Raw genomic sequence first — 122,438 nt, 5'->3', positions numbered from 1 at the left:
TGGTATGGTGTAACACACCAGCCTGTCACAGTGGCACAATGGTCACCACATGCTGCTGCTTATCGGCCCCTTCAATGTTCCCAGTAGCGGCTCCATTTCACAATATATGAACGTCAAGCATGCATAAATTCTGCTTATGCCGATAGTTATTTCATATTACCCATCTACCCAAGGCGGATTACTTAGCTGTCGGGTCCTCCATCCGTTGGTCTGTGGCCTGCCACTAGGCCTACAGGTGACGTATAGGTCGCCATCCACCTGGGGTCTCCTCCAGCTATCAATCGACTGCTGGATGGATTTGAGGGGTCCTCGGTTCGCGACCGGCCCCTGCCTGTGCCCTGCGCCTGTCTGACCGCTGCGGCTGGTGGCTGTCCGACGCCTTTCTATCTGTAGAACGCCAGATGTAACGCGCTTACGAGGCTGCCAATGCAGCGAATCCACCAAGGCCTCCTGGCTCCTATGGGCGCCTGTGCGGCGCCAGCACACCAGCTTGTGTCATGCTGACAAAGATTCTCCCACAAGTGTCGACGCACATCATCGCGACGCTACATAAGGTGTGACTATATCGCTGCATTTCTGAACCCCCCGCACCCGGAGAACTGGTGTTTCGCACCCATCATCATTACGAGTCGTTATTCTGACGTGTTACGGTGACAGTGACTATCATACCACTCTGACACTTATGGGGCTGCCTGTACGTAACATTTGTGTTGATTCAGTTTCGCGCTAAAAAAATGTATTCAAGGTTGGATGGAAGGAATTTGTAAGTGGTCTCCCCGTGGGCAAATTACAAAGGCTTAGAACTGTTACCTCATATATCGTTCTGTCTTCCCGATAGCACGGTTGTTATACCTTCAGTCGCTCCTGCCATGGAATTGTACGTGGGAAAGACACTTTTCGGTAATCGTCTGTATGACCTCCAGTTTCACAGGTGTTTTCGATATGGGCTTCCTGCCAAATGTATGTTACACGTAGTAACACTTTTGCCTGTCTGTTAACGAAATTATCAAAAAAATGTTTCAAATGGCTCTGAGCACTATGGGACTTGACTGCTGAGGTCATCAGTCCCCTAGAACTTAGAACTACTTAAATCTAACTAACCTAAGGACATCACACACACCCATGCCCGAGGCAGGATTCGAAGCTGCGACCGTAGCGGTCGCGCGGTTCCAGACTGTAGCGCCTAGAACCGCTCGTCCACCCCGGTCGGCGCGAAACTATCACTCGTAATTTTTAACAGAAAACCTCTCCGTGATTCATAACGCATCTCCTGTTGCTACTACGACTGAAGTCTCACGAGTATTTCCTTGGCCACAAACTTGCTAAACAAACTTGTGACGAACCTCGCAGATACATTCAGGGTCTCCTACATCAGTTCTGTTTTATAAAGATCCTAGACGTAAATATAGTACTCAGGAATCATTGGAAGAAGGTGAAAGCTGACGGGAACCGTGCTGACTTTGAGGAATTCATTGGTCATCAGCAAATCTTCATAAGCGAACACAAAACATATTCTGCAACCAAGCAGCATGCATCCGTTCTGTGACCATTCTTAAAGATTAAGACGATCTACTTTTTCTCTCCAAACATGTAGGATGCGTCATGTTCAAATGACTTAAGACAAGATGTTGCTAGAAGTTGTTCTTCCCCACTCATGAAACATCTGCTGCTGTTTACAATCCTGTCTTGTAGGGCGTGGTAGTAAACAAAGCGAGTACCTGCAGGCTGAATTGTAATGCGATCGAATCCCGGTGGGGCCACAGGTTTTTATCACTCTCTCTTTAACGTAACCTTTCCATGTCAATGATATGTAAAGATTCCCTAGAAACGACTGTGGTTCGGATTGCTTGTTAGATTGTAGCTCCCCTTTCCCCGGTTCGATAACTGGGGTAGCTCACGGTCACGCAAGTCGCCGAAGTGGTGTTCCCTTGAAATAATTGCACCAGACCGTTGAGCCACACGAAATAATAACAATTTTCCGCCCTCGTGTATTTTAGAGTCTGCCATTTTGCATACGCTCTACGATCAAAATTAGATACTGCGTGGTCTATTTTATACTAACTCGTCGGTTTTCCTGCACAAGAAAGTAAAAAACAACTACAGAGGACAAAAACACGAATGACCAGGAGATAATCATTCAATGTTGTTCCGCTATGATGGCCCCTTGAGTACCACAAACAGATAGAAACATTCACAAGATTTGCGTTTTTAGGTTTCAGTCCGCTTTCTTGACGCAGGGACTGTACTGTGTACTTTACAGCGTATTAGCACGTACCTTCCTAATCAAGGTCATACATCAGATACACGAAAGTCTGTAGGATCCCTTTGTCTATCGTGGGTACACTTTGAAATCGTCAGATCCACTGCTGTATGTTTCTTCAAAGTCTTGGTACATAACTTTTAAGTTATCGCAAAAACTTTGGCTGATGTACATTACGTTGAGCACGGATATATCGTGCTGCTTCTACTTCTTGCTGAATGAATGCCTGCTGAGCTGCACTACCCATGCTACTCAAAGTTCGCAATGAACAGTGTGTTATACGTGGTATCATCTCACTTTTAATAGGATATGCATACTAACCATTTAAATGTCTTACTTAGGGGATTAAACTTACAAGTCTTTTTTTATTGAAACATGTGTCAAAGATTCCTAATAAAGACACTGAATTTTTGTTCGTTTAGAAATAGTTATATTTAGAGTAACCAGAGGAGAAATAAAATAAAGAGAATATTTTCTGCAACTAAACCCCCGTAATACAGGAACCGCAGGTTTTTGGAAGATTCAAAACTGTTTATTGAAGGACAAAGAACTTGTTATTCGTGCCTTAGGCGTGAGAAACAATGAGGGAAAAAGAAATAGTTGGCTAATCACGATCGATGAAAAAACTGCCAGACAGAACATAGTGTGAATGATGAAAAGGCGTAGTAGATCTATGACTATCCAGGTCTTTGACCAGAACTGTTTGAGGCTGATAGTGAATGGAACTTGCGATAGAAACAGGAAAAAATTTCTGTAATGTTTAGAACATGTTGGCTAATGACAATGAAAGGCTCCTAAGCTGTTAAGGTTTCCAAGCTCTTAAACAAGCGCTAACCCACTACAAAAGCAATATGTTACAAGGCAATGGTTGTTTCTCATTATCAGATTCTTGTATGAATTCATAGTTCTAAAATCAAAAACAAATTAAATTTCATATTATGCTTCGCGGAAAAGATCATGTATATGCAAAGGAATAAAGCAAATACGACAGAAATAGTTTCAAACTAGTTTCAACTATGAAAGAATGTAATAGAAATACTGAAAACACGTAAGTGGCACACAATCACAGAACGAGGCTTCGTTTATCTTATGAAAAGTGGTTTATAAACTTTCCACTATCGGTTTAAGGTCAGAGGCTGCGTATTTTACAGGTACGTCTATCAAAGTAATAGAGGCAGCGAACAACTGAAAATGCTCTGGTATCTTTTCTCTCTCAAGTACTGAATGGATTAAACAGAAGTTTTTGAACGCTAGGCATCTTTTTTTTTCAGAATGATACTTTCACTCTGCAGCGGAGTGCGCGCTGATATGAAACTTCCTGGCAGATTAAAACTGTGTGCCCGACCGAGACTCGAACTCGGGACCTTTACCTTTCGCGGGCAAGTGCTCTACCATCTGAGCTACAGAAGCACGACTCACGCCCGGTACTCACAGCTTCACTTCTGCCAGTACCTCGTCTCCTACCTTCCAAACTTTACAGAAGCTCTCCTGCGAACCTTGCAGAACTAGCACTCCTGAAAGAAAGGATATTGCGGAGACATGGCTTATCCACAGCCTGGGGGATGTTTCCAGAATGAGATTTTCACTCTGCAGCGGAGTGTGCGCTGATATGAAACTACCTGGCAGATTAAAACTGTGTGCCCGACCGAGACTCGAACTCGGGACCTTTGCCTTTCGCGGGCAAGTGCTCTACCATCTGAGCTACCGAAGCACGACTCACGCTCGGTACTCACAGCTTCACTTCTGCCAGTACCTCGTCTCCTACCTTCCAAACCATGTCTCCGCAATATCCTTTCTTTCAGGAGTGCTAGTTCTGCAAGGTTCGCAGGAGAGCTTCTGTAAAGTTTGGAAGGTAGGGGACGAGGTACTGGCAGAAGTGAAGCTGTGAGTACCGGGCGTGAGTCGTGCTTTGGTAGCTCAGATGGTAGAGCACTTGCCCGCGAAAGGCAAAGGTCCCGAGTTCGAGTCTCGGTTGGGCACACTGTTTTAATCTGCCAGGAAGTTCCATCTTTTTTTTTTATTTAACTGAGGCGTTCGATTGTGTTGATCACAAAATATTGCCGCAGAAGTTGGTCCATTATGGAATATGGGGAGTAGATCACATTTGGCTAAACTCTTACTTTAAGAACAGTCAGCAAATGTAATTCTCCACAGTACTGAGAATGGCTAAGATGATGGATCCGAGTACAGCACAGTTAATTGGGGAGGTGGGGGGGGGGGAGGGGGAGAGAGAGAGAGAGAGAGAGAGAGAGAGGTGCCTCAGGGATCAGTGCTGGAGCCACAATTTTCCTTATTTAGGTAAATGATATACCTTCTAGTATTACTGGTGATTCTAAAATATTTCTCTTTGCTGATGACACTTGCTTGATATTAAAGGATGTTGTGTGCATCACTGGCACTGTTTCAAATAGTGTAGTTCAAGACGTTAGGTAATGCCCTGTAGAAAATAAACTAACGGTAAATCACAGTAAGACACAGTTTTTACAGTTTATAACACCCAGTTGATTAACACCTGACGTTTCAATTACACAGACTGGGAATATGGTTAGTAATACCGAACAGTTGAAATTTCTAGGTGTTCAGATAGAAAACTGGCTTGGACAGCCCATGTTCAGGAATTTTGTTCAAAGACTTAATACTGCTACTTTTGCTATCAGAACAATTTCTGTAGTAACTGATGTTTCGACACGAAATGTAGTCTACTTCGCTTATTTTCATTCCTTTATGATGTATGGTGTCATATTTTGGGATAACTCTTCCCATTCTCAAAGGGTATTTTTGGCTCAGAAACGGGCGGTACGCGTAATAAATGGTGTAAGTTCGTGAACCTCTTGTCGACCCTTGTTCTGTTTCTGGCCTCTCAATATATCATGCATAAATGCGATATGCATTTCGATCGCACTTCCTTGACTCTAGTGCAGAAAGGCGTGCAGTATTCTGTTGCATCAGTTTTCAGTAAGATACCGCAAGAGTTTAAAAATCTTTGCCACAATCCACACGCATTCAAATCTAAGCTGAAGAGTTTCCTCATGGGCTATTCCTTCTATTCTGTCGTGGAGTTCCTTGTAAAATTAACGATCATGTAATACTGTTCAAGTATGTGAGATTCATACCAAATAATGCCATGAGAGGATACTCAACACTTAAAAAGGTGAGCGGCACGAATGTTCACATTTGTTCTGACCCATAGGAGAGCATCACGGATATTCTGAAAAACCTGAACTGGTAGTCGCGTAAATTTAGACGCAATTTTATGAAATACTTCTCAAAGAATAACAAGGAACAGCTTTAAGTGAGGAATCTAGGAACGTACTACAGCACTCTACCTATGGCTCCCGGAGTGTGCACCGACACGGTTAAGCAAAAATTCCTTCTGCACTCCATACGCTTATTACACACATAAAAGACCTAATAACTGCTATAATGCCCTGTACTTCACAGTGGTTTGATGAGTACAGATGAATAGCTGGACTTGTCGGTGTGATGTCCGTGTTCGAGGAATTACACAAAATCGTTCTTACATGGAAAGAGTACATCCAACTATATTATTCTACCGTCATACCACCAAGGAACGGAATAGTGAGTACGAGAGAGGCAACTGCACGCCAGGAGGCCAGTCCCAACCCATCTACGTCGGGCGGTGGCCGCCCATGGACCGACAGCATTCGCCCAAGGGAAAGGAGGAACGACCCCATGTTCGGCTTAAAAGCAAATTCCGCTACATTGTGTGGGAACGGCTAGCCTACGCATTCTTTACACATAGCACGCAGTTTCATAGATTTTCAAAGCGAGACAGCAAACGCCAAACGCCGATACTACAGATTTCGGGATTGGTCGCCTTAAACGAAACATCATTCTCCTGTTTCAGAACAGAAATGCTGATTGGCAGATGATATTCCTGACGCCTTGAGCTGAAGGAGTAATGGAAGAGACCGAGAGATATACCCCTTCATGTCTGGCGTGGAGAGACCCTGTTCCATTGTCGCTCTTGGAGCGAGGAACAAGTCTGTCCTCAGTACTTCACTGGGAGAGCACCTCTGTCGAGAGCGATTCGAAGTGCGACTCTCTATACTGAGTCCTTGCGATTAAGCATTGTTCACTGTGTTGGCTGACACACTTATTGTGCAGTGTGAAGGGACAGAGTTATAGTTAAACGCCTGTGAGCGAATTTTTGAGTGACGTCGCAGTGGACTGGTTATCTGACTGGTGTAACACGCCAATAGTTAGACTATGGGCGACTAGGAATCCTTGACTTCATCAAGGCGTAGGTAGAGTTCGATTGGTGAAGGTCAATCCAGATAGAACTAGAGCTATCTTATTTGTCAGCAGTGAGTGGTGCAGACAGCAGCCATCGCAGCTTATGGTGTTGTGCGCTACAGCTATTGCGAGCCCCATATTTTCTTCACAACAGTAAACTTCACTGCATTTCACATGCGACAGCCTTGACCATACCTAGCAACATTCTAAAGGGTAATTATTGAAGTTGAGTAGGTGCGCATCTCAGCCATTCTGCCAAGTCAACAACAATCTTAAACTTTATATAGAAATTTCATTAGCGAGTCATATCCTTGAGAGGTAACTTCAGATTCCAAAAAGAACCAGGATATAACTTGTTCAATTCGTAACTAAAAGTGCCATTGTGATCTTTCAGAATTTTTGCAAAATAAATAATAATTTTCATTAGTTTCATGTTTTTCTTACACTAACTAACACTACTACAGTACCCAAGTATCCCACTAGTTAGGTACGAAATTTTATGAATTTTTGTGTCATTTCCTTATAGCGGACGACTCCAGAAGATATTTATTGCTGAAAGTTTTTCAGGCATTTCTCTTTAGAACGTTAGGAGCGTCTGTCTGACTTCTGTAGTAGAGTGCGGGTGGTAATTGCATCTTGCAGGAGCCACAGGGTAAAGGGTACATCTCAGACTAATCTGTTACGCAGAACCCCCCTCCCCCCCTAGTACCATGGAACTTATTCATTAATGGCTTACCACATATCCTTTCACCCTTTCCCTTCTTCTCGTCAACGTTTCTCATATGTTCCCCTCCTTGGCTATTCTGCAGAATGTGTGCTCATTTCTCATAAAATCAGTTCATCAAGTTTTCACATCACATCTCAAACACCTTGAAGGGTTGCTGCACCTATAATGTGAGTAGACTTCACGGCAAAATTGTGGATGTGAGCACTGTATTACTTTGATTTCATTATATTTGCAACAAACACTGCCTAAGTCGCTGTCCTTATGTACACCAAGTTCACTTTTCACACATACCCTGTACAGATTTTAGCGCAGAAATCAAAGGATTGGCCCAACAAAAAATGTCGAACGACCACCAATGAGTTATTTAATTACGGGATGGGTAACGCGAATGTTAATTTGCATGAATACTAAGTAAGTATGTACGGCTTAGTGAAAGTGGCGTCATAAACATGAAAGGTTCACTGAATCTTCTACATACAAGTAATCAACCTTTCCTAACATTCCTATTAGACTTTTGTCACGACATATAACGCTTTAAGGTTGCTTGCAGTGGCGAATGAGAAAGAAATAAGTGATTCAGGATATAAGCTTCTAAACTGGTTTAATTTAATTTGAACTGTTTCATTACAATTCGGAAAACCAAACTTGATATGCTAGTGCTTATGTTCTCGCAATTAATTATTCAATGGACACAAAATATTTGCGATAAAAGTGATCCCTTAAGGTGAATTGAAACACACTAACCAGATTTATTTAACCCTGCACAGTGCTGATAGGAATGAGGAAGCGAAAACTGTGCACAGTTAAAAACAAAGGAAATACTCGTTTTCTCAAACATCGACCAATATATTCCCTTTAAGTTACTGATCTTTACCATCCAGTAGAGGCTGAGACACAAAATCTGATGCCAATATCTGACAACTTTGTGTAGTAAAAAATGCTACATGTGCGTAAGTAATCTAGATAGAGAGCATAGAAAAGAAAATATACACAAAGCGGTTACTAAAAAAAGATGAAACTTCAGGTGATGTACAACGGAAAAAAAATCCTAGCAATTACGTTCTCAAACTTCGAAGCCAGCCGTTGTGGCCGAGCGGTTCTAGGCGCCTCAGTGTGGCACCGCGCGACTGCTACGGTCGCCGGTTCGAATCCTCCTTAGGGCATTGATGTGTGTGCTGTCCTTAGGTTAGTTAGGTTTAAGTAGTTCTAAGCTCTAGGGGACCGGTGACCTCTGACGTTAAGCCCCAAAGTGCTCTGAGCCATTTAAACATTTTTTTAAACTTCAAAACAACGAACTCTGAAGTAAATACCACGTGGTTGGATCATGTGACAAAGTTAAAGTATCGTTCAGAAAGAAAATTAGTCAAAAATGTGAGACTTCACGTGCCATATGAACACAATTATTACATTTATGAAATGTTCTGTCTTAGAGACACAATAACCGACGACGTATCTGGTTGAGGGCCACAATAACGAAGATGTGAATCAGAAGCAAAACTAGCTAAAATTACTAAAATTTACACTTTAATTGTATATCAACACGCTTATTATAACACGCGCGGTCATTTTCTAATCGTTCTACAGTGGCTGGGGAGAGTTCAAGGACACTTGGTTGGCTGAAGACCACAACAGCAATGATATGGACCATAAAGGAAACTAGCTATAATGATGAGGTTTCAGGCTTTCCATACGAAAACTAACATGAGCCCTAGTAAAGCCTACAACGCCTAGAAACTGAAAAAAAAAACGCTACATAAGGGCCAAGGACCTCTGTCGGTAGTATTAAGAGAGCACTTACCAGAGACTTCACCACCTTACCGGCTGTGCTGCCAGGAAGCTAATAACTCACTCACGTCTTTCTGTCCCAACGACAGGACTAGTCATTGGGTGGGAAAACAGGAACCGACTGATAATAAGATGCATGCGGAGACGGTGGTTCGACGGTGCCAGGTCAGCTTCTTCGGTCCCAGCATTACCTTCCCAAAAGGTGGAGTTTGCAGTATTACATTAAACCCTAATTGACTACCAAACACTCTGACAATGCGAGTTTTGTGTTCTCTTTACCCTGTTTCCTCATTCATCCTCATTCATACAGGTTGAATGCAAGGAAGTGTGGCTGTGTATAGGCAGAACATCAATAAATAGGAGCATTCCTCCACCAGAGTCTCTGTGTGGGATTGTGAGTGAACAAGTGAAAGAAATTTCGGACATGTCCGAAAGAACGGACATATACCACTTCAGGCAATGACGGCCAATGATCCCTTCAGTGTAGAGGCACACGAAGCTCTGACTCTTATTGGAATTGGTGAGATGCAGTGACCAATGAGGCTAAAGAGCAGTGACACTACTTCAGTAGTGTTTAGAATAAGTGGAGAATTTGAGCCAGACAGGAGGTGTGCTAGGCTAGTCCATGTGGTTGTGATGACTACTGTGTCCGGATGACATAGTGGTCCGCTTACTTACCTAGTAAGGAGGAGCCCCGGTTCGAATCCAGAAGTGGCATAAATTTTCAACTTAAAACAGTGCTCACTGGTAGCTAATGTCTTTACTCTTCCAATGACCTCATTATCGACAGGACTTTAAACTCACTTCTTCCTTCCTTCTTCCAAGGTGGGAGAAGTGCCTCATTTCACCTACGGTGTGGTCACCAATTTTGATCTTAAGTTTACCAGTAATCTTATTTCTGGTAGTTCTCGTGGTTTTCGTCTTTTTTGCGTTACTCTCAATCCATATTCTGTATGTATTAGACTGGTCTTTTTATCTAATAGGTTCTGCAGTTCTTCCTTACTTTAACAGAGGGTGGCATTGTCATCACACAATCTTAGATAAATAGTATCCATTCACTCTCAATTTTTATCCCACTATTGAACTTTTCTTATATTTCCGTCCACATGTAGACTGAACAGTAAGAGGGAAGGACTACATCTTTGTCTTATATCCTTTCTTAATTCGAGCATTTCGTTGTTTATCTTCCATTCGCATTTTCCCCACGTACCCGTTTTTCCCTTATACCTTGGACTTCTATTTGTGCTAATCCCGAACAACTTGCACCATTTTACACTTTCTCAGGTTTTTTATAGGTCGAGAAACCCTAAGAACGTGTCTTTGTTATGCCTTTCTCCCATTATCCAGCTCTATGTCAAAAATACCACTCTGGTGCCATTGCCTTTTCAACAGCCTAACTGGTCGTATTCTAACAGTTCCTAAATTTTACTTTCCACCGTTCTGTGCATTATTACTGTCAGCAGCTTGGATGCACGAACTGTTAAGCTGCTTGTGCGATAGTTCTCGCACTTACCTGCGCTTTCTATCTTACGGTTTGTGTGGACGATATTTTCCCATCAATCTGATGATATTACTCGTATCTCGTTGATTCTACACACCAACTTCAGTAGTTGCACGGTTGGCATTTTTCCAAATGGTTTTAGAAATGCTGATGCAATATTATTTCTGCCCTTCTCCACATCTGATAACTGTTCTTCCACAGCTCTGTTAGACTCTAATACTGGCTCTCCAGTGTCATCCGTAGCGACTCCAATTCATCTGTCACACCAGGATAGTCGTCGCCCTCGTAGAGGCCTTGAGCTTCCTCGTCTGCGGTTAACATCAGAACTCCCATTCCACTCTTGCTTTCTTCAACAAGGGATGCTCTGGCTTATTTCTACGCCGAATCAGTCCTTTCGACGACCATTATTTTCTGAAATCTTCATACCTTCCCTGCAGTCATTTAGCTTTGGCTTCCAGACACAATTTTTTCACTGCACTAGACCTTTCCTCACCCTCTTAGAGGTCTTCAGTGTACTCCTACCACCTGTCATCTCTCTCGTTCTAACATTCTGCATGGTGTCTGTTTGTTCTATATCGTGTCTCCCTACCACTTTCTCGCAACGACGCTCTGAGCGTGTTTTTTAGCGAAAGACTAGTTTGAACCTGGGACCTGTTGCTGGTAAGGAGACGTCAGACCACACATGACATGTAGAATTCAGAAGAGTTCAGTGAGACTAGCGATGATATAACCAAATAATTAATGATTTCAGCGTCAGCTCCACTGCACTCCCTGTAAAAGAATCTCAATACTAATTAAATTTAGTGGAAGGGGTTCAAGGCTTTCCTATTTTTAGTTTACTGGTAAAATAACGTCCAAAAAGCAGTTAAGTTTACCACTGGAAAGTTTATTCTACACACAAAATATTGTTTATAAATTGCACTATTGATAAAAGGAAATGTTTTAATACAGGATGGTAAAAACCAAGTGTGTTCAACAAAAATGTGAACGAATGTACCCTGAATGGGTTTCCAAGTTCTACAATGGATCGAAGGATGACCTATGCCATATCACATCTATAATCTACGTTTAAATTAAGAGAAAACTATCAAAATGGTCTACAGTGACCCTCAATTATCTTTAATTACTTATCTACCTTGTCGTAAATTGCAGTGGTTGATCTGGCTTCTCAATAATTATATAACAGAAAAATCATCGCGTTTCAGATTTTTACTTCAAATGGCAAATGTGAACACCATGAGCTTTAATTGACGATCGACACTAGTATTACGCAAAAAGGGGGTGTAGCAGATGAGACTTCTGCAGTTGTGAGTGAAGCTTTGTGCGCTGTTATGCAGCATCGCGTGCGTTCGTTACCTTGTCGGTGTTCGTCAGGGGGCGGTGGGCAGCACAGCTCCGCTCACCTCGCCGTCTCGGAAGCAACTCTCTCCTAACTTCTCCTTACTACAATTTGCCGAAGTTGGTTTAAAAAAAACTGTCTGGCTGTGTTTTCATCTGACCAATCAGGCTGTCAATGTTAACCTAAAGCTCCGTCTACAAAAATTCTGTCTATCCAATGAGAAACGTTATACTTTTTCGTGGTGGGTCAATGTTTTAAAGTTTGCAATGTAACAGAGACGCGAAAAAGTCTCACGCTATAACTTGCAGCTGGTGTGGCCCTTTTTGCGTTATCGTAAGATCTATACTGTTATTCTGGAGGGCTCTAGCTGTTAACATAGGCTGGGAGGTGGTCCTGACCTAACAGAGACGAGAAAAAGTTTCACGCTAAGGCTCTAGCTTTTAAAATGGGCTCGGGGGTTGTCCTGAAGTTTGGCTGGAAACGTGGGTGTCCGTCCATTATCGTAGGGCCTTCTTGTGTTAGTCTGTGGTATTCCGTTTGCTCACTCGTTACTCGTATTACTTTGGGTAATTTAATGTCACGATTTATTCGGAGCTATGTGACATACTACTGGTTTTGCTTATCATGTCAGGGTTTTCATGGAAGGTGTTGGATTTGCGTGATACCTTACAACGCCTTTGCTTTTAATTTCACTGAAGATTGTAAGGAATACTCTATATGCTTGCGCAGTGAATGTGAACATGTTCGCCCTGGGCTCGGCCTTGGGGTGGCCGGCGATGGCGCTGCCACAGCTGATGTCTGCAGACAGCGGACTCCGAGATCGGCCGATAACTGTGGATGAAGCCTCCTGGGTAGTCTCTCTGCTGCTACTCAGCAGCATCCCGTTCATTCCCTTGGTTGCGGCTGCCAGCGCTCACGTGGGCCGCAAAATGCTCGGCTACGCCACAGCAACACCGCTGCTCGCCAGTCTGATCATCCAGATGCTCTCAACTTCCGTCGAAGCTCTCTGTATCGCAAGGTAAGAGTGATAGTCTTGAGAATTATGGAAACCTGATTAATTTTTTTCCCCTTGATTTAACGCAGTCCACCGTGACTTCTTCTCCAGGGCCAGAGTCTTTCTTCACCTCCTCATTTGCACACTATGTCCTGTATTGTTTGTTGGGTATATTCCAACCTCTGTCTTTCCGTACAGCATTTCACCTCTACGTCTACAATTACGTAGTACGTCACTACCTCTAGTCACTGTTTTATGCTAATTCCTTTCCCCGTCGGTTCTTTGGAGAACCTCTTCATTTGCGTAAGGAGACCGCTTTAATCTGAGAAAGAGCAGCCAGAGGCAGGTCACATGAGTCACTGCCCAAGGCCAGTACATTTCCTAGCGAGAAGGCGATAGGCATCCTCTCTTTTGGACACGAGAGAGTTTTCCGTTTCAGAACTGTTGCAAGTAGGCTGTTTAGGTTTTTATGTTGGTAACGACACGTAGCATTCTATATGAAAATCACTGACTGTGGCTGGTTGGCATAGTTGGAATATTTGCTATTGTAGTGTTGGGCTTAACAGCGCGTAGCGTTGTGCAGTTGGAGGTGAGCAACCAGCAGTGGTGAATGTGGGGAGAGAGGAACCAGAGTTTTGAGATGTTAATATGTGCGGACGATCTGAACGTGTGTCCATCAGGAAAAGCAATCTTGCCAAACTGGATGTCACAAATCATATAATGAATAATGACCTTTTGAACACTGTTAAGGTAAATACATCTTTTGTCTGTATCAAAATCTTCCATTTGCTAACCATGCCTATCAGTAGTTAGTGCCTTCAGTAGTTAGAATCTTTTATTTAGCTGGCAGTATTGGCGCTCGCTGTATTGCAGTAGTTTGAGTAACGAAGATTTTTGTGAGGTAACTGATTCATGTAAGGTGTAGGATATTGTTAGTCCATTTTTTTGTAGGCATTATTGAAAGTCAGATTGCCTTGCACTAAAAATATTGTGTCAGTTTAGTGACGATCCGAATAAGTAAAGAGAGAAATGTCTGAGTACTTTCAGTTTTGCACACCTGTTTGAAAATCAAATAACGTTAGAGGTTTACCAGCACAGTAATTTATAAGTTGTTCTAAGGGGATGTTTCACTGTAAGAGCCTGCATCGTGCCTTCCAAATACAGTGAAGAGCCAAATAAACTGGTACACGTGCCTGATATCGTGTAGGGGCCCCGCGAACACGCAGAAGTGCCGCAACAAGACGTGGCATGGATTCCACTAAAGTCTGAAGTAGTGCTGTAGGGAACTGACAACATGAATACAGCAGGGCCGTCCGTACGAGAAGGTGGATATCTCTGTTACAAGGCATCCGAGACATGCCCAATAATGTTCATGTCTGGTGAGTTTGGTGGTCAGCGGACGTGTACTCCTGGAACCACTCTGTAGCAATTCTGGACGTGTGGGGTGTCGCATTATCTAGCTTGAATTACCAAAGTTCGTTGGAATGCACAATGGACATGAATGGATGCAATTGATCAGAGACGGTGCTTGCGTAAGAGTCACCTGTCAGAGACGATCTAGACGTATCAGGGATCCCATATCACTCCATCTGCACACGCCCAACACTAATACAGAGCCTCCACCAGCTTGAGCAGTCCCCTGCTGACACGCAGGGTCTGTGGATTCATGAGGTTGTCTCCATACCCGTACACGTCCATCCGCTCGATATAATTTGGAATGAGACCCGTCCGACCAGGCAACATGTTTTCAGTCATCAACAGTACAGTGTCGGTGGTGAAGGGGCCAGGAGTGGCGTAAAGCTTTGTGTCGTGCAGTCATCAAGGATACAAGAGTGGGCCTTCGGCTCCGAAAGCGCGTATCGATGATGAATCGTTGAATGGTTCGCACGTTGATGGCCCAGCATTGACATGTGCATCATATTGCGGAACGGTTCAACGATTCTATTTAACTGTCTTTGGTATCGTTCTTGCAGGATCTTTATCCAGCCACAGCGAGGTCGGAGATTTGATGTTTCACCGGATTCCTGATGTTCACAGTACACTCGTGTAATGGTCGTACGCGGAATCCCCACTTCATCGCTACCTCGGAAATGCTGTGACCCATTGCTCGTCCGCCGACTGCAACACAACCTTCAAACTCAATTAAATCTTGATAACCTGCCATTGTAGCAGCAGTAACCGATCTAACAACTGCGCCAGATACGTGTTGTCTTATATAGGCGTTCCCAACCACAGCGCAGTATTTGGCCTGTTTACGTATCTCTGTCTTTGAAGACGCATGTCTATACTAGTTTCTACGAAACTAAAAGCTACTGTTCGTTGGTTTAATTCATCATCACGTACATACTTTAAGTTCAACACGGAAATTATCTTCTTGTAGAAATAGTAAATAGCTGTTCAGTTGCAAAATGGATGGTTTATTAAAACTCTTTCACCATTGTTTCAACGTTTATAAAAATGTCTTCTCCAGAAGGAAATATTGACAACTGTGGTGGCCGAGCTACGTTGCAATACAGCTGAAAGGCATCAGTCCATTATAAAGTTTCATCTCCTTAATAATTAAGACATGCTTAACATGACACGTCTTTCGACTATATTTGAAGGTGTGTCTGTCACAAGATGTAATGTAGCTGTCAATATTTCCCTTTGTATAAGACATTCTTTTAAACGTTTAAACTATGGTAAAGGGGTATTAATAAACCTTCCGTTTTACAATTAATTGGCTGTTCACTGTTTCTACAAGAAGATTTCATTCTCCGGTTGCTGCTCCAGCTATATACAAAATTTTGAAATGCAAATAATCATTGCAATTTTTTGTCCGCGTTTGGTACTATCCCACAACTTAACTGACGCCTGTCGATTTTCAGCATCCTTCTGTAAAAGTACATCTCAATCCCACTTCTCCTCTTCCTCGACTTTAACTATAAAAATCACAGTTCATGCAGATCTGTGGGTGTTGCAAACATGCTGCCTCCTACTAGCCTCTTATAATAAGACGCAATAGACAGGGTTGAAAGTTCTAATTTCTTTTGTGTTAGTATTCATGAAAACTTAAATTTAAAAAACTGTGCTTAGCACAGCTGCTACGCTTAGACTCTTCTGCGACAGGAATAGAATTGCAGCTTTGGGGATATTTTGAATATTTTCATTGTCAGACGCCACACAAGATAAAATTCTGGGATACCGCAAAAAAAATCATTGTGCTAAAAAAGTAATTACAATTATGTGAAGGGGTCAGACGTGTACTTCTTTAAGAGATCTCTAATCAGCTGGGAACATTAACTACGGCTTCACAAGACATTTATGCATTTACGAAATTTTCTATGAACATTCCATCTTTTTGGGCATAACAGAGATATGCACAACAATATTACTACGAGGGCGTTTTCATGAAAAATTTAGTATTTTTAAAATATTATTTATTGTGCAGTAGTGGTACAAAGCTGGATCACTTTTCGACATAATCTCCCCCACGTTCAATGCAAGTCCTCCAGCGCTGACAAAGTGCATAAATTCCTTTAGAAAAAAAGTCTTTTGGTAGTCGGCACAACCACTCATGCACCGCGTGGCGTACCTCTTCATCAGAATGGAACTTCTTTCCTCTCATTGCGTCTTTGAGTGGTCCAAACATATGGAAATCACTTGGGGCAAGGTCTGCTGAGTATGGTGGATGAGGAAGACACTGAAAATGCAGATCTGTGATTGTTGCAACTGTTGTACGGGCCGTGAAGGCGCCTTGCATTGTCATGTTGCAAAAGGACACTTGCTGACAGGAATCCTCGTCGTTTTGATTTGACTGCAGGCCGCAGATGATTTTTTATGACATTTGTGTATGATGCACTGGTGACAGTGGTCCCTCTAGTGGCCCCAAAAGAGAGTCGGCATAACCTTCCCTGCGGATGTTTCTGTTCGAAATTTCTTTGGTTTTGGTGATGAGGAATGGCGCCATTCCTTGCTCGCTCTCTTCGTTTCCGGTTGGTGGAAGTGAACCCAGGCTTCGTCCCCAGTAAAGATTCTTGCAAGGAAGCCACCACCTCCTCGTTCAAAGCGCCGAGGACGTTCTTCACAAGCATCAACACGTCGTTCTGTCATTTCAGGAGTCAGCTGCCGTGGCACCCATCTTGCAGACACTTTGTGAAACTGGGGCACATCATGCACATTGTGGTGTGCTGGCCCATGACCAATCTGTAAACATGCTGTAATGTCATTCAGTGTCACTCGGTGGTTTTCCTTCACTATGGCTTCAACTGCTGCAATGTTCTGTCGAGCCACAACTCGTTGTGCCTGACCTTGATGAGGAGCATCTTCCACCGAAGTCACACCATTTGCGAACTTCGTACTCCATTCGTAGACTTGCTGCTGTGACAAACATGCATCACTGTACTGAACCTTCGTTCGTCGATGAATTTCTTTAAGTTTCACACCTTACCTACGCAAAAACCGAATAACAGAACGGTGTTCTTCCTTGGTGCAAGTTGTAAGTGGGACGGACATCTTTATAAAGATACTGCGACGTTGTGTGTGCATCTGCACTATGCTGCCACCTACAGGCCATTTTGCACGGTGTTTGTAGCACGCTTACCCACTTACAGGAAAACGGCGCGAAATTTCGATTTGTTACTACAAATTTAAGGTTTTCATTTGACTCACCCTCGTAGAAAGAACATTTTCTTCATTACTCTTTAACGATTCCAACTTTGGAGCAGAAAGGGTTGAAATACGCAGCTGCAAAACTCTTTGGCAATCTACCCAGAAAAATAAAACGTCTGACAGGTAGCAGAAGTATTTTTCGTAGGTATACTTCATAGGTTAACGCCGCACTGATTAGCCGTTCAGTCTTGGGCGCCTTGCCACGGTTCGCGCGGTTTCCCCTGTCGGAGGTTCGAGTCCTCCCTTGGGTATGGGTGTTTGCGTTATCCTTAGCGTAAATTAGTTTAACTTAGATTAAATAGTATGTAAGCCTAGGGACCGATGCCCTCAGCAGTTCGGTCCCATAGAACTTAGCACCGAGCGAGGTGGCGCAGTGGTTAGACACTGGACTCGCTTTCGGGAGGACGACTGTTCAATCCCGCTTCCGGCCATCCTGATTTAGGTTTTCCGCGATTTTCCTAAATCTCTCCAGGCAAATGCCTGGGTGGTTCCTTTGAAAAGGGCACGGCCGACTTCCTTCCCCATCCTTCCCTAATCCGATGAGACCGATGACCTCGCTGTCTCCTTCCCCAAAACAACCCCAACTCCATAGAACTTACCATAAATTTCCTAAATTTCCGTAGGTTCACGTTACCAACACCTATAAAAAGAATAGTTCTTCAATAAAAAATAATCAGTCCTTTCTAGAGGATAAACATGTAAACGGCCAGCGTGTAGGCTTATAAATATTTCTGCAGCTTTTTGCATGTATATATTTTCTGTTCTACGCCGCCTCTGTAGCCGAATGGTTAGCGCAGTTGCCTTCGGTGCAGAGAGACCTGTGTTTTATTCTCGATATCTCCTCGGATTTTTGTGAAGTAAGGAGGTCTGGAACGGGGTGCGCTTAGGCTGTTGCGACCAAAAGAGGGACTGCTTCAATAAAGAAGCAGCTGGATCTACTGGCAATAATGGCAGGGGCGTTGGCGACATACTGATCACGTACATGAAATGTATTCGCAGCTGCAAATATGGACGACCATCAGCTGTATAGTGGAACGACGACAATCAAAATTTCTTCCGGATCGTGACTCGATCCCGGATTTCCCGCATATCGCGAGCGGTCGTCTTACAATTAGGATAGCTTCAGCTCTACTTCATTCAACTTTTCCCACAGTTTGTTGGCGGGTGCATTGTCATATGCTTTCTTCTACGTCACTCATTGTAAAATGGGTCTCCAGACCAACTTTTGTGCGTTTTTCACACATTAATTTCATTCATTCACATATTAATTTCATTCATTCAGGTAATGCAAAATGGCTAAGCAGGGATGGCTGGAGGACAAATGTAAGGATGTAGAGGCGTATATGACTAGGGGTAAGATAGATGCTGCCTACAGGAAAATTGAAGAGACCTTTGGAGAAAACAGAAACACTTGCATGAATATCAATAGCTCAGATGGAAACCCAGTTCTAAGCAAAGAAGGGAAAGCAGAAAGTTGGAAGGAGTATATAAACGGTCAATACGAGTACAAGGGCGATGTACTTGGGGACAATATTATGTAAATGGAAGAGGATGTAGATGAAGATGAAATGGGAGATATGATACTGGGTGAATAGTCTGACAGAGCACTGAAAGACCTGAGTAGAAAAAAGTCCCCGGGAGTAGACAACATTCCATTAGAACTACTGATGGCCTTGGGAGAGCCAGCCCTGACAAAACTCTACCTTATGGTGAGCAAGATGTATGAGACAGGCGAAATACCCTCAGACTTCAAGAAGAATATAATAATTCCAATCCCAAAGAAAGCAGGTGTTGACAGATGTGAAAATTACCGAACTATCAGTTTAATAAGCCATGGCTGCAAATTACTAATACGAATTCTTCACAGACAAATGGAAAAAATGGTAGAAGCCTACCGCGGGGAAAATCTATTTGGATTCCGTAGAAATGTCGGAACACGTCAAGCAATACTGACCCTACGACTTATCTTAGAAAATAGGTTAAGGAAAGGCAAACCTACGTTTCTAGCATTTATAGACTTAGAGAAAGCTTTTGACGATGTTGACTGGAATACTCTCTTTCAAATTCTGAAGGTGGCAGGGGTAAAATACAGGAAAAAAAGCACTCCGTCTTCAAGCCACAAGTGGCCCATCGGGACCATCCGACCGTCGTGTCATCCTCAGTTGAGGATGAGGATAGGAGGGGCGTGTGGTCAGCACACCGCTCTCTCGGTCGTTATGATGGTTTTCTTTGACCGGAGCCGCTACTGTTCGGTCGAGTAGCTCCTCATTTGGCATCACGAGGCTGAGTGCAGAAAAATGCCAACGACGCATGACGGCCCGGATGGTCACCCATCCAAGTGCCGGCCACACCCGACAGCGCTTAACTTTGGTGATCTGACGGGAACCGGTGTATCCACCGCGGCATGGTCGTTGCCCTAAAATACAGCGAGCGAAAGGCTATTTACAATTTGTACACAAACCGAATGGCAGCTGTAAGAGTCGAAGGGAATAAAAGGGAAGCAGTGGTTGGGAAGGGAGTGATACAGGGTTGTAGCCTATCCCCGATGTTATTCAAACTGTATATTGAGCAAGCAGTAAAGGAAACAAAAGAAAAATTCGGAGTAGGAATTAAAATCCATGGAGAAGAAATAATAACTTTGAGGATCGCCGATGACATTATAATTCTGTCAGGGACAGAAAAGGACCTGGAAGAGCATCTGAGCGGAATGGACAGTGTATTGAAAGGAGAATATAAGATGAACATTAACAAAAGCAAAACGAGGACAATGGAATGTAGTCGAATTAAATTGGATGATGATGAGGGAATTAGATTTGGAAATGAGACACTTAAAGTAGTAAATGTGTTTTGCTACTACGCGCGCAAGGTGACTGATGATGGTCGAAGTAGAGGGGATATAAAATGTAGACTGGCAATGGCAAGGAAAGCGTTTCTGAAGAAGAGAAATTTGTTGGCATCGAGTATAGAGTTAAGTGTTACGAAGTCCTTTCTGAAAGTATTTGTATGGAGTGTAGCCATGTCTGGAAGTGAAACATGGAGGATAGATAGTTTAGACAAGAAGAGAATAGATGCTTTCGAAATGTGGTGCTGCAGAAGAGTGCTGAAAATTAGATGGCTAGATCACATAACTAATGAGGAGGTATTGAATAGAATTGGGGACAAGAGCAGTTTGTGGCACAACTTGACCAGAAGAAGGGATCGCTTGGTAAGACATATTCGGGGCATCAAGAGATAACCAATTTAGTATTGGAGGGCAGTGTGCAGGGTAAATATCGTAGAGGGAGACGAAGAGATGAATACACTAAACAGATTGAGAAAGATGTAGGTTGCAGTAGGTACTGGAAGATGAAGAAGCTTGCACAAGACAGAGCAGCATGGAGAGCTGCATCAAACCAGTCTCTGGACTGAAGACCACAACAACAACAATTTCATTCTAAAGTTGTTGTTCATTACCGACCAATCTCGCTTCTTCTTCTAGCGGCTTTTGCCTTGTTTCTTCCCCATCATATATTTAAGTATCTGCGAGTATAGTCTTCCAACAAAACGGATATCTGTCAATCCTCTATAAATATTTAGGTCATTCCGTGGCTTTTTCCTATGCACCGGTGTTATGTAACATGCTATCAAGAACTTTCAGCATTGCAGCGCGTCAGCAATCGTAATTATCTAAATAAATTATGAATAATCCGCCTCGATTGCGAAAATTCCCGGTGTTTACCCAGGTTTCAACGTGGATAACCACGCCTTCTTCAGAACAAAATAAAAATGTGGGTGTTCATTTTAGAAATTGACTATGCCCATTTAGGCAAGCTGTTTTTTATTTTGTTCTGAAGAAGGCGTGGTTATCCACGTTGAAACCTGGGTAAACACCGGGAATTTTCGCAATCGAGGCGGATTATTCATAATTTATTTATTTAACATGTTATCCATTGCGGTAGCATATCTTATCCATTTAGTATACTTTCAAACGACTTCCTTAGTATCTCTAACAGCTTCAACGGCCTGAACTCCACCAGCTTTGGGCATATTAATCCGTATCATCTGGTCTTCATCATTTCACAGAGCCTCACAGGTTGATGAACTTTTATATGTAAAAGCCGTGAGTCCTCCTATTGCCTCCTCGCTTCCCATCTACCTTTTCCTTTTTAACACGTCTATTTATAGATCTGTCTAGAGGGTCTTATACTTTGACTGCCTTTCACATTCAGCATTCTTTTTTCTTTTCAATCATCTCAGCTAATTTTAGATCCCACCAAACTTATGTTTTCTTCTTCTTGTATTCTCCAAATGCTTCTTTTGCCGCTTCTTCTATATCCTTCTTTATATGCTCATATTTCTCTTCTACTGTTCCCTCTGCACATCCAGTTTTATGACAGGTGCTGTTTGTGTAAGTACTTAGTACTGTCCTACTTCGGGCTGGTCAGAATGTTGCGTTGTATTCTGAAAGTATAGGAGAAATATATTTTATATTCCACCAGATGATGGTTACTTCCACAACATGGTCCTCTTTTAACTCTGACATCCTCTATTTTTATATTTGCTTTTTGCCTAATCATTAGATAATTCGTAACTGATTTCAGCCCTCTCGTTTGGTTACACTATTTGAATTTATGTCTATCCTCACAAACATTCGTAATTCATATCGCTCTAATAAATCCACCAAACTTTTCACATTCTCATTCCTAAAATCATCCTCAACTTCTTAACATATAGAATCCAGTATTTGGTCCTCAGCAGCGGGAGTTCATCAGAGACAAGCGTATCGTCAGGACTGCTCCAGGTAAGTGAGATAAGACGGCTGTTGTTCTCTATACAGGGTGATACAAAAAGGTACGGCCAAACTTTCAGGAAACATTCCTCACACACATATAAAGAAAAGATGTTATGTGGACATGTGTCTGGAAACGCTTAATTTCCATGTTAGGGCTCGTTTTAGTTTCGTCAGTATGTATTGCACTTCCTAGATTCACCGCCATGATTTCATACGGGATACTCTTCCTGTGCTGCTAGAACATGTGCCTTTACAAGTAAGACACAACATGTGGTTCATGCACGATGGAGCTCCTGCTCATTTCAGTCGAAGTATTCGTACGCTTCGCAACAGCAGATTCGGTAACCGATGGATTGGTAGAGGCGGACCAATTCCATGGCCTCCACGCTCTCCTGACCTCAACCGTCTTGACTTTCATTTATGGGGGCATTTGAAAGCTCTTGTCTACGCAACCCCGGTACCAAACGTAGAGACTCTTCGTGCTCGTATTGTGGACGGCTGTGATACAATACGCCATTCTCCAGGGCTGCATCAACGCATCAGGGATTCCATGCGACGGAGGGTGGATGCATGTAGCCTCGCTAACGAAGGAGATTTTGAACATTTCCTGTAACAAAGTGTTTGAAGTCACGCTGGTACGTTCTATTGCTGTGTGTTTCCATTCCATGATAAATGTGATTTGAAGAGAAGTCACCAAATGAGCTCTAACATGGAAAGTAAGTGTTTCCGGACACATGTACACATAACATATTTTCTTTCTTTGTGTGTGAGGAACGTTTCCTGAAAGTTTGGCCGTACTTTTTTGTAACACCCTGTTTACACAAATGAATTGGAGGATAGAGTGGGCAGAAAACTGCGGTCATTTTCTAATCATGCTGTCGTGTACGGTAAGATTTCGAAGTTGAGTGACTGTCTGAGGATAACAGATGAATTTGAGAAAATTTCTAGTTGGTGTGATGAATGGCAGCTAGTTCCAAATGTGGAAAAATGGAAGGTAATGTGGATAAGTAGGAGAAACAAGCCTGTAAGATTTGGATAAGGCATTAGTAGTGTCCTGCTAGGCACAGTCACGTTGTTTAAAATTCTGGGCGTAACACTGCAAAGGGATATGAAATGGAGCGAGGATGTGAGGACTGTGTTAGGGAAGGCGAATGGTCGGCTTCGGTTTACAGGTTTTACTTGTAGGTTGGAGCAACACGTGTTTCGGAGATGCTTCGGAAACACAAATGGGAGTCACTGACGTGAAGCAGATGTTCGAGAAACACTGTCCAGAAAATTCAGACAACCGGCAGATGTGCAAAACTATAGACGTCGATCAGTTGTAGAATTTCGGGACACGTATTATGTTCGAATATAATGACTTTTCCGGAGACCAGAAATCTAATTTTTAGGAATCAGCATGGGTTTCGATAAAGACGACGGTGTGAAACCCAGCTCGCGCTATTCGTCCACGAGACTCACAGGGCCATAGACACGGGTTCCCAGGTAGATGCCGTGTTTCTTGACTTCAAGGCGTTTGATACAGTTCTCCACAATCGTTTAATGAACAAAGTATAAGTATATGGACAATCAGACCACTTGTGTGATTGTATTGAACAGTTCCTAGATAACAGAACGCAGCATGTCATTCTCAATGGAGAGAAGTTTTACGAAGTACGAGTGACTACAGGTGTGCCGCAGGGGAGTGTTGTACGACCGTTGCTATTCACAATATACATAAATGACCTTGTGGATAACATCGCAAGTTCACTGAGGCTTTTTGCAGGTGGTAGTGGTATATCTATAACACTGGAAAATTGTACTGAAATGCAGGAGAATCTGCAACGAATTGACCCATGGTGCAGGGAATGGAAATTGAATCTAAATGAAAACAAGTGTAATGTGCTGCGAATACATAGAAAGAAAGATCGTTTATGATTTAGCTACAATATAGCTGGTCAGCAACTGGAAACAGTTAATTCCATAAATTATCTGGGAGTAGGCACTAGGAGTGACTTAAAATAGAATGATCATATAAATACACTCCTGGAAATGGAAAAAAGAACACATTGACACCGGTGTGTCAGACCCACCATACTTGCTCCGGACACTGCGAGAGGGCTGTACAAGCAATGATCACACGCACGGCACAGCGGACACATCAGGAACCGCGGTGTTGGCCGTGGCATACGGAGCTCCATCGCATTCGTTAACACTGGTAGCATGCCGCGACAGCGTGGACGTGAACCGTATGTGCAGTTGACGGACTTTGAGCGAGGGCGTATAGTGGGCAAGCGGGAGGCCGGGTGGACGTACCGCCGAATTGCTCAACACGTGGGGCGTGAGGTCTCCACAGTACATCGATGTTGTCGCCAGTGGTCGGCGGAAGGTGCACGTGCCCGTCGACCTGGGACCGGACCGCAGAACGCACGGATGCACGCCAAGACCGTAGGATCCTACGCAGTGCCCTAGGGAACCGCACCTCCACTTCCCAGCTAATTAGGGACACTGTTGCTCCTGGGGTATCGGCGAGGACCATTCGCAACCGTCTCCATAAGGCTGGGCTACGGTCCCGCACACCGTTAGGCCGTCTTCCGCTCACGCCCCAACATCGTGCAGCCCGCCTCCAGTGGTGTCGCGACAGGCGTGAATGGAGGGACGAATGGAGACGTGTCGTCTTCAGCGATGAGAGTCGCATCTGCCTTGGTGCCAATGATGGTCGTATGCGTGTTTGGCGCCGTGCAGTTGAGCGCCACAATCAGGACTGCATACGACGGAGGCACACAGGGCCAAGACCCAGCATCATGGTGTGGGGAGCGATCTCCTACACTGGCCGTACACTTCTGATGATCGTCGAGGGGACACTGAATAGTGCACGGTACATCCAAACCGTCATCGAACCCATCGTTCTACCATTCCAAAAAAAAAAAAAAAAAAAGACCGGCAAGGTAACTTGCTGTTCCAACAGGGCAATGCACGTCCGCATGTATCCCGTGCCACCCAACGTGCTCTAGAAGGTGTAAGTCAACTACCCTGGCCAGCAAGATCTCCGGATCTGTCCCCCATTGAGCATGTTTGGGACTGGATGAAGCATCGTCTCACGCGGTCTGTACGTCCAGCACGAACGCTGGTCCAACTGAGGCGCCAGGTGGAAATGGCATGGCAAGCCGTTCCACATGACTACATCCAGCATCTCTACGATCGTCTCCATGGGAGAACAGCAGCCTGCATTGCTGCGAAAGGTGGATGTACACTGTACTAGTGCCGACATTGTGCATGCTCTGTTGCCTGTGTCTATGTGCCTGTGGTTCTGTCAGTGTGATCATGTGATGTATCTGACCCCAGGAATGTGTCAATAAAGTTTCCCCTTCCTGGGACAATGAATTCACGGTGTTCTTATTTCAATTTCCAGGAGTGTATGATCGCCGGTAAAGCAGATGCCACACTGAGATTCATTGGAAGAATCCTAAGAAAATGCAATCCGAAAACAAAGGAAGTAGGTTACAGTATACTTGTCCGCCCACTGCTTGAATATTGCTCACCAGTGTGGGATCCGTACCTGGTAGGGTTGATAGAAGAGATAGAGAAGATCCAACGGAGAGCAGCGCGCTGCGTTACAGGATCATTTAGTAATCGCAAAAGTGTTACGAAGATGATAGATAAATTCCAGTGGTAGACTCTGCAGGAGAGTGGCTCTGTAGCTCGGTACGGGCTTTTGTTGAATTTTCGGGAACATACCTTCACCGAGGAGTCAAGCAGTATATTACTCCCTCCTAAGTATATCTCGCGAAGAGACCATGAGGATAAAATCAGAGAGATTAGAGCCCACACAGAAGCATACCGACAATCCTTCTTTCCACGGACAATACGAGACTGGAATAGAAGGGAGAACCGATAGAAGTACTCAAAGTACCCTCCGCCTCACATCGTCAGGTGGCTTGCCGAGTGTGGATGTAGATGTAGATTTGAAGCTGACTGCAGAACGACGCTCTTTCCACTTAAATACATTGGGTGTAACGGCCACGAAGATAAAACACGAGAAATTAGGGCTCACACGGAGCATACAGACAGCTCCTCCACTTGCGACTGAGCAGGAAAGAAAATGACTAGGAATGCTACAGGATATCCTCTGCCACGCGCAGTACGGTCGCTTGCGGATAATCTATGCAGATGTAGCTGCAGATGTCAATAGCTTTACTGTTCCGCTGTTTCCTCACTCTTATATTAAAATCTCCTGCCAGTAGCAATTCATGGTCACTTCGAACGGCTTCTATAGGCTCTATTAGCTAATGTTCAAAATCATTTTTACTTTCATGGGTGCATTGTCGGTAGGAGCGAAGAAATATTCATATTCATAGGTCTTACTTACACTGAGCATTTTTAATCTTTCTTTAACTGCTTTTCTCAAGATAACATATTTAGACCATCGTCCTTCTGTTTTTTACTGCTTCACTAAAACAATGGGCGAACTCCTGCAGATATTCACAGCAGTACCCCTCTTCTTTGTTTCGGTAAGTACAGCTACATCACTGTTGTGCTGTCTTATGGTGTTTATTCCGGATGCTGTGTACAAACAAGAAATCAAAATTCTATGTCCACTTTCATCTCCGTTGCCGAATTCAACGAAAACCAGCCGGAAACGCAGTCATATTACCAGATATTTTAGCTGGCTGTCGGCGAGGAACTGGCAAGTAATACAATCCCCAAATAGGATTTGTCATCAGGGTTCTCTTTCTCTAGGAAGATTAGCTTCACCAAGCCTCAGAGTTCTTTCTTCCTCACAATGAAGAAGATGGGAAATTAATAACTGAGGGTAGCAAAAGAAGTTGAGTTACTTACTTCACAAACCGACTCTCGCGGGAAAGGAAACAGAATGAAAGGTCGTTGCAAGACACAGTTCGTAATTCATTAATCGTAATTCATTGACATTATCTTTAACAAAATCTTTGAGTATTTGCCATATCTCGTTTCCGGCGCGAGGAACTGATTACAGCAGCAACTGAAAAAAGGAACCATTACTAACATAACTGTCTCCAGTTTCTAAGGAGCAAAGTGTAATGTTAGCGTTTCTACCAATTTGTTTCGTCATTAATTAATGTCCTGCTTTCAAATGCTAATGGATGTTGGAGCTACTGTTCAGTAATAATTGCGCTATCTCCTTGAGTTTGGCGCATGGTATTGGTTGTTGTGGTGGTGAGTTCCTGTGTCAGCAAACTGCTGCGGTCATCAGTCCCTAGGCTTACACACCACTTAATCTAACTTAAACTAACTTACGCTACGGACAACACACACACACACCCACGCCCGAGGGAAGACTCGAACCTCCGAAGGGGTGAGTCGCTCGAACCGTGGCGAAGTGCCTGAGCACGAGCGACTATCCCGTTCGCGCATGAGTAAAAATTCAGATCTCTACTGTTTATTTTTCCTTTGCCATTTTTCTTGTTCTCGGTGCAAAATTATCCTATCCCTATAAAGCGGCTGACGACTGTTAGCTCTAGAAATAAAATAGCGGACCTTTCGTAGGATCGGCGTGATATTTTCGTTGTCTCGCTTTTCTGTGCCGTTCCCTCCGGTGTAATCGCTTGTTTACAGATACGAACAAATGATAGTGAGCACTGGCAAATTATCTGAGAATGCTCGTTCGCTTTTGACCGCTTTCATTCGCTGCAGTGTGAGCAATACTGTTCTCTTCGATATGTTCACTTTCGTTTCACTTGAACATCGGTATCTCTCAAGATCCCATACCCGTGATCATTTGGAACATCAGCTGTATAGCTCACCACAATTTATGCTTCAGACATTAAGCAGACCTTTCCCTGTAGCATAGAAACATTCACGACCAATCATCTCACCATCCCCATCGCTGTTATTTACTGCCACTCGTGAAATGCGTACAAAAACAATGATCTATTTCGTCTGCTACTGATCATCTAAGTGTTACAGTACTTCGTGATTTTGGGAGAGCATTTGCGAAATGTCCATCAGATGTATAGTATTCCTATTACACGAACAAAATGACAACATTCTAATCTCATCTCTGCCTGCCAGAATTAAATCGTATGTGCCTAACACAACAGTCGCCCCAAATGTAAACATAAATTAAGCTATTAATGAGACCAGGGTACATACGAGGTGCACTCGCAGGTAATTCAGGTTTGTGACGGGTTTGTCGTCACCTTGACTTCCTTCAGCGCCAATTTTTCCGTGTCGCTGAAGTCGGCAGTGCCCTCCTTAAGACGTTCTTGGAATATTTTGGTCCACTGTCGTGTTCCTATTCCGTCCATATTGTTCAAAGACAACTCTTTCTATGGTAAATAGAAAAACTCAGTGCGTTATCACAGTCTCTTGCCACTCGGTATCTTGTTAAATTAAGAATAACGTAAAAACTTTGAATGTATATACACGTAATAAACCTCCCGGAAAAGAAATTATCGCCTGGGAGATGAAAGTTAGTTCTGTTTCAAACGAGAGTACATGGCTTTGGACGAAACAGAAATGTGGTACTATTAACACATTCTAGGAAGACGCTCTACCAGATGAATGAATCAATAGAAATCCGATGACATCTATTTCTTTTCTAGATGCTGCCAAGGTCACCTGGTAGACAACCTGATACCTATGGTAATTCTATTTAAAAAAACCAGAAGTGACTAAGAGGTTCCGACCCATAAATGTTATATGTAATCCAGCTTGGAATCATTCTATTTGATAACATGTTGCTCCTATGGTACACTGTTGCCGATGGGAAAATGATTTCTGGAGTAACCTTGGAACTAGTGCAGGGTAATGCCCATTTCGCCTGACAAGTGTGACGTGGACTCAGGGTTGAAACGACGGGATAGCAAACGAATTTGCCCATACCAACGGTAGTCCAAAGGATGATACAGGTTTTGGTTGATCGACCGCACCTACATTTCTTCCTAGATAGGAGCAGAGACTTTCACGTCAAAATTCTAGCCGAAAGACTATCACGTCGTATTAGGATTGGCAGCATGTTTACACCCTCGTGAGTATTTATCAATTACCTGTGGATACCGAAAATATGCAGTCTCTCTGTAACGGAGCAGTGTGGTTCCTGGCTCAGGCCACCGAAGGATAGGTACCCCGCTAAATAAAGATCAAGGTCGCCCTCCCCCTACCCCCACCCCTCCCACATTCTATGTCACGATATCTATGGGCCAACTGGATGAGTCAGAAGCTATGGGAGACTAAAAGGGGCCCTGTTGAATTGGTCAAGAAAGCTGGATGAGCCTAGATGATTGCCAGATTTATCAAGACATAGTCAATTCACCTACCAATGAGATTAGATTGTGCCCAAGTTCAAGGTTGAGATTTATTGGATAGGACGATTTACATACACAATTACACTGTCATTTACATTTCTCGCAGACAACTTCATGTCGCACTGAATACAGTTAACCACAGAGCAGCTGTTGTCTAAGTTATTCATTAGTTGACCACACATTATGTGACAGGCACAGACTTAAGCAGAGCACATTGTAAATACTCTCTGTTGGTATTTAATACAGTTGAATGGTCTTTAGTGAATCCCTATGAACATCAGAAAATCTCACTTTATACAGTATAGCCACAGGTTCTTTTATACTTCCTCGAAGCTATTTCCAGTGTTTCCTTTCGAATATGCCTCTTACTGCCTCAGTATTGTTCCCATGAAGGGGAAATAGTTTCGTCTTGACACTCTGACTCTAGAATGCTTCGTCTCTCTACTATTAAAGTACAGATATGTACTGTTATTCCTCTCTTACTTATCGAGTGCTTGCATTAAATACTCATACCTTCTATCATAAATTCCCATTACTTCCACTGTATAGTACTTTTTTCTAACAGTAAGTGTATGTATAAAATCAGTTTAATATTACGAAAGTGGGAGAGTTTGTAAACCATTCTAACACAAGAGTGTAGCCAACAAATTATAATTGTAGAGTTACACAGGGATTTTGTGGTAACAGAATCAGGTATTTTCCATGCTATCCTAATACATCCTAGAGTCGATACTAGGTTAGTGGAGCATACAAGTTTCGTTGGCGTGCTTTTCCTAGATAGCAAAGCACCTTTTAACAGATGGCATGGAACAGCGCAGTGCAGGTCTAAATATGTTAACAACAGGTTTTTGCAGAGAATAAAATGATATTTTAGCCCTGTGGAGGGCGTCTATGTAGAAAAACGTTGATATTGTCTGACAGTTCTACGTTTTGACAAGAAATTTAGGATTCTTTTCTACAGGTCAATTTTTTGAAGCAAGTTTTAACATCGTGGTATAATAAGGTTAAGATCTGACCTACCTAGGTATTATTTGTTTCTATTATGTGTTTCTACAGAACGTTTTCCGCTGTGTCTCACTGTAACAAATTTAGATGTCTTCTATCCTCCTTTTGTATCCAGATTTATCCCATACACTCTGTTAAAAGTAATACGTAAGCCTTGCTTACACATTGGCAGTGGTTTGTTCTTGTTCAGGTAGCAAGCAGTTTATAATTTTCCTTCATGGCAAAGTTTTTCACGGTAACTGTATTTGAAACAGTTATTTCTCTAATAAAGAGTGGCCTTAGTCAATTTGACACATTGCTATTTTTTTTGTTAAGACCTCAAGGTCTGGGAATAACAGTATTTGTGGAAGATGTAACCGCTTATGAAGCTTTTTTTCGCTTAAGACAACATTTGCAATGTTCAGTCCACAATACAATATAACCACCCTTTTTTCAGAAGATCCAAGTGAGATTATAATCAGGTTTTTTTGTATGTTCTCTAATATAGCAAACTCCTCAGATCCACAATTTTTCTGCAAGTATGCCAATACGTGACTACTTGCCATTACCATATACAGTGTATGCAGATATCCTTTCTTGCCTCTTTGTATCCAGATTTTGTTCATATTTCATGTCGAATTGTATATGCAAATAATGAAAGACTTTGAACAAGAATATTTTATTCTTATTGGTTATCCTGCCAGTTGTAGGCAGGTTTCTTTACCGTCAAACATTGATACAAATGCCACACCCAACCAGAGCATCTACTAAGTGATTGCTTCTTCCTCCTCCAAATGATTACCCAGGTAAACTTTTATAAACGCACACAATGCAAACTGCCAAAGCCACCCCTTATGCGGTCTGTGATGGAGTGGGTTAAAGTGTTAGTTATCTGAAATACAGCTTTATGGTTCACGATCCTTGCAAAAGTCACTCCATGACCGCCTGACGAATGTAACACACAGTCTCATTTTGTCATATGTTAATAACTCAGAGTACTGATCAACTCCAGCTGTCAAAGCTTTGTATATGATCTGAAAATCCAAAATGTATGCAAGAACTGGAAATAATTGTAATCACCTAGCCCCTAGTCCTATTTTGTGTATATGCTGGTTTGTCGCCAATGCCCCAAGACCCTACCCTGGACCTAACACAGGTGGACATATCCAAAAACTGTTACAGATGTACCATGGGTAGATACATCTCTGAACCACACCCAGACCTAATCCTGATAGATTCAGCTACAGACACTATCGCAGGCCTAAAGATGGTGCACCCATCTCCAAACACTATTCTGGCCCAGTGAGGGTGGATTCACCTCCAAACCAGACCTGGAGCTAGCAGTGATGGATCAATCTCAGCACACTGCTCCAGACCTATATTGTGGTCTGGGGCTACTGCCACAAACCACCACGTACACAAAGTAGTGCATGTGGGGGGACATTTTCCTCATATGCAGACTCCAGTAGGTGGAAGGGGAAATGGCACGACCCTGCTTTGGCTCATTCAGACACCACAGCCAAGTGGTAACCACACTCCAGATGCGATGTGTACATGCTGGTGTGCACTCACTGGCTGTCGATTTTCGAGTATGCATATGCATAGCATGTTGCATAATAAAAACTTCATACCATTCCTTCTTCACAGTGTACTTGCAAGTGTGCATCATGTGACATAGACTTCAAAATGGTTCCTAAACAGCGTGCTAATCTCCAAAGTGTGACTACCGAAGTTAGCTATAGTGTAAATGTGCTTCTGAGTCATTTTGTTCAATAAATCTTGATCTTGAAGATTGCAACCAGCTTTCTTGCATAACAAAGACTTCAATAATTGCAACCACCCTTCCCAACGGCAACCCCATCGTTTAATTGAAAAGTGAGTAACATTATACACGTAAAAATAAATAGAATCATTGTAACTGACAGTATAATTATGCTCGTAAATCATCCTATCCAATAAATCTCAACTTGAGCACAATCCATCCTCACTAATAGATGAATTGACTAGGTCTCGATAAATCTGGGAACCATTATGTAAACTTAAATCATTGTCCATTGTCCAATAGATCGATGAGTAAGTATTCACTTTGCTGTTGAGAAGTGATTTATTGGCGTGTTTCGAGTTCTGACAATCATCAGAAATATCTGCCAAAGAAGAATACAACGCCATAACCATAAATGTAATTAGGAACATAGCACATATACTAAGTTTTACAAAAGATGTTACGTATAGTACACGAACAGACATACTAAAAATGAGAATCAAGTCTTCATACAAAGTATGGAGGCATTATAATGCCCATCAGTATCAGAAATTAACTGACAGCAGAATGGCATGACAAAGCTTAACCGATATCAGTTGCTGCCACGTACCATGAATGTATAACAGTGTCAATGTACTGTGTGCATAGAATTAGTTGAACTACATCTATTAAAAATGTAAATAATAAAAGGAAAAAAATTCAAGAGTAATACAAAGAGTATATACAACAGTGCATGCAGAGTACAGGATTCAATAAACAAAAGTTAGCTGACAGGAACAACTACCACGTGGCGAGACTGAGTTAAAAATGACGTTATGTGCATCACATTAGTAGTAAATGGTAAAATACAAATAACTCCCAATTCATTATTGATACAAAAACCAAAATATAAAGTAAAATAGTGAGTGACAATATACAACCACAAAGCATTGCAGTAAATAGGCACATTTAGGATGAAGAGAGGTATCATTGTTGCATAGGTGGTGCCACTTTGACAAAACATTAAGAGTGTGAGCTATTTTATAATAATCATTGGCTCAAAAGTCTGTGTGTGTTTTCATAATTATTTCCTTATATCGTTACTATACAAGGCACAAATATGGTGCAATGTATAAAATATTCGAAAAATGTTGGCAATGGCAACTGTATGCAACACTGTATATACTCCTCTTTTTCTAAGTTCATACACAGATTCTTTTCCTTTCATTATTTATGTTTTTAAGATAAGGTTTTTCAGCTATTTCTGTTGGTACAACACAGTGATATAGTCCTTAAGCATCCACAGCACCTGGTGGCAAATGAAATCACTGAAGCTATGTAAGGCTGTCCTCCTATCAGTTAAGTTCTGGTTACAATTTGTGATATACATGACTACATTCTCTATATGAAGATTTTGTTCTTATTTCTGATGTGTCTCCTCCTGTACTTCATGCAACAACTCTTGATAAATTTCATACAAGTGATGTGTTGGTCATTACATTACTGGTTATGGCTTTGCATTGTTATCTGACGATGGGCAGAGCCCAAAATGTGTCAATAAATCACTTCTGAAAAGCAATGGGAATATTTCTGTTAGCCACCGTGTTTAAATGTGTTATGTACTTTGTTACTGAGGGACTATAAGAACAACCACAAGGTAAATAGTCTATAAGTAAACTTTCCAGGCACTCAGGAGCTACAAAACATTATAAACCGTGTTCTGTTTCCCTATGTGGAAATTGTTAATGCAGATTCCAACAGAGAAGACGTAAGTATTATACATAAATGTTGTATTAAAGCTGTAGAAACATAATTTTATGAAACCAGGACGACGATTTCCACAATAACATCAGATACAGATATTATCGAATTAGGATTGATTCCTACAATGTTATTCCACAGGCCTTAAAGGAAAAAATGCTGTCTCATACACAGTTAAACCAATCTGTATTAAAGTTATGGAGTATAAAATGCCTGTGGATGACTGCTGTGACATATTGCAATACACATTAGTGTACATTATATGTATTTCAGACGTAGGGGACGTGGACGATAAGTTGACCTTTTGGATACCATACACTGAAGAGCCAAAGAAACTGGTAAACCTGCCAGATATTGTGTACAGCCCTCCGTAAGCACGCAGAAGTGCCGCAACACGACGTGGCATGGACTCTACTGTAGTAGTGCTGGACGGAATTGACAACATATATCCATAAGAGTACGAGGGGAAGGAGATCTCTTTTGAACAGCACGTTGCAAGGCATCCCGGGTATGCTCAATAATGTCTGGGGAGTTTGTTGTTTAAAATCAGAAGAGCTTCCCTGGAGGTATTCTGTAGCAATTTTGCATGAGTATTATGTTTCAATGTCCTGCTGGAATTGGCCAAGTGCGTCGTTCGTCGGAATGCACACTGGACATGAATGAATGCAGGTGATCAAACAGGATGCTTACGTACGTGTCACCTATCAGATTCGTATCCATACGTATCAGGGGACACACATACTCTAACTGCCCACACCCCACACTCTTACAGAGCCTCCACCAGCTTGAACAGTTCCCTGCTAACATGCAGGATCCTTGGATTCATCAGGTTGTCTCCATACCCGTACACGTCCATGCGCTCGATACAATTTGAAACTACACTGTCCGACTAGGCAACATGTTTTCAGTCATCAACAGTCGAATGTCGATGATGACGGGCCCAGGCGAGACGTAAAACTTTGTGTAGTGCTGTCATCAAAGGTACACGAGTGGGCCTTTGGTTCCGAAAGCTCATACCGATGATGTTTCGTTGAATGGTTCGCACGCCGACACTTGTTGATGGCCCAGCATTGAAATCTGCTGCAATTTGCGGAAGGGTTGCACTTCTGTCAGGTAGAACGATTCTCTTCAGTCGTCGTTGGACCCGTTCTTGTAGGATCTTTTTCCGGCCTCAGCGATCTCTGAGTTTTGGTGTTTTAAAGGATTCCTGATTTCACGGTACCTTAGTGAAATGGTCTTAAGGGAAAATCCCCAATTCATCGCTACCTCGGAGTTGCTGTGTTCCTTCGCTCCTGTGGCCCACTGTAACACCTCGTTCAAACTCACTTGAATCTTGATAACCTGCCATTGTAGCAGCAGTAACCTATCTAACAACTGAGCCAGATACTTCTTGTCTTATATAGGCGTTGCCGGCCGCAGCACCGTATTCTGCCTGTTTACGTATCTCTCTAAGTCAATATGCATGCCTATATTATTTTCATTGGCATTTCATTGTATATAGCTTACCTTGAGGTTTAGATACACGGTCACAAATCCTACCGTAGAAATAGCAAAATGTTGTGTCATTATATACAGCCACACGCAGTGAACTGATTGTGCGTGTTACCGTGGACATCTTAGCAGTCTATATATGTTCACGCAGTTGGAATAAGACATTCAGGTAAGTGAAACAACCTCACTGCCCCAGTACTAAAATAGAATTCTGACCCACCTCCCTATCCTACAACACAAAGTTGTGGTAGCACTGTAAATGTTTAAATAAAACGTGACACATATCATCTTATAAAATACCCTAATACGTGTCTCCATGACTAAAGAACATAATATTAAGCTGTTGGTTACGTCATCATGGTGGTACTATGTCGTTCTCGTACTACCAATCGGTTTTTACTTTATGTCCTCTGTTCTATTTTTTCTATTGTGGCATAAATTGGCAAACAACCATTTGTTTGTTAAATTTGTAGAAACTCTAGTTCTATACACAAGTATATAGGGAAAGCTATTGCCGGCCGCGGTGGCCTCGTTGTTCTAGGCGCGCAGTCCGGAGCCGTGCGACTGCTACGGTCGCAGGTTCGAATCGTGCCTCGGGCATGGATGTATGTGATTTCCTTAGGTTAGTTAGGTTTAATTAGTACTAAGTTCTAGGGGAATGATGACCACAGCAGTTATGTGCCATAGTGCTCAGAGCCATTTTTTTTTTGGAAAGCTATTGCTAATGTGCACCCATCTGCTGAAACCTATCTCAATGTTATTCACACATTATAGTGACCACTATATGCGGGTAATTTCTGACATTAACGGTTGATGGACATTTCCTTGTTTTTCTTCTTCGGTGTTGACCTGGGCATCAGATCTTAAAAAGATACTAGGCCGATACTTTAATAAATACACGCCACTAAATTTCTTCCCTAAGTAAATGTTTTTAAGTACAGAGTGCGACTAAGTGTGCAAAAGACAAATGTATGTTCCATGTCTCGTCGACTTTATTAAATATCCTGATATGTGTGCTTCCGGCTGAAGAATGTGGTATTAAGCTGCTATTTGCAAATCCATGGTGGTGCTAGATGTTTTATGTATAGGCGTTAATATCTTCACTTAAGTAAATGTAGTATTGCAAAAGAAGTATCCTCCACATTCTATAAAATTATAGCAACAATCTTGATAGAAGCAATCTATTAAGATGTCGAAATTATGAGTTAAAAAATCTTTCTCATCTGTATGGACTAGAAATCAATGACTTTGTACAAATTTTGTCTCAAAATAGGTAACAGATTCTTTTAGGAGTCTGAATAATATTCTTGGTTACAGGTAAGCTTACAGGATTGCGACAATTTACTCCTTACATCTCCATTTTACAACAAAATTGTGGCAATCTACTCTGATGACAGTAAAATCTTCAGGCATTTAGTAGAATACTACACTCATTGCAAAATACAATTGTATACCTCTATGGGAATTTTAAAAATTTTCCACGAAATTGAATTTTCAAACTAATTTCGGGCTTGTAGCCGCACGTCACTGAACGATTCTGACTGTGCACCTGCCATGCGTTACCAGGCCAGCCATCGAAGACTGACGATGAGTTGCTCCGTTCCGCTCTATTCAGGTTGACAGATGAACCACAGTACAAGGCGGCAGCGCCCTCGCTGGTGGAACTGCGGAACTCAGATGTCTTCTGCGTTACTGCTCGCTGCGGCCGTTGGCGCACTCTGTCGTCTTCGAACAGGACCAGCCTTGTAGATGAGGGTGTTCCACGCACTGTTCAACTGGTAGCTGTTATCACAGTTCATAAGGTTTTCCGCCAGGCCTGTTTCCACGGATCCTTCAATAATGGAGTCCCAAAATATGTAGCTGTGGTCAGAATCGCTGTTCCATCATAAACTAAAGACTGAAACTCCGCCTGAAAAGGCCCTGGAGGCCCAAAGATACCGACCCGGCGCAGTATCATGCTCAGCCCACAGGCCTCGCTGGATGATGATATGGTGGGGCATGTGGTCAGCACACCGCTCTCCCGGCCGTATGTCAGTTTCCGAGACCGGAGCCGCTACTTCTCAATCAAGTAGCTCCTCAGTTTGCCTCACAAGGTCTGAGTGAATCCCACTTTCCAACAACGCTCGGCAGACCGGATGGTTACCCATTCAAGTGCTGGCGCAGCATCTTCGGTGATCTGACGGGAAGCGTTACCACCTCGTCAAGGCCTTCTCCATTGTATGTCCATGAAAATACAGAGTTCGGCAACGATGGGCTTGCTTGTTTGCAAAAGGCGAGTGCAACGTTGGTGTTCAGTGCACCGTTATTTCATAGTGCATGTTGTCTGTCCTATGTAAGCCATATCGCACTGATACGGTATTTTGTAAATTCCGGCCTTCCGCAATAACAAGTCGTCCTTCACCGATCCCAAAACGTCTGCAGTCTTAGACGGTGGACGAAAAATAGCTTCCACATATAGAAGAATCTTGCTATTTTAAACGAAATGTGCCCACAAAAGTAAGAAAGACTAAAGATTTTGCCGCGTGTCCTCCTTCTTATCAACTTCCCGATTCCTGCATTTAAGTGACAGTGTCCATTTAAACTGCTGGGTGGAATACCCATTCTTTCTGAGCACTGACGTCAGGTTGCCGAGTTCTTTAGGTACATTATCCTGTTCTGAGACGGTGTGAGCTCTGTGTACGAGTGTTTCAAGCACGCTCATAGACCCATCATCCTTTCGTCTAACCCAGACATCCAAGAAAGGCACCTTTTTTCTATTTTCACGGTGAACCGAATGTTATTATGAATGGAGTTGAGGTGGAGAAGAAATTCCGTTAGTTTACTTCTCCACGAGGCCACACAGTGAAAGTATCGTCCACGTACCTTCAAAACATAGCTGGTTTAAGGATAACTGTTTCAAGCTCCCTCTTCTCGTAACATTGCATGAAAAGGTTGGCCACCAAGGGAGACAGAGGGCCGCCTATGGCGACGCAGTCAGTCTATTTAAAATATTATTGATGAAACATAAAAGAGGTTGAGGATAGAGCATACTGAAACAAAGCAGCGATGACGGCCTCAAACTTTTTACCAATTAGTGCCAATGAATCTGCAAGGGCGACCGTTGTAAAAAGTGATAATACATCAAAGCTAACCCAGCGGTCAGAACTGCTTAGAAGGAGAGCCCCATGTCCACTGATAAAGTGGGCCGAGTTACGGATGTGATGGCGTTTTCCCACGAACGATCTCAGCAACGAAGCAAAATGTTTGGCTAAATCATATTTAGGCGCTTCATTGTTTTCCCAGTATTGCACGTAGTAGAACACTTCCGTTGTGAATTTTGGAGAAGCCTTACAGTCTTGGTGGTACAAAACCATGTGGTCGTAACCTCTTAATGATCTCCTGAGGTATTGAAGGGGGAATTTAACAGTGTAAACGTTTTCCGTAGCACTTGTCCTGTAGGGTCGTAATGGACCATATAGGTAGAGTCACTTAGCCGATCATGCATCTTGTCGTTAGACACAGGTACAAAAACGAATGCATCATCTTTGTCAGCCTTCAGTACCATTACATCAGGGGCTTCTCAGAGATTTCGTAATCTTTGCAGAAAGGCCTGCACTACCATTTTTCCTACAAAAAGGTCCGGTTCATTGTTTCTGTAGGAATAACAGTTTGCGCATATCAAGTGAGAGAATATGGAAATCATGTATGCAGTGTTTGCAGGCGTTTAAGAGTTCTAGGACAAGCTGAATCACACTGTGCGACGCCCTTTGTGATTTCTTCCCAGTTACTAAAACTTTCTACCCTTTCAACATTGTTTCATTTATTAAGAGCAACATTTTGCAGGTTACGTTCATTCAGACCATCTGTATGTAAAACGATGAAGTCCATAAAACTTCAGTTTTTCTGCGAGAGTAACACGCTTGCCTCACAAAGATCACAAAAAATATCAACTGGTAATCTTTTTATTTAAATCTTGTACTATTTGATAAACTAATGTGTAAATACCATTCTCAGTCGAGAAAGAAATCAAAACTGTGGTATGCACAGCAGATGGTTCCTATGTAAGCGTGATACTATTCTTGAGCAATTACTTTTTCATATGTTTTGGAAAAAGGTGTAAGTAAAGAAATGGGATGATAATTGTTTAAGGCCGGCCTGTCACCTTTCACATGAAGAGGTTTAACAATTACTTATTTTAACCACTCTGGGAAACTTCCCTGTGCCAGATATTCATTACGTAGAGGAATGAGGACATTACTTGTTAAGTGGGAACAATTGTTCAGAATTCTGTTTGAAAATGGTTCAAATGGCTCTGAGCACTATAGGAATTAACTTCTGAGGTCATCTGTCCCCTAGAACTTAGAACTACTTAAATCTAACGAACCTAAGGACATCACACACATCCATGCCCGAGGCAGGATTCGAAACTGCGACCGTAGCGGTCGCGCGTCTCCAGGCTGTAGCGCCTAGAATCGCTCCGCCACATCGGCCGGCAATTCTGTTCGAAATGCAATCAGCACCACATGATCTATTATTCTCCAGAATTTTGGAAGGGAGGTGTAGCAAAGCTAATGCAGTGAGCGGTCAGCTACGATCTACTCTCTTCTGCAAGAAGGAAGTCAGTACCAAGACTAAGTTATCTGTGCACCGTTTAATCTTTCGACCAACTTTGTTGTATGGGAGTGAAAGCTGGGTGGATTGAGGTTACCTTATCAACAAGGTTGAGGTTACGGATGTGAAAGCAGCTAGGATGATTGCAGGTACTAGTAGATGGGAACAATGGCAAGAGGGTGTCCACAATGAGGCAATCAAAGAAAAACTGGGAATGAACTCTATAGATGTAGCAGTCAGGGCGAACAGGCTTAGATGGTGGGGTCATGTTACACGCATGGGAGAAGCAAGGTTACCCAAGAGACTCATGGGTTCAGCCGTAGAGGGTAGGAGGTGTCGGGGCAGACCAAGGAGAAGGTACCTGTATTCGGTTAAGAATGATTTTGAAGTAATAGGTTTAACATCAGAAGAGGCACCAATGTTAGCACTGAATAGGGGATAATGGAGTACTTTTATAAGGGGAGATACGCTCCAGAATGAACGCTGAAAGGCATAATCAGTCTTAAATGATGATGATGATGATAATGATGATGACTAGCAGAATTCCTGAGGAATGCAGTAATCTTTCAAAAAAGGGTCCATGATATACACCATCTGCGAAACAGAAGAAGGCTAAGATTGTGCTTCTGACTATTCTTGTGTTCTACATAGTCTAGTGCTCAGAGACATTTGAACTATTTGAACTGTTAAAATTACGCTGTAGAAACAACTCACAAGCATATACTTCTAAGTTATGATCAACAGGAAAAAATCTTTAAAATATGTTGCAACTCTTCATTTTCCGATGTAAACTCTCAAAGAAAATGATGGTAGTCTATAATCCCTCATATTTAACTTCTCTGTCACTGCAGCCAGGTGCTGTTCAGATGCTTACAGATGGAATGGAATGGATTGGTGGTTTGTAGTCTGTATAGTTTTAGAACATTATTCTCCACAACACAATCAAATATACAGTGAAACACCAAAGAAAATGGTATAGAAATGCGTATCCAGATACGGAAGTTTGTAAACAGGCAGGCTTGGCAAAACCTATATAAGAAAGTAAGTATCTGGCGCAGCTGTTAGGTCGGTTACTGCTGCTACAATGGCTACACACTTAAGTGAGTTTAAAAGTTGTGGCATAGACGACGCACGAGCGATGGGACACAGCATCTCCGTTGTAGCGATCAAGTGGGGATTTTCCCGTACGACCATTTCACGAGCATACCGTAAACATCAGGAATCCGGTAAAACATCTCCGGCATCGCTGCGGCTGGGAATAAAGGTCCTGCAAAACGCGACCAACGATGACTGAAGAGAATCTTTCAACTAGACAGAAGTACAACCGTTCCACAAATTGCTGCAGATTTCGGCGCTGGGCCATCAACAAGTGTCAGTGTGCGAACCATTCAACGAAACATCACCGATATAGGCTTTCGGAGCCGAAGGCCCCACTCGTATACCCTTGATGACTGCACGAACAAAGCTTTACTCCTCGCCTGGGCCTGTCAACGCCGACATTGAACTTTTGATAACTGGAAACATGTTACCTGGCAGGACGAGTTTCGTTTCAAATTGTATCGAGCGGATGGACGTGTACGGGTATGGAGACAACCTCATGAATCCATGGACGCTGTATGTCAGCAGGAGACTACTTAACCAGGTGTAGGCTCTGTAAAATTGTGGGGCGTGTGCAGTTGGAGTGATATGGGGCCCTGATTCATCTCGATACGACTCTGACAGGTGAGACGTACGTAATCACCCTACCTGATCACAGGCATCCACTCATGTCTGCCGGCCTGAGTGGCCGAGCGGTTCTAGTCGCTACAGTCTGGAACCGAGTGACCGCTACGGTCGGAGGTTGGAATCCTGCCTCGGACATCGATGTGTGTGATGTCCTTAGGTTAGTTGGGTTTAAGTAGTTCTATGTTCTAGGGGACTGATGACCTCAGAAGTTAAGTCACATAGCGCTCAGAGCCATTTGAACCATTCATGCCTATTGTGCATTCAGACAGACTTGGACGATTCCAGCAGGACAAAACGTCCTCAAACGTCCAGAATTGTTAGAGAGTGGCTCCAGGAACACACTTCTGAGTTTAAAAGCTTCCGCTGGCAGCCGAACTCCCCAAAGATGAACATTATCGAGCATATATGGGATGCTCAGATGAGATCTCCACCCTCTCTTACCGATTTATGGACAGCCCTGAAGGATTCATGTTGTCAGTTACCTCCAGCACTACTTCAGACATTTGTGGAGTCCATGCCACGTCATGTTGCGGCACTTCTGCGTGCTCGCGGGGTCCTGCACGATATTAGGCAGATGTACCAGTTTCTTTGGCTCTTCAATGTACTTATTACTGGTTTCCACAAACAAAATTGGTTCAATGATCTTGGGAAAAGTAACAAGTCTGCCAAATGGAATTATTAAAGAAATTACTCCTTTTAACACTCTCACTGTTAGAGACGTGCTCTTTGAATTCCGTCCTGGGGCCGCTTTTGTTATGGCTGTACTCCTCGCTACGTATTGGTGCTTGTGCGAAGAGATGGCGTTCTGGTCGATATGAAATACTTACTATATGATGATTCGAAAACAATTAGGTGAAAATATTGACTCTTTCACATCTTACATTCTAATGAATTCACTTAATATAGAAGTGAATTTATTTTTGTTATACGGCTTACTTATTGCGCGGCACCAGGTTAAGTGAAACATTGCACGGAATTTTAAAGTTTGCATTGTTTTAACTTTGCGTGTGGTTGATTCCATGTCGTACATTGCAGTGAGTGAAATGTACGTAAGATATAGAAATTTTTAGAATGCGAATTTCAGTCTGCAGCGGAGTATGCACTGATATGAATCTTCCTGGCAGATTAAAACTATGTGCCGGACCGTCATTCGAACTAGGCACCTTTGCCTTTCGCGGGCAAGTGCTCTACCAAGTGAGCTACCCAAGCACGACTCACGCCCCGTCCTCACAGCCTGACTTCTGCCAGTGCCGCGTCTCCTACCTTCCAAACTTTACAGAAGCTCTCCTGCTTGGTACAGCAATTGCCCGAGAAAGGCAAAGGTCCCGAGTTCGAGTCTCGGTCCGGCACACATTTTTAATCTGCAAGGAAGCTTTACAGAAGCTTTATTTAAAATTGAGAGCAAAGCGATATCTCATTTCGTTCTCAAGTTATTGGGTTTTATATCAGATGGACGGGCGAGCGCGGCGCGCCCCAGATCGGTCCATGCGGACTTGCTAGCAGCTAAGAATTACTCCTAATCTTACAGTCTGATATTTACATATCAAAAAGGACTGACTTTCTTTTCGTTACATGCCATAGTTACATTGCTGCATGAAATTAAGTAAAACATTACGTGAAATACACTCCTGGAAATCGAAATAAGAACACCGTGAATTCATTGTCCCAGGAAGGGGAAACTTTATTGACACGTTCCTGGGGTCAGATACATCACATGATCCCACTGACAGAACCACAGGCACGTAGACACAGGCAACAGAGCATGCACAATGTCGGCACTAGTACAGTGTATATCCGCCTTTCGCAGCAATGCAAGCTGCTATTCTCCCATGGAGACGATCGTAGAGATGCTGGATGTAGTCCTGTGGAACGGCTTGCCATGTCACTTCCACCTGGCGCCTCAGTTGGACCAGCGTTCGTGCTGGACGTGCAGACCGCGTGAGACGACGCTTCATCCAGTCCCAAACATGCTCAATGGGGGACAGATCCGGAGATCTTGCTGGCCAGGGTAGTTGACTTACACCTTCTAGAGCACGTTGGGTGGCACGGGATACATGCGGACGTGCATTGCCCTGTTGGAACAGCAAGCTCCCTTGGCGGTCTAGGAATGGTAGAACGATGGGTTCGATTACGGTTTGGATGTACCGTGCACTATTCAGTGTCCCCTCGACGATCACCAGAGGTGTACGGCCAGTGTAGGAGATCGCTCCCCACACCATGATGCCGGGTGTTGGCCCTGTGTGCCTCGGTCGTATGCAGTCCTGATTGTGGTGTTCACCTGCACAGCGCCAAACACGCATACGACCATCATTGGCACCAAGGCAGAAGCGACTCTCATCGCTGAACACGACACGTCTCCATTCGTCCCTCCATTCACGCCTGTCGCGACACCACTGGAGGCGGGCTGCACGATGTTGGGGCGTGAGCGGAAGACGGCCTAACGGTGTGCGGGACCGTAGCCCAGCTTCATGGAGACGGTTGCGAATGGTCCTCGCCGATACCCCGGGAGCAACAGTGTCCCTAATTTGCTGGGAAGAGGCGGTGCGGTCCCCTACGGCACTGCATAGGATCCTACCGTCTTGGCGTGCATCCGTGCGTCGCTGCGGTCCGGTCCCAGGTCGACGGGCACGTGCACTTTCCGCCGATCACTGGCGACAACATCGATGTACTGTGGAGACCTCACGCCCCACGTGTTGAGCAATTCGGCGATACGTCCACCCGGCCTCCCGCATGCCCACAATACGCCCTCGCTCAAAGTCCGTCAACTGCACATACGGTTCACGTCCACGCTGTCGCGGCATGCTACCAGTGTTAAAGACTGCGATGGACCTCCGTATGCCACAGCAAACTGGCTGACACTGACGGCGGCGGTGCACAAATGCTGCGCAGCTAGCACCATTCGACGGCCAACACCGCGGTTCCTGGTGTGTCCGCTGTGCCGTGCGTGTGATCATTGCTTGTACAGCCCTCTCGCAGTGTCCGGAGCAAGTATGGTGGGTCTGACACACTGGTGTCAATGTGTTCTTTTTTCCATTTCCAGGAGTGTATTAAAGATTTTGCAGAGGTACAAACGCACTGCGTAAACTTTGTATTTGATTGATTTTAGATCCCAGAAGCGAATAAAATGTGGATAAGATACCGAAATTTTAATTAAAACTGAGAGCTAAAGTTTATTTCATTTCTTTCTCGAGTTATTGGGTTCTATAAGCGAAGGACGGTCGCGCCCGACAGTCCCCTTCACGTCCTTGCGCTTCGCGAAACGTGGTCATAACTATCGTCATATCTCATAAACTGTTCGAGGCCTCGAACCGAATCATAGTACGCAATGAGTCAGATATATAGTATGATAAATACTCGAAATGTTTTTATTCACCTTGGTATGTAAGTAACTCATCCGCAGTAGTGAGAGGTCGGCAGCTCATGACACATACAGATGTCCAAAGCACTGTAAAAAAAAAGTCTCCCACAGAAGAGGAAGGGCGAAGTGCAGTTACCATGTTTTACACATAGAAAAGAATACTGTGGTATATGACGAAAACGATTGTCATAAACTACTGCTGGAAAGACAAGGGCATTGAGTCAAACAGAGCTTGGATAGCGTGTACAGGTACATCTGCCCATGCAGCTTCAACACGATACCACAGTTCATCCGGAGTAGTGACTGGCGTATTGTGACGAGCCAGTTGCTCGGCCACCATTGACCAGACGTTTTCAGTTGGTGAAAGATCTGGGGAATTTGCTGGCCAGGGCAGCAGTCGAACATTTCCTGTACCCAGAAAGCCCCGTACAGGATCTACAACATGCGGTCGTGCATTGTCCTGCTCAAATAAAGGGTTTCGCAGGGATCGAATGAAGGGTAGAGTCATGAGTCGTAAAACATCTGAAATTTAACGTCCACTGTTCAAAGTGCCGTCAATGCGAAAAGAGGTGACCGAGATAACCAATCGCACCCCATACTATCACGCCGGGTGATACGCCAATATGGCGATGACGAATACACGCTTCTAATGTGCGTTCACCGCGATGTCGCCAAACACGGATGCGACCATCATGATGCTGTAAACAGAACCAGGATTCATCCATGCACCCAGGTTCGTCGTTGAGTACACCATCGCAGACGCTCCTGTCTGTGATGCAGCGTCAAGGGTAATCGCAGCCATGGTCCCAGCGCTGATAATCCATGCTGCTGCAAACGTCGTCGAACTGTTCGTGCAGATGGTTGTTGTCTTGTAAACGTTCCCATCTGTTGACTCAGGGATCGAGATGTGGCTGCACGATCCGTTACAGCCATGCGGATAAGATGCCTGTTATCTCGACTGCTAGTGATAGGAGGCCGTTGGGATCCAGCATGGCGTTCCGTATTACCCTCCTGAACAGACCGATCCATATTCTGCTAAAAGTCGTTGGAACTCGACCAACGCGGGCAGCAATGTCGCGATACGATAAACCGCAATCGTGATAGGCTACACTCCGACCTTATTCAAAGTCGGAAACGTGATGGTACGCATTTCTCCTCCTTACACGAGGCATCGCGACGTTTCACCAGGCAACGCCGGTCCACTGCTGTTTGTGTATAAGAAATCGGCTGGAAACCTTCCTCATGTCAGCACGTTGTAGGTGTCACCACTGGTGCCAACGTTGTGTGAATGGTCTGAAAAGCTAATCATTTGCATATCACAGCATCTTCTTCCTTTCGATTAAATTTCGCGTCTGTAGCACATCATCTTCGTGGTGTAGCAATTTTTAATGGCCAGTAGTGTATTATCTGACAGGGATACCATACAGTACTGTAAAAGAGGACTGATACTTTCTTTAATAGGTTCTCCACACATCGGAAGTTTTCTGGCAATAAAATACAGTCCATTCATGTCCTTCTATCTAAGGAAGCAGGAGTCCTACCTGTTGTGATTTGCTTACAATATCAGTGGAAGGCGGCAACGCTCTGGCAATAAGACATGTGCCTGATCATGGCCTTTAAGAATCTGCTTCGATGTAGAGAGGCAAAAAAACCTGCCCTTTTGCTTGCGAGGTGGATCGGCCACAGCCTTCATCCAAGGTGTCACATTCCCTAGCACTCACTGTGGCTGACATGGTTTCGCATCGTAGACAAGAGTCTAGTGGTGTCAAGCGTGGCCATACAACATCTGTGGGGTGGGCAGTTTTGACTTTCGCAGGATTTGTAACTAATCCCGTTGGTCTAGAAAAAAAAGTGAGGAGGAGAAGGCGAGCAGGGAAGAAGGTGGGGGAGTGACCTTGACCTTGCGGGCTGCCTGAGCCAGGAAATACACTGTCCCTTTACTTGCCTCAAAGCTGATTTCTCCTATCTAGGTTCTCAACATAGGGCCCAGAGTAGACTGCACATATACATAGTTCAGAATTACAGTGACATTAAACACATTATCTTCACTTTTTTATATACTCGATCTCGTAAAGTTTCCAAGTAATGGGGTGTTTGTGTCCGTATAGCCAGTACTTCGCATGTCCCTGCTCTCCTCGGCTTGCAGGGTGCTGGCTGCTGTGCAGTGTGCCGGCTGTCTGATGTTGACGACGCTGTACGTCAGCGAGACAACCAGCGACGAGGTGCGGGGCAGCCTGGGCTGCATGCAGCCCCTGCTGTGCAACATTGGTGTCCTGTTCGCTTACATCATCGGCGCTTTCCTGCCTTATTACGTCGTCCTGTATGTGAACGTCGCTCCTGTGGCCATCTTCTGGCTCTGTTTCGCCTTCATGCCTGAGACCCCATACAGGCTTGCATCTACTCATCGATATCAAGAGGCAAGAAAGGTAATGATGTTGTGTGGCCTACCTTTTGTGGCTTTATCAAAACAACCGTGAAAAAGATTTATTGCTACAAATCGTGTTATTGTTTTAAAAAATACTGCCATTTACTTACACTTTTTGAAGCTTCCACACTAACAAGGAGATGGCACAACCGTGGGATCGGGGAATTGTTCGCAATTTCGTGTGGTGAAAGAGGACCCCTAACACCTCATGTCTTTGAAATATTAGGACACACTACTTGGAAAATGCCGAGAAAAATCGATCCAAACTTTCTTAGGTGCCGTATGAGTATAAAATGTTAGTCTATTGCCGAGCCGCCTTTTGGCCTACATTGCGTTCGGACCTTTATGCCAGAGGTCTCGTGTTTGATTCCTCCTCACGCACATTTTTTTTTCTTCTGTTGCTTGCAAAATTGCAGCGCATTGTTACAGGAGAATCGTGAAATTAATTCTGGGGAAGATTGTATAAAAATTCATTCTATAATTCACCATAAATTATCGTCGCCAATATTCCGAGACAGTATTCAATATTCCTGGTTTGTCTCAAAATTATCAGAAACTCAAAACATTTTCGTAAACGTTAACGGGGCATGTTTTTGTACAGATTTTTCAAACGCCCTGTGATTGTAAAAACTCGGCTCTCATATGTTGCCCAAGATGTCGAAAAAACGATTGCTTTGTTTGTATTTACGATAATTACCACTGCGGTTCTTGTTTGTAATTATCATATGTTTAAAAATTGAATGTGTCCCAATCGACTTTACTATTCTGATTAAAAATCCAATGTTTCTCTTCATATACTTTACAATGAAAAATGGGAAACCCACCGCCATGAATTGTGTTGTAGGACAAAAAGAAAATAATTTTTATTCAATAATGTAACTAATTTGTTAAAGACAATGTAGGTTTGGGAAACTTTCTGAATAATTGGTGGAATAACAAAAGAAAATGAAACAGAAGAAAATAAGTGCCAGGGGAGGAATCGAACGCGAGACCTCTGGCGTAAGAGTCTGAGCCCTAAACATCTAGGCCAGAGGGCGCCTCAGCAAAGCACTAACATTTCATACTCATACGCACCTAAGAAACTTTGGATCGTTTTTTTCCTGGGATTTTCCGGGTAGTGCGTCCTGATATTTTTACCATGTGAGGTTTTGGGGGTCCTCCTGCACCACACAAAATTTCGGACAAATCCCCGATCCCACCGTCGTGCCGTCTCCTTGTAAGTCTGGAAGCTTTTCTCCAGTAATGAAAATCTGGACAAACTTAGGACATAATCCTGGGTTTCCTGCTTTTCGCAAACTGTCACTTTACGAGATGGCTGTCTGATAATGAGTACAGACCTGACCCTAACCTACATTGTCACTTGTAGTACCACATGTGAAAAAAGAGCCAGAATTTGTTTATGGGATATAAGGATGCACCACGTATGATAGGAGACGGCGGCTAACGGTCTCTTCGGCATCTATACCAATTTAATTTAAATAAGATGAATGGAGCTATTTATTTGTTTATTTTCGTATTTATTTCCCCTAACCTGACATCCGTTGAGAGCCAACACATCCGGTCTCAAGACATTCTCCGTCAGAGAAAATTGTGTACAAAGTTTCTGCTATACTCCTCGACTCGAAAACAAAAACGACGCGTGGACACCTCCGCAATTTGACTGAAATGCAAAATGCGGACTATCATTTTCTGGAAAAAATCATCACAGGTGACGAGACGTCACGCGTAATCAATATGAATCTACCGCGAAACAATAAAGCCCAGAAATTCACGTGAACGGTCAACGCTTCCACGACATTACGGTAGACAAGCCTGTGTGACATGCGAGTTGAAAAATGCCACAGAGAAGGTCCCTTCTGACAGTTTCACATGGTTGTATGAAAGTTTTGTGCGCTGCACTGAAGTGGAGGAGAGAGAATACCTGAAACATCTGAAAAATCTCCAAATCAGTTATCAGATTCACAAGAAGTATGCTACGACCCATGTCGGGCTATGACATACTGGTATAAACCGGTGCCAGGTGTTCAGTTCACGTTTCGACACCTGGCCGTATAAGTTGACTAAGAAGTAAGGTGCCTCAAAGTCCGAAAGATAGGATTTTATCTCTAGAAATCTAACAACCCTAGTCTTTGGACAAGTCGCCCCGAGCTTTTGATGTAGATGAGATGCAATGAACAGGTGGAGCTTTCTTTTCTAGTACAGTGAACAGATGCAGTAGCTGAAGCTTCCTTGAAGATTAAAACTGTTTGCCTGCCCGAGACTCGAACTCGGAACCTCTGCCTTTCACGAGAAAATGCTCTACCAATTGAGGTAGCCAAGCACGACTCACACCCCGTCCTTACAGCTTTACTTCTGCCAGTACCTCGTCTCCTACCTTCCAAACCTTACAGAAGCTCTCATTTCTCTCAGGAGTGCTAGTTCTGCAGGTTCGCAGGAAAGCTTCTGTAAAGTTTGGAAGGTAGGAAACGAGGTACTGAGAGAAGTAAAGCTGTGAGGACAGGTCGTGAGTCGTGCTTGGGTAGCTCAATTGGTAGAGCACTTGTCCGCGAAAGGCAAAGGTCCTGAGTTCGAGTCTCGGCCCGGCACATAGTTTTAATCTGCCAGGAAGTTTCATTTCGGCGCACACTCCGCTGCAGAGTGAAAATCTCATTCTAGATATTATATGTAGTATACAGAAGGAACAATGCAATAGATCCGCAGTTATTAGACCACAGTTAGCAGTCGGCTGCAGTATACACTGAAGGACACTTTCATAGCAATACGCCAACAGAAATCGTCGTGACCGACACCTGAGTCAGCAGATCATGCATGCTGACAACACCTAGTGCCAATGTTGTAACTTTATGAGACCTCAACGCAATGCCGGCCTCCTGACCGACGAGAATGATGAGAGAATCACACCGAGAATAGCAACGTCTTCTGGAGCTTTGAAAACATACGAAAAATGCCCTAATATGAGTCGTCGGGGAAGTGAAGCTCCTACCTAGCAAATTTATCTTACGCATTTGAGTTAATTACTGGAACTTTTGAGGGGAAATTACAGAGTTCGAAGACGATGGTGTCAGCATCTGAACACACCACAGTCTTGGTGTGCTATCAAAATCTGTTAAAACTAGGATCATGATAGCAGCATTACTTGGGCAGATGTGAAGAGAATCCTCTTGCAGAACTATGAGTCGAACTAATTTTGGATTACAATGCTTGTCTGTTATTTTCTGATAGACGTTGTAGGGCAAAAAGTTCACTGTGAAACACAATTAAAGTCACTTTTTGGAAACCCCGTAACTGCATCCCGTTGCGGAGCGTAAGTTTGAAATTTGTCTCAAAGGTGCCTACTGCCTTATTCTGCTACGATGCAAAAAAATATCGCTCTGCGACATAACCCTCGGGCTTCGCGAAGCTTCCAGCAGCATACTGTCGACAAATGCGAGCACAGGAGTTCATGTTGGGTGTATGGTGAGTTAAGCGGAGTAGGACGTCAAACGGGCAGACTTGGAGCAGGAGAGGCATCACACGACATTTTAATTTACAGTGTCTATGCTTTGACAAATGAGTTCATAAAACTTTGTCAGTATCACCAGGAAGGATTCAGGATTCACAATCATTGCAGTGGAAATTCGAAAACAAAATAATTTTCTTTCTTTTCATGCGAAATTTCATTATTTTTCACTTACTAATGGCTGCATTTGTTGCTATAGGTACACTTTTCTTCATAAGTTAGAGAGATTCTTCGATAAATTTCGCACAGCATACATGCCATAATTACAAGTGCATGAAACTAGAATTTATTTAATTTATGAAAAAACGAATGAGCTGTTATATTTTAACTTCATGTTTACCACAGTTTTTGATAGATTTGGGAAATTCTAGATTTTCATGCACCTTTAAGTATGGTTTGTATGCTGTTCAAAATTCATCGAAGAATCCCTCTTACTTATCAAGGAAAGTGTACCTATAGCATCAAATGCTGCCATTAGTAAGTGAAAAAAATTATGACATTTCACATGTAAAAAAAAAAAATTACTTCGTTATTTTATCGAACTTCCAATGCTATGAGTGTGAATTCTGAATCCTTCCCGGTCATGCTGACAAAGTTATATGAATTTATTTGTAAAATTATAGACAGTGCAAATTAAAATGTCCTGTGGTTCCTCTCCTGCTCCAAGTCGGGCCGTTTGACGTCCTACCCCCCATAATGATGTGACATCGACACCGAATTTCATCACACTTCTGCCTAACGCCACTGTGGTTGTGCCACATGATGGAAAGTCGTCACAGCCGTCTTACAAACATTTTACTCCTTCTATTGACCCGCCTGTGACTGAGGTCAGAAACAGAGTGCCTAGTTTTGAAGTCACGCTGTTTCCTTTAGTGTCGCCGAAGAAATCAGTGATAATAAAACGGTTACTGCATCGATGATTTCACCCGTAAATAGAAATATTAAAAAAGGTAGGAAGATTTTTCTGTTTAGCAAAAGTGACAAAAAGCAGATTACAAAGTACCTGATGGCTCAACATAAAAGTTTTGTCTCAAGTACAGATAGTGTTGAGCATCAGTGGACAAAGTTGAAAACCATCGTACAATATGTTTTATATGAGTATGTGCCAAGCAAGATCGTAAGAGATGGAAAAGAGCCACCGTGGTACAACAACAGAGTTAGAAAACTGCTACGGAAGCAAAGGGAACTTAACAGCAAACATAAACATAGCCAAAGCCTTGCAGACAAACAAAACTTACGCGAAGCGAAATGTAGTGTGAGGAGGGCTATGCGAGAGGCGTTCAATGAATTCGAAAGTAAAGTTCTATGAACTGACTTGGCAGAAAATCCTAAGAAATTTTGGTCCTATGTCAAAGCGGTAGGTGGATCAAACCAAAATGTCCAGACACACTGTGACCAAAATGGTACTGAAACAGAGGATGACAGACTAAAGGCCGAAATACTAAATGTCTTCTTCCAAAGCAGTTTCACAGAGGAAGACTGCAGTGTACTTCCTTCTCTAGATTGTCGCACAGTTGAAAAAATGGTAGATATCGAAATAGATGACAGAGGGATAGAGAAACAATTAAAATCGCTCAAAAGAGGAAAGGCCGCTGGTCCTGATGGGATACCAGTTCGATTTTATACAGAGTACGCGAAGGAACTTGCCCCCCTTCTTGCAGCGGTGTACCGTGGTTCTCTAGAAGAGCGAAGCGTTCCAAAGGATTGGAAAAGGGCACAGGTCATCCCCGTTTTCAAGAAGGGACGTCGAACAGATGTGCACAACTATAGACCTATATCTCTAACGTCTATCAGTTTTAGAATTTTCGAACACGTATTACGTTCGAGTATAATGTCTTTTCTGGAGACAAGAAATCTACTCTGTAAGAATCAGCGTGGGTTTTGAAAAAGACGGTCGTGTGAAACCCAGCTTGCGCTATTCGTCCACGAGACTCAGAGGGCCATAGACACGGGTTCACAGGTAGATGCCGTGTTTCTTGACTTCCGCAAGGCGTTTGACACAGTTCCCCACAGTCGTTTAATGAACAAAGTAAGAGCATACGGACTATCAGACCAATTGTGTAATTGGATAGAGGAGTTCCTAGATAACAGAACGCAGCATGTCATTCTCAATGGAGAGAAGTCTTCCGAAGTAATAGTGATTTCAGGTGTGCCGCAGGGGAGTGTCATAGGCCCGTTGCTATTCACAATATACATAAATGACCTGGTGGATGACATAGGAAGTTCACTGAGGCTTTTTGCGGATGATGCTGTGGTGTATCGAGAGATTGCAACAATGGAAAATTGTACTGAAATGCAGGAGGATCTGCAGCGAATTGACGCATGGTGCACGGAATGGCAATTGAATCTAAATGTAGACAAGTATAATGTGCTGCGAATACATAGAAAGATAGATCCCTTATTATTTAGCTACAAAATAGCAGATCAGCAACTGCAAGCAGTTAATTCCATAAATTATCTGGGGTTACCCATTAGGAGTGATTTAAAATGGAATGATCATATAAAGTTGATCGTCGGTGAAGCAGATGCCAGACTGAGATTCATTGGAAGAATCCTAACATAATGCAACCCGAAAACAAATGAAGTAGGTTACAGTACGCTTGTTCGCCCGCTGCTTGAATACTGCTCAGCAGTGTGGGATCCGTACCAGATAGGGTTGATAGACGAGATAGAGAAGATCCAACGGAGAGCAGAGCGCTTCGTTACAGGATCATTTAGTAATCGCGAGAGCGTTACGGAGATGATAGATAAACTCCAGTGGAAGACTCTGCAGGAGAGATGCTCAGTAGCTCGGTACGGGCTTTTGTAAAAGTTTCGAGAACATACCTTAACCGAAGAGTCAAGCAGTATATTGCTCCCTCCTACGTATATCTCGCGAATAGTCCATGAGGATAAAATCAGGGAGATTAGAGCCCACTCAAAAGCATACCGACAATCCTTCTTTCCACGAACAATACAAGACTGGAATAGAATGGAGAACCGATAGAGATACTCAGGGTACCCTCCGCCACACATCGTCTGGTGGCTTGCGGAGCATGGATGTAGATGTAGATGTAGAAATCATTTTAGACACACTGTCGTTCAGAAGCGACACGAAAAGGTCTCAGGTTTTGGCATAGTGGGGCGACAACGAAACGACCCCTTCCTTGGGGAGTTGATTCTCACACATTTCGCGGCCGAAAACATTTCGAAGTGTGTCGAGCAACGGAGCGACGTTCTTGACAACCTTTGCTTACGTTCTCCTGGACTGTCCACACCTTGGGTGTGATACCTCACTGAATGTTACCGTACCATTTTTGAGTGCAGCGCGATCGAAATTGTTGCTCTGATAAGGAGGGTGGAATCACTAGGACCTTTCAAAAGCGACGAAATCTGAACGTCTTCTGAAGCTAGAGAGAGTATTTATGCTTTTCTAGGCTCTCTGCTTCATGCCCGACTAACGTAATGATGGGGCTGTGTGACATTGACACGTGTATGAATAAAACGGCAATACATCCCTCTAACACTCCCCAGTTGCGGGACTCCATCGATGCTGCCCACTCACGCTTGTTGGGCACTTTAATGTTTTACCCCTGTACAGACACAGCCATTCAATGATTCATAGGCGCCAGTGTGACAGGCACCTATTTCGACAGACTGAGTGGCGGTACGTCGCTGAACTAGTGAAAATATAAGAGATCTAGGAATGTATCTGAAATATGTGGGAGTCAAACCTTAAGGGGAGGTTTACTATCTTTTGGTTCAAAAAAATCTATTTCTTTTAAATAGCATTGTTGGATCCATATAAGTGTTTAGAACCAACATCTGAAACTGTTTTTCCGAATACGGAACGTAAATGTTTGTTATTCGCGGTTCAACAAAAAAATTCACCTGCCTGAAATCGGTCTTTTTCACGCACCAGTTATTTTACCGGTGCTTAGGAGGAAACACACAAAATTCAAATGGAAGTTTGAACGCGTGTGTTTGAAAGTTAGCCCCCAATATTTGCATTCTGGCTCGAAGACTGGCCGTGAGCAGCTTCAACGAAGGGCCTTCAGCAATTCTTAAGACCATGACAACGATGGACGTCACCCTGTGACTCTATTCGACGTAGTTCGCCAAGCATTCGGACGACACCGGATTCAAGCGGCCGAAAGCCGCTTGTCACCGGCCGTGCGAGCGGCTCGGACTAGTTTATGCACCCGGAAAAGCCGATTTCTCGAAATGACTTTTTTTTATCGCGCGGTGTGGTAACTTTGAATCTACTGAACCGATTGGCATGATTCGTTGTTTCCGACGAATCTATCTAAATTGTCTAGGGGTTGTACAAGTTTCATTCCGATCCATAAACTATAAATATTTTTACTTGGGCGACGAAATCAAAAAATCGATGAAAGAAAGCCTATTTTTTTCAAATGGCCATAATTTTGTTTCCTATGGTCCAAATAACTTAAGCGAGGTACAACTCCTAAAGAATCATAAATACTTCTCTAACGATAACTCAATTTTGATTTCAAACGAGCCGGCTAACCTGTGACATACAGTGCGTGGAGGTCTACGTTGAAATTTTGTTTCGTTCCGACGGCACTCCAGCCTTTGATCTTCGACATTTCTTGTCCAAAATTTACAGTTTGTAGAGGAAATATCAATAAACATTTTGACCAAGTTTCCAGTTGATATCTTTAACACATCCCGAGAAAAAAATTCTCAAAGAACGTGCTTTTTTCGGGCCAAAGGTAGTAAACCTCCCATCAAGGCAAGAGGTGGTTTCATTCTCGATCATTATGGTCCTTATGCCACCCCCTGGTGCTTTTTGTGTCGCTTCTGAGTGACAGTAGGTCTGAAATGTCTGCTCCAGTCACCCATAAGAAAAAAATGACCGTGTGGCATTGATGGACGAGAGATCCACGCCGGGGAAGTTCGGCCTCAACGTTGTCTTATTTCAGGCAACGCCGCATTGGGCGACTTCCGCGTCGGCGATGTTGATGAAACGATGATGAGGACACAGCTTCTACGAGGTAACGTTGAAGTGGGGATTTTCCCATCCGACCATTTCACATGTATAACGTGAATGTCAATAATCTGGTAAAACACCAAATCTCCGACATCGCTGCTGCCGGAAAAAGATCCCCAACAACGGGACCAATGACAACTGAAGAGAACCGTTCATATAAGTGCAAGCCTTCCGCAAATTGCTGCAGATTTCAATGCTGAGTCATAAACAAGTGTCAGCGTGCGAACCATTCAACGAAACATCGTCAATATGGGCTTCAGAGCCGAAGGCCCACGCTAGTACCCTTGATGACTGCACGACACAAAGCTTTACGCCACGCCTGGCCCCTTCAACACCGACTCTGTAATAGTGTGGGACGTGTGCAGATGGAGTGATACAGGATCCCTGATACGTCTAGATCGACTCTTACAGGTGACACGTCCCTAAGCGCCATCTCTGATCACCTGCATCCATTGATGTCCATTGTGCATTCCAACGGATTTGGGCAATTCCAGCAGGACAACGCGACACGCGACACGCCACACGCCCGTAATTGCTACATGGTGGCTCCAGGAGCACTCTTCTGAGGTAAGACACTTCCGCTGGCCACCAAACTCCTCAGAGATGAACATTATTAAGCATACCTGGGATACCTTGCACGTGCTCTTCGGAAGAGATCTCCACCACTTCATATTCTTTAGGATTTATGGACAGCCCTGAAGGATTAATGTTGTCAGTTCCCTGCAGCACTACTTCGGACGTCATTCGAGTCCATGCCACTTAATGCTGCGGCACTTCTGCATCCTCGCGGCGGGCCTACACGATATTAGGAAGGTGTACCAGTTTCTTTCGCTCTTCAGTGTATATCGGAGAGCCTAATGGAGGGAGTATCTTCGGAGACACAATTCCAAACAGCCTTTCCGACCAATGTGGAGAATGTTGTAGCATCTTCCAATCTGGCAAAAAACAATCTGGGCCTCAGGATTTAGGAAATTCAGTGTGAGTATTCTTCTGGACGGACAATTTGATAAATCCGTAAGTGTGCATGAAGAAAGTGTCTCAGATCAAGAATAAGAAACAGTTCTACTATCGAGTGGTAAAATAAACTCCCGAAAAAGAAACTGCGGATGACAGTGATCGAGTAGGGAAGAGATAAGGTCAAGCTTACGAAGAACACTTTGGAATTTTATTATTCTTGTTTGAGAGAATTCTACGATCACCGCATTTTTTTCTGAACACTTTTCTGGAATACACAAAATAAAAGCAATTCTAACAGAGTTAAAGAGGAAACAGCTGGACGGTTTGAAGGTAAAATCGTGAATGCAAACAAATTTAGAAGACGAAAATGCCTCACATACGGAAAACGAAGAATGAGAAGAAAATATTTATGAATGAACTACGTGTTGCGAACAAGGAAATCCTTCTACAACACAAGAAAATTATAATTAATTAATTTCGTGGGATATTAAGGACTTACGCAGTTGGAGAAATAAAAGTTGTCTGGAGAATGGAGTTCCAGGTTCAAAGAAACACAGCAGAGGAAAGGGAATACAGTACTAAGCTGACTATCGCAGATGTTGAAAGTGACCAACATTCATCTCTTGGCACTTGCGAGCCCTGGTGAGCAAGTTGCTGAAGGTGAATCGAAGTTGGACTACTGGAATTGCTGAAATCTCACCCGTACAGTTCTACTGTACTTCTTGAAAACTATGGTATACATTACATGTACCTTAGACTCGATGGCTGCCGACACAAATTAATCACACACTGACAGATCGGGTGACCTGAGTGACAAGCTAGGCAAGCGACTAAACTGACCTCTGCTAACAGTTCTGTCGTGAAAATTGTGTATATATGCTCCAAGGTTCAGCTGGCTGTATGGACAGCTTCTCCGCTCTGTTCGAGGTAGCTGCAGGTCTTTTCCTCCTCCATTAATGCTGCCACAAATGGTATCCACTCGTCTAGGCCACTTCTATTTGCCCCACCCTCTGTAGTGCAATTCATTACAAAAAGCCTAGCCGTCTACAGTGTAGTTACAGAGTCTGATAACAGTGTGCCGTTGACAAAATTTTCTAGTGACGAATATCTGTATGTCAATAAAACCTCTGAACCAGTGTCTGGGCCAGACACTGGCCGGCTCCTGTCGGAGTCTCAGAGTAACGAGTATGGAAGAGATGGACAGGTACTGCAGACAGATGGTGCTTGTTGAGAGTGTCGAGCGGCCACGAGGGGTGCCGAGATACTCCACGCAGTTGTAGTAATACTGTGTTCCGGATGGTACAGTGGTTAACACACCTGCCTACTAGGGAGGAGATCCCGGGCTCGAATCCGCGTCCATTACACATTATACTCGTCGCTGATTCTGCATAATGTCCCGATGCAGCCAACATCGGTAATCTCTTTTCTTTTCTTTCCTTTCCTTTCTCTCTCTCCCCCCCCCCCCCCCTTCCTCCTATCCACTCTCAAATTACATATCAAGAAGGTAGATATTAGAACACCTTCGGTAAATAATTGTAGACATAGATTGCAAGTGATACTGTGAAATGAAGAATTTGGCTCAGGAGAGGAATTTGTGGCAGGTCGCTGATGACTAAAAAGAAAAGAAAATCGGAATTTCATTCCGATTCCTCCTACCCCCTTGGGGTACATCACTTTTTCTATCCGACAGTTGAGGAAATTGAGCAAAAATGACAATTTTTCGATTTTTTTTTTTTGTTAGTACAACTCATGGACAATAAGTTCCCAAAGTTTCAATGTTGAAATCGCATCCGATGTGCCTGGAAATTAATTGAAAGTATGACGAGGCCTCCCTGCCACGCCAAGCTCAGAGGGATAACATCCCCTACATTCACAAGGAGAGGCTTCCAAATTTCGAAATTGTATCCTGGATCTTCTGAAGCCCACTTACAGGTTTCTGGCCTATCCTGTACTTCTCAAAAAGTGTGTTCATGGCAAAACGCAACGTAAAAATGAGTCTCTAAATTCACTAATATGGAAACGATGCCTTAAACACATTTGCAACTGCTAGAGTTGTCAGAATTGCAACTTACGATGCAGTTGTTGTATTTAATGATGGGAACGACGGAAGGATGAAGGTATTAGAAAGAATGGGCTTCGAGATAGGAAATTTTACTCAAGACTAACTGAGAACAATAGATTTACAGCGCGTCTCTGCAGCTGAAAAGTCAGTTGAAGACCTGGTAATGGAAAGAAGACAGACAACGAGAAACCAGAAGAGAAACCTTGAAGGGAAAGACGACCCAGAGTACAAATGTGGTGCCTTCTTCAGAAGTGAAATAATTAAAAATTTTAGGTTGAACTTCAAACTGCGTTTCCTGAACAGTTTGTTTTTTAAAGTTTATGTACCTTTTCCTCAGATTCTATGAATGCTAAATTATGAAATTTCGTACGCATATTTCTGCAAACCTATTAAACGTTGTCTCAAGAGCAAATTTTGAAATTCTGATTGCAAGCTGAGATATGGGGAAAATTGCTTGCAATTTTGCATGAATTTAAAATTATACTTGTGGAATTATAATTAAAAAATTATGAAAATTCTCCTATTCGTCCTATTCCAAAAACCTCATGAGAGAAGCTTATAACATATAAAGAGATGAGACAGAAATTTTTTTGTATTAATCTCTTGAATACTTCCTGAGAAAAAGGAACATACATTATTTTTAGAAAATAAAACTTCAAATTTCATTAAGAAAAAGTTGAAAATATATAATCAAAGGATTTTATATGGAAATGTGTTACTTTCATATAAAGCGTGGTACAAACTTTTATTGCCATATCTCCAAAATTGTTGATTTGGTGCATTTTTGAAACAGTGTGTGTTTTTCATCAATGTCCCCCCTTAAGTCTTCCAGGAATGAAGTACATTAGAAGTGGAGGGAACAAAAAGCGAAATGGCTGCATAAAAAATGCGAAGAAATCTAAAAAGAAATGCTAGTTAGGACTGATTCGCCATAAATGAAAGTGCAAGAATGATTCCACCATGTAACTATGAGTAGAGACAGGTAGAAGGAGTGCACTGAGGCCATGGGCGAGGAATTGTCTGATGACGTGATAGACGAAGAAATGGTAGTCGATATGGAGGACATAGGGGCTCCAATATTAAAGTGAACGTTTAAAAAGGACTTTGAAAAACTTGCAATCAAATAAAGGGGAAGTCATCGATAACGTTCCTTAGGAATTTTTAATATAATTTGGGGAAGTGGCAACAAACGAGTAATCAAGTGATTGTGTATAATCTATGAGATTGGCGGCAAATTATCCGACTCAGTGAGAAAACTATCGAGCAGTCAGCTTGACAACTAATCCATCACAGTTGCCGAGCAGAGTAAAACACAGACCCCTATTAGTATCACAGAAACAAAATTCTGAGAATTTACGGCTGGAGCATAGCATTGTAAGGCAATGAGACGAGGACTGTTGGAAGACCGGAACGGAATAGAATAGGAGACTTTGAGATGTGGTGCTACAGGAGGACGTTGAAAACCGGGGTATTTCATAAGAATCGGCGAGGTGTGAAACATGTGGAAAATACTCACAAGAAGAAGGGAGAGAATGGTATGAGATCCGTTGGGGCATCAGGAAATAAGTTCCTTGTTCCTAGAGAGAGCTGTAAGTGGGATAAATTATAGCAACAAGTAACTGAAGAGGTTGGGTGCAAATTCAGAAGAGGTCGATACATTACAGGAATTCGCGGTGGGCCCCATCAAACCAGCCAGCGGACTGAGACTCAAGATCTTGGCACAGTGAGATATAGGTCAGTGTGCTTCCAGTAAACAGAATGCTCTAAAAGCCCATCTGATTTTCGTTCGAGAAAGATCTGCATCCAGCTGTGAGACAGATAGTAAGATGTATTCCCTTCATACGATCAATAAACAGGTGAAGTAGAATATATATATATATACATATATATATATATATATATATATATATATATATATATATATATATATATATATATATATATATATATATATGAAGCACTAACCCAAGGATGTCTTCACGAAAAACTAAGTTCTCAGATAAGTCAGTCCATATTTTGTTTGATACTCCACATGAACGCAGTTTTCGAACTAAATGTTGCCATCGTGCAGAGACAAATAGTTTTCGAAAGTCAAGAAATACTGCATCCTTCCGATTGCCTTGAGCATGGATTTCAGGGTATCACATGAGAAACGCTCTGCCTTAAACACCATGAATTTAGAAAAATCATTTTTGATGCAACGAGCTTTACAATTTTATTTAGGCTCTACCGATTTCGTTACTGGCTATTTCCTTCACATGAGATACTGCAAGGTGAAAAACAGGATAACACAAGTATATGCTTTCCTACAATCTTACAACATGAAAGTAGCCGCAAAAATTCTTGAACAATCACATATTATTTACGAGATCTACACCAATTGTTCAAAAATCTCTGCCAAAAACGGTAAAATCTAAGTGACGAATTATCATAAAAACTGTTTTATTTAATTTCCACTTAAGGAGATTTACACAATAAAAATGAGTTAATAAGTACACTTATTAATATTAATTTAATCAATATTAATTTAGTTATATTTTATTAGTTTTTAACATTGAAAAATTTCTCTTTGGACTTATGACGACGATGGAAACGTTTGGTTTATGGGGCTGTCAACTGCGCAGTTATCAGTGCCTGTACAAAGTCCCGATCTTCACACATTCGAGTCTCGCCACTTTCCCGATGATAATTAAATGAGGAGGACAATGCTACTTGGAGTTAAAATCTGAAACGCGATGATGTTTCTGTTATTATTCAGAAGCCACATCAGCCACTGTAATTTACGGCAAGTTAAATAAGTAATTAAAGATAATTGATGGCCACTGTAGACCATATCTGATTCTTTTATGAAACTTAATTTAAACCTAGATTATAGATATGGCATAGGTCATCCTTCGATCCATTATAGAAGTTGGAAATCCATTTAGGGAATCTTCGTTCACATTTTTGTTGAACGCAGTTGGTTTTTACCATTCTCTATTAAAATATTTCCTTTTATCAATAGTACAATTTATAAACAATGCTTTGTCAGTGGAATAAACTTAACTGCTTTTTCGATGTTATTTTACCAGCTAACTAAAAATAGAAAAGCCTTGACCCCTTCCACTACATTTAGTTAGTATTAAGATTCTTTTACAGGGTGTGCAGTGGATCTGACTTTGAAATCATTAAGTATTTGATTATACCATTGCTAGTCTCACTGAACTCTTCTGAACTCTACATATCACGTGTGGGCTTGCGTCTCCATACCAGCAACAGGTGCCAGGTTCAAACTAGTCAATTCCTTAAAACAACACGCTCAGAGCGTCGTTGCACAAAAGTGGTAGGGAGGCACGACTTAGAATAAAAAGACACCACGCAGAATGTTAGAGTGCTATTGACCTATAAATGTAATAATTTCGTGTACTCTATAGGAGCTGTTGCGACAATAAATCTTGGGTGAATTGGAAACATGTAAAAGGGTGTAGTAATTTTTTTTCCTGCAGTGTATTTGCAGGCTGTGTATAACCATTTGAAGAAACGTTTATTAACATCATAATGTCACACAATTTATTAGCATTTTCTGAGAAGGCGTATGTTCTGTGTCAAAGGCGCTGAGGTGGTTGCGCCGTGGAATCTCAGATGAGCAGGTGGAGCGTGAGATGGAACGCATTCGGGCGTCCCTGGTTGGAGACGGCACCCAAGATGGCGGCGCCGGACGCGTCACGCTCAAGGAGATCTGTTCGAGAGCTCCGCTCAAGGGCTTCGCCAACGTCGCCACCCTCGGCGCCAATATACAGCTATGCGGCTCCTACGCTGTGCTTAACTACGCCGTCATGATGTTCGATGAGGCCGGCGGATCTGTGCCTTCCGACGTGGCAACAATCATTCTAGGTGCGCTGCAGGTACGTTACGTAGCTCAGTATGTGAGGCAGTCTCCACCTGCAACGTTTCCTTTTTAAGTTAACGATATTTGTCAAACTTCATTGTAGCTGACCATTAGATCTTTATTTTTATATTATTTTTATACTCCGCGCTACCGGCTTCGGTCAACAGACAAAGTCCTTAAAGTGTACAGCTCACAATACACCGACAAAATAAAAATTAGGGCATTAAATAACGCAGCAATGCTTACAAACCGTACCCAGCTTGTCACTATAACATTTGAAGTAAACAACTTCGACATAAATAGAAAAACTTAGCTTCTGTTGTAACAAATTATCTCCAAAAGACATAGATATGTAAGAGAAGCACACAGGACGATCGTATATTTCAGATTGAAGAAGGCTCTAAAGGACTTGTATTTACATTATTAAAAGATAGATGTGATGCAAGACTAATTCCTCGTATGTGCCGTTTTACTTGTTTGAGATCCCGCTGGCGGCCAGAGTGGCCGAGCGGTTCTAGGCGCTACAGTCTGGAACCGCACGACCGCTACGTTCGCAGGTTCGAATCCTGCCTCAGGCATGGATGTGTGTGATATCCTTAGGTTATCTAGGTTTAAGTAGTTCTACGTTCTAGGGGACTAATGACCTCAGAAGTTAAGTCCCATAGTGCTCAAGGCCATTTGAACCATTTGAACCTCTCTTATAGTCTTTTTCCAAGATTCACAGAGATTTGAATTAGATCTTTGCTGTTAAATTTTTTTTCTATAAGTCCATTAGAGTTTACTTCAATTTGTAATGTGTTGTTGTCATTTGTGCGTGTCCTGTATAACTATATCTTTTGGAGATTAGTTGTTGCAACCGAAGCTACATTTGTGCATCTACATCGAAGTTGTTTACTTCCAATGTGGTAGTGATAAGCTGGTTACGCTTTCTAAGTAATTGCTATGTTATTTAACGTCATAATTTTTTTGTCAGCATATTGTGACCTACGCACTTCAACGGTTTTGTCTGTCCGTTAGTCTTCGGCTTGATAATCGTCTACTGATCTAAACAGGTAGCATTGAGCATAAAAATAAACATCTGAGGGTCATCTACAATGAACGTTCACAATTATTTCACAGATCTAAATTCCCATCTCATCACAAATCTAATCATCAGTATTTTATTTGGTGTGATGCTTTTCTAAGTTGCCTCTTAACACTGTAAGTAGGCTGTTTAGGTTTTTTTATTGGTAACGCCACGTAGCGCTCTGAAAATCACTGGCTATGCCGTGTGCAGTCTGTGGCTGGTTTGCATTGTTGTCTGCCATTGTAGTGTTGAGCAGCGGCACCTGGATGTTAACAGCGCGTAGCGTTGGGCAGTTGGAGGTGAGCCGCCAGCAGTGGTGGATGTGGGGAAGTGAGAAGGCGGATTTTTGAGAGTGGATGATCTGGACATGTGTCCATCAGAGACAGTACATTTGTAAGACTGGATGCCATGAACTGATATATATAATATGACGTTTTAATAATATTAAGGTAAATACATTGTTTGTTCTCTATCAAAATCTTTCTTTTGCTAACTATGCCTATCAGTAGTTAGTGCCTTCAGTAGTTTGAATCCTTTATTTAGCTGGCAGTAGTGGCGCTCGCTGTATTGCAGTAGTTCGAGTAACCAAGATTTTTGTGAGGTAAGCGATTTGTGAAACGTATAGGTTAATGTTAGTCAGGGCCATTCTTTTGTAGGGATTTTTGAAAGTCAGATTGCGTTGCGCTAAAAATAATGTGTGTCAGTTTAAGCACAGTTATGCACAATTTTTCTAAGGGGACGTTTCAACACAGGTTATTCATTACATCTCTACATAACAACTACACCAAACATCGTCCGCAATATGTTGCGCTTGAACAACTCTAAGTATGCACTAGGCGAATTTTTCTGATAAGCGAAAATGTGAGTTAGAACAAAAAGCCGGCCGGAGTGGCCGTGCGGTTCTGGGCGCTACAGTCTTGAAACGAGTGACCGCTACGTTCGCAGGTTCGAATCCTGCCTCGGGCATGGATGTGTATGATGTCCTTAGGTTAGCTAGGTTTAATTAGTTCTACGTTCTAGGCGACTGATGACCTGAGAAGTTAAGTCAGATAGTGCTCAGTGTCATTTGAACCAATTTTGAACCAGAAAAAAAATAATGAGAAGAGGGGGGGGGGGGGGTGGAACAGGAGGGGGAACAAAAGTAAGGAATGCAATAATACGCAGTCAATTGCATAAAAGAGATTTAAATTTCCAAAGTGGTTGCTTAATATTTCATTATATACGACAATAATTGCTGAAGATTAATAAAATAGTAACAATAAGGAAAGAAGATGTAGGGAATGGTTTAAAAGACCCTAAAATAGGGAGACAGCTGAGGCACACCGACGGAAAAAGCTGCAACATAAAGACGGAGTTGTGTGACATAGACTAAAGTTAGTAGGCGTGTTTCTACATCTGAAAGATGATGTCTGTTCAAATTTGAAGCCGGACGCATTAGAGGAGATAGCGCCACTATGAAGAAGCAAATCATGTCTGCTTCAAACTGACGCTGCAACGGTCGTGAGCGTTAGTTACCTTTGAGACTGGATGCGGTGAGTTGACAGTAAAGAATCCCTTTAAGGCGATAAAGGCGCTATTATCAACATCTCACTGAGGTTGAACGATGTCGTGTAATAGGCCTACAAGAAACTGGATGTTCCTTCTGCGATACTGCAGCAAGACTTGGCAGAAACGTAGCCACTGTATGTGATTACTTGTAGTGGTTGCCAGGAGAACGTTCGGTCGCAAGATGATCTGGGCCTGGATGCCCACATGGCACTATGGAGAGGGAAGACATTCATGTTCCGCGGGTGGCTGTGCTGCATTGTACTGAATCTGCAGCAGCAATCTGAGCAGCATTTGGCACCATAATGTCAGAACGAACTGTTACAAGTCGGTTAATTCGAGGATAGCTTCGAACCAGACTCTCTGAACCCTGGATTCCACTGATCTTAAACCACCGGCGTTTGTTATTTCGTAGGTCTCAAGATATGGTTCGCTGGAGGGCAAGGTGGAGGTCTAATGTGTTTCCTGATGAAAAGCGGTTCTACGTATTTGTCAGTGATAGCCGTGAGTTGGTTAGAAGGAGGCCAGTTGAAAATCTGTACCTAACCTGTCCGCTTGCTAGACACAGATAACGGTCTTGGGTGCACGGGATCACTCTCGTTGTTATTCGACGCACCCTCACTGCAAAATTGTAAGTCAGTCTGCTGATTCGTTCATGGGCTGTTTTCCAACAGGATAACGCTCGTTCACATGTCGCTGTTGTAGCCCAACATGTTCTGAAGGGTGTGTACATGTTTCAGTGGCCTGCTCTATCACCAGATCGAACACAGATATGGCATATCAATAACCGTCCCTGTAGTGACTCACCAAGAGCAAGCGGCATAGAATACCACCGCACGAACTGTTATCCGACACCTGTGCAACACAACCGTTGCTGCGATTTTTCTGTTGGTTTCTACGGAAAGGAATCATGAGGAATTTTGTATTGGGCTCTGAGGAGCAGCACTCCCATAAGACCTAGGTCTCTCTCTTGTGGGCAGATCCTTTTTTCTTGTGCTTGGCTTAAAAAAGAAGCCACTCTCGTTATGCCAAATGATCTAACGCAAGCGTAAAGAGTGTACACTGTCTGATCAAAAATATCTGAGCACTTATTACTGGACATTAACATGAGGTGTGCCCTCACTTTGCGTTTATGATGGCTTGAATTCTGCTGCGAACACTTTCAGTGGCCTGTCTCAATGTCTGTGGAGGAATCGCAGTCCATTCTTCCTAAAGAGCCGAAACGACAGAAGTTTAGGACGTTAGGGTCTGAAGCAAAGTCGGCGTTGTAATTCATCTCAAAGGTGTTCCATCAGGTTCCGCTCGGGATTCTCTGGCGGCCACTTCATTTCTGGAATGCTATTCTCAACAAATCATTGCCTCATACTCGCTGCTTTATGACATCGTGCATTCTCAGAATGATCAAATAATCATCGTGTGCCAATTATTCCTCAACCGTACGGTGTACACAGTTCTATAAGTTGTATCGCTATCCTTCTACATTTACCGTTTTCTTAAGGGCAATAAGGGGACCACACCCTGACCAACCTTCCGTATTCCGATCTCTTTCGTATTTAATTGTTGGTACTTCGCAGGATGGCTAGTAAATGTCCTTACTCAATTGCCACTTTGCAAGCCCTTCCATTGGGTTGTAATAAGGAAAAACGTGATTCATCAACCCAAATAATTTATTTCCATTCACCCACTGCCCAATGGCGTCACTCTTTATATCATTATAAACTTCGGTTAACATTGACTACACATACAGGGTCATCCATTGATCGTGACAGGGCCAAATATCTCACGAAATAAGCGTCAAACGAAAAGTCTACAAAGAGTGAAACTTGTGTAGCTTGAAGTGGGGAACCAGATGGCGCTATGGTTGGCCCGCTAGATGTCGCTGCCATAGGTCAAACGGATATCGACTGCATTTTTTTAAAAATAGGATCCCCCATTTTTTATTACATATTCCTGTAGTACCCAAAGAAATATGAATGTTTTAGTTGGACCACTTTTTTCGCTTTGTGATATATGGCGCTGTAATAGACACAAATATATGGCCCACAATTTTAGGACAACAGTTGGTAACAGGTAGGTTTTTCCAAAAATCGAAATACAGAACGTAGGTACGTTTCAAAATTTTATTTCGGTTGTTCCAACGTGATATATGTACCTTTGCGAACTTATCATTTCTGAGAACGCATGTTGTTACAACGTGATTACCTGGAAATACCACATTAATGAAATAAATGCAAAAAATGATGTCCGTCAACCTCAATGCATTTGGGAATACGTGTAATGACATTCCTCTCAACAGCGAGTAGTTCGCCTTCCGTTATGTTCGCACATGCATTGACAATGAGCTGCCGCATGTTGTCAGGCTTTGTCGGTGGATCATAATAGCAAATATCTTTCAACTTTCCGCACAAAAAGAAATCTGGGGACGTCAGATCCGGTGAACGTGCGGGCCACCAAATGGTGCTTTGACGACCAATCCACCTGTCATGAAATATGCTATTCATGCTTCAACCGCACTCGAGCTATGTGCCGGACATCCATCATGTTGGAAGTACGTCGCCATTCTGTCATGCAGTGAAACATCTTGTAGTAACATCGGTAGAACATTACGTAGGAAATCAGCATATATTGCACCATTTACATTCCCATCGATAAAATGGGGGCCAATTATCCTTCCTCCCATAATGACGTACCATACAATAACCTGCCAAGGTCACTGATATTCCACTTGTCGCAGCCATCGTGGATTTTCGTTGCCCAATAGTGGATATTGTGGAGGTTTACGTTACCGCTGTTGGTGAATGACGCTTCGTCGCTAAATAGAACGCGTGCAAAAAATCTGTCATCGTCCCGTAATTTCTCTTGCCCCAGCGGCACAACTGTACACAATGTTCAAAGTCGTCGCCATGCAATTCCTGGTGCATAGGAATATGGTACGGGTGCAATCGATGTTGTTGTCACATTCTCAACACCGATGTTTTTGTGATTCCCGATTCTCAGGCATTTTATCTGCTACTGATGTGCAGATTAGCCGCGACGGCTGCTAATACACCTACTTGGGCATCATCATTTGTTGCAGGTCGTGGTTAACGTTTGACATGTGGCTGAACACTTCCTCTTTCCTTAAATAACGTAACTATCCAGGTAACGATCCGGACACTCGGATGATGTCGTCCAGGATACCGAGCAGCATACATAGCACACGCCCGTTAACAGCCATTCATCAACACGATATCGACATTTTCCGCAATTGGTAAACGGTCCATTTTAACACGGGTAATGTATCACGAAGCAAATACCGTCCACACTGGCGGAATGTTACGTGATACCACGTACTTAAATGTTTGTGATTATTACAGCGCCATCTATCACAAAGCGAAAAAGGTAGTCCAACTGAAACATTCATATTTCTTTACGTACTACACGAATATGTAAATAAAATGGGGGTTTCTATTTTAAAAAACGCAGTTGATATCCGTTTGACCTATGGCAGCGGCATCTAGCGGGCCAACCATAGCGCCATCTGGTTTCACCCTTCAAGGTAGACGAGTTCCGTTCTTTGTAGTTTTTTTCGTTTGATGCATATTTCGTGAGATATTTGTCCCGGTCACTATCAATGGACCACCCTGTATAATATACAATGGCCGGGTGCTTCGTGTCGGAAGATTCAAGTGGCATCCTGGAGACATTTTCGCTGGTGGCTCAGAAGTCCAACGCGAGAGCCGACTTGGCGCCCATTAGCGAGGCAAATATGAGTCTCTCCAGCGGGTGGGTTAGTCATAAGCTCATGTGTGCGAGATCTTTTTGCAGCTAAGTTGTGAAGCCATACTTGGTCGGGCATCTCGCTTCCATCTGCAGTCAGTTTCCTCCATTTGTTGCGATCATCAGCGAGTTGCTCCCACTTGTCACTGTCAATATTAAATGCGCACGTATCACGCTTGACGCAATACCTAAAGCGTAGTGGAGGTCTTCCACGAGGTCTCTTTGCTCCTGCTATTTGACTGCGTAATGTGCGTCAGGGCAGACAGAGTGGTCCATACGATGCAGATGTCCTAACCACCACAGGCGACGTTGCTTCAGCGTGGCAGTGATACTGTGTTGTTTTGCAGTTTTCAGAAACATATCATTTGTCGCACGATCCTTCCATGATATTCCCAATTCACGCCGTAAGCACCGCAGGTGAAAGGCGTTGAGCATTCGTTCCGTTCCTGTTTGGTATACGACGTCCAAGTGTCAGCTCCATACAGGAGAGTACTCAGCACACAATACTGATACACAAGAATTTTGGTCGACAATGTGAGATGTCTCTTATCCCATACACGTGTGCGGAACTTCCCGAAAGTACTGGCAGCCTTTCTTATTTGTGCATTTCTCTCGTCATCCAGGGAGAGAGATCTTCTGTCATTATTGAACTAAGATAGCAGAACTTACCGAAAACCTTAAACAAGGAGGATCTGTGTAGGATTGTGCCATGACAACCGTCTTCTTTACGTTTATAGCCATGGAGAAGAGGTTGGACGCAGTAGAGAATTTATCCATAAGCTCTTGCAGATCCTCTTGAGTGTGCGCTATAAATGCAGCATCGTCAGCAAATGAAAGGCTATTTACAATTAAGTCTTCTCGGAAGCGCTTGGATCTGAGTAGAGAAATGTTGTAGAGCTCCCCATCAGCTTGGTCATACAGACGAATGCCCAGATTAATTTCACCGAAAGCAACTTTGAGGAGTGCTGAGAAGAAGATATTGAACAGAGTGGGAGCCAAAACGCAACCCCTCTTTTCACAGCAAACGGATCAGATGTGATTCCGTCGAAGACCACAGCATCTTCAAAAGCACCAATACCGAGTAAAGAAATCGTAAGTTATTAATGCACTATACGTGATCAAAATTCCTAAGGAACTATAGTTTAATGTGACAATATGAATATTATCATTGAATTATATTATATTGACACAAGAAATTGCCATTAATGTTGAGATGTCAGATAAATTATCTAACAGTTTTCAGAGTGATCCACATACTCATTGACTCTTCTATGGATTGTTCCAGTCAGGTACTGCACCATATTTCACTGAATGTTAAAAGGATGAATGCATTACAGTGTTAAGTCTTACTTTATATCTTACATTATATCCACTTTCTTTCCAAAGGAGTTTTAGTAAAGTATAAATGCCACACAATCACACCAACTCACCACTGCAACAAACGCCCCCCCTCCCCCACCCCCCCAACACACACGTGATGTATATTTACTCTTATACATCTGTGCAGTTAATACTCGTAAAATCGATTACAGTGGCTCTCTCAAGGCTATTAGTAGTTCTAATGGAATGTTCTCTACTCCCGGGCCTTGTTTCCACTCAGGTCTTTCAGTGCTCTGTCAAACTCTTCGTGAAATATCATATCTCCCATTTCATCTTCACCTACATCCTCTTCCATTTCCATAATATTGTCCTCAAGTACATCACCCTTGTATAGACCCTCCATATACTCCTTCCACCTTTCTGCTTTCCCTTCTTTACTTAGTACTGGGTTTCCATCAAGCTCTTGATATTCATGCAAGTGGTTCTGTTTTCTCCAAAGGTCTCTTTAATTTTCCCGTAGGCAGTATCTATCTTACCCCCTAGTGAGACAAGACTCTACATCCTTACATTTGTCCTTTAGCCATCCGTGCTTAGCCATTTTGCACTTCCTGTCGATCTCATTTTTGAGACCTTTGTATTCCATTTTGCCTGCTTCATTTACTGCATTTTTATATTTTCACCTTTCATCAATTAAGTTCAATATTTTTTCTGTTACCCAAGGATTTCTACTAGCCCTCGTCTTTTTACCTATTTGATCCTCTGCTGCCTTCACTATTTCATCCCTCAAAGCTACCTATTGTTCTTCTACTGTAGTTCTTTCCCCCATTCCTGTCAATTGTTCCCTTATGCTACCTTTTTGCAGTTTCTTCAGTTTTAAACTACAGTTCATAACCAATATATTGTGGTCAGAGTCCACATCTGCCTCTGCAAATGTCTTGTACTTTAAAACCTGGTTCCTAAATGTGTGTCTTACCATTATATGATGTATTTGATACCTTTTACTACCTCCAGGGTTCTCCATGTATACAACTTTCTTTCATGATTCTTAAACCAAGTGTTACCTATGATTAAGTTATGCTCTGCGCAAAATTCTACCAGGCGACTTCCTCTTTCATTTCTTAGCCAAAAACCATATTCACCTACTATGTTTCCTTCTCTCCCTCTTCCTACTCTTGAATTCCAGTCACTCATGACTATTAAATTTTCGTCTCCCTTCACTATCTGAATAATTTCTTTTATCTCATCATACATTTCATCAATTTCTTCATCATCTGCAGAGCTAGTTGGCGTATATACTTGTACTACTCTGTAGTAGGCGTGGGCTTCGTGTCTATCTTGGCCACAATAATGCGTTCACTATGCTGTTTGTGTAGCTCACCCATACTCCTATTTTTTATTCATTATTAAGCCTACTCCTGCATTACCCATATTTGGCTTTGTATTTTTAACCCTCTATTCACCTGACCAGGAGTCTTGTCCCTTCTGCCACCGAACTTCACTAATTCTCTCTATATCTAAATTTAACCTATCCAGTTCTTTTTCTCCTGATAACGTCGTCCACCTGAGTAGTCCCCGCCCGGAGATCCGAATGGGGGACTATTTTACCTCCGGAGTATTTTACCCAAAAGAACGCCATCATCATTTAATCATACAGTAAAGCTGCATACCCTCGGGAAAAATTACGGCTGTAGTTTCCCCTTGCTTTCAGCCGTTCGCAGTTACAGCACAGCTAGTCCGTTTTGGTTAGTGTTACAAGGCAAGATCAGTCAATCATCTAGACTGTTGCCCCTGCAACTACTGAAAAGGGAGCTGCCCCTCTTCAGGAACCACACGTTTGTCTGGCCTCTCAACAGATGTCCTTCCATTGTGGTTGCACCTACGGTATGGCCATCTGTATCGCTGATCACGCAAGCCTCCCCACCAATGGCAAGGTCCATGGTTCATGGGGGGGGGGGGGGGAAGAATATATTTGACCCATAAATAGAATCATAATTGGTTAAGGTATGTCATTCAGCCTTGTTATTCGTGTGATATTACGGCAGTATCATTTGTGTTTCATCCATAAAAATGTGTCTGTTTAAATACAGGCACCATCTGCATCTTTAATTTTTTGTGGTATTTCTGTAACTACATACTATCCCACGCTGTAATTAGACAGCGAGTGAATTTTCCTAATTAGCTGTTTGACATATTGTTGTGTCTGTAACATAAGATCTTTGGACAACAGCAGCAGTAAAATGCATACTATAGGCTGTTCCATGCACTTTAATGTTTATATTCTATGATATAGGAGATGTTGTGTGTAACACATCTTATACTGAATTAATACATTTCAGAATGAGTAACCATAGCAGCTGGGAAATAGGCAGCTGAATAAGTTTGAATATATGTTGTTATATCTATGTCACACGGTGTGAATAATATCCATACATATAAAATGTATGTATGTATGTATGTATATACATGTGTGTATTTATGTATGAACAATCTTTTGTGAGGTATAGTCATTGTATTTACTTTATGTATAGTTTGTTCCCTCTGTGCAGATGACCCGTGGAATGTCTGAAATTGACCAAAGTTGATATTAAAAAATAGAATAACTAGTACAGCTGTGTATGGTTTAACGCAGTTATTAATATGCGTATATGCTGTCTTGGCACAGCCTATAACAATTTTTCCAATTAAACTGTATGTATATTTATAAATAATATTTACAATGACTTAAACAGTCATATCCTCATTACCAAAATATTTCCGAAACAAGCAATGTACAAAAATTTCTGAATGTTGACTTCCATTTGTTGCCTTTTTCGACAGGTTGTTGGCACTTTGGTGTCTGCACTGGTGATAGACCGTCTAGGTCGACGACCCCTGCTGTTTCTCTGTAATGGGGTTGTCGGGACTTCGGTAGCAGTCCTGGGTGTCTACATGTACCTCAAGCAAGAGATGGAGGTGGACCTGTCTTCCTTTGGCTGGCTTCCTGCCACATGTCTCTCTATATATTGTTTGACACTGGCAGCTGGACTGAACGCAATGCCATATGTGGTGGTATGTGAAATAGTGGCTCCAAGGATCAGACCCGTGGCCGCCATTATCATGTACACAATAATCACTGGCACTTCAACCATCATTTCCAAACTTTATCCAACCATGTCAGAGACAATGGGAGCTTACGGCGCCTTCTGGTTCTTTGCAGCTGTCTGTTTGGTCTGTGCTTTCATCGAATTTTGGTTGCTACCAGAAACCAAGGGACGACCTCTGGAGGACATTATCAAGGAACTCAGTGGTGCAAAGGATGTCGTTATCAACAGCTGCCAATGATGTGTTATTTTGCATAACAAGTATTTCTGAAATTTGTCACTTCTGTTTGCATAACATTTTGTTTCATCCTGTAGTAAAAGCATTGTCTCCAGAATACTGCTAAACTGCGTCGTAATCTGAAAAGAGCCTCTTCTTGATAACTGATGCGTTATGTTTCAAAATTTATTTTCTTTAGCCACTGATTTGAAGCATCTGCATCTAATTATTCACCACTGAAAACGTCAAATAAGAAGACTTATGGTGATAAGAGAGCTGGAGTATGCATACACAGTGTTTTGTACATGCAGAAGCTTTAAGATTTTGACAGATGAAGGAAGATTCCATTGTAATAGAATTGCCATATGCTTAGTTACTATAGTGAGTTCGGCGCACCGTTACTTCATGAATATCATACACAGTTAATTGTCAGTTGTAGTGTAGTTAATTAACTGCACAATTTTTGAATGTTAACTGCGAAAGGAAATGTTAGTGTAAGAGTCTACAACAAGCAATATTTATAGTTCATCAGTGATTCCCATAGTCTTTATGTTAAAAAGTGTGTCGTGATCCGTCTTCCATGCTTCAGATGTTTTCCAGAGAATATCAATGTGTTCTGCTCTACCTTTGGGATGGCAGCGAACTGTTGTCAAGTGCGTCACTCGTTATGGGGTGGCGTTTTGTGTAAAAACGAATAAATTAAAAAAGAAACCCAGATAAAATTGTTTTGTAATGTAATGTTCACTTTGTTTGTCAGCACCAAATATTACAATATAATGCTAGTTCCAATTGCATCACTTTGCTTAATCATGTCAGACAGCTGCCAAATATACATGTTTCATTATTTTACATGTGACACTTGCATCTTTCATGCACCGTCAATACTCTGTCCCCAATGTTAAAATTATCACTACTTCTACTCACACTTTCACGTTCTCTATCGTCGATTTCTTCACTGCTACCATCCGACCGACAATGACTGAACGTCGGCTGGGCTGGATGTGTTCTCCAGCATTGCAAGCCACAACTACACTGATAGCCCACAGTGGTTGGCAGCAACAAAGCGGCGGAACATGCACCTTTTTACGTGAACGAAAGAAAGCGGAATAGTCTTCGGGAGAGGTCCTTCCCTTTATGGTACATTTGTAATCAAAAAGCCACATAAGAAAGGGCACTGAGTTGGAGCTGAAATTTAGATATACATTTACATACATCGAACTATAATGTACAGTAATAAAAATTTTAATTGAAATCTGAGGACTCTGAGGATACGTTCACCTCACATCATATACAAATTGTTCCCAATATAGTATTCGTTTGTATCTGCATTTAAATTCATCTTACATGCTCCATGAACTGGGTGACCAACTTCACTGGTGTGAACGGCTCCTTATGAGGGGTCTGCAGGCAAGAGATATACAGAAAGAAAGAATTCTCCAAGATGTGATCCTGACTATTCTATGAACAGCGCTGATTTGCATGAGGCATGCGCGCTAGTGACAGAGCACACGTATCTCGACATAATAGCGAATTATGCAGTTCCGTAGATGCCACCCGACGTCACTTCCAGCTGGACGATTCCTGCCCCTCCCCCTGTTTTGACTTCTGTGTTTTGTATCTGAAGGAGCGAAGGGGTTTGTCAAGGACATTGCTTACAGAACAAGGTTTCGAGAGCTGGTAGATCAGAGACAACGGGGCTATGCGCGACAGTGGAGGCCATAACACTTGTCATACTTATGGACATGTGACGAGAAGTGGAATATCGATTCGGCATCTGTCGAGCTATAGACGATGTCCACAATGAACTGCATCAGCATATATAAAAATACGTATTTGAGATGCTGTGTACAAGGCTGGACAAACAAAGTTGTAAACTTTAATAGATAGAAATACAAATAAATGTTTTTGTTTATCTCTAGCCCAGACACCTACTAAAAGCATTAGCTCTACTCCCATACATCAAGTACACCAGCATCTTCTAAGAAAAGAGGTCAAAAGCTTAGAACACAGATAAACAGACAGGTCGCTCTCTTTAACCTCCATACTGTTTATTTTTGAAAGTAATTTCAAAGTTACGTGACAGATGGAATAAGGCTAAAAGCGCCACTATTCACTAACGCAGTTGGATATGAATGTCACTGTTCTTTTGCGATACCTAAGCTTTATGCCTCAGTAGTAAATCTTCCGACTACGGCTCTAAAGCTCTTGGGTTTGATCCCAGGTTGGTCACAGAAATTTTTTTCTTCCACTAGTTACTTCGCTCACATCAACCAATATTTCTTAATGTGGAAATGCAGCTCAAAAGTACGAGGTTCGCAAGGGCATGATACCTCCAGTAGAACTATTGGTGTTCATCACAATCTTCGTATTGATGACAACTTTATCTCAGCGTAAGGGAAAAACAGATTAAATAATAAGACGAACTACTGTGTTAGTACCACGTATATAGAATTAAAAATAACGAAATTTCTGCCAAATGTCCGATATTCGTGCCATATTTGTCATCTCAGGTAAAATACTGTCCAAATCCATTGTATGTATGGTATTTTCTGTCAGTATCTTTTACAAGCGCCATAAATGTTTTCTGTTTGCTAAATTCTCAATTTTTGACCCACTATGCATCATCTAGTTTACGTCTAACACAGGGCGTGGATACCATAGATCAGTTTGTTAGGAAGTACTACGTCTTTAGACAATTTCAGAAAACCACGTGTTTTTATGCTGTCAGACATAACATTCGCTTTATCTATGTCCGGTTTTTATCCTTTATGAGGATTCTCATTTCGTGATCTCTACTAAACCTAGTAAAAAAAAAAAAAGAAGCTGGAAGTACGATATATTGGACAATTATGTTGGTTGAGAGCGCGAGTGTGATCAGGCATGCATTATTAACAGGTTTGTCGTCTGAAACCTGCACTGTTCAGCGATTTAAGGATTTCAAGCTAACGTTAATCACAGCTTTAAACTTGAGTGATACATGGAAACTTCCAAGTTCAGAAACTGACATGAATCGTTCTCGTTATAAAGCATTTTGTGAATTTGTCTAATATGTTGGGTGCCAACAAAAGTATCTTGTCCAAAGCAAAATCAAATGTGTGTCTCTGACAAAATTACCACACATCAATACGTGGTTTCCCACAATAATGTTCTACAGATAGAACCCATTAATGTATGTCCTGAGTACTACCCTGGTAATTTTCCTATAATCTTGATATCACTGTAGTGACAGTGCTTTTTTTTACTTGAGTTTTGCAACTAAAATCTCCTAATTATTGTATATTTAGAACTGCGATTATAAATGAAAATTTGAAACCATTTTTCCTCTTTCAGTAAGTTAATTGATATACTACAAGTTCCGAAGGATATAAAGACGACAATAACAGGACTTAGTTTTCTATCTGCAAACATTCAAAGAAATGAATAATAGAGTAAGTTAACACCAAATACGATGATGTTCGTCTTCTAATTGCAAATTGAATCTTTTGTGGTTTCTAGACGTTTCCAACTCTCGAATGGCGTACAAGCCATTAATTCAGTCATTAGCAATCCGCAGACGACAACACTATTTCAGCGTCTAGTTACTATCAAGCAAATCGCACTGAAAAAGTGACGAGGAGAGCTGACCCGTCGTCTTTATGCCCAAATGACAGGGAAGGGAGATACTAACACCGTATAAACTCGTGGTCTTAACAAGTGGGACATTGTGACGTACCACACCGGCTATACCGGTATCTCAGTTAATAGCCCAAATACAACACTAACAGAAACAAGGCGTAAATTGTTATGGCGTGAAGTCAAGTGCCGGGACGCCAATAGGGAATGAGAGAACAGAGAGTGGTGCGAAGAAGTGCACGCTGACCGACCACTCTCCAGGACGACAACGCGCAGCCAGTTCCCTCTATGTGAAGAGGACACAAGCGCTGCTACGACTGGTCACGGCCCATTTCTACAGCAGCGTCAAGATTAGACAGTTCAAGACCAGCAACTTAGGAATTGTATACGCTGCAAGACATTGTTTAATTTGTATGTCGCCCTTTGCTTGCAACACATCTGTTTAACACAGAGTTAAATACTGTCTTCATTTCCTCTTGTAAGGAAATTCATTAATACGATTTGCCTGTATTGTTGTCTAGCGATCCGAGAAAGCAGGTTTCCTAGGCACCCGATATTTGACGAGTAGGCAGGATCCAACATACACTACTCGTATATTTATTTTTGCATGTTTCTTGTGATGCCTGTTTTCACAGCAGCTGCACATAAATTGTAGTAGCTGGTGAGGAAGTTTCTTGCATACTACACATTAATTTTTGTTCATAGACCCAGACGAAATCCCTATTTTTAACAGGATATCCTCAGTGGGTGACCTGCAGTATTACATGATTTTTCGTTTTCACATATTGACATGTAGATTGAAAACGATCACGTAAAACAAGGCCCCGGGAGTAGACAGCATTCCATTACAACTACTGACGGCCTTGAGAGAGCCAGTCCTGACAAAATACCCTCAGACTTCGAGAAGAATATAATAATTCCAATCCCAAAGAAAGCAGGTGCAGACAGATGTGAAAATTACCGAAGTATCAGTTTCATAAGTCACAGCTGCAAAATAATAACGCGAATTCTTTACAGACGAATGGAAAAACTGGTAGAAGCCGACGTTGGGGAAGATCCGTTTGGATTCCGTAGAAATGTTGGAACACTTGAGGGAATACTGGCCCTACGACTTATATTAGAAAATAGATTAAGTAAAGGCAAACCTACGTTTCTAGCATTTGTAGACTTAGAGAAAGCTTTTGACAATGTTGACTGGAATACTGTCTTTCAAAATACAGGGAGCGAAGGGCTATTTACATTTTGTACAGAAACCAGATGGCAGTTATAACAGTCCAGGGGCATGAGAGGGAAGCAGTGGTTGGGAAGGGAGTGAGACAGGGTTGTACGTTCTCACCGATGTTAATCAGTCCGTATATTGAGCAAGCAGTAAAGGAAACATAAGAAAATTCGGAGTAGGGATTAAGATCCATGGACAAGAAATAAAAATTGTGAGGTTCGCTTGTGACATTGTAATTCTGTCAGAGACAGCAAAGGACCTGCAAAAGCAGTTGAACTGACTGGACAGTGTCTTGAAAGGAGGACATGAGATGAACATCAACAAAAACAAAACGAGGATAATGGAATGTATTCGAATTAAATCGGGTGATGCTAAGGATATTAGATTAGGAAATGAGACGCTTAAAGTAGCAAATGAGTTTTGTTATTTGGAGAGCAAAATAACTGATTATGCTCGAAGTTGAGTCGATATAAAATGTAGACTGGCAATGGCAATGCAAGCGATTCTGAAGAAGATAAATTTGTTAACATCGAGTATAGATTTAAGTGTCAGGAAGTCGTCTCTGTAATTATTTGTATGGAGTGTAGCCATGCATGGAAGTGAAACATGGAGGATAAATAGTTTAGACCAAAAGAGAGTAGAAGCTTTCGAAATGTGGTGCTAAAGATGAATGCTGAATATTAGTTGGGTAGATCACATAACTAATGATGAAGTATTGAATATATTTGGGGAGGACTTTGTGGCACAACTTGACAGGAAGGAGGGACCTATTGGTAGGACAATTTCTGAGGCATCAAGGGATCACCAATTTAGCATTGGAGGGCAGCGTGGAGGGTAAAAATCGTAGAGAAAGACTAAGAGATGAATTCACTAAGCAGCTTCAGAAGGATGTAGGTTGCAGTAAGTATTGGCAGATGAAGAAGCTTGCACAGGATAGAGTAGCATGGAGAGCTGCATCAAACACCAACACGTAAATATTTTAGAATAAAATGGAAAGGTACTTACAGTAAAATGTCTAATTCATTACCTAAAGAATATGCATTTTTCCATACTGTACTAAACGTATTGAAAGTCTCAATTTTTCATGACATCATATTCATTCATCTGTCATTTTTGCCGTCTAGTGTGTCATCTGTTCCTGAAAATTATCATTTTAGTTTTAATTTCTGTGTGGAAATTCTTGGAAGACAGAGGAAATACTTCTAGCGAATCTTGTAAATTAAATGTAGTGATTGTACTCGAGCTCTGTGGCGGATCTGACTTGGAGTGCGTCAAAACGTGAACAGAGCTATGTGTCATTTGCTACATAGAATCTGAATCTGTGACAACGGTACTGCGGAATTATCGACGCCAGTATGAGAGGCCAACAGCGGCAAAATTAAGAGTAATGAGTTGGTCCGAAAACTTTAAGGAGACAGGCACTGTCAAAGCCTTCCTCGAAGAGAATGTCCCCCTGTGCCCCACGAACGTGTTGACGGAGAGCTAGCCGCATTTCAACGCAGAAATCAGTTCGTTGTCCATCAAGCGAATCGCAGGGAGACATACTGTACATAAAGTGTTACATAAGCGGTTACGCCCTTTTGCTTTGGAGCCGACGATTGTCCTGCGCAGTATACGTTCGCCAGTTCTGTACTGGACTCCATAGATGCCGACAGTGACAATCTGAAAATGATGAAGCAACCTTCCACATTTCTGGACATTTGAGTAGCCACAACAGTATCATTTCGAGCTCCGAAAACCTATACAACACGTCTGATCACATCCGTCATAGCCTTAAGATTAATATTTGATACATCCTTATGTACGATAGGGTGACAGGCCGATTTCTCGTTGCAGAGAAGACCACGACGGGAAAATTCAACCTGGACATGCTAAGACAGATCGAAGAAATGCAGTCGGTCATCATCTTCCAGCATCACGGTGCATCCATAATTGTATTTTGAACGCTCTTTATTGGCTGAACGGCACATTTTCTGAGAAATTGGTGGGTCGTGATGGTCGCATCCGTAGTCTCCGACTCTTCCGATGACACATCGATAGCCTAGTGCAGAAATCAATGAAGCAACCACAACAGTTATCCAACAGTGCTTACCTGCATAAGGGCAGAACTCGAATATCGCCTTGATGTTCTACGTGCGACATGGGACACACATTGAAATTTTGACTTAACAGAAAAAAAACTTAAGGACTTTCTAAACGTCTTACAACAAACCACAGTCGTCTCGTAGCACTTCATCCATCCTTGATAGGAGGGACGATAGGGCTACAGCCTATATAATGACATATATAACTAGCAGTAAATAAACGACTAGTTGCGTTTTCATCTCTGATTTATTCCAGAGGCAACCGGTTTCGGCATTCCTTTATGCCATTATCAGGTGCTATGAACAACATAGTAACGGCAGTGCAGAATCTGAGACCGCATAATCTTTTAACAAACTTCATATGAATTATATTATTATATATTTACATTATACATAATTACAATAGGGAACGTGTAACTAAATGCAGCAATCTGGCATAGCACAATTTAAAAGTGTAATAACACCACCATAGCAATATGCATAGGTACCAAACACTTAGATTACTTATTGAAAGATATAATGTATCAATAAAATAAAACTATCACCTTAAAACATGGAACAATGAAAAGCACCGAATTAGAAACAGTAAACCTGTAGGGGACCATAATTTCATAATTACCTGTGAGTCGTGACTAAATGAAAACAGACCCAATACACATCATACTCCGTGTCAAATGTAGTGTGTGATGTCCAACCAAAGAAAATTCTGATCCATTTCAAACTAGTGTGTTGACGCCCGGTCCAGAAAGCCAAAGGAAGAAAGACAGACAATGGAATTCTCAGTTCTGTAAATTTTTGCATTTGTATACGATGCATCATCAAAACCGAATTGTCTGCACTATTGTTCAGTATCATAAAGTTGCAGACAGACGTGGCACAGGGCAAAAATGCCCCTATCAGAAAGCCCCAAAAAGTAGTAGAATCGCCATAAATATCTTACGGAGTAAAATGACCGAGAATCAATCTCTCGATGACACCTATATGCAGCGAACGAACCATGACGTACACGTAGCCAAAATAATGTACGTAAAGTAAGCGACTTACATGGATTTATTTAAATATGGTCTGCTAATGGTTACTCGTGCAGGTATAGTATGTGATTCGCTGCTCTTATTTGAGTAGAGTTTAGCATATTAGTGTCAAGGAACTTCATCTAGACGTACGCGGGTAGCATCCATGGGGACTCGAGCTGAGTCTGGCATTGCTTCCACTTACTTGTGTGAGACACCTTTCTGCATTCTTTCCTGTCGACCTACCTTGGCCAGCTCATGTTGTCTTCGACCCCGATGGTATTAGGTATAGAGGCCTGAGGGCGTCTTTCAGTTTCAAAGCTAAGCACTGAAGCCAACAGGAAACCACAGTGCTCTTTCCTTCCCCAGGGCACTTATAGGTAAACCTGTTTTCCCGCATCTTTAACACGTGATGGAAAAACAAAAATGGAAATCTACCCCAGGTGGTAACCCACAAGGGAAGTCCTCCACCATCAGTGGTGCAACTAGGCTAGAGAATTCTGGGAAGCCTGGACAAGCGTGTGAAAGACAGAATACAACAAGTAAAACAAAGAATACCTTCTCATGTGCTACTCGGAACGTACTAAGTCTATTAGAAGGAGGAAAGATGCAGAATCTCTTCAAGGAAATGACAAGCTTAAAGATAGATATAATCGGTATCAGTGAACATTGATGAGCAGATACTGGATATGTCAGTCAAGAAGATAAAAGAGTGTTCTATTCAGGACCTCATACAAGTGGGAAAAATGGAGAGGCAACCATAGTTGGGAAAATGTTCAGATATATGCCCCAACAGCAGACAAGAGCGATGAAGAAATAGAGAGCTTCTACAATGAGCTTCATTCAGTAACACGAACCTTGAAGAAGGAACACATGCACTTGATAATGGGGGATTTTAATGCAAGTGTAGGAAATGCAAGAACTGATGGATTCGCAGGATGATCTGGTCTTGGTGAAACAAGTGAAACAGGTAATGGCCCTCATCGATTTCTGTAAGGCTGAAGAATTCACAATTAAAACAATTTTTACAAGCTACATCCCAGACGACTGTACACCTGGAAGTCGCCCAAGACACAGAAAATCAGGTTGATTGTTTACTGATCAATAAGCTAGGTGAGAGAGGAGGTGGTGAAAGAAATGGCAAACAACATGCCATCCATAGACGAGATCCAAGAAAGAAGTACTAATGAATCCTGGGAAAAGGTACGAAATGCAGCCATCCATGTTGCTACAGCCAAAATTCGTATGTGTAAAAATGGTTCAAATGGCTCTGAGCACTATGGGGCTTAACATCTGAGGTCATCAGTCACCTAGGACTTAGAACTAATTAAACCTATCTAACCTAAGGACATCACACACATCCGTGCCCGAGGCAGGATTCGAACCTGTGACCGTAGTGGTCGCACGGTTCCATACTGAAGCGCCTAGAACCGCTCGCCCACAACGGCAGGCGGTGCGAGTAAAAAACAGGCGTCTAAGGCCTAGATGATAGAAGATATTCCACTCAAAATGGAAGAACGTAGAATACAGAAGGTGCATCATAAAAATCTGGAATACCAACAGACACATAAAGAAGTAAAGAAGATGGTTCGCGAAGCAAAAGGAAAATCGATTGAGGAACAGTGCACCGAAGCGCAAGAAATTCTGAAGTTACATGATTCGTATAGTTTCCATAAGAAGATCAAGGTTATAGCTGGATACTTTAAGGAAGAGAATCTAACTGCTTTAAGAGATGAGGATGTCCGCACCAGGTAGATGAGTGGTCAGCGCGACGGAATGTCACACCTAACGGGCCGGGTTCGATTCCCGGCTGGGTCGGAGATTTTCTCCGCTCAGGGACTTGGTGTTGTGTTGTCCTTATCATCATCATTTCACCCCATCGACACGCAAGTCACCGAAGTGGCGTCAACTCGAAAGACTTGCACCAGGCGAACGGTCTACCAGACTGGTGGCCCTAGTTACATGGCATTTACATTTACAAGAGATGAGGATAACCGGATTATTCTGGACTGGGAAAAAAATGGCAAAACACTGAGAGAATTACAAATCATCTCTGTTTCGCGACAAAAGAGACACGACAGTAAATCAGACTGAAGAAGAATCTGGTCCACGTATCTTACAATCAGAGGCAGAATATGCGCTGAAAGTAATAAAGAACAGAAAATGGCCTGTTGGAGACACCTTTACCCACTGAAATTTTAAAATGCACAACGCAAAAGCGTTGGCAGCCTACTCAAAGAAATTTACAGCTTAGGCTAGATCCCGGACGAATGGCTGAAATCGATCTTCGTCCCACTACCGATGAAAGCAAATGCAAACACGTGCTCAGAATTTCTATTGATCTCGTTGATGAATCATACTCTGAAAACTTTTCTAAGAATTGTACATAACCGAATTTATCATAAATGTGAGGAGCATTGTGAAGAAACCCAATTTGGTTTTATGAGGGGATTGGGAGCCCGAGAAGCGTTATTTGGCATGAAGATATGCAAAGATGCTATGACTATCAGCAGGATAGTCATGTACGCTTTATCGAGTTTGAGAAAGCAATTGACACCGTTAAGCATGACACCCTTATCACAATCTTACGAGAAATAGGATTGGATGGTAAGGACATAAGAATCATTCAGCAATTATACTGGAATCAGAGAGAAGAGGTCATAATTAACAAAAAATTAAAAACAGAATCTGTGCAAATACGGAAAGGAGTCCGCCAGAGCTGTATACTATCCCTACTACTATTCAATTCGTATATGGACAAGATTTTTAGATCCAGTGAAGAAAGAATTATTTGGTATAAAAGTAAATGGAGTGAAGATCTGGGACTTACGGTATGCTGAGTGCACAGCTTTGTTTGCGCCATCCGTAGCCATGCAACAGAAAATACTTACAGAAATAGATAAAGCTGGTCAGCATTTTGGTATCAGAATAAATGCCAAGACAACTAAATGGATGTCAACTGAAAGAACCCCTGGTCAAAACGAGTCCCTAGTCATTAATAGCAGAAAATTGAGAAAGTAACCAAATTTAAATATCTAGGATCTGTGATAAACTCGAAACTTGATTGTGATGAAGAACTTAAGATTCGCTGTGGGATTGTCAAAGAAACGTTCCGAAAGCTGATGTACACAGACATGCCACTCCATCTGAGAATAAGGGTCGTACAACGATATGTTATCCCCGTCCTGCTCTATGGAGCGGAACTTGGTCAATTAAGGCAGCTTCTGTAAAAGGATTAGAAGCAAAAAAATGTGTTTCTTGCACCGATTACTAAAAATACCATGGATTGAGAAAGTTAATAATGCTAAAGTGTTGCGCAGAGCCAGGGGGAGAGAGAACTAATGGGGACAATTGAAAGAAGAAAGACATCGTACCTAGGGCACATTACGACAGGAAAGAAATATGAACTTCTGCAATTAATTCTAGAAGGCAGAATAGAAGGAAAGCGCGCACCAGGTAGATGGAAGCAAACATGGTCACAGAATATCAGGACATGGACTGGCATCAACAACTTTGAAGAGGAAGGAAACTCCGCCTGTGAGCAGCCGATGCACTACAAGTGTATAGCATCAAGAAAAATAAGAAGAAGTTTTATTTTATTCTTATCCTATTTTATTTCTGCCAGTAAGTAAAGTACGAGGCGTATTGGAATGTAAGATCCGATTAGGTGCGAAGTGGAAATCACTGTGAAAATCCGATGGACCTTTGCACAGACGTGTTGGGCAGTGTCATCAGTCTACCTGTGACTGACTCTGACCACTATGGGACTTAACATCTGTGGTCATCAGTCCCCTCAGTCTACCTGTCGATCGCTTCACGTCGCTGTTTCCAATTCAGGGCGCAAAGTAATCACACAGAAATGCCTAAAACAACAGTGTCTCCCGCCAAGTATACGGATCTGATCAGAGATTTCGCCTGAAGCTATGCAGCCCACATACCATAAATGTCTTGCATTTCTTTCTTAAAGGCAAGTTTCAGCCACATACTGCAGGGGTAATGAAGATGCTCCTGCAGCGTTTTCGATGGGAGGCGTCCGATCTCCCACAATACAGACCTTAATCGGCTCCCTCCGTTTTTCATCTCTACTCACATGAACCGCTGGCTACGAAGTCATTTCGACGTAAACAACAAAAGTCAGACCAGCGAAAAAAATTGGCGGAAGGCACAGGCGTTGCTTTCTGTGACGAGGGTACTGGAAAGTTTGTACAATGCCAGGACAAATGTCTCAGTCGGAGTGGCGACTATTTAGAGAAGTAGCTGGGAGGTGTGACTGTTGAAAGTAAAAAGATTTTTTATTTTCACTGTGGTTTTCATTTAGCGGCCGATCGGACCTTATTTTCGGAACAGAGATCGTGTTTGGAATCTTCGTATACCCAGGTTGTCGGCTGGTCTATAAGACATGTAGCTTCTAGCGCTTACGTTAGCGAGAAAGCCTGCTACGGGCCACTTGTTGCGCTGTGCGCTCTATTCCCGCTGCTCTGCAATGGCGGCTTGCTGTTCCGTTACTTTCCTAGGTTCCTGCCTGCCATATCACGCCGTCGTCCTCGCCAACGCCTCTCCGGCAACGGCGTCATTTTTCAGCTTCCCCTTCATGCTCGAAGTCTGAGAAACACAGAATGTAACAACAATGAAACGACCATAACTGGTCGTTTCAAAAGACGAGTAAATATGAATAACGGACACGACATGAAATGCCTGTGGTAATGCAGTAAAGGAAAGGGGCTCTCTGAATATGAGTAATGCACTGTATGTACAGAATTATTGAAGAATAGAAAAATTTACAGGCAGAATTCATAGTAATCTGAATTTTCAGAGGTGCGGAAACAGCTGTTTAAGGGACCTGCTTCGTTCTGACAGATTCCACAGTGAAAATGAAATTATACAATAATCGAGTAAATGAGGCTTATCGCCCAATGTTAATATTAGCTACAGATAAATATACAGGGTGACAATTATTGATCTATACGAGATAAAATCGTCATAACTTCTGAACTGTTTGTGTTATGAAGTTCAAATTGCATGGTTGGGTGCGGGGCACGATGGGAATTAGTATTCTCTATGTGGTTTGCCTTAGCGACGAAGCCCACTTCCATTTGGACGGATTCATAAAGAAGCAAAGCTGGCGCATTTGGGGGATTGAGAACCAGCGTTCAGCAATCGAGAAGTCTCTTCACCCTGAACAGGTGAACTGGTTTGCAATTTCCAGTCACAGAATAATCTGCGTGATATTCCTTAATGGTACGGTGACTACTGAACGGTACCCGTGAATGCTTTGGAAGATGATTTCATCCTCATTATCCAAAGTGACCCTCATTTCGACAAAATGTGGTTCATGCAAGACGGGGTTCGACCCTTGGAAGAATGGGGATGTTTGATGTTGAGGAGGAGCGCTTCCAGGACCAGGGAATCGAAGGGGATGGGACCTGGATAAACTGAAAGAACCAGTGGTTGTACAGGGTTTTAGGGAGAGCTTAAGGGAACAATTGACAGGAATGGGGGAAAGAAATACAGTAGAAGAAGAATGGGTAGCTCTGGGGGATGAAGTAGTGAGGGCAGCAGAGGATCAAGTAGGTAAAAAGACGAGGGCTAGTAGAAATCCTTGGGTAACAGAAGAAACATTGAATTTTATAGATGAAAGGAGAAAATATAAAAATACAGTAAATGAAGCAGGCAAAGAGGAATACAAACGTCTTAAAAATGAGATCGAAAGGAAATGCAAAATGACTAAGCAGGGACGGCTAGAGGACAAATGTAAGGATGTAGAGGCTTATCTCACTAGGGGTAAGATAGATACTGCCTACAGGAAAATTAAAGAGACCTTTGGAGATAAGATAACCACTTGTATGAACATCGAGAGCTCAGATGGAAACCCAGTTCTAAGCAAAGAAGGGAAAGCAGAAAGGTGGAAGGAGTATATAAAGGGTCTATACAAGGGTGATGTAGTTGAGGACAATATAATGGAAATGGAAGAGGATGTAGATGAAGATGAAATGGGAGATACGATACTGCGTGAAGAGTTTGCCAGAGCACTGAAAGACCTAAGTCGAAACAAGGCCCCAGGAGTAGACAACATTCCATTAGAACTACTGACAGCCTGGGGAGAGCCAGTCCTGACAAAACTTTACCATATGGTGAGCAAGATGTATGAGACAGGCGAAATACCCTATGACTTCAAGAAGAATATAATAATACCAATCCCAAAGAAAGCAGGTGTTGACAGATGTGAAAATTACCGAACTATCAGTTTATTAAGTCACGGATGCCAAATACTAACACGAATTCTCTACAGTCGAATCGAAAAACTAGTAGAAGCCGACCTCGGGGAAGATCAGTTCGGATTCCATAGAAATACTGGAACACGTGGGGCAATTCTAACCTTACGACTTATCTTAGAAGAAAGATTAAGGAAAGGCAAACCTACGTTCCTGGCATTTGTAGACTTAGAGAAAGCTCTTGACGATGTTGACTGGAATACTCTCTTTCAAATTCTTAAGGTGGGAGAAGTAAAATATAGGGAGCGAAAGGCTATTTACAATTTGTACAGAAACCAGATGGTAGTTATAAGAGTCGAGGGACATGAAAGAGAAGCAGTGGTTGGGAAGGGAGTGAGATAGGGTTATAGCCTCTCCCCGATGTTATTCAATCTGTATGTTGAGCAAGCAGTAAAGAAAACAAAGAAAAATTCGGAGTAGGTATTAAAATCCATGGAGAAGATATAAAAACTTTGCGGTTCGCCGATGACATTGTAATTCTATCAGAGACAGCAAAGGACTTGGAAGAGCAGTTGAATGGAATGGACAGTGTCTTGAAAGGAGGATATAACATGAACATCAACAAAAGCAAAACGAGGATAATGGAATGTAGCTGAATTAAGTTGGGTGATGCTGAGGGAATTAGATTAGGATATGAGACACTTAAAGTAATAATGGAGTTTTGCTATTTGGGGAGCAAAATAACTGATGATGGTCGAAGTAGAGTGTATATAAAATGTAGACTGGCAATGGTAAGGAAAGCGTTTCTGAAGAAGAGAAATTTGTAAACATCGAGTACAGATTTAAATGTCAGGAAGTCATTTCTGAATGTATTTGTATGGAGTGTAGCCATATATGGAAGTGAAACGTGGACGATAAATAGTTTGGACAAGAAGAGAATAGAAGCTTTCCAAATGTGGTGCTACAGAAGAATGCTGAAGATTAGATGAGTAGATCACATAACTAATGAGGGAGTATTGAACAGGGTTGGAGAGAAGAGAAGTTTGTGGCACAACTTGACCAGAAGAAGGGATCGGTTTGTAGGACATGTTCTGAGGCATCAAGGGATCACCAATTTAGTATTGGAGGGCAGTGTGGAGGGTAAAAATCGTAGACACCAAGTGATGAATACACTAAGCAGATTCAGATGGATGTAGGTTGCAGTAGGTACTGGGAGATGAAGAAGCTTGCACAGGATAGAGTAGCATGGAGAGCTGCATCAGACGAGTCTCTGGACTAAAGACCACAACAACACAGGCCATTGGCATGGTCCTTGACATACTCTCCGGATCTGTACACATGCGAATCCTTCTTGTGGGGTTGTAGTAAAGACAGCAATAACCCCAAAACCATTGATGAGTTGAAAACAGGTCATCGGCAGAATCGACGTTCCGGCACTTCAGTGGGCCATGCAGAATTTAGCTATTCGTCTGCACCACATCATCGCCACGGATGGCAGGCATATCGTACTTGTCATAACCTAAATCCGAATATGCGTAGTGACGTTTAAATGTAGAATAAATTATGTGCATGCCTTAGTTTGTAACTGATTTACGTTGTTTTTTTCGTATAGTTCAATAATTGTTACGCTGTACGTCAGCAGACACTGAGAGAAAGCAAGAAGAAACGCACATTATATAAGTACACATTGTTAGCAGTTCACTCTTTCTGAAGTTTGGTTTACTAGTGTCAGTAAAAACCAACATTCCCTGACTTGAAGAAAATATGTCCTACCATAGATAAAATTAGAATCCAAGCAATGAATTGACGAACGCAGTCTGACCGTAACATTAGCAGTGAAAGTTAATTGAGCAGAACAGTCTGTCGTTAAACAGCGGAAAGATAAAAGGGTGGGATCAACATCAATAAATTGAATACAACTGACCATGAAGTACCAATTATAAGTTTCCAGGAACAAGGATAATGTTTCAGCAATGCAGTTGGGATGTGATTCCTGTTTTGTGATTATAATAGTCGAACATGAAACACTGAACATGTAACCTTCTGCAGAATCACTTACAGCTTCTCTCCAAGTTGCAACACTATCAGGATCTACCTTACTTCCTGTTAAATTATACAATAGCACCGGAATAAATGTGTGTGAATACCTAAATAACCAAATTCCTCAGGTCATCGGTCCCTAGACTTACAAACTACTTAAACTATTTTCCACTAACTTATGTTAAGAACAACACACACACCCATGCCCGAGGGAAGACTCGAACCTCCTCCAGGAGTGGCCACGTAATCCGTGACATGGCACCTTAAACCGAGCTGCCACTATGTTTGGAACAGAGGATTCGATCAGTGATGTGTAATGTTATTCGAGAGTTATCAAATGCATCTGTTGTCAGCGACAACGGTTGCGTTTCGTAACACGGTTATCAAGTAATGGCTCTAGAGTAACTGTTAGCTCTTAAATAAGGAGACAACGAGTAGGTAAGGTCAAGTGATGGGGAATACTTAATTCTACGTCAAACAGTTAATTCAGCAGTCAAGTGAATGGAATAATACATGAGCTCTTAGAAGCACAAAGAGACATGACAAGCAAGCTAAACATGCAAATATCATATACACTCCTGGAAATTGAAATAATAACACCGTGAATTCATTGTCCCAGGAAGGGGAAACTTTATTGACACATTCTTGGGGTCAGATACATCACATGATCACACTGACAGAACCACAGGCACATAGACACAGGCAACAGAGCATGCACAATGTCGGCACTAGTACAGTGTATATCCACCTTTCGCAGCAATGCAGGCTGCTATTCTCCCATGGAGACGATCGTAGAGATGCTGGATGTAGTCCTGTGGAACGGCTTGCCATGCCATTTCCACCTGGCGCCTCAGTTGGACCAGCGTTCGTGCTGGACATGCAGACCGCGTGAGACGACGCTTCATACAGTCCCAAACATGCTCAATGGGGGACGGATCCGGAGATCTTGCTGGCCAGGGTAGTTAACTTACACTTTCTAGAGCACGTTGGGTGGCACGGCATACATGCGGACGTGCATTGTCCTGATGGAACAGCAAGTTCCCTTGCCGGTCTAAGAATGGTAGAACGATGGGCTCGATGACGGTTTGGATGTACCGTGCACTATTCAATGTCCCCTCGACGATCACCAGAGGTGTACGGCCAGTGTAGGTGATCGCTCCCCACACCATGATGCCGGGTGTTGGCCCAGTGTGCCTCGGTCGTATGCAGTCCTGATTGTCGCGCTCACCTGCACGGCGCCAAACACGCATACGACCATCATTGGCACCAAGGCAGAAGCGACTCTCATCGCTGAAGACGATACGTCTCCATTCGTCCCTCCGTTCACGGCTGTCGCGACACCACTGGAGGCGGGCTGCACCATGTTGGGGCGTGAGCGGAAGACGGCCTAACGGTGTGCGGGACCGTAGCCCAGCTTCATGGAGACGGTTGCGAATGGTCCTCGCCGATACCCCAGGAGCAACAGTGTCCCTAATTTGTGGGAAGTGGCGGTGCGGTCCCCTACGGCACTGCGTAGGATCCTACGGTCTTGGCGTGCATCCGTGCGTCGCTGCGGTCCGGTCCCAGGTCGACGGGCACTTGCACCTTCCGCCGACCACTGGCGACAACATCGATGTACTGTGGATACCTCAGACCCCACATGTTGAGCAATTCGGCGGTACGTCCACTCGGCCTCCCGCATGCCCACTATACGCCCTCGCTCAAAGTCCGTCAACTGCACATACGGTTCACGTCCACGCTGTCGCGGCATGCTACCAGTGTTAAAGACTGAGATGGAGCTCCGTATGCCACGGCAAACTGGCTGACACTGACGGCGGCGGTGCACAAATGCTGCGCAGCTAGCGCCATTCGACAGCCAACACCGTGGTTCCTGGTGTGTCCGCTGTGCCGTGCGTGTGATCATTGCTTGTACAGCCCTCTCGCAGTGTCCGGAGCAAGTATGGTGGGTCTGACACACCGGTGTCAATGTGTTCTTTTTTCCATTTCCAGGAGTGTACATCACATTCTATATCCCATACAAAAGTTTAATAGGTTAAACTTGTAATTAGGCTGTTTAGGTTTTTATGTTGGTAACGCCACTTAGCGTTCTGTATGAAAATCGCTGACTGTGCTGTGTGCAGTCTGTGGCTGATTTGCATTGTTGGAATATTGCTATTGTAGTGTTCGGCAGTTGGATGTGAACAACGCTTATACGATGACTTTTGAACATTATTAGGGTAAATACATTGTTAGTTCTCTATCAAAATCTTTTCTTTGCTAACCATGCCTATCAGCAGTTAGTGCCTTCAGAAGTTAGAATCTTTTATTTAGCTAACAGTATTGTCGCTCGCTGTATTCCAGTAGTTTGAGTAGCGAAGATTTTTGTGAGGTAAGTAATTCATCAAAGGTGTAGGTTATTGTTAGGAAAGGCCATTCTTTTGTAGGGATTATTGAAAGTCAGATTGCGTTGCGCTAAAAATATTGTGGGGAGGTATCATATGTCGACCCTTAGCTGAGGATACCTCACAGGAATCTTCTGATTTTTTCTTGTAGTTTGTGTAATTAATGTTGTTTATTGCTAGCGCGTAATTGTAGAGAAAATCTTCTTTCTAGTTGTAGTTTTTCATTGTTGTACAGAAAAACAGATGTGGCATGCATGTAGATTTGCATCAAGTATTTCGCAGCTGTGCTTGCAATTAATTGGATATTATTTTCAATGCTACTTTATTGTGTTTTCTTATTTTGCCCTTCAAATTGTGCTTTCTGTGTTATCGTGTGAAATATTGTGGCAATTATGGCGTATGAAAAACGTAATACTAGGCTCCAAAGTAAATTGAGAAATGATAGTGAAGACGGGAGTACAGTTTAGCGCCACCGTGTAATTGATTAATGTTCAACACCGTAATTTGGTAATTGTGCATATGGAAATGGACCAGGCGGCAAAAAATGGTGTAGACACTGAAACAATTAGTGAACAGGGAAGCATTATCGATCGATCGGTCGGCAACAGCTCGCCTCAGGAATCCGAAACGACAGGACACAATTTTCCAAATGATGTAGATTCATGTATTGCGTCCTCACCGTTTTCTCAAATAAGTCATGACACATTTTCTGCTTTTCAAAATGTGAATATTGCCTGTTCAAATGCACTGCCGAATAGCACTGTGCAACATATTTCAAACACCAGTGCATTGTTATTGCAATTAATGCAACAAATGTGACAAAAGCTTCAAAAGTTAGACACAATGGAACAACACCTGAGGCAAACACAGCAACAGCTTCAAAACTTAGAAGCAATGGAACAAAATCAAAAACAGTCACAGCAACAAATGCAACAAAATCAGAAACAAATTAAAAGAACACTTCAACAAACACGTGAAGATTTAACTACTGAGTTACATAACATCAAATCGAAATGTCAAAAAGTCTGTAATGACGAAAAACACAAATTTTTGAGCATTTTCAACCTTTTTTTTGCGGCATGAAAATGCATTACAGAATCACGAAGCAGCCATAAAAGAACTGAAAAATATAGTTCATGAAAATCACGAGACATTGCGGGCTAAAATTGACTCAGCTGCATCTACCGATTCAGCTACGCAAATTGCAAAAACTCAGGAATACTTAAAGGACACAGTAGCTACTCTAAAAACTGGTTCAAAAAGACACATGGAGAAAATTAGTTCATTAGCAGAGAAAGTAGTCGAGCTTTCTGATCAGCTAAGTAATTAATCTACGAAGGTAGATGATAATCTGAATGAAACAAGAACGGTAGTCTTTAATGACACAGAATAGTATGAACAAATTAGGAAATTCAAAGAAAATCAGAATCAAATTAATACACAACGCAAAAGAGAAATCGGGGAAGCACAAGATCAGTTGGCACAACTAATACAGGAATTACATATTTCAGAGGAGACTCGCGCTCCAACATGGGAAGAGGGGCATAGAAATACTGAAAAGCCACAAAATAATAACACAGGGCATTTCGGAATTTATGAAAGAACTTGGCGAGGTGCACCGAATTTTGAGATGGAACCGCCGACACGATGTAACAATGACCGATATGAGACTCCCCGACACGATAATTTTGACTGTAAGCTGTTCATTACTACATGTAAATTCAAAACATTTAAGAATTCTGGCAACGACATTCATCCACAAGCATGGCCTCACCGATTCTTTCATTGTTTTCCTCCCAACTGGTCATTGGAGCATAGGTTAAAATTTATGTGTGGCTACTTAGAGAATGAACCAGCTGAAAGAATGCGATCGGTCATTCACGATTGTCACAGTGAAGGAGAATTTTATCATGCCTTCCTCTCAGCATATTGGTCACAAGCTACTCGAGACCGAGTAAAACATAGCATCATAATGATGAAACATTTCGAGCAATGTGAATTTTCCAGTCTCGTCAAATATTTTGAAGACATGTTGCACAAAAATCAGTAACTGTCAAACGCATACAGCCCCTCATAACTTATTCGCATTTGCTTAATGATATTTCCTGAACATCTACGACATATTATTTTGGCAGGACGTTGCAAAGACGACATCGAAGCTTGTCAGGCACTGTTACAAGAATTGGAAATTGACACTGACAATCGCGGGACACGAAAACAGGAACACAACAATTGCAGGTCACATCCATTACAATTTAGCGATGACAGAAATAATAAATGGACACGGCAAGTCTATTCTTACAACGCAAATCGTGACCAAAACAGACACCACACATATGACAAACGTTGGCAGAGTGAAAATAATTACAGAGAAAGATCGCATTCCCATAGAAACAGATAATATGGGAACCAAAGCAATTTGCAATTTTTTTTGGGTGGGGGGGGGGGGGGGCGTGGGGGCTATGTAAGTAGGCAGTTTAGGTTTTTATGTTGGTAACGCCGCGTAGCGCTCTGTATGTAAAACACTGACTGTGCTGTGTGCAGCCTGTGGCTGGTTTGCATTGTTGGAATATTGCTATTAAAGTATTGGGCAGTTAGATCTGAACAGCGCATAGCGTTGCGCAGTTGGATGTGAGCCTCCAACAGTGGTGGATGTGGGGAAAGAGATGGCGGAGTTTTGAGAGCGGATGATCTGGACGTGTGTAAGACTGAATGTCATGAACTGATATATATAATATGACTTTTGAACACTATTAAGGTAAATACATTGTTTGTTCTCTATCAAAATCCTTCATTTGCCAACTATGTCTGTCAGTAGTTAGTGCCTTCAGTAGTTAGAATCTTTTATTTAGCTGGCAGTATTGGCGCTCGCTGTATTCCAGTAGTTTGAGTAACGAAGATTTTTGTGATGTTAGTGATTCATGAAAGGTATAGGTAATTGTTAGGCACGGCTATACTTTTGTAGGGATTATTGAAAGTCAGATTGCGTTGCGCTAAAAAATTGTGTGTCACTTTAGTGTTGATCAGAATAAGTAAAGAGAGAAATGTCTGAGTACGTTCAGTTTTGCTCAGCTGTTTGAAAATCAAATAACGTAAGGGATTTACCAGCACAGTCATTTTATAATATTTCCAAGGGGCGGTATCAAACTGAATGGAAGGGTGATTAAGTTGACTGAACTATCCGCTCGTACAATTACAGCGATCAGCATATGGCAGACATTCCAAAGTCTAGTAACGTTTCTCGTTCGACGGGTAGCAATGTAACTGGTACACTGACTCGGAAACGAATCACATGACTTGCCGCGTGCTTCAAAGGCTCCTCAAGCTCACCAGTTAGCAGTCGATTCTTGTTACACAATACCGTCTTTACATTACTTCAGCAATAAAGAGGTCGTAAAATAAAGTAATAATAAAACGAAAAACCGCAAGTAGCTTTACAGCAGGCAACCTTCAACATTTACCTGCTAAGTAAAGAAAATATAAGAGGGAAATATATCAAGATTTTTTAATTCGAATAAAAAATTCAACAGCGCTTTTTAAAGTCTCTTAACGAGGAATGTGCACAGAACGTGTACTCCATTTTTACATCACTGTAGCATAGCATCCTGCTCCACGAAAGGGCAAATTATCTATCACGTCTGTATGTAAAATATTTCCATATTGCACATTAAACCGTCGTACGTTAAAACCTCTTACTTATGCATAAGCGTATTTTCAAATTTATCCATCTAATTAAGGTTTTAAAATTTTCAGTATGGCAATCTCTTGGGTAAAATATTCCACAGGTAAAACATTCCCCCATATCCCACCTCCGAGCGGAAGGGGGAATACTTATAAGAATGTCGTTATCACGAGAAACAAAACTGGCTTTCTACGAATCGGAAGGGTCGCATATCAGAGCCCTTAATCTTGGAGGTAGGATAGAAAATTTAAGAAATGGATACGTTAAAGTTGGATATAGTGTTAGTGAAGTTCGGTGGCAGTAAGAAAAGGAATTCTGTCAGGTGAATAGAGGATTACAGCACAACCATATTTCTAGTTTCTCGGAGAGTATTTGACACGATGCAGGCTGTTAACGATGGTACGAGCATACGGATTAAGTTCACATATACCTGAGTGGCCTGAAGACAAATAATAGTACCTAGTATGTTGTCATCGACGAGTGTTCATCAGAAATAAGGGTATCGAATGGAGTGACCCACGTAAGTGTGATAGGGCCGCTGTCGGTCTCTGTGTACATTATGATTTTGCGGAGATGGTGGGCAGCAATCTGCGGTTGTTTGCTGATGATACAGTGGTGTACGGTAAGGTGTCGAAGGTGAGCGGATGGGTAGGAACTTCAGACCTGCTATTTTCAGATACAGTGTCACTAATGTTCTGCTTGCTACAGTCAATTTGTTTACGCATATGGGCGTAACATTGCAAAGCGATATGAGATGGTGCGAGCACGTGAGAACTGTGGTAGGGAAGGCTAATGGTGGACTTCGGGTTTATTGGGAGAATTTTAGGAAAAAGTTGTTGACCTGTAAAGGAGACAGCAGCAGGACACTGATGAGGCCAATTCTTCAGTCCTTCTCGAGTGTTTGGGATCCGTACCAACTCGAATTAGAGGAAGAAACTGAAGCAATTCAGTGGCAGGGTACTAGATGTGTTACTGGTAGGTCAGAACAACACGTAAGTGTTACGGAGATACCTCGGAAACCCTTCTGGGAATCATTACAGCGAAGGAGACTTTCTTTTCGAGGAACACTATTGAAGACATTTACAGGCATTTGAAACTGACTGTAGAACGATTCTACATTGCGCATAACAACCACGAAGATAAGATACGAGAAATTAGGGATGGTAAGGAGACATATAGCCAGTAGTTTTCTACTCGCCCTGTTTGGGAGTGGAGGAAAGGAAATGACTAGTAGCGGTACGTGGGACTCTCCACCACGCACCGTACGGTGACTTGCGGAATATTTGTGTACATGTAAATGTAAACGTAGAAGAAGGGATCCGCTGGCAGGACACATTCTGAGTCATCAAGGGATCACCAATTTAGTACTGGAGGGAAGCTTGGCGCGGGGAACGGGGTATGGGAATTGAGGTGGTGGTGGTGGTGGGGGTATCGTACAGTATGATTATAGTAAGCAGACTCAGGAGTATGATGGTTGCATTAGTTGTTCGGAGATGAGGAGGCTTGCACAGGATAGAGTGGCATGGAGAACTGCATCAAACCAGTCTTTGGACTGAAGATCACCACAACAGGAGTGGCCGAGCGGTTCTAGGCGCTACAGTCTGGAGCCGTGCGACCGGTACGGTCGCAAGTACGTATCCTGAATCGGGCACCGTTGTGTGTGATGTCCTTAGGCTAGTTAGGTTTAAGTAGTTCTAAGTTCTAGGGGACTGGTGACCTCAGAGGGGGTTAAGTCCCATAGTGCTCAGAGCCATTTTTGAACCAAAATAACATGTCCATAGTTTCCTAGGCCAGGACTTGGCTATTCATTTTTCACGTGCTGCTCTTCAGCCTCCTGCGTCACTAAGCACTCTGTAACAATGGATCTGTTGCTCTGTCTTTTATTATGGAATTAATCTGAGGGTGAACTCTGCTCGCAACTTCCGCTGAGATGTCGAATTCATTTGCAATCTGACAATGAAATCAACATTACTACTATCAGACGTGTAATGAGTGGCTTCTGTTCTGTTTTGCGGTCATATCACGCAAATAAAATAAAATGACACTTTAAAAGAAAAAAGGGAACTACAGGACCACCATGACTACAAACTTTGTGGAAGGGGGATTTTTTGTGGTCGTTAGCACATTGTAATAATTAACCATAGGGAAGAGTAATTACAAGGAAGAGATCGAACTACCCCCCCCCCCCCTCACACACATACACACAGACACACACACACACACAGACACACACACACACACACACACACACACACACACACACACACACACACACACACACATAACCACAGACAGAGGCCATCAAACGTTTCTAATAGTTCATGCTACTGTGACTGTGTTTCAAACAGCAAACCGTTTTAAAGTCAAATTTTAAGAGAAAGTATTTCACAAAGAGTTACATATATGAATAAAATATAATTGATTTTCAAGTCCAATGAGAACAATCTCTCATGACTATACAGCGTAGAATAAACAGTGGCTGGTAACTCAGGAACGCGCCAGAAAAATGTCACACCAGTTTGTGAATCCTCAGAGGGCTTGCAATAGTCATTACTTCCAGCGGCCTTGGACACAGTTACTCGGACTACATGTCGTGTGCATCTGGGACACAGAATCCGAGTCAAAATTTACCAGCACAGGGATCACATTTGGATGACATTATAGGCTGACGATCACTGACAGAAGCAGGTATGTTGGAGGTTGAATGTCTGCACTAGCACCGTTTCACGTATGTGAAGAAGATTCCAGGAGGAAGAATACTTCAACAGAAGTTCAGGTAAGTACGACTGTGAGGTACAACTATACAGTTCAAGAAAATAAGGCTCCTGTTTTGCTTCTTGGGGATAAAATACAGTTCCTTTATTTAGAAAAGCAATTAAAAGAATTTCTTAATGGCAACTCCTTCCTCTTATTAGATGAATTTTTGGATGTAGTAAGTTGGTAATTTCCCCAACCCCCACAAAAAATTAAAAACATTAAGTGTCATGTATTGTGTAATGTAATATCTTGTATAGAAAATTTTTATTAACCTGACACGTTCCACATCATTACGAAGTGTCGTATTCATGATCTATTGAACAATTACTAATCTTATCTAATCTAATGTGGGGTACCCACACCCGCAGAGGATACCCCTGCACCAGGGTTACGTGTAGACGTACTGGTATTCTAAAATTAAAATAAGCATTTCACATATTCATCTAGTTACTTATTGAATAAACTAAGTCTTCCTTTCATCATTTACAACCGATTAAGATATCTATGCTGATTAAGTTGTACCAGTACTAATTATTGCGTAACAACACTGCGCAACAGAATTAAAGTATCACTCTTTCAAAACCCCGTAACTGCCACCCACTGCGAAGCTTCAGTTTGAAATTTGTCTCAAAGTTGCGTACAACATCACTCTGTAACGGTGCAAAGGCGTGGCACCCTGAGATGTCACCATCTAGCTCCACAACGCTTCAAACAGCGAGGTATTGACACATGCGAGGATAAGGCCACAGCTCCGAAGTTCACATAATGTATAAGGTGGGTTAATGATGTCGCATTGGCACCGATGACGTGTCTCACCATTGGAAGGTTGTCACAGCCCCTCTCACACACATTTCCCTCCTCCTTTTCACACCTCTGCGATAGGGGTCAAAACCGAGACGCCCAGCGTTGAAATCACGAGAATTTCTCATAAGTGGCCGAGGAACAGATACCAGACATATGGCGGCTCAGAATCTGCACAAAGAGGCTTGAAGGGTGGCATAAAGGACCTCAATGAAATCACTGAAGGTGCTGGTCAAAATCTTCCGGTTTTAATTGTTTTGTGAGCTGCAGATAGTACGTTTTGAAATGTAACTTCTGTTGCAAAATCGGTAATTTCCAAGAATGATTGCTTATCGAAGTTGGAGGGCTCCAAACGATACATATCGAACGTGCGATAGTAAATCGAATACGGAAGTCTCGTGGCGCGCTTTACGAGGTTGTCACTACAGCAACGATAAAATAAAAGCGTTAGAGAATCACTTGTAAATTCAAAGGAGACGACTTACCTTACTCGTCGTCGGTGTTATCTTCTTGTGACAGTCCGCTTGATGTAGAAGGTACAGGGGCAATTCCTTTTTTCCAGTACCCAGGGTAAACTCTGCCAGTATCGCGCAGGAATATCGGCAGAGTGTCGCATGCGTCTACTTTCACCTGCAAATGCAAGTTGTGGAAGTATAGGTACTGGAAAAAGTACAGTTCGTCCCTCTGTTCTGGACGCCTTTCTCTTTTTATGGTAGACAGACTCAAACAGCCGTTCTATATTCTGGGTATGGACACTGGCTTCATATGAATAGACGAACTCCACAGAGTGACTCACAAATTCGTGGTCGAACCCTTCAGCTTGCAGAGTGTGGTACGACTGAAACTCGTCTGTGAAGACTTTTGTTCCAGGCAGAATGAAATGTTTTATGAGACCGACTAAAGTCACCTTGTCTCGGGACAATGCCCTCACAAAGAAACACTTGCGGGACTCTCTTTCTATCCCACCGAAATATGACCTACTTCAATTTTAGATGGGCGTCCACTCTGATTCTTTCGTCTAACAATATGAGATTCGTCTACTTCTACTGTTTTATTCGGTCCACCAATTGGCACATTGTTATTTGTCGCTATCACGTAGCATACTTCTCGGCAAAACCCGAAGTAGTCACACAGAGTACTTTCCGATAACTCAGTTTCTGATGCTGTGGCTTGCAACGCGTAATCTCGAATCCAGCACGACAAAATAATTGCGCTCGTCTGAATCGATAATTTGGAGGACTCGAACCACGTATTTTTCCTGATGCTGGTTCGCTTTCCGCAAAGTCCGCAATGAAACTGCAACGGAATGTCAGTGTCCACACTCCTCTTACGAAGTTTTACAGACTTCGCAGCACCACAGTCAACACAGTCCCTGCTTTCGTCGTCCGGCACAAGTCCATATTTGCCGAAAAAAGTCAAACATTTGTCTATGCTGGATATGCATGAAATTAGAGTTTTCCATGTGAGGCAATCCGCAGAAGAAATGAGAGAAGCAGCAGACGTTACACTCTCTAGAAATCGTGTCGATTTTCCAATGGAATCACAAACAATAAAGGCGGGAATGTCATATACACGAACTAAAGAAACAACGCAAAACTGATAAAAATGACGATCACAAATAATTGATCATAACGCGTGCCACGAGACTTCCATAATCGATTTACTATCGCACGTTCGATATGTATCGTTTGGAGCCCTCCAACTTCAATAGGCAATAATTCTTGGAAATTATCGCAAAATCTTCCACGCAGTTTGCTGCAGTATTCCAAGTTCTTCTTTTTGGATTGCGTACGAAACTTTTCCCCACCCTCTCCACTTGTGCAACCAGCCCACGAGGTCGAACAATATTTTCCTGGTTACAGAGGCAACCAATGACTCTAAATTGTCGATGACAACGTATACTAGCCGGCCGGAGTGGCCGAGAGGTTCTAGGCGCTGCAGTCTGGAAACGCGAGACCGCTACGGTCGCAGGTTCAAATCCTGCCTCGGGCATGGATGTGTGTGATGTCCTTAGGTTAGTTAGGATTAAGTAGTTCAAAGTTCTAGGGGACTGATGACCACAGCAGTTAAGTCTCATACTGCTCAGAGGCATTTGAACCATTTTGAACAACTATACTGCTCTGTTTGCATGGAGGTTTTTTTTTCCATATTTGCTTCTAAATAGATGGTGCACTGTTGTAACAGATGAACATCTCACATAGACCAAAACACGAAGACTCTTGTGTTGCTCCTCACCATTTCGCTAAGTTACTACACTCATGACGCCAACTGCTGAGCACAACACAAACGTGGTGAGTTTACGGTTATGTTTACGCATCAATAATATTTGTACATGTGATACTATGGAAACGAATGAGTCATTCACAGTAGCCATATATTGTTTCCATATACACTCTCTTAACTTCACCTTGTTATCTACTGAAAGCGAATAATTGGTGATGGATGCACACCACAGAGAAGAAACAGAGCTTCAATAAATTGAAATAAATCCGTAATTGTTTACCTACTTAAATATAAATTTACGATGCACCATCAGTTATTATATTTTGAAAACCTACCAAAAATCGATACAGAACGCTAGAAGAGCGAAAAATTCGAGTATTCAGGAATTAATTCATGAACTTTTAAAATTTTAATTTTTTTTAAATGTAGCTTTTTACCTGCCCTTTCGAACAAGATGGGTTATTTGCGTCGAAAGCTTTGCAAACTAATGTGTCTATAATGTTGGGAAACGTAGTCATGGTGCATGTATAGCCAAATATGGTGAACAAATATGTTAGTGAAACCACTCTAATTGAGATGTTAAGAGGAAACATTCATGTAGCTGACATCAACGTCAGAGACTTTTGTCAGTCACTCATCACACATTTATTGAAACTACTCAAACCCAAAAACTGAATGGTGCAAATGGCTCTGAGCACTATGGGACTCAACTGCTGTGGTCATTTGTCCCCTAGAAATTGGAACTACTTAAACCTAACTAACCTAAGGACATCACACACATCCATGCCCGAGGCAGGATTCGAACCTGCGACCGTAGCAGTCGCACGGTTCCGGACTGCGCGCCTAGAACCGCGAGACCACCGCGGTCGGCCCAAAAACTGAATCTAAGATATTATTATAGGTGACATGGCAACAGACAGTAGCTTCATTCGGTTGTTTCATTCGACCAGTCATTCGGTGCTACCTTTAGAGATATGGATGTGATTCAAATTGAGCCCTATCCCTAGGCTACGGCCATATCCGAATCGAATAAGCGTAGCGGCTTAAGCAACCTTCGGTCCCGTTTCTAAGGGGTTTTAAGCGTGTGCTAGGCTGGTCTCCATTCTAAGATTCCCACAATACGATACACAGTTAAATAAATGACACACAGAACAAAGTTTATATGATTCATACTGGTACTGTCGCGATAGGTATGGCACCCTAAATCATGGAAAAGAGGGATCCATACTATCGAATAAACGCTAGGAACGAGACAGTCATTCACTCTGACGACCATGACATGATTAAGTCTCGTGAAACATCACGTCCTCAGACTTGGAGTGCCCCACACACAAATAACCTGCCCGCGATCTAACACTCTCATATCGCACGACCGCCAAGTCATGGTTCCCTTCTACAAGGAAATGGCTAGTCTCCACTACACGGAATTATCACTTTCCAGTTAGAAGATATGCGCAACATTTACATACGTTACATTATGATTTTAAAGCTTATCACGAAACAAAAATGTTAGTTTGTGCTGTCACACTAAGGGCGAACCTTGCAGCGAAGGTCTGTTTGAGTGATATTACTCTTCAAGTCACCTCACCGATATGCGTTGACACATGCCGCTAACCGGGAATACAACGCACTGTGGAAACATCGACCTCTCTGGTCTTTAAACGACTTAGTAAAGACATTTAGCGTTGTTTCACAACTGGTCCTATACCCGGCATATGGAAGTTAATAGGAAATAAAAAAGGGAGAAGGTTTATCTGTTTAGCAAGAGTAATAGAAGCCAGATTTCAGACTACCTAACAGATCAAAACTAAAATTTCTGTTCCGACTCTGACAATGTTGAGTGTTATGGAAAAAGTTTAAAGCAATTGTAAAATGCGTTTTAGACAGGTACGTGCCGAGTAAAACTGTGAGGGAGCGAAATACCCACCGTGGTTCAACAACAAAATTAGGAAACTACTGCGAAAGCAAAAAGAACTTCACTCCAAGTTTAAACGCAGCCAAAACCTCTCAGAGAAACAGAACCTAAACGATGTCAAAGTTAGCGTAAGGAGGGCTACGCGTGAAGCGTTCAGTGAATTCGAAAGTAAAATTCTATGAACCGACTTGACAGAAAATCTTAGGAAGTTCTGGTCTTACGTTAAATCAGTAAGTGGCTCGAAACAGCATATCCCGACACTCCGGGATGATGATGGCTTTGAAACAGAGGATGACACGCGTAAAGCTGAAATACTAAACACCTTTCTCCAAAGCTGTTTCACAGAGGAAGACCGCACTGCAATTCCTTCTCTAAATCCTCGCACAAATGAAAAAAATGGCTGACATCGAAATATGTGTCCAAGGAACAGAAAAGCAACTGAAATCACTCAACAGAGGAAAGTCCACTGGACCTGATGGAATACCAATTCGATTCTACACAGAGTACGCGAAAGAACTTGCCCCACTTGTAACAGCCGTGTACCGCAAGTCTCTAGAGTAACGGAACGTTCCACATGATAAGAAAAGAGCACAGGTAGTCCCAGTCGTCAAAAAGGGTAATCGAACAGATGTGCAGAACTATAGACCTATATCTCTGACGTAGATCAGTTGTAGAATTTTAGAACATGTTTTTTGATCGAGTATCATGTCGTTTTTGGATACCCAGAATCTACTCTGTAGGAATCAACATGGATTCTGGAAACAGCGATCGTGTGAGACCCAACTCGGTTTATTTGTTCATGAGACCCAGAAATTATTAGATACAGGCTCCCAGGTAGATGCTATTTTCCTAGATTTCCGGTAGGCGTTCGATACAGTTCCGCACTGTCGCCTGATAAACAAAGTAAGAGCCTATGAAATATCAGACCAGCTGTGTGGCTGGATTGAAGAGTTTTTAGCACACAGAACACAGCATGTTGTTATCAATGGAGAGACGTCTACAGACGTTAAAGTAACCTCTGGCGTGCCATAGGCGAGTGTTATGGGACCATTGCTTTCCACAATATATATAAATGACCTAGTAGATAGTGTCTGAAGTTCCATGCGGCTTTTCGGGGATGATGCTGTAGTATACAGAGACGTTGCAGCATTAGAAAATTGTAGCAAAATGCAGGAAGATATGCAGCAGATAGGCACTTGGTGTAGGGATTGGCAACTGACCCTTAACATAGACAAATGCAATGTCTTGCGAATACATAGAAAGATGGATCCTTTATTGTATGATTATATGGTAGCGGAACAAACACTGGTAGCAGTTACTTCTGTTAAATTTCTGGGAGTATGCGTGCGGAACGATTTTAAATGGAATGATCATATAAAATTAATTGTTGGTAAGGCGGGTACCAGGTTGAGATTCATTGGGAGAGTCTTTAGAAAATGTAGTCCATCACCAAAGGAGGTGGCTTACAAAACACATCAGTGTGGGATCCGTACCAGATCGGGGTGACGGAGCAGGTAGAGAAGATCCAAAGAAGAGCGGCGCGTTTCATCAGAGGGTTATTTGGTAACCGTGATAGCGTTACGGAGATGTTTAGCAAACTCAAGTGGCAGACTCTGCAAGAGAGGCGCTCTGCACCCCGGTGTAGCTTGCTCGCAGGTTTCGAGAGGGTGCGTTTCTGGATGAGGAATATACTGCTTCGCCCTACTTATACCTCCCGTGGAGATCACTAATGTAAAATTAGAGAGATTAGAGCGCACACGGAGGCTTTCAGACAGTCGTTCTTCCCGCAAACCATACGCGACTGGAACAGGAAAGGGAGGTAATGACAGTGGCACGTAAAGTGCCCTCCGCCACACACCGTTGGGTGACTTTCGGAGTATGAATGTAGATATAGATGTAGAGCTCCGTGAACAACATAGGTACCTTATTACAAAGAATGCAATACTCTGGTGTTTTGTAACATTAGTTGAACGAAGCGACATACTGGTCGAGGCACAGTGCTCGCGTACTCCAAAGCGGAGCACGCATCCTGAATTACGTTTGCTGCTGATTCCCTATATCATTTTGGGCGAGTAATGCGATGGTTCCCTGTTAAGTCCGCGTTTGTGCTCTATCTGTATTAACTTTACATGTAACAGCTGTACCTTCTATACCTGATTTTGTTTGGCTGCCACTGTATGTACAACAATGAATATACAGAGTGTATGAAAAAGTATCATCATATTTGGCACATCCATATTTCTGAAACTTCTAAACACATACAATGAGTTTTATTTTTAGATGAACAGGAAACTCAAAAAGTTTTTCTTTTTTTCATACCTTTCCACAGGTATTCAGTATGCCCTCCTTGAGATGCACGGCAAACGTCAATACGGTATTCAAATAGTTACCACATTGCAGCGAGCATGTCTTGAGTTACGGCTTCCACAGATGCTGTTATGCGATGTTTCAGTTCATTCATTGTTGTTGGCAAGGGAGGCACACAAACAGAGCCTTTTCTAAACCCCACGACGAATAATCACATACAGTCAGGTCTGGTAACCTTGGAGGCCACTAATTTAATGCTGAATCATTTGGTCCAGTGCGACTGATCCATCGTTCAGTAATCCTTTGATTTAAAAATTCCCGCACTTCCAGATGCCAGTGTGGCGGTGTCCGAACCCGTTGGTAGATGAAGACGTTTGAATCAGTCTTCAATTGTGGAAAAAGAAAGTTCTTAAGCATGTCAAAATATGTGCTTCCACTAACAGTGTTCTCAGCAAAGAAAAATGGACCATAGACCTTTTACTGTCAAACTGCAGAAGAAACATTAAATTTTGGACAATCCTTGTCGTGTTGTACAACTTTATTTGGTTGTTTCTTACCCCATATTCTCACATTCTGACGGTTCACGTTTCCATTTAAATGGAATGTTGCCCCGTCACTAAACACAAATGCGTGGTAGAAAACTGCCATCCTCCATCTTGCCAAGAACAAAATCACAGAACTCCACACGTTGTTGTTTATCACCTTCACGAAGAGCTTACAGTAGATGAATTTTGTATGGTTTCATGGTTAAACGTCGACGCAACGCAAGCCAGACGGATCCGCCATGTTTAGCTTTCAAACTGCACGGCGAACGGATTTCTGAAGGATCCTTGCAAAACTATGGGTACGTTCCGGTGATTTGCCTTAACACAAACAACCTGTTTCTCGGAATTGTTCATGCCATCGTCTAATGCTCTGTGCTGTAGGAGAATCCATGCCATACCCAGTACGAAAGTGATACTGATCAGTTATTACAGTCCCGCACTGCGTAAAACATAGAACAAAAAACCCTTTCTGTTGTCCCGACACCATTTTTACTGGAACTTAAATGGGTGCACACTGCTGCTACCTAACTGGAAGCAAGTAAAACTAGAGAGTTTATTCTTGTTCACGGACATATTTCAAATAACATAACAGTTATGACATTTTCTAAAATCGGATGATTCTTTTTGATACGATCTGTATTTGAGCGCAATCGATCCTAAGCCATCATCAGAAAACTACGAGGTAAAATTATAAGCACGCAGTGAACAGCAGTTCAAAAATCCTGCTCATATACGTACAAGACTAGAAATACACCAGAACAAAAAAACATTAAATACCTAGCATTAGGACATTTTCACACTGCGTACACGTTACAATGGAAACAGAAGCCTAAGTTTAGGTAGCTTACCATCAGTGGCGTAAGGCTGTCATGGGCCGTTGCATGCATCGTAAGTTTTGTTTAGATGCTCTTTCTTAGAATATAAATTGAAGTAACTAAACTATAGCTGTTGTTGTTGTGGTCTTCAGTCCAGGGACTGGTATGATGCAGCTCTCCATGCTACTCTACCCTGTGCAAGCTTCTTCATCTCCCAGTACCTACTGCAACCTACATCCTTCTGAATCTGCTTAGTGTATTCATCTCTTGGTCTCCCTATACGATTTTTACCCTCCACGCTGCCCTCCAATACCAAATTGGTGATCCCTTGATGCCTCCGAACATGTCCTACCAACAGATCCCTTCTTCTGGTCAAGTTGTGCCACAAACATCTCTTCTCCCCAATCCTATTCAATACCTCCAATACCACAGTTATGTGATCTACCCATCTAATCTTCAGCATTCTTCTGTAGCACCACATTTCGAAAGCTTCTATTCTCTTCTTGTCCAAACTATTTATCGTCTAAGTTTCACTTCCATACATGGCTACACTCCATAAATATACTTTCAGAAATGACTTCCTGACACTGAAATCTATACTCGATGTTAACATATTTCTCTTTTTACAAACGCTTTCCTTGCCATTGCCAGCCTACATTTTATATCCTCTCTACTTCGACCATCATCAGTTATTTTGCTCCCCAAATAGCAAAACTCCTTTACTACTTTAAGTGTTTCAATTCCTAATCTAATTCCCTCAGCATCACCCTACTTATTTCGACTCCATTCCATTATCCTCGTTTTGCTTTTGTTGATGTTCATCTTATATCCTCCTTTCAAGACAGTGTCCTTACCGTTCAATTGCTCTTCCAGGTCCTTTGCTATCTCTGACAGAATTAGAATTTCATCAGCAAACCTCAAAGTTTTTATTTCTTCTCCATGGATTTTAATACCTACTCCGAATTTTTCTTTTGTTTCCCTCACTGCTCTTTCAATATACAGTTTGAATACCATCGGGGAGAGGCTAAAACCCTGTCTCACATCCTTCCCTTTCATGTCTCTCGACTCTTACAACTGCCATCTGGTTTCTGTACAAATTATAAATAGCCTTTCGCTCCCTATATTTTACCCCTGCGACCTTCAGAATTTGAAAGAGAGTATTCCAGTCAACATTGTCAAAAGCTTTCTCTAAGTCTACAAATGCTAGAAACGTAGGTTTTCCTTCCCTTAATCTAGCTTCTAAGGTAGGTCATAGGGTCAGTATTGCCTCACGTGTTCCAATATTTCTACGGAGTCCAAACTGATCTCCCCCGACGTCGGCTTCTACCAGATTTTCCATTCGACTGTAAAGAATTCGCATTATTATTTTGCATCCGTGACATATTAAATTGATAGTTCGGTAACTTTCACATCTGTCAGCACCTACTTTCTTTGGGATTGGAATTATTATATTCTTGAAGTCTGAGGGAATTTGGCCTGTCTCATTTATCTTGCTCGCCAGATGGTAGAGTTTTGTCAGGACTGGCTCTCCCAAGGCCGTCAGTAGTTCTAATGGAATGTTGTCTACTCCCGGGGCCTTGTTTCGACTCAGGTCTTTCAGTGCTATGTCAAACTCTTCACGCACTATCGTATATGCAATTTCATCTTCATCTACATCCTCTTCCATTTCCATAATATTGTCGTCAAGTACGTCGCACTTGTATAGACGCTCTATATACTCCTTCCATCCTTCTGCTTTCCCTTCTTTGCTTAGAACTGGGTTTCCATCTGAGCTTTTTACAGCTATTAGACGTAAACTCACGAAGTAAATTAAAAGACAGACGTAAGAAATAACGAGAAAATGACAAGAAACAGAACAATGTATACATGAAGAGGTGTCAAGAGAATAAGGAAGAAATCATCAGCACAAGTGGTATCAGAAATGGATTATGAAAGACGAAAGGTGCCGAATGCATTCCTGTTCATCTTAGAGACGACCTCGACGTGTTACCGGGGATGTTTTTCGAATTGCTTATATTTTCTGTTGCCCGATAATAAGAAATCATTACAAGATTAAGAGAATTGATTTTGATGCCGAATATCTGTAGATGAGGTTCTGCTGCCAATCCCTGCTTCACGCTAATAAATACACTGTGTGATCAAAAGTATCCGGGCACCTCCCTACCTGCCAACCTACAGCTGATTACTCCAGATCACCGACCTCAGTAGTCACTAGACATCGTGAGAGAGCAGAATGGGGCGCTCCGCGGAACTCACGGACATCGGGCATGGTCAGGTGATTGGGTGTCACTTGCGTCATACGTCTCTAAGCGACATTTCCACACTCCTAAACATCCCTAGGTCCACTGTTTCCAATGTGATAATGAAGCGGAAACGTGAAGGGACTCGTACAGCACAAAGCTGTACAGGCCGATCTCGTCTGTTGACTGGCAGAGACCGCCAATTGTTGAAGAGCGTCGTAACGTGTAATAGGAAGACATCTATCCAGACCATCACACACGAATTCCAAACGGATCCATTGCGAGTACTATGACAGTTAGGCGGGAAGTGAGAAAACTTGCATTACATGGTAGAGCGGCTGCTCATAAGCCACACATCACGCCGATGGATACCAAACGACGCCTCGCTTGGTGTAAGAAGAATAAACATTGGACGATTGAACAGTGGAAACACGTTGTGTCGAGTGACGAATCACGGTACATAATGTGGCGATCCGATAGCCGGTTGTCAGTGTGGCGAATGCCCGGTGAACCTCATCTGCCAGCGTGTGTAGTCCCAACAGTAAAAATCGGAGGTGGTGGTGTTATGGTGTGGTCGTGTTTCTCAAGGAGAGGGCTTGAAGCCTTGTCTTTTGCGTGGCACAGACCTTCATTGATGTTTTAAGCGCCTTATTCCCCCCCCCCCCATAGTTGAAGGGCAACAAGGGGATGGCGATTGCATCTTTCAAAACTATCGAGTACCTGTTCATAATGCACGGCCTGAGGTGGAGTGGTTACATGACAATAACATCCCTGTAATGGACTGGACTGCACAGAGCCCTGACCTGAATCCTACAGAACACCTCTGGGATGTTTTGGAACGGCAACTTGGTGCCAGGCCTTACCAACGGACATCGATACCTCTCCTCAGTGGATCACTCCGTGAAGAATGCGCTGCCATTCCCTAAGAAACTTTACAGCACGTGACTGAACGTATGCGTGCGAGAGTGGAAGCTGTGATAAAGGCTAAGGGTGGGCCAACACGATACTGAATTCCAGCATTACCGAAGGAGGACACCACCAGCTTGTAAATCATTTTCAGCCAGGTGTCAGAATAGTTTTGATCGCATAGTGTACTTCGCTCCGCCTTCAGCCCATTGCTTTCCTTCCAGAAGTGTCAATTCTTACCTGGAATCCTTCCCACTCTGACTAGAGCAGCAGTTGTGCTGGAGAAGAAACTTTGACTGTCTTGGAAATACAGCGCTTGTTCGAAGAGCGCAGTTTTTATTAAACAGTGAGATGCTCTACAAAATGATAGAAAAACAGAATAGGTACCAACCTCCGCCTCCACTAGCTGATCTGAACAGTGAATACGAATGTGGCAGCGACAGTGAACAATGTCTCTATCGTCCGTTGCCCGTGCTACCAAAGCCTACTGAAACATGGTTCTCAATCTTAAGTGTCGACAAAAAATTAAATACGACAACAGACTGGATGACGAATCCGTCACGAGAATTCATCTTCCGTTCATAGTACTTAATGTTAAGTAAACCTGCGAATTTAAGAATGAGTTTCAATTGTCTCATTAAAACATAAATTACTGTAAAGGTGGGCGGTTTTGCGACGCTAGTGTTACTTTGTGACAACAGCGCGCTGTAGCTTTCTATTCTTAAATATTTTTACTCGGACTAGCATTCAACATCTTACATCGCTGTTGCATGTGTACTTGCACAGTGACGCCTTTAGTAATGGAGGCTAAAAGTCTATGCATTACATTTGAGCTGGCCACAAACCCATTCTCTCAGCAGTTGACAAAATACGTTTATAGATTTCCTGGGAACTTTTGCTACTGCTGGTAATTTGAAGAGCTGACTAACTGACGACAAGTTTATATAAATGAAGAAGATGCGCAGACCAGTTTGTGTAATACTGAAAATGAGTAACATTTGTGAATGGTTTAGTGAAAAAGACGAAGTGTGAATATCCTATTAAACGTGTATTGAGTTCGTTTCTTCTCATAGCACTGAACTTGTAAGCAGGTGTCTAACAGTTTAAGGTAACTGCATTGCTTAGAGGCTACTGTGCTACCCTTTCTTTCCACACGTTTCCGTTGAACAGATGAGTAAATGAATATGTAAAAAGTTTCTTTAATTACATTTTGATATAGTTTTTTCATTCTTATTGTCTCACTGAGGCTAGGCCTACAATAATTTGGATTTTTAAAAAAAATTAGAGACATAAATCTCGCTGAATAGGCAAACACTATGACAATTTTTTGAACAGATAAAACAAAACTGGAGATTTGTAACAGACTTATAACCACGTCATACACAAACGCTATGTCAGCCCTTCTCTTGCTCTATTTCCCCTGCCTTAGACGTTCTGTCAAAGTGGTGTCCTGAGCTGAGGGTGGAGGGGGGGGGGCTTTGTGATAATTAATATACCTTACTCTCAATATCTTAATGCACGTGCAAATGTTATTGCCATTAAAATTAAAGGATACAGATAATGAAATTCCATATAGATGGAAATTAAATATCACAGTTGGTATCTGTATACGGATATGTTACAAAGACGCTGAAACTGTCACGAAGATGCCCACTTTTGTGGAACTTTAAGAGATTTCGGATTAGATCTGAAATTACATTTTGAACAAATAAATATTATTCGAAATAATAGTCGTTTTTGTTTGGAACTAAGCCATTTCCACAGTATTCTATTTAAAGTACTAAAGAAGCGATTCAATGGTTCCACGATAACAGCTAACTTTAGAAAATTTGTCGAAAACAGCAAGGCACGTTGCAGTAGAGTAATGCTAATCTTCTGCAACAACTGTGGCCTCGACATGATTGCTATACCAAACGATCCCCCTTAGTTAAACTGAGATTTTTCTTGAGAGTGAACAGTTACGTAATACGAGGACTAGTTTCCTGCCATAAAAACAAGAAGAGCCTTCTTGTGCACATCACAGTATTCTCATTAGCTTCCCTCTGTGTGATAGCAAGAATCAAAAATTCATAAGCTACAGTTACAATAGCATACTTATAGGGAGAGAGTGGCCAGTCTTTAAGTATGTGTACCACACAATATAAATGAAAGGAATCCGGAAAAAGAGAATCGGAAGAAGAAGTGTTTCGCCACATCACTGAGAATATATGTATTTCTTCACGGTTTCAAGTACGCGTTACATATATCTGTGCCCGTGGTGCACTTCTGGAAGCAGAGCAGATAACAGGCCTCTGAACGATAATTACCGGTTAAACTTGCACCGCAATGTCCCATTTTTCAGTTTTTCTAGAAAATTAATAACTGAAATACAGAGTAGGAAAGGTCTCCATTTGACTGCGTCCTCGCCGTCGGTGGTTCTCATCTGCATTTAATGCATGCCGTATGCCGCGTAAGTACTGATACATGTAGCAGATTTTCGTTTTCCCACGTATAAAACGTTACGCAGAGTGAAGCGAACAGAAGACAAGTCGTCCCCGTCTTGAGAGTCTCAGACGAGGGCAGTACCTACCGAGCAGCACACGGGTAAGAGCCGGTGAACAAGAAGTAGCCACCAGGTAATGTTCGTCTTAGCCAGTGGGAACAACCTGGAGGTGAAGTTTGTGAAGAGTAAAAACTAAATAATACTATTCTGTTTCAGTCAGGGAAATACATTATTTTCGAAAGGACATTAATATTATCACAGTTTTGTAAGATTGTAGTACTGATTACCTAAGTTATCAATAACTACATTTTGTCAATTAGCAGCATTAAATCGGTGAAGGTTACAGGTTCCTCACGCAACCGACCCACTACTCATATATGTTGTGCTTTGTCCCGTACATCGCGGTTGATAAAAGAGACATATACCTACCAGATGGTAAATATGTCAACACAATATCTTCCCCAAGTTGTACATAGTACCTGCAGTAGTCCAGAAATTGCTTAATCACCCGCTTCGAAAGAGGTGAATGAATTAATTGAAATAGCATGGCACCTTAGTAGCTACACTAGGGCTACTATAGTGATGCACACAGTATTATTATTATTACTATTATTATTATTATTGTGGATATGGTCACACACAAGACATTAACAGCCTGAAGTCTTCCAATTTCTGCCAGTTCAGAAGTAAGAAGTGCACCAATCAAGTGATTTACGAACCATTTTAACTGGATTTTAAATGAGGTTGCAGTGTGCAGGTCAAGCAACTGCTGCAATTAAGAGGAGTAATGCATGGGAAGTATTTCTTGTAACAAGTGTCTACCCACATTGTGGATAATTGGCTTTCTTAGAAGGAGTTGTGGGTAGCACTTGCGATGCACCGCAAATTCCTTCAGCATTCATCCAAACACACATGCCCCCCTTTCCACACACACACACACACACAAACACACACACAAACACACACACACACACACACACACTCACTCACACACACGGCCGGTGACAAGCGGTTTTCGTCCGCTTGAATCCGGTGGTCGTACGAATGTGTGGCATACTGCGTCGAATAGAGTGCCAGGGTGACGTCCATTGTTGTCATGGTCTTCAGAATTGCTGAATACCCTTCGTTGAAGCTGCACACTGCCAGCAAAGTCGCAATCTCCATAGTCTTCGCACCAGAATGCAAATTCTTGAGGGGTAACTTCCAAACACACGCGTGCAAACTTTCATTTGAATTTTGAGTGTTTCCTCCCAAGCACCGATACACTAAATCGCCCTCCAAAGAAAAAAACTGGTGCGTGAAAAAGGCCTATTTCAGGAGGTGTATCTTTTTGTTCAACCGCGAATAACAAACATTTCCGTTCCGTATTCGGAAAAACCGTTTCAGGGGTGGATTCTAAACACTTTTATGGATCCAAAATTGCAATCTTAAAAAAATTGATTTTTTGAACCAAAAGATAGTATACCTCCCCTTAATGCAGCTAGTCATCCGCAACAAGGACAAAATCTATTCCGTAAATTTCAGGCCTAGATTATAACCTCAAAACTTATCTGTTCAAGTGAGGAAAGTTGGTTATGTCAACTTTGACGCTTAAAGTTCCTATGGTGGACTTTTTTGGGTTGCGGTAGGTGAGCATTAGCTGTGTTCGAACTATTATTAACGGTTACTGGTGTTGTGGTAGTGTGGTGACTCTCTTGTATGAGATGGTTTGAATATGTGGTGTATGTGTTTCCACTTCCCAGCGCTTTAAGTGTTTAGAGTATCTTATGCGAAAATTTATGTCTTCCTTAGATAAGCTGAATGACAGTCATTTGGGGGTAACTGACCCGTCTGTTTGTTGAATTTATTGAAGTTGTGCAGAACATATATAATCTTGCTTCTCAACGTCATCACGAACGCCTCCAGTATGCAACAGAACGTTTCTCATCTCATGTATTCAGAAAACTTGTCTGGCGATTCGAGAAACTGAGTAGAGTGTACTACCACTTCTTTGGGACGGATATGCTGGGTGTTCCTAAAAAGTAACTAATACTTCGAGGGGTAGTACTACTCATCGAAACAAGGAAAGTAGGTCCAATAAACGTGGGTCAGAAAATGCTTACTTTCTGCGATAAACATGTATTTACAGGTGGTGATCAATATGGCGTCTATTCATGACGATGCACCCCTGTGCCCTCCGCCGTAAGGAATGACGCACCCTTTGAAGTATACCCGGTTGTTGTTGTACCAGCTGGTATGCATAGAAGACGTGACCCTATAGAGTCCACACACCCTCGATAAGCGTGGCGTAGACCAATTCCTTCAAGTTTCCCCTAAACAAATGTCTAGTGATTGAGATCAGGGGAACGAGCAGGCCAAGGTTTTGGGCCCCCTAACCAATTCAGCGGTCCTGAAATGTCTGCGTCAGATGTTCGCACACATTGTGACCAAAATATGCTAGTGCGCGATCATGCATGAACTACGTTTGTATTCGCACAAGCGAATTACCAAATCCACCAATTATAATGGGCATTACTATAAAGAAAGTTATTAAGAATGCGTGAGCTATGATAATAACATTATAAATTTGGTCGTCCCCAATTGGTTGCTGCAATGGCACAGCGTCCAGCAAAGTAGGCAACATTAATGAGAAAGTCCAGATAATGCGCCGCAGTTAACCTTTGTGGTAGTACGTATGGCAATATTAGTCTGTGACCAAGTACACTTGCCCATATGTCCATTGAGGATGGGCGTTGATGTCCTCTTTTCTGAACTGTTTGAGGATTTACATCTGCCCATACATGCTGGTTATGGAAATTCAAAACAGTGGAGGTTACACTCAACAACCGAGCTAGGTTAATAATTGTCTTCTTTTAGGTACCTCCCGACTCAGCAGCATTAGTGGCAGAACAACTGAGAGAAAATTTGGAATATAATTCACAGAAATTTTCTCAGCATGTTATAGTCTAAGGAGGAGATTTCAATTTACCAGATAAAGACTGGGACACTCGGATGTTTAGGATGGGAGGTAGGGACAGAGCATCGAGCAATTAAACAAAGAACCGACTAGTGGGCATAACATCTTGGACCTACTGATAATAAACAAACCCGAAATTTTCGGCTCTGTACCTGCAGAACAGGGAATCAGTGATCATAAGGCCGTTGCAGCAACCATGTATATGGAAGTTAATAGGAATATAAAAAAAGGGAGGAAGGTTTATCTGTTTAGCAAGAGTAATAGAAGGCAGATTTCAGACTACCTACCAGATTAAAACGAAAATTTCTGTCCCGACACTGACAATGTTGGGTGTTTATGGAAAAAGTTCAAGGCAATCGTAAAATGCGTTTTAGACAAGTAGGTGCCGAGTAAACTGTGAGGGACGGAAAAAACCCACCGTGGTACAACAACAAAGTTAAGAAACTACTGCGAGAGCAAAGAGAGCTTCACTCCAAGTTTAAACGCAGCCAAAACCTCTCAGACAAACAGAAGCTAAACGATGTCAAAGTTAGCGGAAGGAGGGTTATGCGTGAAGCTTTCAGTGAAACTCTATGTAAAACTCTATGTACTGACTTGACAGAAAATCCTAGGAAGTTCTGGTCTTACGTTAAATCAGTAAGTGGCTCAAAACAGCATATCCAGACACTCCGGGATGATGATGGCATTGAAACGGATGATGACACGCGTAAAGCTGAAATACTAAACACCTTTTTCCAAAGCTGTTTCACAGAGGAAGACCACACTGCAATTCCTTTTCTAAATCCTCGCACAAACGAAAAAATGGCTGACATCGAAATAAGTGTCCAAGGAATAGAAAAGCAACTGGAATCACTCAACAGAGGAACGTCCACTGAACCTGACGGGATACCAATTCGATTCTACACAGAGTACGCGAAAGAACTTGCCCCCCTTGTAACAGCCAAGTACCGCAAGTCTATAGAGGAACGGAAGGTTCCACATGATAGGAAAAGAGCACAGGTAGTCCCAGTCTTCAAGAAGGGTCGTCGAGCAGATGCGCAAAACTATAGACCTATATGTCTGACGTCGATCAGTTGTAGAATTTTAGAACATGTTTTGTGCTCGAGTATCATGACGTTTTCGGAAACCCAGAATCTACTCTGTAGGAATCAACATGGATTCCGGAAACAGCGATCGTGTGAGACCCAAATCGCTTTGTTTGTTCATGAGACCCAGAAAATATTAGATACAGGCTCCCAGGTAGTTGCTATTTTTCTTGACTTCCGGAAGGCGTTCGATACAGTTGCGCGCTGTCGCCTGATAAACAAAGTAAGAGTCTACGGAATATCAGACCAGCTGTGTCTCAGGATTGAAGAGTTTTTAGCAAACAGAACACAGCATGTTGTTATCAATGGAGAGACGTCTACAGACGTTAAAGTAACCTCTGGCGTGCCACAGGGGAGTGTTATGGGACCATTGCTTTTCACAATATATATAAATGACCTATTAGATTGTGTCGGAAGTTCCATGCGGCTTTTCGCGGATGATGCTGTAGTATACAGAGACGTTGCAGCATTAGAAAATTGTAGCGAAATGCAGGAAGATCTGCAGCGGATAGGCACTTGGTGTAGGGATTGGCAACTGACCCTTAACATAGAGAAATGTAATGTATTGCGAATACATAGAAAAAAGGATCCTTTATTGTGTGATTATATGATAGCGGAACAAACACTGGTAGCACTTACTTCTGTAACATATCTGGGAGTATGCGTGCGGAACGATTTGAAGTGGAATAATCATATAAAATTAATTGTTGATAAGGCGGGTACAAGGTTCAAATTTATTGGGAGAGTCTTTAGAAAATGTATTCCATCAACAAAGGAGGTGGCTTGCAAAACACTCGTTTGACCTATACTTGAGTATTGCTCATGAGTGTGGGATCCGTACCTGATCAGGTTGACGGAGGAGATAGAGAAGATCCAAAGAAGTGCGGCGCGTTTCGTCACAGGGCTATTTGGTAACCGTGATAGCGTTACGGAGATGTTTAGCAAACTCAAGTGGCAGACTCTGCAAGAGAGGCGCTCTGCACCGTGGTGTAGTTTGCTCGCCAGGTTTCGAGAGGGTGCGTTCCTGGATGAGGTATCGAATATATTGCTTCCTCCTACTTATACGTCCCGAGGAGATCACGAATGTAAAATTAGAGAGATTAGAGCGCGACTGGAACAGGAAAGGGAGGTAATGACAGTGGCACGTAAAGTGCCCTCCGCCACACACCGTTGGGTGGCTTGCGGAGTATAAATGTAGATGTAGATGTAGATGTAGGTGGTGGAAGAGAGAAAACATACATGTACTACGTCACGTGAAAGCACAAACAGTGAAATAACGGTAAACCGCGTTTGGAAAAAGGTAAAACTACATGATACTTTCCCAGGATTGACAGTACTGTATAATAAGGCGCATAACAACGACGAAATCTAACGTGGCCTATAATACGACTCGACCCACAGAACTAACTGCAGACCACCTGTTGGTAGGTAGAGTATTGTAAGACATCTTAATACCCTGCCAACATGTGTGACGGAGCGCCAATGCAACAACGACTTTGCTAACATCCGCATCCAAGCACCGAGCAGCGTTTCCTATTAACACATGTTTATCTCGGAAGCTATGCGTTCCCAGATCAGTGTTTATTGGACTCATTGGACTTACTTTTCTTGTTTCGATGAGTACTACCACCTCTCAAAGTATTCGACACTTTGTTAACACCTTGTTCATGTCATTCACATGCATTCAGCAGTCTTTTGAATAGCAAAAGTCACAATGTTACACTCGTCTCCAGAGCACAGACTGGTCGTGACAACCATCCCGCTCAAGAGGTAAGAAGAGATTCTAACCTCCTTGACACAGTAGATTCTAACCTCCTCAAACCCGCGAAAACTGACGAAGGAGATCGAACGCTTTGTGACATAAGTGGTTCAAATGCCTCTTAGCACTATGGGACTTAACATCTGAGGTCATCTGTCCGCTAGACTTATAACTACTTAAACGTAACTAACCTAAGGTCATCACACAAATCCATACCCGAGGCAGGATTGGAAACTGTGACCGTAGCAGTAGCGAGGTTCCGGACTGAAGCGCCTAGAACCGCTCGGCCACAACGGCCGGCTTTGTGACCTAGCTGCTGGCCGAAGTTGTGAGACGACTTGTGGTGACGACGTCTGGCAACCATTGTCGGTGGTACTGTGATCGCTGCTCGGCGTCGTCCTACCTCAGCAAACTGCTGCAATCGCGGAGCGACAAGCCGACCATCCGAAGTTATCAAAGTCGCCAACGGTTAACTTGTCCCGAATGGGGGCACACGCCCGGGCATCGTGCGACGCGCTTAGATAGTAAGCAGTGTTGTTTTACCGGACGTATAAAATCTGAAGTTGGTGACAGGCATGTCTACCTGGTACTTCACATCACAGGACGAAAGAAACTGGGGAAGAGTATCAGACACCAATATCACGAGTATCAATAGCAATGCAGGAGAGACTACTTGGCAAGCTGATATCATCACATGTAGCTACAAAGCATTCGATACTTTGTAACTAAACAAAAGGTCTTGATGCAAACTGAAACAAGACAAGTGGTTTGTTCTCGATTACACCGTGTCACGCAAAAACTAAACAGGTTTCGATTAAACCTAAGTAGTCCCCATAGAATACCGTAAACAGAAGGTGAATCAGGAGGAAAGGTATGTGTTATGAGGTCTCATAGTATTGATGATTCTGAACTAAAACTACAAAGAACATATGACCTTTTCTTTACCGTATCCGAAAAATATATGTTTAAAAATCAAAGGCGTCAGTCACACGTCCTTCTTCACGGACTGTCTAGTGCGAATACAACCAAAGCAACATTAGGCTACATAGTGTTGTCCTCACCGACCTTTTCATTGCTAACTTCACTTACACTTGGTGGGGCTCGTATTTTACACGCGTGTGCTCAAGTGAAGGACGGTACGACTGAATTCAGATCACCAACACAGCAGCTATCTACAGGAGCTGCAAAAGTGATGGTGGACATTTTTAATATCTTATGTGAGTAAATGTACTCAATAACCCAAAATATTAGATCACAATGTCTCATTTACTATCACTTACGTTTGACTTGTTCCCTATTGTTTTCATTAGATTCCTCGAAAAGTGTTAAGAACTGGACATATTTTCATGTGACGTGTTTTCTTCAGAATCACTAATATTATCAACCTTCAAAACTGCACATTTCCTCCAGCCTCACCCTGTAGTAACGTGTGCAATCCTATACGTCCTTAAAGAGATATTAAAGGGTTATTAAAAAGTGCACTGTTCCATCGAAAGGAACAGTATTTACTTCCACATTGCGACAGCTAAAAACATTCCGAGCATTAACTATACGACAAAACACGTATCCCTTTGCATGCTATCGTTTGCAGAAAACCTTGTGAAATACACGACAATATGATTCACGGTGTAAATGAACAGAACTGGGCGGACTGAAAGTGACTTTTCCCTATACACACGAACCGATATCTCGAGAACGAAGGTAGTCCTGATTCTGCTCTAAACTTTAAATGTAGGTATTTTAGCCACATTTTCGTTCTACGCAATGTGTTTTTACCTTTTCAAACTCTTCAAATTTCACGTAATTAGTTATTTAATTTGATGTAGCGCAGTAGCTGTGACGAGTAACGAGAAAAAATGCAGTCGGTCATCGAGAGAAGATATCAGGTTGTAGGATGTGAAAGAATCAAATCTTTTCATCAAATAATATTCTCAAAGTTGGATAATAAGTATACCATAGCTGCCGGTACATCCGCTCAAGCGCTGCGGCGGTAACTGTGGACCTTTTTAATAAACTCAACAAACGCCGTATTTTTTAGTTGTATTCAATACTTTTACTTCAAAAAATTTCAAAAAAATGCAATACTCTTCGTCCACACACACAGTGATTAATAAATGAATCCTTGAAGATTATCACCAATTTATTAAGAAACATAGTTACAAATTGTAAACTTTTACGAAAGATAACATACCCACTTTTCATGCATGTTTATTCTTCAGTGTATTAAGCTAGCTGTTATAAATACACATTCCAAGCATTTAAATTCAATGGGCTCTTAAGTATATTAAAGTTTGTAGATAATATCATTTAGCAATGTATTAGTAAATTTATATACTTTTTTGTAAGTTAGCACACGAAAAAAAGTTTACAGTGTAGTGAAATCTATTTCTCACATCTTAAAACTATTATGAAACTAATTATGATGCATTTAAATGACAACTCAAACAACAGTACAAATATTAAGACAAAGTTTTCATGTCGTGTGAAGTCCAAAACGATACGGAAACACAGTTTTCCTTAACGTAAAGGTACTTCCTAATGCATAATTTTGTCTTCAGTATGATTAACATCCCTTGTAAACTTATAAACAGAACTCTATACTTTCTCTGAATCGTTTTCAAAACAAGACAAATTTTCATCACCTCATTAGCTTTACTTCTGCTTATATGAATCAATGATGGAAGCTGAGGTACTCAGATGTTATTACAGCATCTCAACATCCATTACTTAAGCAAAGTAAGCATTTTGGAAAAGACACTGTGCCAAGGTACTAGGTATCTTTGCATAATGTAGTATTCTTCGCTAAGATATCTTAAAAGGCAATTTGGCTTTCATTACACGTTTGGGCAAACGGTTACGTCCACGTATTGGGAAATAATGCTGAATTCCCTTAAACACCTTTGAGCTTTCAGTGTGAGTGATAAGCAATGCCATTATTGTATAGTTTTTGTTTCTGGAGCCAAAAAAGCAAGAAAATAATCTGAGGCTAATAATTTCTCTTACTCTATTGACGTTGACAACTTCTACTTTTTCTTCCTTTTTTCTCCTTCTGGATTGTTTCAGATATTCTGAATCTTCCAACATCTTAATAATGGTGTTCCAACCAAATCTTATAGTGAAACAGTGGCTAAGCACGAAAGAGAAGTGTGCATTGTTGTCTAACAGTCGCTTAGCAAACAGATGGATTATCTTGTAAGATGCTGTAAGATTGTCAAACGGTAAAGACATGTGAGTGCAAAGGTTACGGAATTTACACTACTGGCTATTAAAATTGCTACACCATGAAGATGACGTGCTACAGACGCAAAATTTAACCGACAGGAAGAAGACGCTGTGATATGCAAATGATTGGCTTTTCAGAACATTCACACAAGGTTGGCGCCGGTGGCGACACCTACAACTGACATGAGGAAAGTTTCC

General features: G+C 42.4%; 1 protein-coding gene and 1 pseudogene across 1 annotated transcript; one reads left to right on the top strand and one right to left on the bottom strand.

Annotated features, from left to right (window-relative positions):
• Positions 1 to 12,788: 12,788 nt before the first annotated feature.
• On the top strand, positions 12,789 to 74,205 carry LOC126278129 (facilitated trehalose transporter Tret1-2 homolog). The gene is made up of 4 exons (XM_049978017.1): positions 12,789 to 12,887; positions 47,343 to 47,622; positions 62,723 to 63,016; positions 73,508 to 74,205. The coding sequence occupies exons 1-4, from the start codon at positions 12,799 to 12,801 to the stop codon at positions 74,009 to 74,011; spliced, it is 1,167 nt and encodes a 388-aa protein (XP_049833974.1). The 5' UTR covers positions 12,789 to 12,798; the 3' UTR covers positions 74,012 to 74,205.
• Positions 19,812 to 19,929, bottom strand: LOC126279198 (5S ribosomal RNA; annotated as a pseudogene).
• Positions 74,206 to 122,438: the final 48,233 nt, after the last annotated feature.

The sequence above is a fragment of the Schistocerca gregaria genome, chromosome 6 (genome assembly GCF_023897955.1).
Source record: "Schistocerca gregaria isolate iqSchGreg1 chromosome 6, iqSchGreg1.2, whole genome shotgun sequence".
NCBI lineage: Eukaryota > Metazoa > Arthropoda > Insecta > Orthoptera > Acrididae > Schistocerca > Schistocerca gregaria.
This window is presented reverse-complemented; position numbering and strand designations above follow the sequence as displayed.

What these genes read in the sequence shown, in the direction of transcription:
- LOC126278129 (XM_049978017.1), top strand. Translation starts at nt 12,799, where the DNA reads ATGCTCGGCTACGCCACAGCAACACCGCTGCTCGCCAGTCTGATCATC. An exon ending in GATATCAAGAGGCAAGAAAG is followed by an intron (nt 47,623 to 62,722) that starts GTAATGATGTTG and finishes TCTGTGTCAAAG; the next exon opens with GCGCTGAGGTGGTTGCGCCG. An exon ending in TCATTCTAGGTGCGCTGCAG is followed by an intron (nt 63,017 to 73,507) that starts GTACGTTACGTA and finishes CTTTTTCGACAG; the next exon opens with GTTGTTGGCACTTTGGTGTC.